Consider the following 113975-nt stretch of genomic DNA (forward strand, 5'->3'; position numbering starts at 1 on the left):
TTCAAGTTCAATTTTTTATACAGGTTTGAAGAACATGACCCTCCAAAGGTATTTCATATTGAAAGAAAAAGGAAATTGCGGATATTTAACACTTTTCAGTGTATTTTAGTTTCATTGATGTCTGTAGAAGTCAGCATAATCTATATTTTTACTAGTATGCACGTTAGCTTTCTAATATAAACTTAAAATGTACATGTCGCGGGGCTGATGTTTCCATGGTAACGCATTTTCTCTCATATTTAAACAACTATGTATAAAAATTGGGGTTTTCAACGGCTTCAGTGCCATTCTGTTAATGACCAACATGAAATATTTGGGTAATATTATTAGCAAAATACCAAGCACTATACATGGTACCCTATTTTTCTTAAAGTTTAAAGTAACCATGGCTACAGAGATGTTTAAAATGGCTTATATCTTGCTTTTTGTCGTAAGTTCTTATAAAATAATATTGAATAAGATTATCTTTCTAGCTGATGTAGTTTTAAAACATATTATTTCTAACGTAAGTTATATTTTCGTGTTATCTGCATTTATTCAAACACATTCATTTCTAAGCTTAGAATACTTACAGCAGTACCCCTCGTTTGGCATTTTTCATGGAAAGATCGTTCAGCATGCTACTATTATTCTCATGGATATTGTTGAAATGAAAATAAAAAGCTGAAACTGTGTTTCTTAAATAGACTAGTGTCAACGCTTTTGAATTTTACATTTAGATACATAGGTCACGGGTTTCGTTTCCATGGTAACATCAATTCAATTCAAGAAACCACAATTTTCTGCTGAAATTTGAACAATTTTAGATCTTAGTTTTACTATATAAGTAACAAATTATCAACGGAACCTGTAAAATAGGTATTACAAATCAAACTGCTAGATTTTTTATTTGAAAATGGCCGTAACAAGTAACCTCTCATCCAACTATATTCCAAATAACATTGGTTACCATCATCCATTTTTTACATTCCGCAAAACATTTCAATATAACTACATAAAAGAAGCAAAATATTGATTATTATTCAGAGCAAAAGACTCATAAAAAATACTTCAGCAAATAATGGTTATTTGAAATAGTTTGAATAAAGAAAATGGACAGAATTACGTACTTTCAAGATAAAAGCTATTAATTTTGCGCGGTAAGTGACATGTAACGTGATGACGTCAATGACGTCATTTTAAGGCAAAATTGTTTTGAAGCGTTTCAGCGTCAATTTATTCATTATTTCTGCATTATTAAACCATAAAGCGTCAGATCGAGGACAGGTATATGATTTGTTTTCAAAAGAATGAATATACAAACACATTTAGTTTGTCGTAAACGTCGTCGTAAATCGTCACGTTAGCTTCCGGTTGGACATGCGCACATACAAATATAAAGGTAACCTACCTCCTTAAATTGCATACTCTATTTGTACGACAATATTAACGCCCGTCTTATAGTTTACACATGCAAGATGTGTGTTTGTAGTTTCAATCCACATGCGGTTTCATACATTACTGGGTAATAATTTAAGAACGTAAATAGCCTATTTTTTCAGATTAATTCACTAAAATGTTATGAAAGTCTTTGACGTCGTGCCTTTTACATGCCATTTGAATCTTTGTTCTTTTAATGATATAGCAAAAAGATTGTGCCCCGGGTGAGGATCGAACTCACGACCTTCAGATCGCTCGTTTGGTACGTGATTATGAGACTGACGCGCTACCTACTGCGCTACCGAGGCACTTAGTAATGTAGTCCGGCTACCAACTAGATAATCTTTTTTTTTTTAATAATTTCTCTTATATATTCTGACCAATCTTTCTTGGCTCTGATTATTTACTAGTGTTTTGAGAAGAAAAGAGACATAATTATACAAAATGTTAATAGCTTCAGGAGTTATCCCATGTGAACTAAACACATGGTTTGAACACAGACTATTAGTACTGTTAAATTGCAAACTCTATTTGTACGACAATATTAACGCCCGTCTTAAATTAATCTTTGACGAATATAAAAAGTATGTCGAAATAGATGTTTTTACAGAGAGCTATTTCCTCAGCAACGGGAGAACATTTTCGCGCATGCGCACTCTACGTAGGGCAAAAAGACATGACCGCACACTATAAATTACGTTAGAATTATATTGCATTTCAATCGATTCGATCAATAATGAGTCTGTTTTATAGGAAATATCCGCCGCAGGACAAAACAAGATCTTTGCAAACCCACAGCTGAGATACTTTAACTAATGCGCATTATCATTGATGATTTTGGATTCATAATGAGCAGGCAATAAACTACTTTTTAGCATTATTTAGGTTAAGAAAAAAATGAAAAAAAAATGATATTTTCCGTGAATTAAAAAAGTTTTTGTTTGATTTTCTAACATCATCTCAAAGAACTTACCACCTACCGCAATTAGCTTACATGATACTAGTAATATAATTAAAAGTCGAAATTGAAGATAAAGTGTTCAATTAACTGTTAACTCTTAAATCTAAAAATCTTGAAAATGTTATGAAAATTACGATTTGCCCATAGACTCTTATTATGACTTGCGGTAGGTCCAAATTTTTCAAATCAGTCTAGCAAAAAATCAAGCACATGATCCTATCTTCTTTATTTGCTGAATTTTCTAAGTATATTCTGAAGTGTTGAAAAATCAGAGTATTTTATCCAAACGTGCAGAAGTACCTTAAGGACTAGGGTGCAGTCTGAAATGTTGAAAAGTTACCCAATACTATACCTACTGGCCCATAACTACTGATCTTGATTATAATGACATGGTACAGTTAAACTTTGTACTTTGGAAATTTCAGATTACATTGGCGGAAAGCTGAAGCAGATTGAGTGCATCAGGGATGAACGTATTACTACAATCAGGTCTATATCTAAGCTTTCACAAATGGGCCAGAAAAAACATAGATAACGTTTCTTGTAAAATAGCGCCACCAGCGTATGTGGCTAGCCAAATTCACAACTATCTTTAATTTAGCTTGCTGGACGACACTGTGTAATAAAATCACTTACTCTTTGCTTTTCTCGTTGGTTTTCATGTCTTTTTTCTGTTTCATGAAATTATGATATATTGATCAGTTGACCTAAATGAGATCTGTGTTCGCACTGTGAAGAACCGATAGTTTAGACTTTCTTAGAGCAGATCTATGCACTATATTATCTTAATGATCTATATAAGATACATGCCATTATGACTGGATGCTTAGAACAGTTTGACCCCAAATCATATGTGTAAGTGCGTTTAATCCTACCCGTTGTAATACAAATTGGAGTTCTGTGCTCCGATCTTTTAAATACAAACTTATTGGAAACTAATGAATAATGCATAATAGCTTAGTGAACTTCATGGATATTGAATCATTTTGAATTATTAGGCAAAGTAATGAAGAAAAGTTGAAGTGAACGAAATCATCCGATTCTTCAAACAAAAAGCTGAAATTAATGATGATTGATTCAACGGATACTTCCGTAGAGGCAGACGAATACTTCATGTGTTCCCTATGCAACTTTCATAACCTCAGATCCCCTTCCTAAATTCCAGTTTGTTTAGTTCTGCCCATTCTTTTCTCGTTTGGTGTAAACCCTTTACTTTATCTGGGGACCAAACGCCGCTCTTCATGGAATTACACGCCTCAACACGTGTATCATTGAAGGTTCCATGTTCATCGCCGTTTGAATACATCTGCGGATGACTCTAAATTGCTTTTTGTACTTTTAGCATGTGTAAATGTTGAGTTCTGCTCAACCCGGGGCTAGAAGGCGTGGACGGTAGTATGCATTTCCACTACCGTCCATGAACAGGCTCAATCAAACCGAGCCTGCAACATTTTCGTTTTTGTCGTGTTGAGCGACCTGTGCAGTTTCCACTTTTCTCTATTTTATACTTGGAAGTAACTTTATATAGACATAGTTATCATTCAGCTTATAATATGCCAACAATTTGTTAATTACTAATTTTCATAACGTACATTATTGTGGTTCCAACATTAGCAGCTTCGTCTATCCATTTAGAACCATTACTTCAGTCCGAGTCCATCTTGTTTAGTTTATTAGTTTATTCATGTTTTAACTAATTATGTTTAATTCAACAGTGCAACAACTTCAAATACACAATAAACTTAAATCCAAATCCCAACTAAACTAAACATGGCCTAACGCTTAGCCTTACGTTTTGAGGGAATATAATTAAACAACACCAAACCATAGAAAAAAAGAATTGTTTCACTTGAAAATTGAACAGCATGTAAAACATGTATATTACTCTAAGAAACAAGTGTCAGTATATTGATATAAACATTGAATTCCGGAGAAGGACTGCATATACGGGCCACACTTCTGGGCAGTTAAACGCCTTTAACAAAGAACTGTTACATATGTTCGTTTTGATGCATTTGCAATAATGCACAAGTGTTAAAATTTCACATAACTAGGTGGAACGCAGTTTTCAGCAATTGTTTATTTTTATTTCTTTACAAATGACATTCATTTTCAAAGGGGGATATGTTTAGTATCTGTCGTACGGGACAGTACGGCAGAACAATTAATGGTCAGGTAAAATATTGATAAAGATGTTGTTCGTTTATCAAATATTACAGTACTCCTAAACCTTAAACTCTTCTCGAATTTTGGTCATATGCATGATGACACTGATGTCTGTTTACTGCCAATTTGTTTTATAAAATGATAACAAATATCAAGAAGTTGTCTACTTAGAGTGTTTACAGTGAATTTGAAAATGGTAATTTATTCATTATCAGGTTTGCCTCTGAAAACAGGGAAAACTTGGATGAAAATCGCAGTATGTCATTCGTAAAAAAAAAACTACTTGTCAGTTATAAATCAATTAGTCATTTTGAATAGTGAATAGAGATAAGTACGAGTAGATCATAATGGCCGTTTTTTAAGTTGGCTTGTTTTCTTTTTCAAAAGTGATTAATACGCTGTATAGTAATAACCACACCAATGAATCCGTGGTACATGTATAGCAAAATACATGTAATACAAATAGTACTAAAATATTACTGCTTGGTGAACATCCCTCTTCCCTAAATATGTTGATACATGTACCAGAAATTATAAAAGGAATTATTGTAATAATGAACTTCTGATTTCTCGGACTCAATATCAAATACGTATGGAATAATGAATGGAATGGAAGTGCTGGGATAGGACAAGACGTTTTGAAATGCCACCAAAGTGTAATCTGAAATTTTATTACCAAAATGCTAAGAAAAATGTTGGCACTGCTAACAGTAATAATCATTGGATATAATTTTTACGTTTCACATGTAACCCGCCAATTATTTATGTGCTTGTAATCAAGATAACGCCTGTTCCAATTTTCATCAAGGATATTCAAAGTAACTTGGTGCGAATTAGCAATGAATAAATGTCTTGCTTCCAGAGCAACAAAACATTTTGGATAACAAGTTTTGTAACGTACTTGTATTTTGTTTTGTTTGATCAATATTCGTTGTGCTTAATTGACTGGTTGTTATTTCTTTCGTCTATAAACTGTAGCTGCTTTGTAAACCGAAGAATTGATAAAATATTTATACCATTTGTATTAAAACATTTTCATCCAGCATATGTAACATTCATTTTGATAACATTTGATATCACATAATGCAGTCAAGCGCAATATAGCAGAAGACTCGTTCTTATTAAGGCTATTCACAAAAGGTAAAATGTTGCACACCCCTCTCACTTTTATATTATAAGAGAAATTATTACATGAATATAAATATGGAGTAAGTATATAAATATAGAGTAAGTATATAAATCGTCGTTCCTTAGTTTGTGCTATATGACTATGTTTATATTCAACACATGTTAAAGATAGAATATGAAAATAAAGTTAAAGACACCTGAAGTGATCCAAGCAATGTCTTAAAATCATCTTGAAATTCATCTTCTTAACCGTAGACAAATATCATATAAGCACACAGAGTCTAAAAATAGAATATACAACGGATTTGTATACAAACACGATCTCTCCTATACATTTAATTTGATTAGATAATTGATTAGATAAATATGTTTATTTATGACTGTAAAAAGTTAACACAAAGTCTACATTCAATTTGTAGAAAATTTTCTATTTGTATAGATGTAAAAAATGTGGTTTTTCCCAAAGACTTCAAGTATAAAGTATTATTTGAAGTGCAAAGGTTTTCAATCTGTCTAGCATCTAATAAAACACAATTCTGTACCTCTCATATTTGTCAACTGTTTTAGTCAAATACAGTGTAGTCTTTTAACAAAACATGCAGGATCATCTTTAGCAGAAAATTGAATTTGCTTGTTTATTTTTTATTGGTTATCTGTGACTGAAGTTTAACAGGACAAATGCAAATGGGCTTTAATATTCTAAGATACTGTATAGACAGAAAACACAAGAGGACATATCTCTCACTAACCCAACTAAAGTAAACATCATTTTCACGGAAACTATTTTCTTATGCAAATAATCAAGTAAATGGAATAATGTGTTTTTATGTGATCAAAGAGAATATTTATAGGTTGATAGCTTTGTATCGATAAATATGCCTGAGCTCTTCAAAGTAAATAATCCGCGAAAGAACCAGTGCATATTTCTCGATGCAAAGTTAATATTCTTTTTATTACTTACGTATCTACACATTTAAGTATTATATATAATATTTTGAATTTGTTTAATAGCTTGAATTAAACTGACAATGCTTACATAAATAAAACAAAATGCATTGACATTAAAGTGACGCCATGCGCCCGATATGAAATCAGAGGTCGAATATGGAAAGTGTTGACGTTTTTTGGTTCCAATGTAATTTAACGGAAAAAGGATACACAGCGAAGGGATATGCCAACAGTCAAGAGTGCCGAAGGAAATATTCCTTCCCGAAGGATTTTTTTAAATATTGAATAGAGCCACACAGATATTTTCTTGTTATGAATATGTCAAACCATCTGTAAAACGAATTGAATGAGACACTTCGAATAACTGAACTGAGTATATTAAGTTTTGATATAATACGCGAGAAATCGCACTTTTCATTTTCACCCTAGTGCATTCTCATTTTACCCTAGGCTGATATTTCTGCATATCTAATTTTGACTTTGTGCGTATGAAATGCCAACACGTCTTTCATTGCTAATCTCAAGAGCGTTTATTTCGATTTCGGTGTATTCGGTAGCAGCATATTATAATCTTCCTATCAATCATATGAATATCTGCTGATTTGTATTTTTTGTGGGGGCTGGGGGGCGTGGTGGGGGCAAAGGTTATAGTTTCCACAACAACTACTTATTATGCCAAAATGTTTGCAGTCTTATGTCATGAAATATTTTGTCGAAACAATTGAAATGTTTTAAGTCTATCCACTAACACATGCTATTAACTGACTTGTAAGGATTGTTGTGTTACAGACCATTGCAGTCCAAAAGTTTAGTAAACCAAGTTGTGTATGCATACGTTAAAAAGAACATTAATCAATGGTTAATTTGTCTTATAATAGTTTCAAAGGAAAATTTTCAATTAGAGCTAGCTATATCTGTTTATGAAACAATTAAAAGGTACATTTCGTTAATAAATGTTTTCATATCATTAATTATTTCCCGCGTGTTTGACGACATTTGACGTTGTTTGTAAATGTTGTTGGTGTCCCTATTAAGTAAGATTTGAACGGAGAAGTGACATGATCTATGACATTGTTAATTACTGAGGTAGCACCACTGGCACCAGATCAGAAAGAAAATGCCTCCGTACATGTTATACCCTACCCCTAGGTATTCTATAAGAACCATGGTCATGAACGGGAAAATATACTAACCCGTTTCAATCGCGTATTTCATACCTAAAACACGCAGTTCAGTAAATGTGTACTATTGATATTAAACAAGCGATAATTTATCTTCCATCGTGCACCAGTCACATTGTCTCAATATTCCATATTGCAGAGATGCTCCATATATTTTATTCTTTAGTCAACGTTACAGAAAAAACTTGCGTGAACTCCCCTAATGAACATCCGGTCTAGAGGTCACGGCAGTGTGCACATGTTAAACGAAATGTAAACAAACTAAAACAGAATGCAATATTTTCACAGTTTTACGATAAGACTCGAAATGATGAATGGAATTCATCTTGTATATGATTTTGAACTTGAAATCATACATTGGTATACATCTATTCTGTTTATTTAATTCATTTTGCACATTTATGCTGCGTATAAACATTTTAGCCTACACGTGTAGTAAAATGACGACTGACATACATCTTCACATCAGCCAATCAGAGTGTGTCTGTAATCTAGAACGGAACTTCACCAGGGAAGTTCAAGCAAGTTTTTTGTGTACTTTGAAAAAACTGTAAACTACACGTTGTTTTTCTAAGATAAGAAGTATTGAAGAAATGTGACCGGTACAAAACGGAAGATAAATTACCGCTTGTTTAATATCAATAGTACACATTTACTGAACTGCGTGTTTTAGGTATGAAATACGCGATTGAAATGGGTTAGTATATTTTCCCGTTCACGACCATGGTTCTTATAGAATACCTAGGGGTAGGGTATAACACGTACGGAGGCATTTTCTTTCTGATCTGGTGCCAGTGGGTAGCACAGTTTACAGCGCGCCTGTTCCATTATCATTAAAGTTCGATACAAACCCGGGGCACAAATGTTTCCCTAATGCCTCTAAATCTCTTTACAAAACTTTCCATGTATACCCACATATTAGAAATTTTCAGAACAACGATCTAGTACGCTCATGGAAAAAAGCTGTATGATCAATCTGTACGTATATAACAAATATAGGTTTTAAAGGAGCGTTAGGAATAATTACTTATGTCAACCATTTCATTTAAGATATCCTAAGCATAACATTTGCCATTCTATTCATTGTGTTGTCTGAGACAAACATTTAGCTTTACTATACTAGTAAATATTCCATGAAGTTAAGGTACATTTTACATTTGTTTCTTGTTGTTTTATTTCGATATATAAAAATGAAGATATTACTTTTTACCACTTTCTTTCAGTTCCGCAAAAGAAGCCAAATTTGCACTTTTCTATGTTGAAATATTACTTGTATCCCAAGTCTTGCATCGTTTTAATACTATATCATATAAGACGTTCGTTAAATGGAATAATACAATACAATCAATTCTAATATATTTGTCTCTGTTAAAAAACTCTTACGATAGAATAACGTCACGTTAACGTGTGGTGACGTCAAAGCTGCGACCAAGAAAGAGCGCTTCTATATTTTATCTACTGTTTTAGATTAAGGGCATATTAGAATCGAAACAATTTATAGCAAAACCGTGTTTTAACACTATTTATGCACTCAGGCGGTAATACGTCGCAAAATAACTTGAATTATTACGCCCGACGGATAACCGCCAATCGTGCATAAATAGTGTTAAAGTAAACTTTTGCTATAAATTATTTCTTAAGTAAATTCATAGCATACTCTGTTTTATTGAGTCGGCCCATTCGAAATAATGTCTCGCGCAACATTCATCCTACTCCCTAGCATTGTTTATACATAAACAGAGATTGCACTCTACGATAAAAAAAGACAAAACATATATCAAGACTTAATTCTAATCTGCTGTCTAGTTCTTAAAACGATTTTTTCTCCGGCATAAAACACTGTTTAATATAAGCGCTACGATAACGTTAATTCCTCTGTAAATTCATTCAAATTAACTAAAATGCCCAATAGTTAATGATATTTATCTCTTTTTAGCTCACCTGTCACAAAGTGACAAGGTGAGCTATTGTGACCGCTTGATGTCCGTCGTCCGTCGTGCGTAGTCCGTCGTCAGTCGTCCGTCAACAATTTCTAAAAAAATCTTCTTCTTGAAAACCACTGGGCAGAATTACACCAAACTTCACAGGAATGATCCTTGGGTGGCCCCCTTTCAAAATTGTTCAAAGAATTGAATTCCATGCAAAACTCTGGTTGCCATGGCAACCGAAAGAAAAAACTTTAAAATCTTCTTGTCCAAAACCACAGGGCCTAGGGCTTTGATATCTGGTGTGTAGCATCATCTAGTGGTCCTCTACCAAAATTATTCAAATTATCTCCCTAGGGTCAAATATGGCCTCGCCCCGGGGGTCAAATGGTTTATATAGACTTATATAGGGAAAACTTTGAAAATCTTCTTGTACAAAACCACATGTTCTAGGGCTTTGATTGTTGTCCAACCAATATAAGAAGGAAATTACATGCGTTTCTATAATATATCACCATGAACAATGTATCATGCATCACTTTGAATATCATTTCCACCCGAACAGAACACTTCGAAAAGTAAACCATCAAAGTGAAAATATTCAAGTGGACAATCCATGTTATTATTAATAAGTTAAATTTAACTACGCTCTTACCTTATGCAATTAGTGTTGATATATCCGTTATGTACAGTCGTATAATTATATTGTCTGCTGCTGCAGAATAAAATGAAAATAAATACGCATTTAACAGAATTGTCTGAAGGGAGACATGCATTATGAAGTGTCTCATAGTAACGCTATGTGAAAGAAACAATTAGTAAATGGATTCCGGTTCCTTAAACACACCCTGGTACCGGCGCTCCCAAGTACAGGTGGCACTCACACATACAGCGCTCGATAAGCAATTTTGGAGGAGCGGTGGTGTAAGTATTTCTTATTGTATCTCCGGTAATTCAAAACTTTTTGTAAAATGAAAGATATCTGAGCCCTGGTGAATAATTGATGACTATGTTCTGTGAGTGTCACCACATTTCATCTTGAAATAAACAAAATACGGCGAGTTAAACGTGAACATTTGACTCAAAAATGTCAAATGTAAAAAAACCGCGTAAAATACTCAGTAAATACTCCAGATGTATTCATTTTTGATACAGCTTCGTATAGTCATATCTTCATACAATAACCAGTTCAAATTCCAAGACTTAATTTGTTATATTTAAAAAATGACTCGTGTTTAAAGAAGGTAAGTGGTTTCAAAACGGCACTCACATCGCACAGGTGTGTATTTTTTTGACGCTCACCAAGTACAGCTAGATAAAGGTCTTCAGAAATGTGGAGAAATCGTCAGCTCTAAGGCAACTACAACGGAAAAGAGATGAATTGGACTGGTTAGTTATGTGTGGTAGAGATTACACCAAGAACAGTTTGATGTTGGATTAAACAGTAGTTAATGGAACTAGTCATTACGTCTCATGTCTGCTATTAAATCGGAATGACTCCCATCGATTCCTGAGAGAGCCAAACAAGAACTCATTAATTGATAAATTCCTTGAATTAATAAGATATTAAAATATGAGCGTCTTTTGTACCGAACAGACATTTTAACAAAATTCTTTGGTGGCTGATATATGCCATTCCGTCTTTCCGCTAATTTTAGGCGCCGATTTATAACGTAAATATCGACTTTTCGCTCAGCGCCCCCCACTAATTATCATGTTTTCAATCCACGCTCCCGCCCTTTCTTATTATTCCTAGACAAAAAGTTTAGATTTAATATGTAAATCGTCGTGGGGGGGGGGTGGGGGAGTCGAGCGAAAACTGGCTGATAAGTGGGCTCCGAGCAAGAAGTTGAGGTTTGAAAGGAATAACATTGGTGGGCACCCGGGCACCCAGCCGCTTTACATCTTGAATCTCACTCAACGCCAGCATTCCCCCTCACCCCCTCACCCATCCCCATAATCGTGTTTTCGCTCCGCGTCGGCACATGTTATCGAATTTTTGCTCGCTAACCACTCCGCGTTTAATTTTTTTTAATTCTCGTGTTTTCGCTCAACGGGGTCGCGTGGCGAATTGATGAAATGGTAGGTATAAATCATCCACCGTAAAAACCTTCTATTTTTCTGTTATGAGTGTTTACTGAATCTTAAATCTAATGAAACAAGTAAAATATTTTTCGTAAGAAGTTCAACATTTATTATACATTCAATGTAGGCGTATGGTAAGTTGTTAAAATTAAAGAAAAGAATAGAAAACTTGTCAGTCCGTTATAAATGAGTTTTACTAACTCTATAATTAAACATTTATTCCACACCCCAACAAAAAAGTATCGACCTGGCTCTAAATATATCATACGGATGCTCATAGCATTATACTGGTACGCAGAAACGTTGAGATTGACCTGAAATATTGTTTAGTAACGGCGTTTAACCAAACGTATACGCACGCACAAACGCACGCAAGCACACACATATCTTCTTGCAAACCTTAACGTCCACTGATCCCACTGAGTCATATGAATGTTTTGAAGTCGTTTTTCATTTTTCAACGAAATCCTAGGGCATATCAAATTTTAGCATTAATCAGTTTTCAAGAAGCTTTTTAATAAAAAATAATGTTAAAATATTGTCGCCGTAAGTTTTAACATAGAAAGGTCGACTTCTACAGTCAGTTCTTTAACGGTATAAAGATTTATGATCATACAGGCACCACACTGAGAGCAAACAACAACAAGGTCTACGTTTCTGAAGACCTTTCTCTAGCTGTACTTGTTGAGCGCCAAAAAAATTAACACCTGTGCCATGTGAGTGCCGTTTTGAAACCCCACACCATCTTTAAACACGAGTCATTCTTTAAATATAACAAATTAAGTCTTGGAATTTGAACAGTTTATTGTAGGAAGACATGGCTATACGATACTGTATCAAAAATGAATACATTTGGAGTATTTACTGAGTATTTTACGTGTTGTTTTGACATTTGACATTTTTGAGTCAAACGTTCACGTTTAACTCGCCGTATTTTGTTTATTTCAAGATGAAATGTTGTGACACTCACAGAACATAGTCACCAATTATTCATCAGGGCGCAGATATCTTTCATTTTAAGAAAAGTTTTGAATTACCGGAGATACAATCAGAAATACTTACACCACCGCTCCTCTAAAATCGCTTATCGAGCGCTGTATGTGTGAGTGCCACCTGTACTTGGGAGCGCCGGTACCAGGGTGTGTTAAATAAACAAAGCGAGACACGTGTGGAATGAATCAAAATGTAGAAAAAGGTGACAATATGTTTCGCTACATCACAAAACGAATTCTCTCAATATCCTCGCAATTTTCATATTTTTGCAGTATCTTGACTTCTTTCTAATTAGCATTGACGTATTGCATTTCAAATGCCTCTTCTTTGATATGACCTGTTTCGAAAACGTCAATTTAAGTGTTCATTTTGTTTACAAAAATTCTAATTAATATCATATCTATATCAAGCACTTCATTCTGTGCGAAAACAGTGCCCTCTTGGTTCAGGCTTATACCCTTCATTAGGTTACGACTTTTGTTTTACGTAATGTTCCTATTGTTACAACGACGAGTAGTAGATGTTTTCCTGCTAAACTTTCATTCACACAGCCTGTTAACTTTGAAATATGGTTGTCATTCTTTAAAGATAAATTTTGTGAATAAATAACTCCTTAGAGGTGTTTTTCCATCGACAGTTACAGTGTTACTATAGTCATTGTCTTCTTGTCTAAATGTTGTACTTTAAAATAGTTTTTGTACTTGCCACCGTTGGATTTCCAGCCTACAGGACTGCATTCTTAGAATCTGGTTATTCTTTCATACTTTCCCCCCTTTTAATAGGATTACAGAAACGTCAGATAACATGTGTTGCTTGTGTTATATGTCATAGATCTTATGCTGATTAAGAATGGATAAGATGTTAGATAACGGTACGTTTTAGCTTAAAAGTAGCACAGACGAAATGTCTTATAATTTCTCCTTCATTATATTGTTAGAACAGGTGATGTTTTTTTTATCAACAGCCTCTTTCGATTATTTCTCTTACGTAGAAGGCTAGATGTGGTTTTATCTCGTTGACCATCTAACCATGATTTCGTTAGATCAAACAGTATCAAAATTAATTTCTACATAACATAAACGACGTGTCACAAGTATTACAACATCCATACATAGAAATTAGCTAAGCCTCCGATAACAAATTTACAATTTCAGTACAAAGTCGGAAAATGAACATGAGTGATTACAAAGAAGGTGGCGTTCAAACATGTTTCTATATTTTCCGCTAGTTTGCAATGTTTGCAATTGTTGACACATACGAATAATCTGTACACTATTGGTAGATACTAGTTCAACTATATCGATGAGGTAGAGACAAGCAGCGCCTCGGTAGCTTAGTGGTAGAGCGTCCGCTTCGAGTGCGGGAGGTCGTGGATTCGATCCCCGGCCGCGTCATACCAAAGACGTAAAAATAGTACTAGTAGCTTCCTCGCTTGGCGCTCAGCATTAAAAGGATAGTGCTAGGACTGGTCAGCCCGGTGTCAGTATAATGTGACTGGGTGGCGTATCATACCACGTGTATACGGCGTGATATTCCAGTGAAGCAGCACTATAACGTTGGACATTGTGCTCACTGCTACAAGTAGACACCGTCGTTTATATGACTGAAAAAATTGTTGAAAAAGACGTTAAACCCGAACACAACACAAAAAGGGCGCTTCATAACTGTAGTGATAATATAATTAACGTATGCAAGCTGAAAGAAACAGTTGTTATTATTAAACATTAGAAATATCTACACGAACATTTTAAAGTAATAAAGTGGTTTTATTTTCTTTGGTATTTAAACACGTTTTTGTAATGTGTCTAAAATGTTAACAGAGGAAACTAAAGCTATTACTTTCTTATATAACGATCTTTCAAAAACATTCTTCTTTGCCAATAGATTTGAAAGTAGCTGTAAATATTACTTGATGCAAAAGAGTAAGACCCTTTAGTATGCAAAAGTGGATACGTGTTCCTTCTAGCTACCTTAAACTCTCATTACTGGAACAACAGTATTCAATGAAAATCTAGAAATAACATTCCATGTAATTCATTTACTTTGCTTAGTTCACCAAAAAATGATAAAATTTTAAAGATAAACTGCAGTCAACTTATGTACATAAAATGAAATTGCTTAACTGTAAGATGTATTAAATTCAACATTTGTTAAAATTGTCATTAGAAAAATCAGAGACTTTAATGTAGTTATGCAAAAATCATTCTGCTTTGGTTGAATAATTCAATTCAAACGCAGTTTTCTGGGTAAGTATTTTCCATGATAATGGCGTTATATGTTGCGTTTGAACATGTAGCCATTATGGGAAATACGTTGCTACTAAATGAACTATCCTAAGAAAATGTTCTGATATGGTTTTTGGATTCAAATATTTCATAGTCCTTAAAGGGACGTGATATGATTTGCTAATGACCTGCGTTTCTTATCATCATATTGCAGTGATACTACGTGAGAATCCCTTTTCTGAAACATAAAGCGCGGACAAGTTATCAAAAAAAATGTGCTTTTATTATTAGTAATCAAGAATAAAAGTGAAATTCTTCATTGGGCTATAAATCAATCAGATGAATAATTTCGTTTCCAGTGACGATAACTCCTTATTTAATCAGACACGTGTATGCGTGTTTTGTGTTATTGGTTAAAATATTCAAGTGAAGATAGAAGTTTGCTTTCTTTTAAATTTTCGTTAATACTGGCAGTTATATTGAAGTTGAACACAGCTTACATACAGCCGGCTTCTAATCATAAATGGCTATTCTAACTTAAAAACTTGAGACCTTTTGATGCAGACAGAATGATTTTATGATTTCCGAAATACCTCTGATTAACAAGAAAATAACAAGTAATGTATTTAATCTGACATAAGTATCATTTTGATTGATTTGCATGATTGTTTTTCTTTTTGGTTGAATACATAAGTATAAGAATGAAGTATCTGAACTTAGACATGCTGTATATCTGAAATATTGAAATTAGATCTCCCAAGTGTTTGGTCACATGCAGTGCAATCTGGGTAGCTGAATAAGTTTACGTCAGTGAATGAAAAATCAAGAACCAATGTAATTTTACGCATTTTGCTCACCAAACATTATTCGTCATAATAATAATAAGTAAAAATAAGTGTTACCTGTCAATCTGGAACATTAATCTGTCGGGGGAAAGCAATATAAAATAGCCTTCATTTATTGCCAATTTGTCTTATACAGAACATTGTATTTTACATGGTAATAGCATTATATTTTTCTATGTCTTTGATTTTAATATGTTTTTCTAATTACGGCTCCCCTGCCATGAAGAAGCAAATAAAACATATCCATCGTTTTATGATTCCACTGATTAATTTCGTGCAATTTGTTTTGTTAAGTTATCTGTAATCTTTATGAGAATTTGTGTAGTATTGTTTATTTTGATGCTTGCTGCATGTATGATATGTGATACTGTCTATCCTCACAATCTCAATAAGAATAATAAACAGAATTGTAAGTCGACAAGCATTGGATTTATGTGATGTAGGTAAGCTGAATTGTAAGATATTTCTACAATTTTATGGGTATACATTTAATTTTAAGATTTCTCTTGCACGTGAAGAGGGCATCTCTGTAGAATCACCTATTCCCATCCCACACTTTTTAAGAATTTAAGGACACCTTTCTGAAATTTAACTGGTTCACTCAAGGTATTTTTGTCCAGCCTTGTTGTTCAGTGATCTTAATCTGTCAGCTGTATACCTTGTAGTATGGAGTTCTCAGTGAGTTATAGTTTTGTAGTATCGCTTAAAAAGTCGTTGTCTGAAATTGTAAAGATGATTATACATAATGATAGCGGTAGATTGATTGGCAATTTAAATGTTGTGATGTCATAAACCATTGCTAGACCTGTCGATCGTATATGAAACGTTTAAACACAAAAGTTTAGTTCATATAATTACAGTCACTCTAGATGTTTATTCAGCAATATGAAAGACGATATTCATATTCTGTCACAAACTGACATACGGGCCTCAATGTATCTGTAGTTTAAACGTAGAAGGTATTGCATCATCTTTTTGTAAAGTTTTGAGTTATTGAGGTAAATGTCAGATCTTACGCATAAAATACCTCTCATGTTTTCTGTATTTCATAACTTAAATTTTCATGTAATTATTATCAAATTCGGTTCGGTAATATAAAAGTTGATATTTTTCAAACTTCAGTGATTTATGTTTTATAACGGGCCTTAAATTGTCCAATTCAAATCGGCGTCAAAAAGTAGTCGGATTTCCCGGCTATATCGTGATTACCGTTGAAATCGAAATAGTCAAATTTCACGGCTATGTTGTGAGTCCCGTGAAATCCAATATTTGGCGGGACATAACCCTACAAATAGACTGGACTAGATATCTTTAGTGCACACCATTTTCGACTGTTAGACGAAATTATGTCACTTTGATTTTCGTGGTAGAAATTTTGCTCGATCGAGGTAAGAAATTTATTTGTTAGATTTTTGTTTTATTTTTTAATATTGCTTTTTCATTTAGTAGGGTAAAATGGCAGAGGGTGGAGGTAAACTTTAGTAAATAGCAAAGATATTGTCCAATTTGAAATAAAAACTGAAAGCTAACATAGGATAGAGTGAGTGAGTTGGGTTTTACGGCGAATCGACACAAAATGATCATATATCGCCGAGAAGAACTGATATTGCAACGCCAACCTTAAAGCATAAACATTGATGTAAAAATGTAAAGCATACCTAAAAACATCCATGTAAAAATGTAAAGAACACTATGAATAATGGAAAATATATCTAATAACATCCATGTAAAAATGTAAAGCATATCTAAAATCAGTTATGTAAAAATGTATAACGTATGTGTTAAAATATCAGCTGTAAACATAATAATATTGCAAGATGTAAATAAAAATATGAAATGTTAGATTTTCTGATATATTCCTATCTGCTTTAAAAACGATAAGATATTTCCGACTGAAACGTTTTCAAATAACTCTTTCAAAGATTGAACGTCATAATATGTACTGCGTTGTGTAGCAAAGTCCACACAGTCGATTAAAATATGTTTAATAGTTAGCGGTGTTTGACATGGTACACATTCGGGTTGATCTTCTTTATTCAAAAGATAAGAATGAGTCAAACGGGTATGACCTATTCGACGGCGAGAAAGAACAACTTCCTCCCTGCGAACAGATCTGTTCCCTTGGTGCTATTCCCCTAGAGTAGGTTTGATATCATGAAGTTTATTGAATGAAGCATTGTTCCATGAGACTTACCCTAAGCCCTCTTTATACAAGTGAATCAATCTGTTTATAGAGTAAACTTGTTGAGTGGCAACCGTTTGTCAATCCATAACCTGTCTATGAGAGATCAATGCAAAAGAAAATAAACTAGCTATGTTAAATGCTACGCAAAATAGCACAATCGTGCATCTTACAGTCATGAAATTATTTTTTTTTTTTTTTTTTTTTTTGATTTTCTCATATTTCTAGATATTTTCATATATTTTGACGCATACATATGGGTAGCAAAAATTGTTCTCTTTTCAGCAGTAGCGTTTTCAAAATATTTTACCTTGTGCAATTCTGTGTGTTTTGACTTCTTCAAACAAATCGTCTATTTGTTGACAAATGTCACCACCAAAAAAAAAATGTCACAATTTCCTCAGGGTAGTAATTGACTTGATCTTCAGATATTTTTCTATTCAGACTGTAGTAATTATGCATGTTTTTTTTTCATGCCTAAAGGTAAAGTGTTTTGGTAGCAGATGCCAGTTTTTGGGACGTTTCGCAAGCCGGCCGGAGACCGTCTTCCTTCGATTCAGCAGAAATCAACTAAACAATGTGATTTGAAAGAAATAAAGCATATAGTTATCATGTATTTGTATGCTTTCTTAAAATCCAATAGAACTATTTGCCATTTATAAGGCTCTGTAGTCCATAGGTAGCTAAGAGTGAAACATAGGTTCGCGAAAATATGGACAAATTTTCCAAAATATTGCCATATTTGGCCTTGTGGTAAAAAGTTAGGGGAAAAGCAGGAGTCCAACAATGCACAGTGCCTTGAACACAAGCCTCTCCTGTACCTATTATGCGTAACAAAAATATCTGTCTGTTTTTTCAGTACTCCTTCTTGAATTAGGCCTCTGTTGTTTTGACATTTGCAAATAGAGCCAGCAATCAACATTCGCAGTTTCGGATATGACCAACTTCAGGACACTAGTTCCGTTCAGGTCGGCTGAATACTTGTCAGAAGTTTTTATTTAATGTCCATTACACAGCACCAAAGCACAAAATCCGCATTGAATACTATTTTGAATGAAAACAGGGTTTTGAGTTTTGACACTTACCTTTATTTGAAGATTTTGATCCTGGCCAATTCGCATCTAAGGCTGGAAACTACCAACTGCTACCTTTGTTTGTTTTGGGTTTAACGCCGTTTTTCAACAGTATTTCAGTCATGTAACGGCGGGCAGCTAACCTAACCAGTGTTTCTGGATTCTGTACCAGTACACACCTGTTCACCGCAAGTAACTGCCAACTTCCCCACATGAATCAGAGGTGGAGGACTAATGATTTCAGACACAATGTCGTCTATAAAATAGTCACGGAGAACATACGCCCGGCCCGATGATCGAACTCACGACCCCGCGATCCGTAGACCAACGCTCTACCTACTGAGCTAAGCGGGTGGGCAAAAGTAAAGTGCATGATTTGCATGAGGTACAAGGTCAGTAGTCACATAAGCTTACAATAAAGTCTAAGCGGAGTTATCACCAGTTTTTCTAAATATTTACTCAGGATCTTTTTTTTCAGGTCAAATTACTTTTTTTCAGAAAATGATCTTTGGATTACTTTTTCAGATTTTGTACTTTGACGCAGTCAGCTACATATATATCTTAAATAGATAGTGCATGCTTGAAGTTTGTATTTTTAGTTTCACTGCCTACATAGGAATAGAAAAAAAGATCATTCGACCACATTGCCAGAACGGAATTTCTATTCTTTTTCAATTAGGAAAACTTTAAACAGATGATGCAAGGAAAAAACATATTGTAAACACCATGATCTTCTGTTATTTCATTTGTAAAACAGATATTTTAATTAACGAAACGGGCTCATTATTTTAGGCTTTCGCAACCTCACATTTAGTCGTATTGAAACTGCCACTGCAAGATTTAAAACAGCAAAACAGCCTTACTTTGTTTTCTATAAATAATCTAATAGAATCATACCTTTTGTTTAAAACCTCTAAGTATCCCTTTAAATCCGGACATCAATTAATATTTCATTATACGAGTGAAAATGAAAATGAACACATTGAGGCCCCGCCTGGGAACTGACAGTGTCACGTATATTACCGGAGAGTTAAAACTGATTAACTGCTCGTAAAACTTAACTCACGTTACACATCTTTCCCAAAATTGGTAAATACATGTAGTCAAAAACGTAAAAAAATAAAAAAAAAAACATAAAAATGTTCACTTTTAAAGGGACTCAGTCCCAGTAGATTTTTAGAAGCTTCTATCGGAAGCCGGAAGTCAGAAAGTTATAAGTCAGAAGTGCAGAAGTTTAAAGTAGAAGTTTTAGAAGTCAGAAATAAGAAAAAGTCAGAAGTCAGAAAATCAGGAAAATTTGAAGTTGGAAGTTAAAAGACTAGAAATTGGACGTCAGAGGTCAGGAAGTTAGAGATCAGAAGTGGGGAAGCTGGAAATCAGAAGTCAGAAGTTAGAAGTGTGGAAACTGTAAGTAAGAAATGCGAAGTGTTCAAGTTATAAGTAAGAGGTGAAGAAATTCGAAGACATTAGTCGGGAGCGAGGTAGTTATAATTTAGAAGTGATGAGCAAGTTGGAAGTAAGAAGTTGGAATGGTTGAAGTCGGACGTCAGGAAATTAGAAGTCAGATGTGCGAAAGTAAGAGGTTGGAAGTAAGAGGTCGAGAACATGCAAGTGAGAAGTGCAGAATTCAGAAGTAAAAAGTGCGGGAGTGAAATGTCCCTCCAAGGCTTCCATATGTAGTGGAAACTTTTTTTGATCATTTTAACTCTTCCACGAACATGAATCTTATACAGTGGGTAAAAAACAATCCCTATTAAAAATCTATGCATACCATGACGTAAACAAATATATAGATGATAAGTATTCAAAATAATTGCCCGCTATCTGGTTATGGTAATACTATTTTCATATAAATCATCTGCATATCTATGATAATAATTAAATTTAAAAACGCACTGTACTTATTATATCTCTTTATTCTCAAGAAACACTAAGTCACTTACAGCCATTGTGTCAAAAATTTTATTGTAGCTGCACTTACGTATTGAAATACTCCCCCACCCCTCCCCCAATTTCGGAGAAAGCTGCACACCAAGATCATTTTCTAAAAGCGATAACATCACAATCAGCATAAGAAAATGTTTTCAATGAATTATTTCATCAAATGTCTGAAATTACGGAACGTAGACTTCTTTGCGATGTGTCCAATGGACTAACAAACATGTATGGAATTGCGTCAGTTTATATATTTAGATATCTGACTCACAGAACATAATGATAATAATAAAATAATAATAATAATTACATAATCTGAATGAAAGATATGAGAGGTTCAGATTGATAAATTGAAATGTATTACGCAGTTAGCTGATACCTCCGTCATGGGAAGAGGATACAGCGTCTTTGTAGATGTGGTTATTTTTTACCGATTTTATGAACTATCAAAACAGCAGTCTTGAGGTGCCGAATGTTTCCCCGTACTTAAACTCAGTGTTGTTATATTTTCTGGTCATTTGGGATCCTATTCGAAATTTTTTCTACAATGTAGAATTTGATTAAACTTTGATTTTTCAAAACTTCAGAATATACCTAGAAAATTCAGCAAATAAAACGGATAGGGTCGTATGCTTGATTTTTTGCTAGACTGATTTGAAAATTTTGGACCTCACGCAATTAAAAATTTTTCCACAAATTAATGTAGATTTTAATGAAACTTCTCACAGTCGTAAATAAACATATGGTCTATAATATAATGAAATAAAATATATAGGTCCGTGTGCTTATTTCTGAGATATTTGGCCATAATTAAAGTGAACCGCCTATTTGAAGCTAATTTTAAGACATTATTTTGAATTATTTAACTTGTCAGATGTTTTAATATCATATTTTAACTTTAGAAAGATAGAGACTGTTACAATTAATACATTTATTCACAGGTTGCCTTTAATTCATAAACTGGTTTTCATTTCCGTACTCGGATCCAGGCTTTATTTTACGATTTCCGGATAAATGACGTTACGCCATCACTTCCGGTTTATCAAACGTGCAGAACTACCTTAAGCCGGGGCTAGAGTTCGTGAGGGGTATTGCACATTTCATTACCTCTAATGAACAAACGCAATCAAACCGAGTCGCTGTTATTTTGATTGACTGCGTTCTATGCTTACAAAGGATTTTTCACATGTTTTATGCTACAGTTGTTTCAACTAAAGCTAGCTATATATTAAACAATATATATTGCGACGTCTTCATGGAAGATTCCGCATAATATTTTACCCTATGTCTGCTTTTTAAATTGGTTGGTATCAATTGAATTGCTTTATCACAAGGGCTTAGTAGAACAATGCAGTGGTAAAATAATAGTTTTACAATGCTGACGTATCATTTTCCTTACCTATATCATTATCATGTGCTTTTTATGCCTAAAAGAGATATAGAAAGCACTTAACCATGTTACGGCGAGTGAGTGAGTTGGGTTTTACGGCGAATCGACACAAAATGGTCATAATATCGCCGATTATTACAGCGAACATGGAATATGGAAATAAGCTGGCGAACATTAAAAACAGGCAGTTTCTGTTTTCCGATAAACTTAAACAACGTTTCAGCGTTCTATGTTTAGGAGATCCACTGCGCTATTTTTAGATCTTATATTTCACAGGAAAATCCAAATATAATGCCACCCTCTATTGGACTGCAAACTTTGAGGTACCGTTGACCAACCTATGGAGTTTTAATATTTTTCTCCATGATATAATCTTGTTTTACGGCTTCTTTTTTTACACTAAACTACATGCAAAATAACCGATGAACAACACGTGGCTAGAAGCCGTGGATCCAAGACAAATATGGAGTGTGTGTTTAAACGTTAAAATTATGACATCTTTTTAGAATTATTAGTACTTTCCTACAGACGAAATGTGTTTAATCAGTTCAAACAAAGGAGACATCTTAAGAGTAAACTAATTTGTTAGTCCCCTGGGTTGTATAGTAAGGACACTGATGCTTTTAAATACAGACATACATATGTTTTAATTGAAAGAATAACAAAAATGCAACGTTAATACAAGTAAACATACATATTTCCACAAATAAATAAACCAAAACGTAATGCCCCGGGTGAGGATAGAACTGACGACCTTCAGATTGCTCCTGCGTTTGTGATTATGAGACTGACGCGCTGCCTACTACTTCTTTTATTTCTTTGATAATGATATATAAGAATCGTAAAGAAGTTAATGATGACTTATTGCCTTCAACAGCATCTGGTCAAAAGCACATAAATAGTACTCTGCAATGCATCATTCAGAATAGTCAAACTGTTCATCGTAAGTATGTAGCAGTTTGTATACTGAAAATCGTTTCAAATGGTCTACGATACTCTTACACAAAGCGTATTGTAAACAGTGATTTCTGCAAAAAGCTGTTTATCACATAACAGACAGATAAATTGTTTAAAGAAGCTGTACACATGCCACTGCATCAGACAAAATAGCTCAACAATAATTATGTATAAGAGAAATGCCACCGTCTGTTTCAGTCTTATCTTTTCGAAAATGTTTTCTTGTTCTGGTAAAAATGTTAAAGACTGTAATGTATAAATTATGTTTAGTTTAATCATATTTTATTGTATATATATATATATATATATTCACACATGTTTACATCACATTTAATACAAGCATTAAATTAAATACATACAAATGGGTTGGGCCAAAAGTTATTCCAACATTATCTAGGGACCTCCCCAGAACAGTCAGTTTATAAGTAGCTGAAAAGTAATGTCTTAAGGGTGTGTGATAGGTTGTACAATTTCAAGATTTAAATAAAGAATTTTGGAAAATATGCATCGAAAAAAAAAGTATTGAAAAGGAGTTTAATAAATATTTTGCTAGATATCAAACAAAATGTTAAAAAGTGTATAAATGATAAAGAATTAAACAAACAGGAAGATATACCATTGTTAAGTTGCCGCTAGTACTGACACCACCGCCCCCAGTTTTCGCTAAATAAGTTTGCAGCAGTTACATGTTTTGGTGAACTCGAGTTAGCGTTTTTAGTATTTGAATCTTTTGCTCTCCTTAATATAAGTTTGTACTTCTTTGAACAGTATTTCATTCTGGGATTCTGTTAAAGTGTCAATGCCAAATAGAAGTTTCTTTGCGCTAAGAGGATGAAAGGCTCTAGTATTAATGAATAATGTTCGCCTCTGAAGTGTATAGCGTTTGCAAGTAAAAAAATAATGCTCAGCATTTTCATTCTCAGCACCACATTCACAGGACGGGCTCGGAAGGAGATGATTTTTATACAAATCAGAATTTAGATTACTGCAGTTATTTCTTATACGGGCATGATGAACGGTTGAAAATCTTTCGCCTTTAGTGAAAAAAGATGGAACTACTGGCGGTTGATATAGTTCTTTCAGTTTACTTTTAAAAGAAGATAGTGATTCTGATTCTCGAATATTTAACGGAAGATCATTCCAAAGTTTTAATGCTGATGGTAAGACAGACTTAGAATAAATTTCAGTTCTTCTTGTTACTGAAGCGTAGTCGGCATTATTTCTTAACCAGTAGTGATTGTCATAAGCTAAGTCAACTGTTGGGGGGAATAACTGTGTCAAGTACTGTGGTAATAATTGGTTTTTGGCTTTGTACATTAAAAGTAATTTTTGAATTTTTCTTCTGTCGGAGAGTGTTACCCAACCTATCTCATATAGTAATTTTTGTAGTGAAACAGATCTTGTTAGGCCAGTAACTACCCGAGCTGCCTCATATTGTAATTTTACTAAGGTATCTTTTTCATATTGTGTACAATTATCCCAAACTAAAGAAGCATATTCTAGCTGAGGTCGTAGATAAGAGATATATATGTGATTCAGTGTTTTTCTTTGGACTTTAAATTTTAGCATTTTCATAGAACCAAGGATTTTTGATGCTTTAGATACAATATTTGAGATATGTTGGTGCCATGACCCGTCCTGACTGAATGTGACACCTAGATGCTTATGATGTTCGGCAAAGTTAAGTTGAACATTGTCAAAAAGTAATGATGGTCGATTTCTATTACAGAACGAGAAAAACATAACTTCCGTTTTAGAAGGATTGAAGTTTACTAACCACTGTTTAGACCATGATGTAATTAACAACAGATCATTATTTAGCGTTTCTTCCATTAAAGCGATGTCACTTGTTAATACGGATAAAGAACTATCATCTGCGAAAAGTCTAGTAATACTTGTAAGTGACTCTGCTATATCATTGACGTAAATGAGGAATAATAAAGGACCTAACACTGAGCCTTGAGGAACACCCCCATCTAGATAACTTGAATTTGAAAAGGTTGAAGCCACAAAAACTTTTTGAGATCTGTCTTTTAAATAATTACTTAACCATTTGATCAAATTTCCAAGAATTCCATACTGTTGAAGTTTGAAAACAAGGCCTTTATGCCAAACCCTATCAAATGCTTTGGATATATCACAGAAAATGATGCAAGTAGAATCTCTGTTGTCTAAAGCTTTACAGATTTGATTATATATGTCAATAAGTTGATATACCGTGGAATGACCTGGTAAAAATCCAGACTGATTTTGAAATATTAAAGAATTGTCATGTAAGTGGTTATATATATGTTTAAATATAATACGTTCCATTACTTTGCCAACGCAGCTAATGAGAGAGATTGGTCTATAGTTTGATGGTTCGTGTTTATTTCCCTTCTTGAACAGGGGCATAACATGTGCTAGTTTCCAATTATTAGGATAAATACCCTCAGACAAGGAGCGATTAAAAAGTAAACAGAGTGGAACATAAAGTGTTGTTGATGTTTCTTTTAACATTTTATGGCTTATTTCATCTGGTCCAGATGCTTTGTTTGTAACTAAGTTTGCTAAGATATCTGTAACTTCCCGTTCTTGTATAATAAAGTCAAAGAGTCTCGCATTTGTTTTAAAAGTAAAATTTGGAAGATTCGTATTAGTGTCATCTACCTGAGATATTGATACAAAGAAATTATTCAGAGTGTTCGCTTTCTCTACATCAGACAGTGAGTAAGTATCGTTGTTGTTTTTTAATGGCGGTATACTTTCATTTTGACAAGAGTTCTCCTTTACTAACATTCTAACAATTTTCCAGTATTGACGCGGATTTGAAATATTCATATCATATAAAGAGAATTCTAAGTTGTTATAAAAAGTTTCTTTAGCATTTTTCATCATATTATTTACTCGATTTCTAAGTTTTTTGTATATAACCCAATCTGTTGTTTTACCACTGTTCAGAGCTTTGTGAAATTGCCTATCTCTCTGTCGTGTACTCCTTCGGATATTACTGTTGTACCAAGGTTTATCTTTTGGCCTTACTAAAGCATAATGTGTTGGAATACACTGTTTTGCAAGATCCATAAATTTATTTGTAAAGTTAGAACAAGAATCGTCTACACTATTATCATTTATAAATGTCCAATCTGTATTTCTAATTAAAGTATTAAGTTTAACAAAGTCAGCCTTTTTATAATTCCAGACTCTCCTTTTAAAAGGTTTGTTAGAATCAAAATCAACTTTGAGGTAAACGTAGGTTCCGAAATGGTCACTAACTTCACTTTTTGTTTCAAAAGTACCCGAGTCAAAAACATGTATATTGTTAGTTACTGCTATTGGATCTAGTAATGTTTGCGTATTTTGCGTAATTCTTGTCGGTGTACTAATAATATTAGTCATGTTATTTACTAAAAGTACATCTTTAAATTTATGATTATTTATATTTAATTGATCTTCATTTATATCTCCAACAATTATTACCTGATGCCTTAACTCTAACGCCATTTCAAGACAACTGTTCTGTTTATCCCAAAAATCGACCTTATAATGGGGTGGTCTATATACTGAACATAATAAATATGATTGCTTTTTATCTCTAATTTCCACCCAAATTGATTCTGGAAGTATACTTTCTAAGTTACATAATCTTTTCGGCCTTGAAAATGCGGATATATAAACTAGAAAGCCCCATGAATGACAAGAATTATCCTTTCTGAACATATATTCAAAGCCCGATAACTGCAGATCTATATCTTGTATATTTGAATCTAGTTTAGTTTCAGTGAAACATAATACATCCATTTCTAATAGGTTTTCTGTGCTAAAGTCAAATTTATTCCGTATACTCCGAATATTTTGATGGAATATTGAAAGGCAGTGTTCTTTACTAATAATGGGACCCGGATTACTTTCAACATCACCAGACATAATTATCAAGTAAATAATATATAACATATAGTTCATATTCAAGAGATCATTTAACATTAAAGACTGATTATTCATGTAACTAACATAAGTGATTCTGTTTGATGAATTTTGTACGTGGCCTATAAGTAATATTATACTTGTTACGAAATTGAAATTCATATTTGCTCGACACAGATAATTCATTCCGAAAAGAGATAGGCGGCATAAAGAAAAAAGAAGAACAAACTTTTCTAAAATAAATCTAACAGGGTTCACAGTATATATAAAGTTTGCATTGGTCAACTGCTGACGGTTATCAAATGACCCCACCATAAATTATGTCTATCAAATATTACAAAGTGGTAGTGTTTTATTGTATTAACTTCTCCATGCAGTGCTTAAAGTAGGTACATGTATACATTCTTAATGTAAGGCCTTCATGTGTAATTATTCAACGGATCCCAGGTGTTTCTTTTTCAAGTTCCCATTTTGCAACAAGAACATTCAACTTGCGTCTCTCTCTCTCTCTCCCTCGCTCTCTCTAAAACAGACACCGATATACCAGCATTTTGTTATAAATTGTTTAACTATTTGTGTATAGTGCATTAGCAACTTAATATTGGAATTATTGCAAATTGGTGATTAGTCTAGTTCGATTTAGCAGATATATGCTTATTTAAGAGAGAAACTCAGTGAGAATGTATCAAAAGTTCAGCTACTTGATACAATAAAGAACAATCCGTCTACATCTGCTTCGTTGTACATCACTGATACTGCATCAAACTCAACGGTTGAAAGACGGCAAAATATTTAAAGCAGATTGAAATACCCTGCATCGTTTAGTGACTGCAAGGATGTTAATATGGAGAAAATACTAACAGATAAATTGTTGCCAGTTTAGGTTTCCATTTCAAGAAATCTATATTGTTCATGGACATTGAGAAGAATGATCAAATAAACATATAAGAAAAGACTGCATATATTGTGGATAGCCAATCACTAATACAAAGTCTGAAAATAGAAGGAGAAAGAGCATCTGGTCAGTATGCTGATTTATAATTATGTTGATGCAGTTCATGCACTCACTGGCTGTGACACAATGTCATATTTCTGTGGAATCTCCATAAAATCTGTATTTATAGATGTGAAGGCCAATGCAAAACTGATATATGGTCTTAGATACGGACAGCTGTCTTAGAACGTATTGAAAAAATTGTAATGTTTTATTTGCAAATGTATGGTCAAGATTCAGTAAGCTCTGGCATGGAATCAGGAAACTGTCCCCACCTCAGAGAGGCCTACACCTCGCAACATGGGATGGAAGGGGGCAGATGACACACAGCCATTTCTAATTACCCGTGATTCCATTCCTCCAGATTTTATGAATTTATAGCTTGCAAGTCTGTATCTGGATGTAGAATCATTCGATGTAAGACTGGACTCTTGTTCCAAGATATATTCCAATGCGATAAAAGCATTACCAGCTGTATGAAATGAAGGCAGTAGATTAACAGATGAAACGGGACTGTAAAAGCATACCTTACGGTTCAAATATTTCAATCTTTATTATTTTGAAATGATTATATGATAAAGAGATTGATTAAATGCCTAATTTTACACATAGTATATTCACTGGCGATGTACATTAAATTAATTTTTTTATGATAAAATATATATATACACGACATATTTGACAAAATTATTAAGCAGTGCAAATTACAACATTGCGTAATAAACATACATCGATCACACTACATAGTAGAGTATACTCAGCGTTTCTACCATATTCAGTCAACCAACAAAAAAATAATCAAAACCATGATTCAAAGCTTCTAAAAAGCAGTGTTTTGAGTTTTTTATTAAAAGTGTCTACAGAATGAGAGTTTCACACTTCTACTGGTAGTTTGTTCCGTAGTTTTGGCCCTACAGTTTGAAAACTTCGATCACCAAATGTTTTACGTTTGTTAAATTGTACCTTGTAACAACCTGTAACAGAGTCTGAAGACCTTAAACTACGTCTTGGTACTTGTTTCGATAATAATTCAGTCGAGGAAGATGGAGCTTGGCCGGATGAACAATTAAAAATGACAGTTAAAATCTTAAATTCAATTCTAGCTTTGATAGGAAGCCAGTGTAGTCGGAACAAAGCTTGTTTTGAACTGTCGTACTTGCTGAGTCTTAAAACGAGTCTGACATACATGTTTTGTATCATTTGAATATTCTGAATTTCACGTTGAAGATTACCATACAATATTGCATTGCAATAATCTATATGTGAAATGACTAGTGAATATACAATAATTTCAGTAGCCTCTTAGTAAGGAAATTTCTAATATTTTGATTCTAAGATAATTAACCATTATGGTCTGACATTTTCTGTTGACATGTTCCTTAGAACTAAGATTTTCATCTAATAATGTCTCTACGTACCTTATACAATGTACTGGTTATACCGCCACAAAACATGTTGGGGGTGGGGGGTCTATATAGGAGTCAGTTTTGTCTGTTTCGTCGCGAAATCTATATGCCTTGAAGGATTTTAATTTAACTTCCCATTATTATTCCTCAACACCAGATGACATGTTGAACACATCACCTATCCCTGATAGTCAAAGGTCAAGGTCACAATTCAATGTCAAATGTTAGATATTTGGTTTTTGCTTCATAACTTCTATGTGCCTGGAAAGGTTTTATTACTAAATGGATTTGATTCAAACTGAACACACTTAATCAACAACATCACCCATATCATATGACACAAGGGTCATTACTCTTGCACCAATACTTCATAAATTATGCCACCCTTTTTACTTAGAATTTCAGGTTAAAGTTTTGATACACTCTCACTCTTACTTAAAACAGATGTTCCACCTTATCACCCACATCATATGACACAAGGTGCATAACTCTGACACCAATTTTTCATGAATTATGCCCCCTTTTACTTAGAATTAAAGGTAAAATTTGATGCATTTTCACTATATCTCAGTTATTACGAAATGCATTTGTTTCAAACTTAAAGTAGTTGTTTAACATCGCCACCCACATCATATGGCACACGGTGCATAACTCTTGCACCAATATTTCCTGAATTATGCCCCTTTTTGCTTTGAATTTTACTTATATAGTGTTTTGATATACTTTATGTGTACCCCTCCTATTATTTGATACTTTTAACACAGACTCAAGCTATTGTGCAAAATTCATCCACCATTGGAGTCATTGAACACTCCAGTGACAGTTCTTGACAGATTTAAATGTTTTTGGTACACAGGTGTAACATCATAAAATACAGGTAAAGTTCGACTTTGGCTACAAACCACCAATTTTATATGTAGTTATGGCCCCTTTCCAACTTTAAATTTATCAAACTCATGGTTGTCGATCAATAACTCACCAAAGGCTTGACAGATTATGATAAATTTTAGTACATAGGTGTAACATCATAAAATACAGGTCAAGTTCGATTTACATTGCACCTTCTTGCGGCCATGTCTTTCTTATGGTTGCCATTCTTCTGTGACAAGACCGTACTGTGGGGATATTCGTCACTCCTGTGACAGTTCTAGTTTGATTTTGTCACCAGCAATGTCAATTTCTGTTATTGAATATTTGTCAAGTTGCTGTCACCCGATTTAGTAAGATGTACAACAAAGTTGTGTGATTATAACTAACGTGAATGATTTCTGTGCAGTCATAAGCAACGTGAATAATTTCTGTGCAATTATAACTAACGTGAATATTTCGTATATGTATTAAAATATCTTAATTTTTTGCAGACATTTTGTTTTCTGCCATTTTGACCTTTAAAAAAATAGTTGTCAACTGGCCAACATACCTGTTTGAACTCGGCATACCCCAATTATACTAAAAATGTATATGGGACTAAATACTTACAAAATGCCTGCACCTCTCTTATTTATTGAAATCTGGACTACTGGCTATACTGGCGTTGAAATAATTGACATCTTCCTGACTAGTTTTTCCTGTCATAATGTGTTTGAATGTATTGATTTACTAGTACGCTAGAGTTGTACGCCAAAATAACTTCAGTTTTTTTACATTATTTTACTTGTCAATGTTTATATCTTTCTTATGAAATATTCCGGTTATGACACAATAGAACGTCATTGTTCTTTTAAAACTTATTATCAATATTTAATGTTTGTAATTGGGGACACAGAACTTTATTCAAAAGTTATCTCTTAATATATGATACTTTTTGCAGATAAGTCTTTCCACCGACCCTCAGATTACATGTAATACAGCGTGAAATTGCAATACTAACTTCATGTTATAAGCCTAATTACTTTTTGTTTATAAAACAGGCACATTTCAGTGAGCAGTCTGCAATAATTTTGTATGTAAATAACTTTGTTTAACATATGCTAAAACAGATGTGCCCTGTTGCTAAGACACGTTTGCGAATACGTGTGTTTGCTGTTTACAAAGAATGTAGATCTAAAACTCTTATTTCTGCTTCTTTTGTACAGTGTTAGATTTTTAAATAACCGCAATTGATATCTTTGTGATAGTGATAGTTCTTTTGCTTTAAAATCATTTTGTTTTTAGAAAGGAACATGTCATTTCAAATTGAAATACATTTTACAGGAATCCTCTTATACTTTCTTTCTGCTAAATTACAGATTTTAGAACAAACAAGATCATTATTTAGTTACCGTTTCTAAGGCATGATCAGAACTACAAAGGAGGTCCAACGTCATTATGACGTTTTTATATATTGCTAGTGGTTGAGTGTTTCTCATCATTGAAAGCGTTTCTTACATCTTCCTACGAAATGTTAAAACTTTCATCTAATACACTTATGGTATTAGTTTAATCGACATTGAAGTGTGATGCACTGACTCATACCAAGGAGCTTTTTGATTAAACATTATTTTCTTCTGTCATCTTTACCGCGAATCGTCGGTGATACCCCCTTTGCTACTCTTATATCTACATACCATTGTTAAAATGTAGTTTTCTTCAAGGTACTGTCACTTAAACCTTTTGCAGCATTAAAATTGCCTCTTTCCTTGATTATTTTACATGTGTAAAAACAAATTGTTATAATTTATCCCTGATCAATGCTGGTTTTCAGGCGATGACTAACAAAATATTCCTGATTTACATTTTAATAATGTCACATTTATATTTGACGTTACTGGCGAAACACTCATACTTCATGCAAACATTAAAGCAATCTAAGTAAACATAGCTTGAAAAGTATGTACAATGTAAGTGACAAGTAACATTTTAACGAATGCAAAATTGAAAACGAATTACCCTTGGGCCGGATCCTGCCACATGACATTGCCTTTGGACTAGCATTTACATATTATTGTACAAAGTAAATATATTAAGAAGAAATGAGAGCAAATTCTAGCAAATTGAACAATCATCGTGTCATGTGTGCTAGTCTTAAGAGTTTCATTTGAAATCAATAAAATCCGATAAGATAAGTTTTACTGATTATGTTTCACTTTTTCACTTTCAAAGCTATTTTTATTTTTGGGAATTTAGCCGATCTTACTCTATTTCTCACAATTTTGAAGACATATATCATCTTGAATCTCATGAGTGTTCATTTATTAATAGTCATATTATACCAGCCATATACAGTGGGATACGTTTACGTGAACATAATTATTATGTCCGACAAACACAGTTAGAAGTGATCATAATCCATTTGGGATGAGGTCACTGTAATAAATAACTAGTGCTGCATCTAGATTTATATATCATAGGCTGAGACTAGGACTGTCGCTCGACCCTGTTTTTGTAGCATTTCCTATAACTCTGTGTCAAAATTAACACGTTAGGTTAAGATTAGGCTTTATTGAATATCTGCTATTATCGCCTATGTAAACACAACAATGTATAACGTCTTTCTTTTCAGAAATTCTAGTATTTCACCTCTCGCTACACCGCCCTTAAAGGTCTGCATATTGACAATCATAGATAAGGAAACATTTATGGGGTTGATCATAATGCAGTTAAACAATGTTCACGTAACTGAGACAAGTGAGAAAAACGCTACTACTTCGTAGGTATGCATCAGGGAATATCTTGTTTTGACTTTCATTTTAGTTAGCACCTTCAACCTAAACGTAGATATAGCATCAAATCATCCACTGCAATGAGGGTATTTTTTACATAAAAAGAAATCGGCTGATTCAGTAAAGATAAATATCAGATGGCATAAATAAGGATTCATTTAGACTTTCAAATACAATTGATTTCATCAATGTTTATAGAAATGTTGATACCACATTCTATTGAAAACTATAATTACAGCAATGTTACTTTACTCAATGATGTAAGTGTGTAAGTGTGTGTCAGGGTCACGTATGGGAAAAAAATCGTGGAAAGAACGTAAAATGCCGGCTGCCTTTATGGAACAAGAACCTTAGGACCAAAATGTCAAGTATAAATAAGAAGCTGAAGTAATTAAGAAGGCTGATGTAACTGAGATTATTTATTCATTTGCATCTTGCCTTTCTCTTGATTTGAAGTTATAGCGCGTATTGCAGTGAAGGCAGGCGGTAAACGTGTGATAAATTGGTCTCAGAGGAAGTTAATTCATTTTGAAGAGTAATTAATTAATGAGGAAAGACAAGTAATTTACCCTCTACAGAATAACAAAATTAGCAACGAGTTGTGTTCTGAATGTAGTAGAGAAGTCTTAGATTTCACCATTTGAGACTTTTGGTTGTCAATAATTTTTAAATTTTGTAGTTTTCTTGGTTTACACAGCTCAGTCATCGCATTTAAACGGTATGTAAGATGTACAAACATATTGTGTACAGATGTAAATTTGTAATTGTACATACATATTCACTATTGCATATTACATACTAAGTACATGTTTGCAAATATTCATTATATCAATACAATTTTTATATTAAATATATTATTTTGCAAATCTCTTTCCTCAGTATATAGTTATGAAAATCATCTGGCTGTTTTTTAAAACTTACAGACCAATACCCTTGTAAAAATCGATAAGAAAACCGAGAAGAAATGTAAGAGACGATGTTTGATGCAACAACGAACAGTACGTATCCTTGCAAAGGAAGCTGAGACACATTTGCTGTAGTAGTGTATGATTCCATCTTTATTGGTACTGCTAAAGGATACAAATGCGACCAAAATACCAAGCAGTGACCTGTCATGGGATTGCAGCAAACAAATGACATTGATTTAAGAGAAAGTGCTAAAAAGAGCAAAATAACTGAGATCTTCTTGAATTTGAATCTTAAAGAAATTCAATGCCTTTCGTAACTTAAGTTTTAATAAGCTTTTCCACTTATTTCTTCTGTTATAATTATTAGGCAAATTGTAAATTCAAATTTATGACACTCTAATTGCTATGAAAGGGTTATATAGAAGCAGTAAACACTATGCAAGGCACTGAAAAATGTGGCATTCTTGCGTTTTGTCATTTTTCTTTCTGTAAAAGTGTGATTATTTAATTATTTGTCATTTTCTGTCGCCATTAAATCAAATACCTAGCTTCAATCCTCTTTTGGCCAGTTGTCTATTCTTGTGAGCATGAAAATACTAAATAGTTTTTATTCTGTATTATTCCATATTAAATTGACATACTTTAAATATCTGCAACATACACCTCTATATTTTCATATGTCTATTATTAACTTTTTCTTGCGCGAAAAAAAAAATCAAAAAGAAAATAGGGTATTAGTTTTCAGTGAAACAAATACACTGTAACATTTGTCAAAATTGATATACTTAATTATAGCTATGGTGCTTGACCTAAAAGTCCATATTCTATTAATAGCAATTGATTCATAAGGAAGTCATCTCTACACAGTCCGCTATTATGCCATTTTCATTTTGTAGCACCATTTCTCCAGGGTCTGCCAATTTCTCCTTGATATATGACAAGATTCCATTGTGTTTAACTGTAACTTAAGACTATCTACGCACACTTTTATTCCCTTTTCAGTGTATAAATCTAGAATGACTGATATCTCATTTGTTTCGGGATGATTGAAATCATTATCAGTTCCGAAGGTAGATCGTCTGGAGGCACAGAACGCAACGAAGCAACAGATTGTAGAGTTGGTAAAATTCAGTTTGCTAATAAGAGATAATGAAACGTGCAAATCTCCTAATGCCCCATACCGTCGACTTAATTAAGGTAAGAGTAAATGGACATTTAGGCCACGTTGAACTTGAAATTGCTGCTGTGAAGTTAATTAAATGTGTAAGAATTATTTGAAAACACAGAATTCCACCAGGAATAAAAAAAAAACTGACAACTCAATTTGGTTAACAATGACAAATAATTGAACTAGATACGTCTGTCTTACGGTGTTTTAGTCAAATCTACTCTTAGATTTTGTCGTTTAACGTCAACAGTTGAGTAAAGTAATAAATTATATACATGAGTTATATTATATCACATGGCGGAATTCCACATAATAGTATGATTGTATTGTCAATCTTTTTGCACTTAAGTCTTTTAAAAAGACAATAAATTAAAAACTGACATGAATTACAGTTTTGGAGTTGAATTCAAACAATTTCCGTATGAAACTTCTATAAATGAATTAAATCATTTGAACATACGACTTTTAACAGCATGTTAGTACAGAGTTACTGCGAAATAGTAACTAGTAACACAGCGACATTCTGGTAAGGCGATGAAGTTAATAATGAAATAGTAAAATAAAAATCGGTCAACAAAAACGCGTAACCAAGAGTATATCCGTATTGTAATTCTAGCAAAATAAAAATCGCAAAATTCAAAGTAAATGCTTTCGCTTTTGATACTGTATCATTTAATTTAAAAACGTCTATTCGTTTTTCATTTTCATTATTTCATGTCGATGCCCTAAATCAGTAAACCATATTTCAAGGTTACATTTTCGCATTCTATCAACATTCGATAGCATCGACAATATCATCCATAAATATCTGAAATATATAAACACTCAGAAGAATCCAACCACAAAATCTGAATGTAATACAAGTATATACAGCAATGAAGTGCATTTTGCCAACAGTTACCTAACTTCTTTAGACTGAGCAATTTTATCAAATACTTTTTTCAATGTTAAATCTGCGATGAATTAAGTTTTTAGCCAATAAAGCTTCATGTCAAGAAAACGTAGTATTTTCAGGTTTCCATATTGCATAAGTACACCAATAGATTACATTAAACACAAAGAAAACACTAGGAAAAGCAATTCTTGATATGCGATCACATGTCCTGGCTTTTTCTCTGCTTGGCATAAACATTCGGAACCTTGATTGGCGTCTCTTTTCGTAATCAACCTAAAATAAAAACGGAACAAAAGTGGTACTGCCTTGGTCTAGTTTGCACATCGACTTATCAGCCTATACAAATTTTAATCAAGTATAATGAGTGTACTAATGGAGTTTCGAGCGAATTGAATTGAATTTAAAGCTTTGCAATGGAAGGCTATGAAAATGTATGAATATTTTATCACGCAAATTAGATATTTAATACTGCATTTTTATACATGATAATCAGGATGCAGTAAAACAGCAATATATCTATCCATTTAACTGAACTATTGAATTGTTGTGAGGATGTTGTCCCTAGTTTTAGAAAGCGTGTGTTTAGTCAGCGTTCATACAAATATACTAGAAATATAACATAGGTATAACATAAACCTCTGTGTCCGGATCATTTCCATTAATAATTTTATGAGTCCCCACGCAGCTCTGGCGACGGCGCTTTTCTACACGTGAATGCACATTAACATATGCAAATTCTATCAGTGCGGCGAATACAAACAGCAAACATGTTGCCATCCAGACGTCGATTCCTGAATATTCATTAATATGAAAATATTTTTATGTGTTAGCATGTTACGACATTGTAGCTTGTCTTGTCAGTAGATGTTTTTATCTTATTACGCTTCGGATAAAAAATTATAAAGGTATTTAATATGTACTCGTAAAATTGAAATACTGTTAATATTTTGCTTCAAACATGCATTTAACCAGTAAAGTATTAATATATCCAAATGTCAATCATTCAGCGAATATTTTATCTTTAGACGTTTACTTCAATTATAAAAAATCCGCATCAAACTTTATTTATGAGTGTAAGTCTATCTTCATAATAAAATGCCATACGTAAAAGTCGTTGGTTAAAAATCTTTCGGTTTTTATAGTGGTACAGTAGTACAAATTTTTACTGTGTTTTGCTAAAAATATAGTAAACGTGTACTAGTTTAAACCTAAAGCATGTGCGGAAAAAACTTTGAATAGTACTGCGTCAAAATGATATATGAAACATGTTAATACAGGCCAACGTTTGAAGTGAAATACGTGTTGTTTAACAACTATGCAAAACTTTATTAGCCACCCGTGTAATATTGGGAACAATATTACATAAATTATGCATATCATATGAAAAGGACTAAGGCAATACCTCACTTAATTGGAACAATATTAGAAAATCAGTGTAGCTATAGAAAATAGGCAATACGAGTAAATAGGACCAATAAAGGATTGAGGAAGTTTGATTGGAATACTGAACTAGAATCAATATCATAAATCAAGTGATTACATATTGGCCTTAGTATTTGTCCTCTGTTGGTCGACAAATAAGCTTGCCCTCAGACATATAACAAAGCATATACGAACCATTTGACTTATAATGTATTATTTCGATTTTTTATTAGGAAAGTTTCTAAGAGCTTTTCCTTACATCAAAACACGTTGATATGAACGTTATAATCAATAAGTATAACAAATCTGAACTAAAAGATATTAGATTCTAAATGGTCACTAACCTTTAACATATGAAACTTTCGGAAGGGACGAGCGTGCTCCTGCACTTTGTGTGGTCATTGTAAGTACTGTTAATAATCCCAGAGATATTCTGGCCGGTACAGCGTCCATGTCTAACCAGAACGAAACCCATGAAAGGCAAACAATCAGTATGCTTGGTATGTATATCTGTGTTATATAGTAACCAAAACTTCTCCTCAGCTCAAAGTCCAAGGTGATGCAGGTGTAATTTACTGAAACGGGGAAACAAATACCTTGACAGGAAATCACACTTACGGCAAAATTTACTTTTTTTCCTTCTAATGCTTATACATGTAAGTATATATTTTGAATCGAAAACTAAATAAACTAAGTACAGTGTAATGCATGTATTTTAAGGAAAAAACAGGCGATTTAAAAGCATATTTCTTTGTACGTGACTTTTCCTTTAGGAAATGTATCTTTGTTGTTTTTTTTAAAGAAATTTTACTGTTATTGAACATTAAATGTAAAAGAGATGCAAAATATATTACAGATTGACACATGCATACTTATTAAAGGTTGATAGATATTATATTGTAACTATATTAAAAGTACAAAAACAATCCAATCAAATTCATTGAAAACTGAGAAAGAGCAACACATATGCTTGTTTGTTTTACACAGATGTAAACATATTTTTATAAAGACGTAAAACTAACGAATGTTAGGGATTTTTTCTATCTCTGCACAGGCCTTTGGAACATTAACTTATTAACCTAAAATATCTTACATGCTACGTATTGTTTATCACACTGATAAGTTCGCATGTCTCCGAAATCAAACTGGGCTAACTGCAGCCTAGAATCTCTAGACACAGGTTGTGGATTCCAGCGAAATTCAAGAACCTCAGTACTGTAACCGTCTGGAAAAAAATACATTCAAAACTGATATATTTGATATTATAATGTCTAGCTTGTAAAATCTACTATACGAATTCGAAAATCATGCTATTTGTTACAATCATGCCATTTGTTAACACAAATTCAAAACAATTCAACTTACAGCTTTCCATCATTACATAACATATCTGTGAGTCCAGCGGATATTTTCTCAGATCCATACTGCACTGTAATGTCGCAGATATTCTATAAAATTAATGTGAAAATGATATAAAAATGCCAGAAATCTTGATGAAAATAATGTAAATCTTCATCATATGTATTCTTCATAATCTGTATTGTTCACTGCAATAGACCATATTTTCTATATTTTCGCTGGTTATCACTGTTTTTGGATCCCTATTGCAAAAAGACATGGCGGTAAAGCAGTATGACATTTAAAACAATGCCTATTCAAGGAGAATTATAATGTAGGGATTACACATGCTTTTTCATCATATAACATCTGCAAACTCCCGATGGATTAGCTGTTGCCTCAGCCCAGTAGAACGAGGGTACTAACGTATCCCCAGGAATTCAGTAGATATCAACATGCGCTAAAGCTATTCTGACATATATTGTATTAAAAGCTCAAAATTGGATATATTTTCTATCAAGATGAAAGTCATTAAATGATCATAAAATGCGCTGTAATGTAAGCCTTGTTCTATGACGTTGACGTCATTTCCATTTGAATTATCAGTTATCAGGCCGTAATACTTTTTACGTTGTGCCAAGGAATGCGCATTTGTAAAAAAGTACGTTAACAGTGCATGTACGCGAGATTCTCTCTGTTAACAAAAGTTTATTCTCCTGTTGAAACACTCCCTGAAAACGACTTTAACAGATTTTTTAGGCTAGAATATAAGTCCTAAAGTTTCGTAAGCTTTAGATGTAAAACGTAAATTTTTAAAGTGTATCCTTTCTAGTTTGAAAAAGTACAAATATCGTTTTGCGAAATGAACGAAAGTTTAGAAAATTAATCCACTAATTTGTTTTATATTGCTATGGAAATAACGTGGCTGCCATTTTACTAAGATGTAAAAATGTATATATTATCCTTATATTTATAGAAATGTTAAATTTGTATTTCCTGTAGTAATAAAACTTATATATTAAAACGACCATATTCATATACATACCTTAAACTGTATTGTACCCGTCCTTCTGGATAAATATGCATAAGTTTATTTGGCACTGTAACTAAATGAAACCGGGCATCTTTTTCATTGGCAATGAATAAGTCAGGAACCCAGATGTTGTCCATTAGACGTGAATCAAGTTCCAAGGACCTCAGTTTAGGGATTTTCTTATAGGCGAGTCTGCTGTCGTTCCACGTTTGTCGCAGAAACATCCCAATGGTATAGTCCTGTAAACATCATTTCTGTTGTTAGTACGCATATAGTGCACACTAAAACGTCAGTCGCTTGCAGAAATTGAACATTATGGAAGCCATGAATCTAACGCTATCATTCATTGTCATGTTTCAAATTTAGATTATCAAATGGCAATACGTTCAAGACTAAGATAAGAACAAATCGTAACAGATATCGTAAATTGTTTACGCAAGTTATCCTGTTAATTAGTAACAGCAGCCAAAATAAGCAAAAATTACATCTAACAAATATATGCATTATTTTATAAACGGTAATTTACATTCGGTAAACACCTGTATTTTTCGCGATTTACTTAATGTGTCTCGGAATTACTGCAAACGTATAGAATTTCTGTTAATATGCTGATAATGACTGAGAAAAATCAGCTTCTTTCAAATACCCAAGAGCTTATATTTCCTTTGGTATTCAACCATATGTTTTTGTAATTTCTTTGAAATTGTTTATAGAAAAAAAGATTGAAGTTATTACTTTTGAGAGCTGTTCCACTTATACATAATGCAGGAATAATCTTTTTCTGAAATACCTAATTGCCAGTAGGTATGGAAGCAATTGTAAATATTGATAATGTCATGTATTATGTGATTATGTATGTGAATCATTCCTATACCCTTATATTTGTTGGTATCAATAAAACACGATTTATTATTAACAATTAAACGATATAAATATGCGTCTATTTTAGTTTCAAATATTAAGCAATTAAATGTTTAACTACCGCTAATGATCTGTTTACAGCACATTAATCTATATTTTGTAGGAAAGAAACATAATTATAATGTTTCTGTTTTAAACTGCAATTATGCAACATCTTCTAAAAGCTAAAACAGTACTACTAACAAACTAATGAACTATTCTGCCAACTCACAAATATTTGAATTTTGCCAAGAAGCTCTGAGACAGATTTTAGCTTCTAAAGCTGGTACATTTGACGAGATATAGCATCTTTTAAATAATCTACGTATACGTAGTAAAATAATACGTTTAAATGTCAAACCTACAAGCGATTAATTTATAGTATATGGTGTTTATTTCTTACCATATTAGATTCGCTGATACTGTCTATATTTGTTATATGGAGCTGTACAAGAACTGTAACGGGAAAATCTGAAATTTAACTAGGGTAGTTTAGAATAATTCTTCTGGATATGAAACAGTTACTTGGAGTTAGCTTTAACACATTTTACACTTGTCTACATAAAATGTAACAAACATGATATTTTGTATTGTATAATGTAATCGACTGCAGAATTACATTAGGCTCATTCATTTCAAAATACACTTTCTCGTGCGTACAAGCAGCACGCATATTGCAATTATAATTAGATAGATCTCAGTTTATTTTTCCAAATTTCAAAAAAGTACATTTTTGTACTTTATTCAGTTAAACGTAAAACGAAGCTACCGATTGAAATTCAAGACATTGTAAAATATTACTCGTGTTATTTATGAAACAAAAACTGTTACCTAGTCACGCAATAGCCAGTTGATGTGAAAAAGAGGACATTTAACTGTCTTTTACGTCAAACTGGTAATAACTGACTCATTACACAATGTGACATTATAGCACGATTACTTATAATTAATTCGTATGATAAATCAACAATTAATTTCATCTAATTATCTAATTATTATAAGAAATATTTGTGATAGCTTAGGACATTCAAGTTAGTACAAAAGTGAGTTTACATTCAAATTACCATGAACCATGACAGTTTGAAATGACCAGTTTGTACATACATTTTGTACACACTAAACAAAGAGTCTTCAAATTCGGGCCATTAATCATTTTAATCTAGAATCTCAGGCCATTTTTGAAATTATTCCATTTTAGGATGTTACTGACATGATTCAGACACTTCAGAAATAATGTACTTGAAAAGAAAACATCAAATAATATACTTAATCTAACATGTTTATCTATAATTACTGAAAACTATCTTTTCTTGTGTGTGTTCTTAAAATTCTGTTTTTATCTGACAAAGGTGAAAATGTAATAATTATTGACTAAACTATAGACGTCTTGATATCACCTTTGTCATTTTACGCATCTATTCTCACCACCAAAGACTAATCTTGTTAACAGAAACCAGCTGACAATCTGGAACATCTATTAGATAACAAAAAAAAAAAGAATGTGCACTTGATGCCAATTTGTCATAGGCAAAGCTGCTCTTTGTCTGATGAAATCATTACATTTTGGTTATTCTATGTTTTGTCAGTGAGGTATCCCCGGACGTAAAGAAAGGAAGAAGAAAAAGAAATTGATAGTCTTTCGGAGATTCAATTTATTGATGTTTATGTTTTTCGTACCATCGTTTATTTTGATGTTTATAGCATACATATTATGTGATATTATGTGAAATTATTTATCACAAAACAATCAAAATGAATAATAAACACCTTGCATATGGATTTTACATGTTTTACTTATTTTGCAATAAAACGAACAATAGTGAGTAGTTCGGTATCCTATCATCACTGCCGACAGTTGGCCATGGGACAATGTCAATATTTGATTTCAGAACTGTTTCGTCCGCTTTCAAAAGCAATTTGATGTTGTTGTTTATCTTATTTAGACGTCATTGGTTGCCCTCAGAAAATGTAATTAATATTTCTCATTCAATTTATATTTTCGACAAATTGATCAAAAGCAATATGGTTAAACGTCAACTTTGGACCTACCCCAATTTCAATCAAGGCGAACTTCCAATGAATTTTCATATACATTGATGAATTAATCTCTTTTTGACCCTACTACATTGCTTCCTCAGAGTACAGATTTAAGTGCGAACAAAGAAAGCATCTCGGAGATTTGAATGATCCACTCTTTATTTGTCGAACAGTCGCATTTTTGAAATGATGTTGATGCTATTGAGTAATTTACCTATAACTGATTGATTAACATTTTACGCCATCTTAACTGTACCATTTTAATTGATATTACCTTCTTCGTAGTTTGGAGGTATCCTTGGGTCGTAGTTTGCAAGTAAATCATCGAGAGTTCGTTGTCTGAAATTGCAAAAGTGCGTTGTATTGGAAAAATGAAACACCAACATGTGAATGAAGAAGAATCAACAAAACATTGCAAGACGTTCACCATATGTTAAAAAGAACAGGAATATAAGTTTATATAATAATATAACCTGTCGGTACTGAACATCATCGTTTCGCGATTTTACAACAGCTTAGTTCACATTGTTAAGAATTTGTTTTTTTTATTCAGCGGCTTGTTTGTCAAGAAAGAGATGTGCATTGTTAAATATTCGTGATTTTTATGCTGCAAAAGAAATAACGTGTTAACGATGCCATATATGTTTGTTGGTTCAATCAGTTAGCCGCAATGTAAATTATAGCGACACTGTTCATCCCTATATTACTGATCAAGTACATGGCTTGATTTAATATCACATTATATAGGTATTACGCATAGTAATATAACATGTTGTGCCAATACTGATAGTCATTTAGTTTTTAACTTCTTATGCTGGATTAAATAAAATAATTTGATGAAAATATTCAACATATCTTTATCCCTTTTTTTTCTTTCAGCAAATATGTTTTCCGCGCTGTATATATATGTGCTTGTTTTGTGTGTTTGTCTCCTGCAAATATATTGCGTACATGTGTAGATGGTTCTGTAGATTTACTCTATGCAATTTTTACTAACGTTTTCAGTGTTTCACGTATCGGTCATAACTTTATTTCAAATGGAATACGTCGGAAATTAAGAGTGAAGTCTGGTAATAACGAAAACCCGTTTAGATTCCCCAAGGTGACGCCCTACATTGTTCCTTTGTTTGTTTTGTTCTTGTTGTCGAACTGCTTACTTTTTCTATTTATTGCATTTGTATACAAGATAGATAACATTCAGCAAACAAAGGTGAACATAATTTTGTGTGTATAAGCAGTGACAAAATTATTGCAGCATAGACGTTTTAACGTATGTTAGGGTTTCACCTGGCGGGGATTACTTTTATTTACACTGTCCTGTGACTTTGGAACATGGTGAGGGGGTGGTAGGGGGATGGGGGGTAAGAGTGAGGTTATGTGCGCCATAAACCGGTTAAAGAACGCTAGTCCGTTCCAAGGCGGTGCCCAACTGCGTTCCTTTATTTGTTCGTTTTGGCCTTGTGTGTTTCCTTTGTGTGTGTGTGTGTGTGTGTGCGTGCGTGCGTGTGGCCGGGCGGGCGGCCGGGCGTGCGTGTGTTAGTCGTGTGCGCGTCCGCGGGTTTACGTTTGGGGGGCTGCGTTTTTTGGAACGTTGCTTCCCTATTGGATATTCATTCTTGTTTTTGAGCCGGCTAAAGGCTGAAAGCCTTTTGACGAGTCCTTGCTGTTCAGCGATTCTCTAAATGGACCGAATAACACGTGAAGGGATGTAGTTCCATTAGATTTCTCAAACTTCAAACAGTTCACTGCATGAATGAAGTTAAGTTGTGTCAATTCCCTTTGCTATGACCAATATACGATGTATTCTGTCATATTTATGACTTGTAATTGTGCAATACTTGAATGTAACTCATTAAGCATAAATGTGCATTTTAAGAATTGCGCAGGCTTACAAAGCTTGGGTAACATCCAGCGAAAGACAAAAAGTAGTTCCACAGGGCTCCAGATAAGATGCGTATTAGCGTAAATTACGTATAGAAATAATGCAAATACGCATGTCTCATAATTTCTAAGCGTATAAAAACGTATATAGAATTACAGAAACGCACACAATGCGTTTTTAAAAACAAAATCTGAATCGTTTGGATGCGTTCGGTAACATAGCCGATCAGCCTTAATTCTCCCACATTGAACGTAAACACGCATCGTATGATTTCTATAAACTTTGCGTGGGTTGAATTTTGCAGTCAGTAAACGAATAAATTATCGGAAGAAGAAGCTTTTACTGGTTTGTTTAGTTACTACTGATATTAAAAATGATTTTAATTCTTATTTTTCGAGAAATAAACAAAACGGCGAAACATTAAATTATATTTTCTTGTAGTTTTTGAAATCGAAAGTAGATCGTCTATGTTTGGCTGCTTTCACGAAAGGAAACAACCTTTTATGAAAAGATTTAAATAAGAGTTAATTTAACCGTAAATTTCAATGTCAGATACTGCCAACTGCTGCTAAATGTCTTCGTATCGTCACAATTTGTAAAATATATTGTTGAAACTGGAGAAAAGTGTAATCGTATCCGGATATAATATTTTGAGTAAATATCGAGCTGTGTTATGAAATTTTAAGAAAAAAACTAAAAACAAACTGAAACTGGTAGACTATACTGTCAGTACATCAATCATTAGCCGACTCAGGCCCTTCAGGCCTTTGTTTAGTACTTGGATGCAGTTTTGGTACATTTTCTGGTCCTTTGCGATTATGGAATTACCAGAAACGAATTATAATTTAAAAGCCGGTTTACGGGAGCGTAAAGGGTTTTGCACGTTTCATGAGCAGACTCCACCTAATCGAGCCTTTTATCATTTTCTTGATGCTTTCTGTGCTCCCAAATGATCGTTTTACAGATTTTTATAATGGTAAAGTAGATCAGTTCGACTGTTTTGTCATCTTCGCCCCATATTTTCATTTGCCAGTGATTTGAACAATGAAGCAACAATGTGTTAGTAAAGACAAGTTTAATATAAAGGCAAAGCAAAGTTTTTAAAAGCGACTTGCTTACGATTATGTCATTTGATAGAAGATTTATTGTTGTTTCTTTTTTTCAAATTTGTAAACAATGTTGTTTGAGACAATCATTATGTAAACAGAGAACTACTTTGTTTTCTCACTTAAACTGTAAAATTGTTACTTCCCGACAGCATCAAACAGTTTTAGATCAAATATATATATATATATATTAGACTGAATAACAAGCAAGCATAACAGCAAAAACATCAAAGTACTGCATAAGCAAATGATGCGAAATAAAACCTGTATGACACAAACATGTAACCTGTCAGATTTAGAAATAGTGTGGTACTGAGACCTGGCACCGCCTGCAACAGGTAATGTTGTTTTCGTAGGACTTTGAGCGCATATCCATCCATACTGTCCGAGGAATAAAACAGTGTGAATAAGTAATGACCTCTTCATGATGAAGTTAAATAACGGCCTTCAGTCTGAAAGTAGAAATCAAAACGAAAACTTATTCACGCTAAACAGTTGAATGAAGTTCAGTTTAGATACAGTTCGTTAAACAAAAGAAACTGAAACATTTAGGACACAACAGTGACGCTAACAGATGATATTTGAAAACTGTCTTATAGTTTTAGTTAAAAACAAATGATACACAAATTGAAGTATGATTAAATTTTATTTTTCAAATAAAATCCTGATTTTTACTTCAATATTTGATTTGTCTTTCTGTACATACTATTATTATTCAACTTTACAATATTGCACACTGTATTAGACCAATTGCGAACATCATATGAAACAGATAGAGCTAATACAAAACATAACTGAGTAAATATGAGAAAAGCAGGTCCAATACGAGAAAACAGGGCCAATGCGGAATTCAAGCATTTTGATTGGTTCAAAAGAGAAGGCCAATACGGAAAAGTCATTTCCGTTATATTTTTCAATGACGCCATTTTGTTTTACATCAGAGTTATACATTACAACTATTTTCAAATTTCTGAAACAAAAATTATCTAACATGTTCATGTGGATGACTGAGCGGACGTACAATGTCGATATACGTCTTTATAGATTACAACGATACTTCCGCTTATTCGGTATTGTGTTCAAACAAGTGTTTCATGTCAAAACATGACAATTTTCGAAGAAAATAGTGAGAAAATATGCGAAACTCAGATTAATTAAAAGGACGAGACTTAACTTTAACAGACATTTTGATAGTGTGGACTATTTGTGCAATGATAACTAGCGATTCACATGCTGGAAAGTGGATGAATAAATTGACGAACACGAGTGTCAGTTGGAAACTGCAAACAATTTCGAATAAGAATTAAACGAGGCATGGGGGTGTATAATATGTGCTTGGTTGGTTGTATTATCTTGATCAACACATATTTGTACAATTTTGTGTCTCGTTGCATGCAGCCTAAAAGGAAATGACTTTTAAAGTAGTTTTCATTACAGCTCAAATGATAAGATACTCACTATAAAAGAAAATAAATAGGAATTCCAAAAAATAAGGTAAGTTCTAGTTACTCTTGATTATTTTGCATCAAACATATCTCTCAAAATACTCTCAAGTACCTACATACAACCCATTCTGTTTTACTGGCTAAAATGATTATGATATCTAAAATACGTCTAAACAACTTGTCAATATTTTTCACCTGAACGTGCATAGCTGCCATAAGGTAACTCACAGAGTTCTTATGGTGTTACCGCCAACAGCCGAGAGTTGAATAATAATAATTATTTTCATTAATCAAGCAATTTCATATTGGCCTAGTTATTAGTCCTCGGGCAGTCGTATTGGCAGCCCTTGGACAAATAACAAGGCCAATATGAAATTGCTTGATTAATAACATTATATTACAGCATCAAAATCTAGCAATTATGACACATTAAGCATTACTTTCCATATTCGTAACTAATTCATAGGTTATATGGCAGAATATCTTGATAAGTTTGTGATTAACATCAATCGAGGTTGGACAATTCAACAAACATGTCAAATCAAACAGTTTTAAAAATGCAGGTATATCTATATTAGAATGAAAAACTGCAGTTGTATCCTTTTAACAAATAACAATTGAACGTCTTGCATATGGCACTGTACAATGCAAATCTATTCCTTCAGCTTTGATTAAAACAGAATAATATATTCTATAATTTATTAAATTAGAAATGCATTTACTTCAAAATCTGCTTTTTCAAACTGAGTTTGCACTTCCCGTTCGCTGTTAATATCACGTCTGCAAAAGATGGAGTGCTGAATAAAACATTTTGAAAACTTAAAAAATAAATTTGATAAATTATGCTTTAATATATTCTGTTTAATTAGATAACAATCTTAAGAGAATAGCAATATTAACTTTACATTCCTATAGATTGTTGACAATCTAATATGAATGTCCTTGTGGGAGATATAAAAGAAATCGATGAGTTTAAATATTATAGGATGTGAAGATGAATTTCTTCATATAATTAGATTTTCTTTTTATATTATCATAAACAAACAAAAAGGACAAGGTTCACGTAAGCCTTATATGTTGTACACAATTTGGAAATTTTTCAAATAAAAACATACATTGTTTGCTACCAGAATATTTGATATTTTACAGAATCTATGGTCTCTTTGTGGTCGACACATGTGCTCACATTTCAGATTTGTTTTAAATTTCCGTTGAAAGTTGAAGCTTACCCATACCCATAATGCTAAAACTACTTTCATTTACGTCAGAAATTTTCTTTGAAAATTAATAATTTGCAAAATATTGCGTGCTTTTATTTGAAAATGAATAATTTGCAAAAATATTGTGAGCGTTTGAGAAAATAATACTTCTTGATGAAAGAAAACCTGAAATTAACTCCATTTAGATACTTTCAGGTTTAAGGCAATCTTAGGGCAAAAGTGAAGTTACCTTCTCCTACAAATCGTATGTATCTATTTTTTCGTAAATCAATTATTTTATATGTGACGCTTTTAAACAGTGTTGCGCTATAAAGTTACTGCAGATATTCTATTTCATGTAAACGTACCTATATTAATCTCTCACTGCTTTGTCAAGCTAGAATTCAGAACATTTGCTAAATTTCTTTTCTTAATGACCGCTATATGTAGACAAATACAAAATGACTGTCAGAGAATAATTCCTCTTCAAGACAAAGTGTAAAAAAATACAATCAAAACATATTACAATGCATAGAATTAGTCATGCATATACTTTAAAAGACAAGATTCTGATTACATGACTTTCTCAGGAGTAGTACTTTTATGTTTTACATTAGCACTTGTCTAATTTTGGGACTCAATGAAATGGGTGAAACATTTACTAATAGACTGACTTCTTACAATGAATTTAAATGGTCACTGTAATAAAAAAATATATAAACTAAATGAAAACCCAGTTATTTTAATAGATTGAATTAATTTTATATTTCGATATCTTCAGAAGTAACAGATGCCATCTGTGTCTATGAAGTACTTCTACATAAATGACGCTAAATTTAGAAGGACGCAAGGAAGTTTCTATTTACCGTTTAAATGAAGATTATGTACATCTAAACGCAGGAATAATAAAACAAATTTGCTATGCATTATTTCGTCAAGACGATTGACATATGTTTTTGACAAAAGACTCGACAAATAAATACAAAAATACGTTACTTTGTAATAATGTTGTGAAACAAAATTAAAAAAAAAATGTATTGTTTACTGTATAATGTGCTTCTTGTATTCAATATTTCGTTTATTTTCAAGTTAACAATTTAGATAGTTCATATATTTTTCATAGCAATTTACTACAATGGGATTATGAAACAAATTTAAAGATAAAAAGCTACCTACAGTCATTTTAACATATCAAGAACAATAATAAAATTTCATACAAATTAAATGTTTTAACGTTAAATATATTACCTGACAGTTAGTAATCCAATGCACAGAGAAACAGACTGAAGATTCACATTAGCCACATACAATTATATCTGATTGTCTATTGCATTCTTTTAGCAGGTTATATTGGATTTGACTATACCGCTTCTACTTCATTGAATCATAGCATTGCGATACTCATGTTATTGGACTTTTATTACGGAGTACGAAGTAGCACAGTCGTTTGTTTTATACTACGGTGTGATATTTCCTTATTTAAATATACACTATCCTGTATATCCTTTCTCGTTAAGGGCGGAAGAAGGGCAAGTTTTCATTTAAGGTATTAGGCCCCTAATAGTAATGTTTAAGAAATGGCATTTGCTTGATATATTCTTATAGTTGACCGTGCTTCGCACTTAATTGCAATTTTTTAAAAACTTTTACCGTGCCGTTATTTATAAATTTTAAGTAATTTATGGTATTTCCTCAAGCTTAAGTAGAGACAAATTTCACAGTGGTGGCCTTCATCCAAAACGTTTGCAGAGAATTCATTATACCATTATGTTTTATGAAAGAAACATCAAACTATTGGTAAACAATTATAAAACTTAAAATAAAAACTGTCAATATCATTTTTTTCTAGGGTGCCTCGAGTAAACGGATTTAATGAGACCGAATTCTAACTCCAACATTGAAAAATTAAGGTCGAATCCTGCGGGTCTGTTTTGAACTTTGCTCAAAATAACCCTGGGGCAGAAGTTAAACCTACCTACATTTCTTCCACAATATGTAATCTAAAGAATGAAGGCAAAACAGAGAACTTTTACCGCATGTAACTCAGTATTTTTAAAGATGTCTAATTCTACCCCTTCTGTTTCAGAGGTAAATTCACTTTGAACAGCAAGAAATCGTTTATTAAATGATTTTTTTCCACTTTTGTACAATAAATCAATAACAAGTCTTGAAAGAAGTAAAAACTTACTAGAAAAAAGGAAATAAGGAAAAAATTTTGGTCCCAGTGGGGCTTACTACTCTATTATGGGCCTAATACCTTAAAGCCCTAGTGCTGTAGATTCGCTCTTAACCATAATACACGTTTGGTAAATTGGGAAAAAGTATATGCTAAATAAGTTAACTCTAGACAACAAAGATTAAAGAAAATGTATATGTTCCTGATTCTATCTTCGTTTATAGAAGGACTTGTTTCAAACAATGTAAATTTTAATGTAACGAGGTCTGTAAATTAAAACTGCAACCCAAATCTGAATCAAATACATATAAATACAGTATAGGGCTATTTTATAGGCAATTAATGTATGACTTGTTTGAAATTAAGATAATATTCATGTAAATTACAATTCTATTCACGATTATTTTAAAAATGTAATAACCTGGAAATCGCTCTTTTAGTAGGTACGCAATTATCTAACTCGTGCGGTATCTTTTTTTCAACTGTGACATATTATAATAATATTTCCTAAAGAATGATACTTCCTAAAGTTGAAATGTCTGCTTAATTTAATCTATTTTAACGAGTACAAATCAAAGCTAAAGCTTTATTTATTTCTTTTTTTATTTCATTACCCTATTCCTTTTTTTTAAATTATTTCAAGCAGATTTGAAATGACAAGATGAATCGGTATTTTGCACATAAATGTAGAGTTATCTGAGTGAACGTAGAATACTGTCTGGCAGTTAGTATAATTTTTATGCCAAGTATACTTATATGACAGCACATCTTACTTATCAGGCAGGTAGAGTTTTAAAGTATATTATTGTCGATCACGCGTTTCAGTAGTTTTGTTTACTATTGAAAATCTTCAATTCTGGCGTTGTGAAACTTACATTATGCAAGAAATGCAACTGGGAAGGAAATATTTCCTATCGAACTAAACGAAATTACGGATAATGTCTAACAAAGTAACGAAGCGTTTTTGACGTGCACTGAATGTAAATGCATGTCAAATATAACTACCAAAGGGTGAGGAAGGTCGGACACTTTTCGTTGTATTATTTTGTTTCACTCTGAACCATAACTGCTCAAAGAAATATCCATATTTTAGCACTGACTCGTGTACAAGCCAATAAAGTCAATTAGACGAGACAGTCTAGTCTTAGTCAGTGTATTACAATGCTGATCTTTAACAGTCATTATGACTAAACTGCACGTATCTTGAGGCATGCTTTTGAACATCCAAGTCTTACCCAGTAACAGAAAACAAAGCACATGTAAGTAGAATAACAGGTTAAATTCATAATTATACCAATATCCCTGTCAAAGAATTGAAGCGGCATGCTTCAAGATCGTTCGACAACAAAAAATATTGTTTTTAGATATCTTGAAATAAATGCTATTTTTTTATAAGAAGGCTTTAAAACTTAATTACTGACAAACTTTATACATGTATTACGGAAACGCACGAGAATTTGCTGTTTTTACTACTTTTTACGATAAAAATCAAAAAGCGTTTGTAACGCTTTTACTCTAGGTAAACTGTCTCGATTATAAATATCTATATTTTGTAGTCATTATTCACTACTTCAGTTATAACGCTGTTGGTAACGACGACGGGAAAATGTCTTTATTGCCGCGGCGGTCTGGGGTTCGATTCCCGACGCGGTCATCTTTTTTTTCTTGATTTGGAATTTTAAAAATATTTTAGAAACGAAAATTCATATTCTAATGTTCATATTAGGACCAAACTTCAATTACATTGTACCATGGTATTTGAATGTATGACTTGCTTCACAGAAATTATTTTTGAGTGTTACAATGTTTGACATCTGTTCAAAGAGTATTCTTGCCTACCTATCGGGGAAAGTATACATTTATCCAAGCACGCGCAGGGGATAGATATTCCTGTCTTTCCCTAGGGAAATACCTTGTCTAAAATAGCGTGCACTAAGGTGACGTCACATAGTACTGGTACCATTGTGACGTCATAAACTTTAAAAATAATGTCAGGAAATACCAAAAACCTATTTGTCTCAACGATCTATTTTGAACATGATAGGCAAGAAAAATGATCTAACATGTCTGCCTGTGTAAGACAGCTGTTTTCCCTACCCTCGGGACAGCATGGATAAAAAACCTCGCTAACGCTCGGTTTTCCATTCCACACTGTCCCTCGGGTAGGGAAAACCCCGTCTTACACAGACAGGCATGTAAGATCCTTATATTCTACCATGAGTAAAATTCTAGAACCAGTCGCCAGCTAATGAATTACTGACTATTATTATAGTAAAAATTGTTGGTTTTTGCAGGGTTATTTTAGGTACTGATTTCTCATGTGTAACACATAGCTCTAATGACCAGTTATCAAGCAAACATGCAGTAAATCATAAATTGACAATGTTTTTTTTTTATTTCGCAACAGGAACTGTTCTAGAAATGATAAGTAAATGCTTTATAATATATACATAAATCTGTTATAGGAACCAGCTATTCCACTTACAATCTGTCGAATCGGATACAGTTTGCAATAGTTGAATTATTTTCACATATGACCAGTCGGAAATTAAAGCTTATCTAACAACCAATTTCCGTTGTTTATACATGTATTAAGATATTATTAGTATTTGATTACAGAATCCTAGTTTGTCAACTTTCTCCGAGATTGATAGTATGGAATCTTGCCCTTCCTTCTATCCGTTTTACTTTGCTATCCTATCAACCTACTAACCTGTTATCTCTAAGTCGCAATGTCCAATGTTATCTAACATGTTTTCAACAGATCATTGTAATTTGACACATTTAAAAGTAAATGAAAGACCTTAAAGCTACTCGTCCAAAGTTTGGGTGAATTTTTTCAACATATTCCTTTCCACCAAATTTGGCAAAAAATGTATATATGACGCTGAAAAATGACAAAGTGGATGAAAATAAGTTTGATATTTGTAAAAATGCGGAGACAATGTAAATTTTCTGCATTATTTCAAAACCGTTGCAATCGTTTACTACCTTCTGCACAATATTTTTGTTATTTATAAGATTTTTTTTGCAAAATTCTTATGTCAGTAACTTTGTACCACAGTATTCACTTTTTATGGATTTTTGAGAAAATTAATTTCGCCTAAAATGTGTGGGTTAGTCTCTTTAACAAGATCCGTGTATTAGAAAGTAGCATAATATTGGTCTGCGTGATAAAACATAACTTTGCAATAGCCATTTATAACCTGTAATATTTCAGTCTCATGAGCATTATTTAATTCGCAGTAAATGTAAATTGTTGAAAAAGACGTTTAACCTGAACACACACTCACACACACAATAAATGTGTAGTTAAGTTTGTCCGTACTAAGTATTGAAGCAAATTCTCACAGTACTATTTGCTTAATTTACTGAAAGTTGTGTATACCTTGGGTTTTTGACCTCCTCGGTCGATGATATATTTTTCTAGCGCAAACCACATCATTTTTCATAGGTGGAAACTCTTGAACTACATAGCACTTGATATTAAGTATCCCTGCAGTACTATTTTATATCAAATTTCAATAGCGTATCAAATGTTTTTGAAGTATTTTGTGCAAGACTGAAAATGTGTCATTTATAAATAATTCAATCTGACTAAAGTACATCTCCTATTACGCTACGCATAGGATCTGAAAACGACCTATTCATTGCCTCGTTCTGACGGCCCTTTCACTAGCCAATCAGAGCCTAGCTTACAACATCTTGCAAATCTACCTGTAGCATTGACTTTTGATATTTACAATTCTTATGTCGTAATGTATCAAATAGCCGGTTAGCTCAGTCGGTAGGCCACTTGCTTTGTAAGTGAGGGGTCCCGGGTTCGAGTCCTGGAATAACTGCATATTTTTCTTACTCTTTGACAATCGAACAAGTCGTCTGATTGGGTAACATAAAAATAGCAATAATGGAAATCCAAAATATACAGAAGACGAACGTGAATGGGTCGTTCTCAGATCTTCGTTTAGAAGATCAAGCACTTTAGTCAGATTGTAAATAATTGGTCTTCCTACAGCATATGAAATCACATTTATTTTTTATTGTAATAGCTAATTAATGACGAAATACCTTACTACGTATAACCAGTTTAAATGTCGAAGACGTTTATGTAAATATCGAGACGTGTGACCTTAAAGTTTATGTTTAAATACTCCTTGATACATTTACTACTCCCGCGTATTAATTTAAACGACAGCATATGCATGTTTATACTATCGTTTGATTGTTATGGTTCTCATGCATCTTTGAACTCAAAAGGGTTGTCATACTGTAATTTTATCTGTATTGAAACTTTTTAATAAAGAAAAATCATAATTACCAAACATATTATCATTTAAGTTATCGTGTGGAATTTATAAATACTAAATTTGAAGACAAGCGATTTATAAATATAATCATCAATTTTACAACAACAAATCCTCGGTTTACCACATCGCTTGTGAGGCATTCTATTTCGCTTGAAATCATCAAGCAAAGGCAAGAAACATCTCCTAATTTCACTAATATTGGTTTCATCATTAGAAAAACAGAAACGCAAACAAGGCAGGTTCATTTTTGCATTGAGTAAAATATCGTACTGAACACAACGTAATGAACCTGGCTGAACATTTTCCTGCACAAAAATATAATGAAGATACCGATTATTTATCCGGCCGTTACGCTAATTAAACGTTCGCCTTGACTTATGATGTACCAGAACTCTAATATGTGATACCATATATTCAAAAAGTAGCGTACGTTTATGCAGTAGTTTCTTACATTTAGTACAGTTACACCAAAGCTTTTAATGCATTCATCATAGCATCGAAAACAGGAAGTACAAGATTTTTTTATTCACAACGACTGCGTTCGAAAAACTTACTGTAATGCTAAACATATACATGAAAATTGTTATCTAGCACATTTACAATTCAAAATAGGTAAGTTTGTAATTTTGAAATAGTCACAATTACATAGAATTAACGTTTATTTACAACCAATTTATTGTTTTTTAATTATAAACTATTATTAGTATATTACAGAATCTATTTGCACTGTCTACGAATTATTATAGGAATCTTGCCTCTCCTAATCCTTTTACTTTGGTATACTATCAACAGTACTAATGTTATCGTCTTCGCACTGCAATTTATTAATTCTGTTCAACAGACATGTAAGTTTGACCTTTCAAGTAATGAAGACTTAAGTATCCAAATGTGGTGTATATTTGTGTCAACAGGTCTGCTTTGAGTGCGCGAATATTTCAAAAAATGTATTTTTATACGTGAAAAAAAAAGTGGATGAAATAAGTTGAATTTGATAAAAATGGAAATTTAAATTTTTGCATTATTTAAAGAAGTGAATGTTATACATTCTGCACAATATTTGTTATTTTAAGTTTTTTGCAATTCTTTGTCAAGTATTTACACAGTTTCACAGATTTGAGAAAATTATTTCGCCTAAAATGTGGTTATCTCTTTAAAACTATTAAAAACAGAATATTGATCTGCTGATAAAACATTAACTTACAATAGCATTTATTGTAATTCATCTCATGCATTTTAATTACGCAATAAATGTATACAATTTGAAAAAGACGTAGAAACACATTCACCCAATAAAGAAGTTAGTTGCGTAAATTGAAGAATTCACATACTATTTGCTAATTTACTGAAAGGTAAAATGTTTTATTTATATATTTTCTAGCGCAACCATCATTTTCGGGGATTGATTAGCATTTGATACGTCTGTTCGTACTTGTGTATATTTATACGTGCACATATAATAATAGATTTACATATATAAACGCGCACATCCATATATGGACGTGTACGCGTTAATTTGTACATGCGCGCATATTTTCAAGTCCAGGTTATATACACGCTCACGTCTGCATAAACATTTATCTACATATTTACACGTGCACGTATAAAAATTCACAAGGACGTATATATTTACGCAAAACACATTTTGGACCCTAATGGTACACCATAACCAACTGCCATAAAACCCAGAACTCCAGAATACTGGGAACTCATAAATTAGCAAAAAGTGTTCCATTTGTTCATCATCATATATTATTTAAAAGAACTGTCCCGATATACTTAAACTCACAGAAGACAAACAATGAGAGACAAGACACAATTTGAAACATATCTCTATAATCTAATTAAGGAAGATGTAGTTTGGATACTGTTCCCCTGTACAAATAATCATGACATGTATGTTATTAATCAGAGGATTGTGGTAAAATAAACCAAACTCGGAAATAATAACTGTATATATATATGAAACTGATAAGTCCGTTGAGAGAAAGGAATAATATTAATAACATTCTTCAGTCTATCCACATACATTCGCATAAGAAATTGTACTTATATTGCTGAAAACAAAAAACTGACTATAACCGATAGCCAAGACAATTTGTAAGGTAAGATAAAGGACAATAAAATAAGATAAGATAATCCTTTACAACATACGTTGCGCTTTTTCTTGAGTACTTATTTATTAAATACAAGACCAGAAAGAAAATGTCATTCTAGTCCATTTCAATCTAAAACGCACAGTTCAGTATATGGGTATTATGCACATTGAACAATTAGTGACTTATTTTCCATCGTACACCAGTAACGTGTATTAAATATTTCCTATCGCATGCAGATACATTCCGGACATTTTATGTTTTGGTTTTCTATAGAGTGTAGTATTTACACAATTAAGTCTAACTAATAATCGCATATTATGTTTTACGGTGTCTAAGAAAGTTAATCATTTTCTAAAGATTTAGAAATTGCTGCAACTGATGTCACCTTCAAAGAGTACATCAATTTATTGCCTTGCCTTAAAGCCACGTTTCAATAAATGACGAATTCCTATTGATTCTCAACCTAAAAATATTTAATTTTAAGATTCTTTTGTAGGGATAATACACGCTTTTTTGTGTGTATTAACATCAGCAGAAGCCCGCGGGATTGTTATCATATCCCAAGTGGTTCTGCAGACGTTAATACACAGAACAAACGTATATTGTCGCTATTCTTGCGTTGTGTATTGTCGCTATTCTTGCATAAAAAAAAACATTACACGACGACTAAATGCATTGTTCTCGTATGTGATGACTTTACGATTCCGGTACATTTTTTAATTACCATTCTGTTGTTCTTGGAAACGGTAAACATGTTTTAAATATCCATAACCAGGGCCCAGAAATCAACAACACTTCCAAATGCATGAAGGTTTTTAACCATTTTTTAATCTGTCATTATTACAAACATTAAATTACCCATATTTTATCACTTAAACATTTGGTAAACAGTAACACAATTTCAAAAGTAATAACTTTACATTCGAATTATTTTGAGTACGAACACATTTGGAGTACGGAGGAGTACGAACGTAGTGACAAGCTTTCAAATCTTTTATCCGAATTCTTCGCGAAATTAGATAAAAACAATCCGAATGATACTTACAAAAATCATTAAAATGATTCCTAAAAACAAACAATTTCGCAAGTTACACGCAGTTCATATACATTCACGGTTATAACAAAAAAAAATGAATCGACTCCGACTTCTAAAAGGGGGTGTAAACAAGGGTGGAGCGAGTGCGTACATTTTTGGGGGTAGTGCGTTTGGTTTTGGTAACTGATACAGCAAAACATACTAAGGATTAGATATCATCTTTTATGCTACAAGAAGAGAAATATTATGGAAGAATCAAGACGCAGATACCAGATGTCAATCTGCACAGAAATACATATACATCCCTGGCAAAGATGAGAGTACTATCATACAAATAGAGAAGTTATGACTGTACGACTGTATCATTGCTCCGCACAATTTCACTAAAGAACAGTACAGAATACCTGTTGTTGGAGTAGAATTTTTTCTATTAATTTTCTCTTACATTTGTCTTACTTGTCACGTGTATCTACAAGTAATAAGAAACAACACCTTATAATCAATGCCATCAACATTACTTTTACTGAAACAAAAATTTAAAGAGATTGCAAGTACAGAAATATTCTGATTAAAAGTGTGTTACAATGATTATATGAAACAAGTAAGAAAATGTTTGCCCCGGGTGAGGATCGAACTCACGACCTTCAGATTGCTCTTTTGTTTAGGATTATGAGACTGACGCGCTGCCTACTGCGCTACCAAGGCACTTCATCAGTACACTCTACGTAAAAAAACGTGAAGCAAAATTCGCTTTGAATAGTCTTCATTAAACACCATTTATTTATTTTGTTGGGTTTAACGTCGCACCGACACAACCATAGACCATATGGCACCGTTCCAGCTTTGATGGTGGAGGAAGATCACAGGTGCCCCTCCGTGCATTATTTCATCACAAGCAGGCACCTAGGTAGAACCACCGACCTTCCGTAAGCCAGCTGGGTGGCTTCCTAGTATGAAGAAGTCAACACACCCGAGTGAGGCTCTAACCCACACATGGATCAGGGGCAAGTGATTTGAAGCCAGCGACCTTTACCACTCGATCACCCTACAATATATAAGCTAACAAGCAATTTATATCAATATTTTGTAATTTTTAATTATTTATTGAATGTTCAAGTTGTATTATATCGACATGTTAATGTTATAATTGACTGATTATCGGAAGAGCTGATCATTATATTGTTATAATAACTTAAACACAATCCACTTGTTGTTTTAATACATTTGTATTATATATCACTGTATATTATCTATAATAATGAAGAAATGCAATAAAATATGATTTTCTTTAACTTCAATAAAGCAAGGACATAAAGTTGACAAAATAAATATTATAAAAAATGCGCTCAATTTATTATCATCGTAAAAAAGTTCAAGTGATAACTATCAGCTTACTATTATAATTTTGAACAGTTATTAAGATAATGTAAGATCATGCAAATACATGAAAGGTCCATTTATACAATCATGGAAATATTGTCGAGATAAGAGATTATTATGCATACAATATATTTTTATGTCTTTGACACACGTGTGTAAAGCGTCGCGTAAGTAGATTAAAAGTACGAAATATTTGCAAAACCTTTGTTCCGCACGAACGGTAGAAACAAGCTACACATATATATCAGTTCATCACATAGATAAGTTGAAAAAAGGAAGTATATCTTAATACATGTAAAACGACGTCCCAAAAGCGCAGCGTGCCCAATGCACAAAGCCTAGTCTAGTTCGGCAACTATTCTATGGATGCCAGGTAATATTTTTCAAGTTACCTGTATACTGTTTTATATTAGACAGTATACATCTTGTTACTTAACATGTCTGTCACCATACCTTATTTTTTTGTTTTGAAACGAGACTCAAAAAAAAACCTAACTTTCTGCAATGTATTTCATACATTGTTAAAAGGAATGTCAAATACTTGCATGTTTTGTTTATGTATATTGGCATGCAACCTTTGCATAATGTTTCAAAGCCTAATGAATCTTGAAAACATGCCAAAAACATATTACAATACAGACAGATAGGAAAAAACTAGTCATCATCAAATAAATATTGAATACAATATTTATATATATTGTTCTGATACATTGTAGGAACTGGATACCGTTTTGAATATTGAAGCTTTCAAAGATAATACCTTTGTCAGCATTTTTTTAAACTTAAAATACAAAAAATGTAACATAATGTCTGTATAAGAAAAGGTTTTATAGCTATTTCTCATAAAAGAGTGACGTTTTCCAGGAGCGAGCTGATACTGCACAACCTTTAAATTTCAAATGTCGTGGACAATACTAGTTAATTGAATGAGAATATTTCAGTAGGTAACATTTTTTAAAAGCCTGTTTATAATTATGTTAATGAAAAGGCCAATGCAGTGAAAAGGCGAAAAAGTAATAGAAATGCAGTTAACTGTATGTGTCTGTTTCTGTTAACTTTTTGTAAGATAAAAGCATGTAATAATGACAGTTTATATCTGTATTGTTAATAGATGTATAGGAAATGGAAATCATTTATACAATCGTATTGAAATTAATACATTGTTTTAAAAGGCTCATTTGTTATTCGTTATTCTACGTTCTCTTTTGTTCGTAGACTAGTGATATTTCAAGCCAATAGGATAACTTATTCAAATCCGTAAATTACATTTTCCTACTGTTTAGCTATATGTCAGACGATATTCTTTGTTTCATTGCACATCGGTATGGTCGATTTATAATAACAATTCTTTAGTATTGCATTGGCAAGTTTAGCTTTATCAGGAACAAATGTTGTTTCAGGTAGTAGTTACAATTAAGTTGAGTACTGACACGTATTAGCTAATGCACTATGGCTGAATTCAAACTTTCCAACGGTCCACGATATACAGCTGCAAATGTTTCGCGTTTTTCTGATCGTGAGAATGTTATAATTTTGTTTGTTTTGAATACATGCATTTGTCTGTCAGCGGTTGTAAATTAGAGATTCCTCTGGAGTTTGCGAAGCATATGCCAAAAAGATTTTAACTAGTAGCAGTAATTTGTTAAGACACATTAGCAAAATAACCTTCAAACATAGTTTTGAGAAATACTGCATAAAACTCAAAATGGAATATCTCGGAATTTATACGAACCAAATACAGACCAATTACAGCGAATCACTTGGCAGTACAAACGAGCGTGCACATGCCACAACAAGATAAGTTTTGATGCTGCTTTATACAGTCCAAACAGTCACCCGCATTGTACTACACATTCCTACTCGTTCGACATTTGCATATAAATTCAAAAGTCTGTTACCATGTCTCACAAATCAACAGTGCTATTTTAGCCTGTTCAACTGGTTAGGACCAGAGAAGCTATATATTTTTTCGCAGATACAATGAATTTATGGAGATAGTGTACAGAAAAGGATATAACTAAATTTTTAAAAAGCTAGAAATGTGTCCATGGGACACATATGCCCCCACTACATGACAAAGGACACAATTTTTTTCTTAGGTCAGGGAACATAACTCCTACAATACTGAATGAATCCGGACGCGAAACCCCATGTGCACAACTGCACATGCTGACCAACATTCCTTTAAACTTTGGTGACTCTAGGACAAATACTTTTGGAGCTACGCCCGACACAACATTCAAATGACCAATTTTTAACTAAGTCTGGGGCCATAACTCCTACACTACTGAATGAATCTGGTCATGAAACCCCAGGTGCACAACTGCACATGCTGACCAACATTCCTGTAAACTTTGGTGACTCTACGTCAAATACTTTTGGAGCTAGGCGCGACACAACATTAAAATGACCAATTTTTTATTAAATCAGGGGCCATAACTCCTACATGACTTAATGAATCCGGACGCGAAACCCCAGGTGCACAACTACACATGCTGATCCATTCCTGTAAAGTTTTGTGACTCTCTATCAAATGCTTTTGGAGCTACGTGCGACGCAACATTAAAATGATCAATTTTTACAATGTCAGGGGCTATAACTCTTACACGACTGAATGAATCCGGACGCGAAACCCCAGGTGCACAACTACACATGCTGACCAACATTTCTGTAAAGTTTTGTAACTTTACGTCAAATACGTTTGGAACTAGGCGCGACACAACATTCTCGGAAGGACGGACGGACGGACGGACAAGAGGAAATCTATATGCCCCCACCCCCAAAAGTGGGGGCATAAAAATACGTTTCCATAAGTAAGATCCGTGAGGACATATGGTCGCATTATTATTCAATTTATTGCATGAGGTAATTTATACGAACCAGTTAATAACATTATAGTTCAAACATTTTTTTATCCAATGACAGGCGAAGCATTTTAAAAAAAAAGTAATCAACTTGTTTTCATATTAGTTCATAACTGAAAAAAAATAGTCCACTTAATCATGAAGTGGTACAAGATTAATGAGTATTCATAGTTCAGCGTACTATGGATCTCCTACATTCAGGGAGGCGGAACACCTGCCAAAATACAGGAATGCACACAACAAATGATGTGCCTATGTAATAAACGGGCCAAGTGTAGCAAAGAAATATGTAAATAGCATTTTATTATCTCCTTTTTAATGCAAGTTGTACTTTCATAGTAAAAGTTTCACCTTGGTTTATTTTTGCTATTTATATCGAAAGTTTCCTATTTCCATCACTTCCATGTTCATCAAATTTAATAGTTGCGACAAAATGAACCAAAATACAGACGAAGGGCATCGATCGAATTTTCGCCCTGTAATAACCTTGTAGCACCGACGATACATGTACACACGCAGAACATGAGTGCACATCACATAATACTAGCCAAAGAAACGATAAACACTATCCAAGAAATGAAAGAAGGTGTAGCTTAGTTTGCTTGAGACGGAGATGTTGCTGATTGAACCTGTCAGTGTTATGAAACGGGGCATTTTAACTATAAGTCGGTTAAAGATCACTTATTGATAATGCTAATGAATTAAGTTTTGCCTTCACTATGCTGCGCTCCATTTCGGCAAACTTAATTTCGTTAGAATGTCAATAAATGATCTATAACCTATACAAATATATCAAACAAACTATGGCAAAACGCCTAGCAGTAAAATGAGCGTGCATATGTCCAAACAAGTCCACTAACCCAAAAAGACTAGTATCGACGCTGCTTTATATACATACTGCTATATACACACACCCGAATTGATGTACACATCCGTTGGTATATATACAGAAGCTACAAATGTATATTTTTTCATAATCATCTAGAAAACTGTGTACACTATTGCATTGTTATTTCATTAGTTGCATGTAAAGATTGCTTTTGCTCGGATATTCCTTTTTATCTTCTTTAAACCTTAAATTTCCGTATATCGATACTGAATAAATTTTAATTAATCAACACGAATGAGATCTCATATTACCCTGTAAACACGTTCCTGATATCAGGCGATTTAATGTCGTTTTTGTCATACATTTTTTCCAAAGCATATAATTACAGTCCAGTCATTTATTCCTGCTCGTTACTGAGTTAAAATTGAATCAATCAGTCATGTAATTTTTAAGTGTTCAGTAGTTTTACATCTTTTTCGAAGAGTTGTATTCGAGAAAAATTAATATGATGCTTAAATGAAGATATTATGTTATAACACAAGTCCGTCAAGAATAACCAAGTGCTCTAAAGTGACCACTACAACCTGTCTTTTCTTGCTTCTTGCTTTTCTGTCCTTTTTTCCTGTACGATCTAAAAAGATATTTTTTGTCTTTGATTTTGCTTTAAATACAAAAATGAATGCATGTATATTTGTTTTTCTACATTGTATGTCTAACCTGTAAACATACGATACTGTTTATTGTGAAGTTAACATGTTACCGAAACAAAATACGCAAGAAGAGAGTTTCAAATAAGCTTAGCTTTCTACTCAATCCTTCATGCCTTAATTATGTAGCGTTTTATGTTGTAAATGTATAATAATGAATAAAATATTGTTTAAACCAAATGAAAATATTCGTGTGTATACCAATAACATTAATGATAAAGTACTTTATTAGTACATTTTATTTTATCTAGTGAAACATGTTCCGTTTAAATACGAATCATAATCAATGAAGTGAAATATGTATTTTTTACTATGAGTATAACATTCATAACATTTCAAGTAAGTTTGTTTTAAACTTGACGAGTAAACTTTAAGATCATCTAGACAAAACATGTTATTTCAGGTACTACTAACATGGGTAAAAGAAACAAAAGATTTATCTGGTTAATACTGCAGTTTTGTGTTGCAATTTAGCATTTATTCTGTGCAAAATCAATACTCGTATTACCTCTGTTCCTGTAAAAAACCTATAGGCCTTGAATAATAATTATAATGAATATATTTTACATTAGATTTGCTACTATAAGTGAAAAAGCATGTCAGCTCGTTCGGTTAATTTCAAATTTTGACCAAGTTTAAAATCAAAGATTACTTCTCCTGCAATTTTAAAGTAATATGTGTAGTACGACTAGTACTTATTGATAGTAAACATTATTATTCAACTTTACAACATTACACATTGCGCACATCATATGAAACAGTTAGAGCTAATTCGGAGCTTAACTGAGCCAATATGAGAAAAAAAGTCCAATACGAGAAAACAGGACCAATATGGATTTCAAGCATTTTTATTGGTTCAAAAGAAAGGGCCAGTATGGTGTATTCACTTCCGTCAGATTATTAATGACGCCATTTTGTTTTGCTTAAAAATTATACATTACAATATTTTCTAATTTTGACAAAAATATTATCTAATAATTATGTTGATTTCTTTCATACCAGACCGGGATTTCCTGTATTTTCACCGGTGGAGAAAACTCCATCTGACACCCCGGGGTGTAAGATGACTGTCGTGCTGTAAATGACGTATTACGAACTACATATATGTAAAAGATTTATGTAGTAATTCAAAGCTTATTTCCTAAAACGGAATACAAATAGAATACCTTGATAGGTCCTCTTTATTCCTTATAGTATATTTCTCGATTCAAAAAACGTAAGTTTATTTAAAATGCATAACGTTACGTTGCAAGTGATAAAACAAAACCGGAACTTAACATTGTTATTTGTCTTTTTTGTCATGAAGTCTTTCCTGTTTACATACGTTGATTTCACGAGCTTTGTTAAAACGCTGCTGTAAGTAAATGGTCCAAAAAGAAAGTCATACGTTTGATTTTATTTTTAATATTATTTCTTTAATATGGTATCCAAGAAAAAGATCTTATCACAGGTTGTAAGTACAGATGGGAATTTCCGGCCTCGAGGAGAGCTGTTTAAGGTGGTAACTAGGCTGCTACAACCAGTAGTTAAAGGCGTACGCTAGAATTCCCTGTATATGAGATGGGCGAAAATTTTCCCAATAACAGAATTTCTGTAAACTTTGGATATGGAAGGACAATCATCTAAGAAACCAAAAATGCAATAAAAATCATAGGTCACCGGATTTGAAAAAGAGTTATCTGCCCTTGAAAACGTCATTTTGGGGGAAATGCCGTTTTCAAGGGCAGATAACTCTTTTTCGAATCCGGTGACCTATGATTTTTATTGCATATTTTGGTTTCTTAGATGATTGTCCTTCAATATCCAAAGTTTAAAGAAATTCTGTTATTGGGAAAATTTTCGCACCAAATTCTAGCATACGTCCTTAAAGAATCTTTTAGTACTAACCAAGTAAGACTGGTCGATGTACGTCTTTGTAGATTATACCGATACTTTCGGTTCATTCGTTACTGTATAAAAGCAAGTTCCTGTAACACGTTCTAATTTTCAAGGAAAATATAGAAAAAATATGAGAAACTAAGATTAATTAAAAGGATGAGATTTAACTCAAACAAACATGTAGATAGTGTGGAATTTGAACAATAATAGTAATAGCGATTCACATGCTGGGAAGTGTATGAGCTTTGGTTGCGAACACGAACGTCAATCGTAAACTGCAAACATTTGCGGGTTAGAATAGAACGAAGCATAGGGGTTGGTTGTAGTATCATCTTGATCAATAGGTATGTGTACAATTTTGTGCCTCGTTGCCTGCAGCCTTAAAAACAAAAGACTTTAAAGCAGTTTCTACCACAACTCAAATTTTATAAGATACTCACTAGTGCGAGTAATACGGTATGTTCCAGCTATTGCTGATTATATTGAGGCAGCACAATATCTCTCAAAATTATTCACACACACCCACATACAACCAATTCTCCTTTACTCGCTAAAATGATAATGCTTAAACATTTTTTCTTTAATGTGTTTAATTGCTGTAAGATAACTGAAAGAATTCTTATAGTGTTACCGTCAATATTGGAAAGTTGAATTATAAACTCGTATCAAGCGTAGTTATTTGACCTCGGACAGTCGTATATACGACAGCCCTTGGGCAAATAAAAAGACCAATATTAAATCGCTTGATTAAGGTTTCGATGGAGGCCTTGAGAAACAAAAATCAAACAACACCAAATCATAGAAAGAAAGAGTTGTTTGACATGAAAATTGAACAGCATGTAAAACATGTATATTACTTTACGAAACAAGTGTCAGTATACTGATATAAACATTGAATTCCGGAAAAGGGCTGCCTAAAGGGGCTCCACTTTCGGACAGTTAAACGCCTTTAAAAACTCACCATTTTCAAAGAACAGTTACACATGTTTGTTTTGATGCATTTACAATAACGTGCGAGTGGTGAAATTTCACGTAACAAGGTGGAACATAGTTTTCAGCAATTGTTTATCTTTTTTTCTTTACAAATGGCATTCATTTTCAAAGGGAGACAACTTTTTCTCAAAGATTACCTAAAATAATCGGAAAAAGTTGTTTCCCTTTGAAAATGAATGCCATTTGTACTTAAAATAATCGGGAACAGTTGTCTCCCTTTGAAAATGAATGCCATTTGCAAAGAAAAAAAGATAAACAATTGCTGAAAACTATGTTCCACCTTGTTATGCGAAATTTCACCACTCGCACGCTATTGCAAATGCATCAAAACGAACATGTGTAACTGTTCTTTGAAAATGGTGAGTTTTTAAAGGCGTTTAACTGTCCGGAAGTGGAGCCCCTTTAGGCAGCCCTTTTCCGGAATTCAATGTTTATATCAGTATACTGACACTTGTTTCGTAAAGTAATATACATGTTTTACATGCTGTTCAATTTTCATGTCAAACAACTCTTTCTTTCTATGATTTGGTGCTGTTTGATTTTTGTTTCTCAAGGCCTCCATCGAAACCTTAAAAACATTATAATATAAGTTGATTAGCCGTTTGCAAGTTAAACGGTTGTCAGTATGATAAAAAGTCAATAAAATCCAAACTCGGAAGGAAATTTTTACAGTGTGTTGTACATTTGTATAAACACCTTTGTAAGGCATCCCTTTTACCAAATTATTCTGTGTAGCTATATGTGGAACACGCGCGCATGCAACATTTTGCTTAGTTATAAAAGACATAACAGCTTTCTGTATGTATATAAGCAAAAATGTTCCTACGGACAAAATTTCTTTAAACTTTGTGTATTGACTGAGAATCAAGTTTAAAACGGAAATATGTATTACAAATTATAGGTACCCAGGCTTGATCTTGAATTATCTGCTCTTGAAAATAAATTTTTCTTTCAGTACTTTCCGACTTTCAAGGGCAGATAATTCATGACAAAGGCTGGGTACCTAAAACTTGTTTTATTTTATATTTCTGTTTTTGATTTGACTCTGTCAGTGAACACAGCTTAAAGAAGAAATTCTGTCCGTAAGAAAATTTTGCCCCATGTCAATGTCATTTGCCCCACTGTTGCAAATGTTCTTAACTATGAACATATCAAAATGATACAGTCCCATGGACCAAATTTCTTTAAACTTTGTATACTGACTATAAATGAAGTCTGAAACAGAAATTTAAATTAAAATGCACACTTTCCTTGCCTTGATATTGAATTATCTGCCCTTAAAATTAGATTGTTTTAGTATTTTCTGATTTTCAACGGAAGATAATTTAACATCAAGCCCGGGTACCTATTATCTTTAATACATATTTCCGTTTTAAACTTGACGCTTAGTCAGTATACAAAGTTTTTAAAAAATCTGTCCGTGGAAGACTTTTGCTTATATACATATAAAAAAACTGTCCAATATGTCTTTAAATAAGGTGTCCACCAAATTATTATGATCGTTAATGCATTACAATCTTATTTTTTGTGGACACATGTTTAACATTACATATTTATGCATTTTTAAATTAAACTTATACTTTTTTTTAACTTTTTAATCATAATTATACATTATTTATACTAATATCAACAACTTTTATTGCAATATTCAGTACTTACACAAATACAATTATTTTAACATTACCTTGAAGTCTATATCTTACATAAAAACCAATACATCGAACCATAAACTAAAACACTTTTACCGTTGACCGTAACTACTTTAATAGGTCATATAATTGAAACTAAGATTAAAGTAAAGTTGCAGTTTTATTACATTCAATTAGACGCAGAGCTTGCTCCATAACTATATTAAACGATCACGTTATGGTTTGTATCTTACAACAAAATATATTGAAAATGGTAATGTATGTCAGATGTACAATTGACTTAAACATACACAAATAATTCTTGCAGCTTTGATCACATGAGCCGCTCAACTGACACTGATCACAGAGGTTATAACTATATGTAATAGATCTGAGGGATATTTACCTATACTATATAATTACCTTAACGATGTTTCTCATTACAGACCTGGTGCAGCCGTTCTGCGCATGCATGCATGCTCGGAAGTGATTATCAATTGAAACGCACGGCAAAAATACCGCATATTTTTGCTTTTTGCTTGTCCGAACGCATTTAATGTATACTATGTAAAATACACTGACTAAAGGTTAGGGTTATTAATTATCTCCATGGTTACAAAATATATACATTTAAGATACTTTCGTTCAAATTGCTTGAATCCGGTATATACCGGAGTCTGTAATATATCACAGGCGCACCGGATCTGTTGTTAGTCACAGCCATACCCTAAACAAGGTCTTTTAAGACTACTCGTTTCTTCGAGTAATTCGTTCTTTATACAAAAGTTAGATAAACATACCACTCAAGTATCCTTACTTGTAACGTTTAGTCAAATCTGAAACAGGTGGCTTTATGCAAATACTATACAGTTCAGTCCTTTATCATGCAATATCAGCGTTATGTTTTAAACTACATGCATGTTTAACATCTCCTATCCAAGTACAGTATTGATCTTCCAGCTTGATTTATTCCAGACTGTTACGTTATGATAGGTTTTTCTTCAGGTATTACGTAAATAGTAATATTGTGTAAGTAGGCTCGTGACTGAAAACATTAGAAGATTTACTTTAGCTATTTACCCTTTGATTACATTCCCGCTTAACGAAATATAGCCAGCTCATGAAATTCTTATGATAATGTTATGTTACAAACTTTATTTTAGATAGGAGGTAAGCAATAAGGGTAATCAATATAATATTTGTATCACGCATGTTTCTAACGTGCGTTCCTTTTATCGTCTGATCAAACATGTTCTCTCGAATAAATGATAAGAACTGTTGAAAGAGACGATGGTATTTTACAGCAAAAAGTTATAAGAAAACGTTAGTGCATGAAAATTGAAAATATCTTTTGACAAGGAGACTGGTAAACAAGAAAAAACTAAACTGATGAAACGTGCTATCTGAAGAGCGTTCTCTAATTCAAATGTTGTTGTTTATTCCTATTCTTCAAAGTACATTTACCAATTTCATAGCAGTTGGAAATGTCATAGACTGACAAACAGATATTTAGGAATTGTTCAATGTTAAATGCTGAAAACAGACATTCCAAGGCAGTGCCCCGTTTCTAAATGTGCTTCTTGTCCGCACAGTTTTATATGTAATTTATGTTATCTTGAATTTGCTTGTATGTATGTAGGCGATGTAACTTTACCTGACACTTTTACTCGCCAATTCCTTTCTTCTATACAGCGACTTGTTACTCCTCTGCTTCATCCGTTTCGTTTTTATAACAGAATCATTGTATCTAATTACTTCGCGTGGTCAATATAATTTTTTGTTCTTTTATTCCTTTCATCTTTTTAATTCCCTTTGATTCCATATTTTGACATCAATATTTTGAGTGATTAACACGAAAATGCTTTCAAAGTAATCTGTAATCACGTGTTAATTTTACTTCATTGCATAGATAAATCTGGTTGTATAATTCGACCAAAAGCAATCTCCGTCATTACTAGGTTCATATTAATTTTCTTTTACTTTTTTTCAAAAAGCCTATTATTACCATAATGACATAATGTTACCAAGTCAGAATTCAACCAAGCATTCAAAGAAATATTCAGTTGCTTGACATTAATGTAGAAATGTTGTATTTAATAAAACATATTATCATGTCAACATCTATATAAATATAATAATATTTTAGTATGCGTCATAAGAAACACGTCTTAATTCCAAATATTTAATTTAGAGTTTTAGGCAAGCTACATTACATTTGCTCTATGACTCTAGAATTCATAACATTTGAAGAACGTAATTGAGGTTAATGTTAATATATCAGAAAGTATGTATACTCCGTTCGCATAAAGCTTCAATTTTGTTAATATGGAAAAAATAGAGCTGTAATAATAAAGACGAGTGACAAAATTGATCAAAACAATGGTACTGAAAACAGTCTATGGAACAAATTAAGGACCACGGCTACAAAGTAACGTAGGCGAGATTGAAATGGGTTAGTACATTTTCCCGTTTATGATCATGGTTCTAACATATAGAATATAACATATATATCAATCAGCATGTTTTCCTAGTCTAGTGCCAGTGTTCCGAATATGGCTCAGTGCGTTGTAACATAGCTATAATGAGATATTTGGTGGAATGCATCTCTAGGTATTATCGGTTAATGGTCAATATCACACTGTAAGATGTAAGGTCACATGGAAATTATTTCCTTCCACTCTGTATCTTTTTAAGTATCCGATACTTAGGTAGTAGAAGGATTATTCATGTGGTATAAAAAATAGTATGATATTTAAACTGAAGGTCAAACACACACTAAGAACAATGTTAAATATACCTTTTACTTCACACAGTTAATGTAGTCCAAGGATGCCTCTGGGTCGGTTTTAACAATTACATTTATACCTTCAGGAAGAATCACATCTTGTGTTCAGTGTAAAACATGTAGATACACAGATAGAATAAGTCAGAAATAAGATCAGAAATAAGATCATAAATACAATATATTGAAATACATGTATCACGTTTAGTTATACACGCAAAAAATACAGTTTGTGTTCGTGTTTGATGTCAAATTGCCAGTTATTTAAACGGCGGTGCCTCCTTGTAGCAGTGAGCACAATGCCCAGCTTTATAGTTCTACCTCATAGTCATATCACGTTCTAGACACGTGACATGATATCCCACCCAGTCACATTATACTGATACCGAGCTGCCCAGTCCTTCGCCAAGCGAGGAAACTACTAGTAGTACAATTTAGGCTACTGAGGCGGTAAAAATAAAATACAAAGAAGTTTTTAAACATATAAATGGTCCAGAACTATACATTTAATATACATTTACTCGAATGGAATACACTCCAATATACAAGATTACACAATTCATTAGTAATGTTTTATAAAATAAGGACCCAGACAGTTGCAGTCGACCAATCTCATCCTATACCAACTAGAAACCTAAATTACTTAATCCCCATGTCTCATACTCAGTACTTCTCTAACTCCTACTTCCCAAGGACCATCCGATTCTGGAACTCCCTGCCAACTTATGTCAAATCTAGCCCCAGTCTCAGTATCTTTAGAGAGAGGCTGGTGGTGGTCGGTATGTAATTCTTTTGCGTCTGTCCTATTTTAACTGTAGCATACTGTCTTTTTTTAGCTTTTATTCTTTTAACATTGTAACATATCAGTTCTTTAACAATTGTTTCTCTGACAGAGCCGCCCGGTGATAGTCGGCAATCGACGGTTTGATGAAAGATGAAGATGTAAATGTAATATTAAATGTTTAACTCGGATAACAGACCTAGAATACTTAGTTCTAATAAAGCTCCGTAGTACTCAGTTCTATTTCTGTGTAGTCAGTAATTTCCACATATCTTGTAGGATCTAAACTACTTCCCTACTTATGGTATAATCTTCCCTGGATATTGGAATATAGCTTTAATTGCATTATTATTTTGATCGTACGCAGTATGTTTTGCCTCCGTTTTGAAGAATGGAAATGAAATGAACCTGAAGAGGAAATACCTCCAAAAAGATGCGGAACGCCCGAATAGGCTTTAAACTCACATAAGCGTCAAATAACAATAATTTGTGCAAGTTCATAATCGATGTCGGCGACTTTGGCTCAATAAATGATCGACAATCGGTTGTCGGCGACAATCAGAACATCACTAGTCAGTACTTTATTCATAGTGCTTTATTTATGGTTTTATTTATGTTGTCGCGAGCATTTGTATTAAAGCTACTCACCCATAGTTTGGATGAAACATTTTTACCAAGTCTGGTACAGAAGGTATATATGGCACTAAGAAATGGTAAAGTAGGTGAAAATAAAAGTTAGATATTGGTAAAGCAAGAATAATGTTTCTCTGCATTATTTCAAATGTGTTGCAATGGTTTACTACCTACTGAACAATATTTGGTTATTTATAAGAATATCTTTCAGAAGTCTTGTCAAAAGTTTTTACCACTAGCCACTTTCAAAGTACTTAGTCACATTTTTATGGATTTTAAAGAAATTATGTATCTCTTACAGATGAATATAAAACTAGAGTTTATTTATGATAAAACAATATGTGTAATTAAAGTTCAAGGTAGAACTGATACGTACTAATTTGCTGTAACACTATAAAGTAATGAAAACAGACAATTGAAAATTCTTAATAGAAATATTTTGCAGTGTACATAAAAGAGTGAACATAAAATAATCACTGTCTGAATTTCGATCTCAATACATTATTTTAACGTTGAACCGAAGACCGAAGAGTTTCCTTTTTATTATTAACAGTTCCTCTCAGAGAGCTAGGGCAAACACAGATTTATCCTTATTTGACTTCTGATCTCACCATTCGGCCTAGTTATTGACCTTGAATAAAAATAACCTAAAGTAACATTTTGTACATTGTCTTATTATTAATTACGTTTGTCGGAAATTCCCCCCCATAGAGCACAAATGAAACAGAATGGAGACAAAATAGAACTGCTTGATCTTGCGATCTTGACCTTTAACAATTATGAAACAAACGTTGCATTCTGCTTGTTTATTGTTCTTTCTTGTGTAAAAATCTTTATTTGGATCCCGTTGTACCATCTGACTTACTGTCTTAACTAATTATGCACATTTTGCTTCCTTTTACATTGTCATCTGATTTTCCTTAAACATATGATTACCTTTATTACGAGCAGTTTTTGTGTAAGCGTTAAAATTCAAATGTTATTAAATATATGGTCATTATGAAAAGAAATAATAACGAATGAGTTGTAAAGGATAGTAAATACCTAACTGTGTACTAAAATCTGTTGAGGCTAACATTACACTGCCAGAATAATTTGTATATCCGATATATTGATAACGTAACAAATAAGCACAGATAGTGCTTCACTCCCTTACCATGCTATCATTTCTATAATTATTGTTGAATTGCTGTTTATAACAGACTTTGTGTCATTTCTGGCTAATTTGGGTTCATTATGTTGATAGCTGGATCCCAGCATCACACACTATGTCATATACAACAGTTAAATGGAACCAGATATTTGTTAGAGCAAGTACTCGTTGTAAAATACTATATATAAATTAGGACCAATCAGAAACAAGTTCTATAAATAGCACGTCTGCTGAGGTATAAATAGGTAGATGGATGGCAGAGAGTTCATTCGGTATCCAGCGACAGAAGAAGACACATCGAGGATTCCACTAATAATTTATCCCAGTACCTTGATAAGGAGGTTATTGCAACTACCCTGTCAGGGCAGATAAATTATTAAAAAGAAGACGTTTGAAGTTCATAGACTAAAGAAGATTTGCAGAATTTCAACAAGGTTTCGAGCTATAGGGCAAGCGCACAGCTGTTTTACCTTTATTGTAATTGAATGTATTAGACTATAGCAAGTATAGGCTGAGAATCGGAAAGCTGAGACAGAAACCCAGAGTTTGGTAATCTACTGAGAGTAGGAGAGTTCCGGCTTATGGACGGTTCAGCATTATTGGCGAAGTACAGCCAAGGCATCGGGGATATACCTATATGGTACTTGAATGCTACATGTGATAGCATACAGGCTCTGAGCATTCCAGGGGTTGGGGCATTCATATAGAGTTGTAACATCAATTAAGAGGGCAGAGGCCGAGCATCTATGCGATAGGACTCGTATGTTGTTGATTCAAAGACATTGTCTGACGGGAACTTCAACAAAAAGACATTCAAGTATAGAGTCTCCAGCCTATAGGAGTTTGAGCTAATTATTATTAATTGAAGATTGTTAGTTTGAAACATTTAGTGATTTGCCTGATCCCTGAAATTGTCTAGCTCACAATTTAAATCATTTACGAATCATTGGTACACGAATCATTTAGGCAAGGTAGCCAGAGGAAAATTCTATATATGAGATATATGGTCTCACCAGCTTAACGTTTTAACAAAGGACATTCTATTTCGTTTGTCAGCTAGTCTAAGACATAGTCACCTTAGCGATAGGACCCATTTCATTGTTCAAGATACTAAAGGCGTAGGCACTTCCCTGGGTATATATATATAACCAGTATCTTGACATACACATACAAAAATACCCGCCCATAGACTTCTGATATAAATGCAATTCCTGTTTTTTGCTTATTACAATAGTAATATATCCTAAATTTCAGAACAAAAAACATGGTAAGATATGATTTTATGTTCTTTTTGAAATGTTGATGGTATCCAATTTTGAAAGATTTCTTCAGACGGCTCCATTTTGTTCATATTGCGGAAAGAGCCGCCACCGTTGATATAACTGCACAAATGACGGTTATACGAACATATTTTTCTTTCCATGCAAAACTGACCTCGAATGTAAAATTGTTTACTTAGTAAATGTAATTGTTGCACGTTCTGTTTGCAGCACTAAATATCAAGACGAATTGTCTTGTATTTTCTTGATTTATTGGATGGGCACTTGTTACCAAAATAATGTTGCTTGAAAAGGCGTGTTTAACTTATTGAATTGAAATAAAATTTGTTTTAATATCTTTATTACTGTCTAAGATAAAGTCATCATGTACGGTTTGTATTTGGAACAATAATAAATATTCAAAAGAAAAGCCACGTTCAAAAAACGCAGCCTCCCCAAATGCGGACGCGCACAAGACCAACACACACAAACTCACGCGAAGCACACTAGGACAAAACGAACAAATAAAGAAACACAGTGGGGCACCGCCTTTGAACACTTGCCATATATGTATTCAAACTTTCTTCTTTATAAAATCATCTAAAAATTGCGAATTTCAAACATATTTCTTAACAACGATGTTCCGTTATGCTTTGCTGTGTAATATTTGTATTAATCAGACTTAGTAATAGACGCAAAGACTTGTTTGACTATACATATTATTCTGCTTGTTCACATGGAATTATGAACCCCACTAGAAATCTATATTCTGCAAAAGTAACATGTAACATGTTATGAAAAGACGTGTAAACATTCTGATTATATCATTATACATGCAACAAAATAAGAACGATACACGAAAATTAATGCCATACCAAAAATATCAAAACGAACAAATTACCAGCACTGTTTTGTATTAGAAAAACATCAAAATAACAGCCGTTCGGTTTTTAAACTTTCCTCCTAGCAAATATACCCAGTAAATAACAACTATTCGCTTGATGTACATATAGTACACGCTAGTGTTACCTGTATCATTGTTAGCTGTAATTATAGTTGTTGCAGTCAGATCCTGTCGAACACATTCAAATGTTTCCCAAATATATGATTTTATTTACCTGCAGCAGTTCTGTTAATAATGGTTGGACAAAATTAGGAAATATTATATACAAATTGTTAAAGTGCTATGCATATTTTCGACTACACACCGAGGTCTTCGTACTTTACCCCTAACTGCAAACTTATGCTAAAACCATTGGTAATGTTAACGCCCATTAGCTGAAAGGACCTTAAAATTTATATAGTAAGTTAAGTAAGGCTTTAGAGAAAATTATATGAAACTTGATTCTGTATTTTTATATCCCGAGCCAATCTGACAACTGATTAAGGTTTCTAAAATGTTTTATGATGTACACTTCGGCTTACAACTGTATATAAATTTATTTCTTACTTGTTTTTCTACAATAATTGCTTTCTAAGAGATGGCAACACAAGTATATCTCCTTTAAACTGAAGCGTTTCACATAACAGAAAGTTCTGTGCTCTATCCTGTATGTGATATTGCGTGCTTGTAAACATGAGAGCATGCATTTAAGTATTATCACTACGTGGAACTATTTTCTACTTGATTTAATATGTAATTAAACTAGGTGTCAATCTAGTTATTCCACTTACTTTGTAATAGATTGTAATTTTTTTTAAAACACTCCAAAAACGATAAATTGGTTTTTACGAGGGGTTTAAATTTTTCTTGTCTACTTTTCATCGAACATTTGTGGCTAATGACTTCTAGATAATGACTTTTCCTTTAGTTGTAGGACAGAATATTGATAGTCAATTCGAAGTAAGTTAGCAAGACTGAAATGGAAACCAGTTTACTTAGGTTTTTACAACTTAGTCCATTCATAGGACATTTCTTAGGTGGTATGTTAAGGACATGCAATTTTTTAATTTTTAAATCATGTTGTGTGCGGACGAGATATGATGTCGTGCGCTCGAGATAGGATGTCGTGCGCACGAGATATGATGTCGTGCGGTCGAGATAAGATGTCATGCGCACGAGATAAGTTGCCGTGCGCTCGAGATAAGATATCGTGCGAACGAGGTAAGATGTCGTGCCCACGAGATAAGATGTCGCGCGCATGAATTGATATAATCTTAAAAATAAATGCATATCATAAACATACCACCGTACATTTCATCTTGATATGGTTATTTTTTGGCCCAAAAGAAAGCTCACAACAGTCGGCAGGCTGCACTGATAAAGGATTTGTTCATGTAATGAAATTTAAGCAAACACAATAAATAATAGCAGCATATAAGCTCACAGTTATACATAGCTGTTTAAATTATTACAATATTTATGAAAAAAGATCTGTATTCAATTTAAACATAATATATATTCTATTTTTCATAACGTATTTACTATATTTATTAGAAAAAATGTAAAAAAAACATACTTAGCTATTCAGGTCAAATGTCAACGACTGAATGTTTACACATAACTATAAGTGCAATTCCATTACAACATTGATACTTATTTTTGCATAATGCTTTAAATTTTCACAACGAATATTATATATCAAATCCAAAGAGTGTTAAATCCGTTACCATTGACACTTGGTTTATTATGTCAAACTGTCATAAAAGAATATCTTTAAAAACTTTGTTTGCAAATAATTGCTTCAAGAATTAATATTAGTCACGGCTTTCACTTCATTAAACATATTGGTAAAAGCCTCGTACCTTCATATTTACAGCTGTCACCATATAGCTTTATTTTGCGTACGCAGCTGGTATAAAATGTTATATATTCATTATATCTAATTATATTGATCCAACACGCTTTCAATGAGAATTTATTTAGAAATAGATAAATGGAAATATTCTTTCTGAAGGAACATGTACTTCCTTATAATTTTTGTATGCATTCCAATGAAAAGTTTTGATATAATATGCAGATATTTTGTTTAGAATTATTACCCGAATATATAATTATTTAATATTCCTCATCATGACCACAATTCAGTGTAATACTTTTAGTACCTAAATTAGTTGATAATTAGAAATAAATAAATCGGACAAATAAAATAATATTTCTTTTCTTCTATCTTCTACGTAGTGATCTCCCTTGCCTATAGGTAGATATTTCTGAAGTTGCAGGGAAGCAACTCCTGCATGCAATTTGACTCTTTTTAAAAAGACTGCCCCAGTCAAAATAAGGAAAGTCATATTTGGAAAGTTATTATTTTGTACTGGTTACAGGAACAGTTTGGTATATTGGGTTAAAAGCTATCATTTCCTCCACCCTTTTTATACACACATCTATTTCAGCTGGATCTTTACTTGAAAAATGCGCATAATTCCACTCTAATATCATTCTACATATTGTTTGTTTTCCCAGAAATGTTTGAAATGAAGACTGATAAATCAGTGTAGTTATCACAAATAATCTATGTAGTTTGTAATTGTCTCAGCGGATTTTTAGTTCTATGGATGATTTGTGTCTGAAATGTTTGCATGTTATTTCTCAGTATCTAGGGAAAATATCATTCCCAGTATAGTCAGGACGAAATGTGTTTATCGCTTTATTCTACCAGCATGAAACATTGATTTCAGAAATACATATCTGTCGTAAAGATAAGATCTTTTTAGATTGATATTTTGTTGCCAGTGAGACTCAAGACGGATACATGTCGTATGTAGCATTAGTAGTGGATTCAGTTGAGAGTAGTGTCAGCTGACTTTGGGGTAGTTCTGCATGTTTACACCAAAATATGTTTTACAAATTAGAATTTGAATAAATCCTGTTTTTTTAAGTTTCGGACTATAAAGCAAATTCTAAATCAACATTGAATGAGCACTTAGACAGTACGGGATGATCTTTTACTGCAGGTATAACATATACAGTTGTTAAAGTCATTCAAATGTGTCAGCTCGTTTCTCATTACTGACACAGGCAGTTGTAGAATAGTATAACGTATATTCGTGGAGCTGACGTGATTTCCTATTTCAAAATATTAATATAATTTTATTCGTAGTTGGTGGTTTTACATATAAGACATCAGATAACTTCTAATCATATCTTTGACAAACAAAATTTATAAACAAACAAGAGTGTCATGATGACCTTGAGTCGCTCACCTGAGTAATATAAGCCACATGTTTAAAATGGCACACTGATTCTAAAATATTAGAAAGGAGGTCACATTCATTGTCACTGAAAGTCAGTTTAAAGATTGGTGTGCAAAACTGTACATGTTCTCCAAATTTCAAGGCTGTAACTTAAAAAAACAAGCAACTTTAAGTGAGTCAGTAGGTCAAGGTCACAGTCAAGTGACCCCTAATCGCTTGTGGTCATCAGGTAATTATAATTAAACAGTCTATGAAATATGATCTGGTAATTTTTTAAGTATTTATTCCTATATAATTCATATAAAAAGTGCCCCCCAGGGCGGGGCCTCTTTTCATCCCAGGGGCATAATTTGAATAATCTTGTTAGAAATCCAATAGGCAATGCTACATATCAAAGGCCTAGGCCTTGAACGTTCAGACAAGAAGATTTTTTTTCTCCCTATATGTCTATGTTAAATTTGGGACCCCCAGGGCAGGGCCTCTTTATATCCCAGGGGCATAATTTGACAATTTTGGCAGAGAACCACAAGGCAATGCAACATACCAAATATCAAAAGCCTAGGCCTTGCATTTTAAGGCAGGAATATTTTTAAAGTTTTTTCCTAATATAGTATATAAGTCTATGTAAAACTTGAGACCACCCGGGGCGGGGCCTCTTTTCATCCCAGGGTTATGATTTGAACAATTTTGGTAGAGGAACACTAGCAAGGCAACATACCAAATATCAAAAGCCTATGTCTTGTGGTTTTAGACAAGAAGATTTTTAAAGTCTTTTTCCTATATAAGTCTATGTAAAACTTGTGACCCCCGTGGAGGGGCCTCTTTTCATCCCAGGGGCACAGTTTGAACAACATTCATAGAGAACCATAATATGATGTCACATGCCAAATATCAAGGCTCAACGCCTTGCTGTTTTGGACAAGAAGATTTTTAATGTTTTTCCTATATAAGGCTAAGTGAAACTTGAGACTTCCAAGGGCTGGGCCACTTTTCACTCCAGGGTTATAATTTGAATAGTTTTGGTAGAGGACCAGAAGGCAATGCTACATACCAAATATCAAGGTCTTGTGGTTTTAGACAAGAAGATATTTAAAGTTTTTTTCCTATATAAGTCTATGTTAAACTTGTGCCCCCACCCCTCTTTTCACCCAAGGGGCACAATTTGAACAACCTTCATAGAGGACCATAAGATGATGTCACATGCCAAATATAAAGACTCTACGCATAGCGGTTTTGAACAAGAAGATTTTTAAAGTTTTTCCTCTCAGTTGCCATGGCAACCAGAGTTCTGCATGGAATTCAATTCTTTGAACAATTTTGAAATGGGGCCACCCAAGAATCATTCCTGTGAAGTTTGGTGTAATTCTGCTCAGTGGTTTTCAAAAAGAAGATTTTTTTAGGAATTGTTGACGGACGCACGCCGCACGACGGACTACGGAAGACGGACATTGAACGGTCACAAAAGCTCACCATGAGCCTTTTGCTCAGGTGAGCTAAAAAGACAAAAAGCATTGTACAAGACATGTTATACATGTACATTTTGTTTTAAATCATTTAACATTAACCTTTATGTTATTGTTTTTTCAATACATGTTTTATACCTTTTATTCTTTCAGTTTAATAAAGCAAAATGTACAACCCTGGGATGATTAGTATTTTGATGATTCAGACACAACTAATTTTTTGTTGCTAGCACATTCAGTTTAAAATACTGTTTTATGCAGAATATTTACCATTCTTGTTCTGATAATTCAGCGTGTTACGTTTGACATCTTTTTTTAAGCTATTAGGAAACGGAAAGAATGCCAAAAGTATACATTCAGATTTCGATTGTAATTTTAAATTATTAAAGTTAATGAAGAAAAATTTCCATAATGATTTTAATAAGACACTAAGTCAAACATTTGTGTTTCTAAAATACAGCCACAAAGTTGACCTATTTGTAAGGTATTGTTTAAAGTTTATAAAAAATACTAACTTGGCTCACTTGTGTTTGCAAAGAACACTGAACAAGTATCTTCAGAATGAAATTAAAAGTACTTTTATTCTTCTCTGCCAAGTGCAACGGGAACAAATTGCAAGGGGAAATAAAGTGTTAATCAACTAACAATATGTTTCAGTATTACTATTCCTTCAAGAATATTATTGAATACAATCATCTTTCAATGCCTCTACGCGATTAGCGACCATATGTCTTACACATTAGGCTACCCCTTTATGATTTAATTACTCGTTATATAAGTGTTTAACGAAGTTTCAATTCATCTAAATTATAAAGTGTTTAATGTTGAAAAACAACAAACAACAAATCACTATTTCACAATTATGACACCTTCACGAAATAATTCTCACATAACTGGGTAAGCATGATAGAGAAAAAGGGCGTGTAAGTAAATGGTTTTACTATTAAACATTCCAGCTGTGATTTGTAATACAGTAACTGCAAAACAATTCGAACTTTTTGCATAACGTTTAGACAAAGGCTGTTTATCAGTTAGATAATGTATCTTTTTGTAAATACATGTTATCAGATAAAAGCGTTCACTTCTGAAGTTTGATTGAGATGTGACTGTTGTTACATATTCAGATGATGAAAACATCAGAATAAGATATACGACGCCATTAAATCATTCATTTATTTGAAAACTTAAGGTACTGCAGCAATTTCATTTTTCTGCTTGGATTGTTGTGTTTTTTAAAAGACGGCGATTACATATAAATGTTGCACATGTAATTCAGAAACATATTTGAATGTTAAAAAAGGCGCTGGAAATTAGTTAATATTTCATGTACACAGTTCGACGTATTCCGTAAAGCATTATAATATTTTAAATCGGTTTGTTTTGTTTTCATTTTGTTATATCTTTTAAAAAAATGTTCACGATTTCTAATTGGTCAACATGGAAATAATCAAATTACAGACTTTTGAAGTGAGCCATCCCAATGCAATATACTTTTATTTTGCAAATTTGAGAAATCATTTCTTGCTTTTGTATAGAACATAAAAATGTAAGATAAGATAAGATAATTGTTTATTATTCTATATCTATTTTATCTATCCAATCGTGAACGTTCATTTGCAACACGTGACCGTACAATATATTACCTTATTAGACGCACGTGCGTACAAAAAAAAACTGTATTTTTTCCGTATTTGGACGGTTCAAAAAGTCCCATGTTAAACATACGATAAAGACCGAAACGCGTGAAAAAGTTCCGAATGTAAGTCGGCTGAAGTAAGCGCTCTAAGTACAGAGTTAGATCTGAAATGAGGAAGGCAGAAATACAATATTCAGTGAATCATTTTAATTGAAACTAAAATAAAATAGATATAGAATAAAACGGTTATGTGTATATGTGTAATATTATAAAAAGTTGATGTGTATAGCGGCTCGTCCAATATGGTTTTCTCAACTGGGTACTCGTCCAAATATATCTCCGTATTGTACAGAACAATGTTAAATAACCTAATATTATAGTCTCACTCTGTATGAATACAAATATAATACAGTTACATTTACATATAAAATAAAATATTCATGCAAACCTTTTTTTTTTGGATTTAACGTCACACCGACGCATGATAGGTCATATGGCGACTTTCCAGCTTAAACCTTTCTTAAAAGAAATATGAGAGGCTAGGAGAACAAACATTTATTATAGAATTAAACTTTAAAATAGTTTCATATTAATATTCTATCACTAAAACTTTTAAAAGGATTTTATACAATTCACAGTAAAATCTCCATCTACTAAAAAGAACAATATGTAGATATTACACATTATATACACATGTATGCAGCAAAGTGAACGAAAGTAAATACGATTGTATTCTTTACTCAGGTTAGTGTGCCGAATGGGCAGAGGCTTAAAGTGCCTTTTTAATCGGTCTTAAAACATCATATTCTATTAACACATTTAGAATGGCTGCAGCTGTAATGATTAAAATCAAAGTTAAACCACCATTCAAAAACTAATTAGTAATTTCAGTGATAGAACAAATAGAACAAAACTCATAAAAAGCAGATGCTGCTGTACATAAGGCAAAGTAATTTCATATTATATAATATATCGAAAATAATTAGCATTGACAATTCTCAAAATAAAGTGTCCTGGTGATGACAAAATGGAACGGTAAGTTTTTCTTACCTTATTCTATCTAACCTTCTATTGATCTCAGCAGAAACTGTCGATGCATAAAACAGGCTTGCGACATAAAGGAATGTTTGACAGTTTTCAAATTAGTACAACTCTATCAGACTATATGTTTTCAGCTTCTTATCATTTTTCAGTTTCTATCGAAAACCACAACGCTAATGATAAATATGAAGAATGTAATTCCCTACCCTTTAAAATAAATATCCACGAAATGATCTTCTCGGCGTGTTTTAAATGGGACAAAGGAAAATGTAAGTGAATCATGCTCTCCATATATGTTTGAGAGTTTCAAAAAGTGTTTTCGGCATAGTATGTCTGATGTGATAATAATGTTTTCCATGAGCATGGGTTTCTAGATATAAAAGAATGAATATTACACAATCAATGTATAAGAAATCTTCATGGAAATATATTCTCATTTCTGACTTCAATTGCAATATATTATGTTCATGTATACGGCATATCGTTTAGAAAAGGAACTGCCGATGCTTAATATGTTTCTTTTACTAATATCTCTTTCTATACTTAATACAAAATGTGAGGCTTTAAGAAGGGCTCTTAGACTTTCTTCTTGTAGGAAATGTATATGATATATATAAGGTAACATCTATTTTAATATCGATCAATGTTTCATCGGTGCAAATGTAATATTGAATAATGATATTTTCATTATGAAAATACGGCAGAATGTAAATTCAATGAGTATTGAAATGCACATATTTTTATGAGTATACAGAGAATAATATCACATTCAATCACAAATACTCTTAGTTGAATGTTTGCGTATTGCAATCACAAAACGGTAGCTTTCATGTGACCTGTATTTATGACATTTTCCTATCATCAGAAGAAAAGCTCACATTAAGACTGGCACAGAACTCAAGTGGTGACTTTTTATGACAGCCACACTTCACTCAATCTGCTGTTTTGAAGGGAAGTTTAGACCGTACATTTTGTAACTATGCACAAAAATATCCGTCTTAGTTTGCTCACTAGGTAATATAATTATAGCACAACAGTACAAATGTAGTAGTGAGTGCAATGTTTTTGCCATATTTTCATATACGGTATCTAAATCTTTTCATCTTCATCTTTTCATTTGACTTAAACAATATTAATTTCCAACAACACATTCAATTTAATGCACGCACGCACGCACGCACACTCACACGCACACGCACACGCACCCCCACACATACTCATATTGCCTACCATGTGGACACTGCAGTTTTAACCTTTACTGTGGACACTTTACTTTCTAATGGTATTATTCAAACAGAATTGATAATTTTCTTACTCTATCTTATTACTGAGGCTACTCATTCGATGATTTACTGAAAATAGCCAGTAGAAATGAAGAAGGGGTAACCCACAATATGGACACCAATTAGTTGTTGTGGACACCAGCCTTATATGGTAGGTGTCCACATGGTCACATGTGCGAGTGTGCATACTTTTTGATACAGGTAAAGGATAAGGACTAAGGGATCATTCAACACAATAGTATTTAAAGGCCTAGATCCACTACTATATAAGTGTCCCCCACAATCCAATGAACAACTCCCATCTTATTTGCTGCTTGTCAGCGATTATGTAACAGTAGCTGATTAAAGGACAATTAGCTCAGCAGGGTCCCAACTAGACCATGAAGATGTTGCAGTGGAGTTGAAAGAAATTAATTTTCCTTCAATATGGAATACCGGTAATAATAATAATTACTATTATTTTGATATTATATAGATAACAATAATAATATAACATTATAAATAAAATAATAAAAGATATAGTAATATTATTACAAATAATAATGATAATAAAACACAGTTATAGTGAAAACTCAATGATTTCTTTGTGTTGACAAACAATATTTTCCAATATCATAATTATTATGAAATTCATATTGATGAAGGTGATCCTTATATTTATTTAGAATATTTACAAAAAGAATTGGAAAATGGTTTCCTCGTATTTATGAAGTCACCATTATTTGAATATAATATACTGGATAAAGTCAAATTGTTGTGTTCCATCTATACTGAACTTTCAACTTCAGTAAATTGCCAAAAGTGTACTTTTATCATGCTTTATTTTGTAACACTGAAATGCACATTCGGTTTCAATCTTAGACAAATGTTGCATACAGTATTCTGCAAGCATTAAACAAAACTTTTAGATGAGTGAAAGTCACATTTTTCTGCAAGATCACACGTCTCCAGACAGAATTTGAAAAAATAAAAACCTGCTTTTTTCCTAAAATAAAGTTTCTTATCATTTAATTAATGTGTTTGACCAACAGATATTTTTCTTTACACAAAAAATGCCAACAAATAGGTATAACTTTAAAAGTTATCAATATTTATGTTTTCCCTTCTCACTAATTGATACATTTGTAAGGTAGACTGACCTCCAATAAACAATGATCCTTGTTTATTGGAACCATACTGTGATAGTCATTAGCCCCAAACTGTGCTGGTGAAGATAGAAATCCCTTGGCCCACTGCCAAGATCTAGGCCTTTAATTTAAAATTTCTATCACAATTTCTGAAAACAAACACAGTGCAATGGATGAATAGATGTATTCGGACCGCGAACACGTATTTATCGTAAATAAATGTAAATGAATGATAATGGACTAATACTTAAACAAAAGTTCTGTACAAATTCTGCAAGAATGAATTGTTTGGGAGGTACAACCTCAGTAGAAGAACTACAATACTTTATTTTAGTCAATTTATTATTTTTTTCATGAACGAACCCGTGGTAGTAATTTGTCGATATTTCATGACCTCTTAACATGGACATCCAGCAAAAACAATACTTTACATCAACGAGTGTCTGGGACTTTATGTAAAAGAAAACACACATAAACATTTTTACATTTTGAAAATGTATGTCTGTAAGATTTCATTGCAAGTTTAACGTATGTTTCTTTTTCTGTTAATTTTTTTTTCAGACTGACTTCATTTTTTTCTTTAATCTGTATTTCATGATGGACACGGAATTTGATGATCTTCCAGTCACGAGAAAGCAACAGGCTCTCATTTTTCCTTGCTTGTTCGCATTCCTCCTTGTTAGGAACTCTTAAGCAGCGGAGAATTTTGGCGAATGACCTTTGCATGACCTCTAACTGCTCCTCTGTCCAAGAAACGACCTTGATCTTTTTGCCTGTTTGTACTGGAAATTCTAATATATACAAGAAAATTGTTTCAGTTACTTTGTAAAAAACACATAAAATCATAGTACAAAGAATCATGAAGGATAAAAAGAAAGAAAAAAGAATAAAGAAACAATAAATAAACAAAGCTTTGAAATTAAAATGAATTAAATTTATCATATTCAACAAAGGGTTCTAATTACATTTAAGGTTTAGAAAGTACAAGTGGTAAAGAAGAAATATAAAATTGTTAAGCCTTTACATTAATGTCTAATTTATTTGAATGACAACTATTATTGACTGCAAAAAAATCATGCAGTGATTGTGTTAACACAATACCTGCTTTGCGTTTGGAAGCCGATGTTACACCACTGTTGTTGTTCTCATGACCAATCGAACTACAGACCTTCCTTTGGTATTCACACGTTCTGCGTTCTACAGGAGACTGAACTGACCCATCGTCGCAGTTTTCATTACAAGTCAAATCTGAATGTAGACCAAAACAAAGTGAATTACCCGGTAATGATTGAAAAAAGAAACATGTTTTTTTGTGTTTTTTTTAATTGTCCTACAAATGTTATTTAAAAGAAATTGCTTCTGGAACAGTGAAGATTGAAATGGAAGTTCTTTTAGATAGAGTTGAACGCTCACTGACTTGGTGTCCACAGTGCGACTTAATGAAAGCAGTGAGAGGAATTGTTCACATTTTTTATCATGTTATTTATGATATTTTATTGTTCGATATTGTTCAAATTATGTTTATTTTACATATCTGTTGAAATTTATGTTTGTTTTCTCTTTCTGCAATGACTGTTGGTCATTCGTTTAAACAGTCTCTAAACATTACATTGATGCGCTATTTGACAGTAACTATACTTTTAATGGAAATTACAATTATACATTTACTTATAATTGTAACTGTCGTATCTGTAAATATGGTAGGTCGTACTTATGTAATATCAAGAATCTGAATAAACATGTTAATGTTTTATTAACCCCCCGACTGTATTTAGTGTGGAGAATCTTAATTACATAATGACTACAAGATCAACTGCTTAGATTATTCCTGTTTTCATAATCAAAACAAGTTAGAAATAACATGTGTAACCAGTTACACATCAGTTAGATTCCGATTGTTAAAAAAATCGATATTAACATTATATAATCTACAATTACATTTTAAATTTGGTGTCCACAAGGCTGATAGAATGATTAAATGAGCTGTAACTTGGTGTCCACAGTGCAGATTGATAATAGTTGAACGCTCACTGACTTGGTGTCCACAGTGCGACTTAATGAAAACAGTGAGGAGTAAATGTTCTCTATTTTTATCATGTGTTTTATCAAATATGATGTTTTATTGTTTTATATTGTTCAAATTACAACTTTACAGTTCTGTTGACATTTATGTTTGAATCCTCTTTCTGCAATGTATGTTAGTCATTCGTTTAAACTGTCTCTAAACAGTTCATTGATACGATGTCTGGCAATAACTATACTTTTAATGGGAATTACACAATGCATTTACTAAAAATTGTAACAGTCGCAGTTTGTGCATACGTCAGGCTGTACTTACGTAATATGAAGAATCTGAATAAACATGTAAATGTTTAATTTAAACCCCCGACTGCATTAAGTGTGGAGAGTCTTAATTACACAATGACTAAAGATCAACTGCTTAGATTATTAATGTTTTCATATTCAAAACATGTCCGAAGTAACACGCGTAATAAATCACACGTCATTTAAATTCCATTTGGTAAAAAATAATCGATATTAACATTAAATTATCTACAATCACATATGTAATTTGGTGTCCACAAGGCAGATAGAATGATTTTGTGAGTTGTAACTTGGTGTCCACAATGCAGATTGATTGACTTGAACGCTCACTGACTTGGTGTCCACAGTGTGACAAGAAAACACTGATGAGTAATGTTCAATTTTTTTATCATAAATTTTATTTATGATATGTAATTGCTTGATATTGTTCAGATTAGAATTTAACATATCTGTTGAAATTTATGTTGTTTGTTTTTTTCGCTTCTGGCATTTACTGTTAGTAACTCGGTTAAACAGTCTCCTAACTATATTTAATAATTGCTTTACATTGACTATACTTTTGATTGGAATTACACAAATGCATTTACTGACAATTTGTAACTGTTGTATTTGTAAATATGGCATGTTGCATTTACGTAATAATTATTAATTACGAAGAATCTGAATAAACATGTTAATGTTTAATTTAAATCCCCTACTGTATTTCAAAACATGTCAGAAGTAACACGCGTAATAAATAACACATCATTCAAATTTCATTTGTTAAAAACTAATATTTATCAACATTAAATCATCTATAATTACATATATGTTATTTGGTGTCCACAAGGCAGATATAATGATTTAGTGAGCAGTATCTTGGTGTCCACAATGCAGACTGATAGATTTGAACGCTCACTGACTTGGTGTCCACAGTGCGACAATAAAAACAGTGAGGAGTATATGTCCACAATTTTTATCATGTATGTTATTTATGATGTTTTATTGTTAAATATTATTCAAATTAGATATATTTTACATATCTATTGATATGAATGTTTTTTCTCTTTCTGAAATAACCGTTAGTTATTCGTTTAAACTGTCTCTTAGCCAGATATTGAATCGCTGCTTGACAGTAACTATACATTTGATGGAGAATCTTGATTATATAAAGAACGCAAAATCAACTGATTAGGTCATTCCTGTTTTCATATTCATAACATGTGTAATAAATTACAGCAACAACTAACCTAGTCGCAAACAGTACAAGATGAGGAACCCCATTCGCACCAATGACTGTTATTCTTGAATTTCTCTGTTGTTTTTTTGTCTGCATGATTTATTAGCCGTCCTAACGATGGTTGATACAGTTTTGGTTCCTCTGAGGCATCAAAGCTACCAAAAATATGATAATAGCAAAAATTAAAACGCACTGAACAGACAAATGTGTCAAACTAGTGCGATAAAGTCTTAAAGTTAATTTATTTATCTTAGATATACATTTATGAGACCAAATATAAACATGCAGATTTCAAATGGATGTTTTTAATTTTGAAAATGCATTTTTATTCACACGAGTATTTTCATGGATTAAATGTTGCATTATACAAATAAAAGAAAGCATAAACATTAGTTTTCTTGAAGGAATCCGATTCACATTTATGTAAATGTTACACAGTACTGCCTTGCCTTTGATTACCTTATTCTAAAACAGACACAGAACCGCCTTTGCGTTTGATATCCAATTTTGAAGCTTGAATTTAAAGGCTTGTATCATTTAAAGGTTGAAATATTTTACATACCAGTACTTGACACCATTAAAGTCAAAGAAATATGTGTAGTTTGTATCTTTGTCCTTCACGTCGTCAGCTTTGGATAAAACGCCATGGTATTCCGCAAGGAATTTTCCATTTCTGATAATTTTTTTCGCAAAAACACCTCGACCTGAGACATAAAAAGTGAACATAGTGTATTTCATATACGTTAAAAATAAATTGTTTTACTTAGGCAGCTAGTGAAGAAATACTCATATTCCTGTTTTATTTACTGCAATTTATAGCAGCTGAAAGATGTAATCAATGATTCTTATATTATTTAAAACTATAAAATGTTTTCAGTGTAGATTTTTTTGTTTTTTTAATTAGTAGTTTTGATAAGCTGGATATTGTTATACATAATGATGCATTTGATTTACTGGCCAGAGACCGATAAAATGGTCATTAAGCACAGCAGCTATCTAATTATCTCTGACAGATGCTTGCTGCCGTCTAGTTCATCTGTAGCAGTAGAATGGTTACTGCTATACAGTAGTATCACCTTTCAAAAAAACAAAAATGTAGATTTGCACTGCATTCATTATCAAATAAATGTCATATTAAAAGACATCTTAAAGACCATTGTCCTTGTAAATTATAAGGGATGTTCAGAAAGAAAAATAGAATACACTAAAATGTGTTTTTAGATTAAATCCTACATTAATGAAATTTTAGCCTTAGCATATCAGCAGTTACATGTGATTTATTGTTTTTTATTGATTACATGCTGATAAACTGGCTATCACCTCGAAGGCTGCGAGTAGTATCTGCTTTCTGGGTCTGAGACAATCGAAATAAGGCATACTTAATCTTCGATCTAGCTCGTGCAGCATGAAAGAAAATGATGCTACAGAAAAAAAGGTGTTTTCGAAGCTATCAATGTTTTACTATTTACTACTGTATCGTTATCAAGTAAACTACTATAGAATGAAAGAGCTCTTTATAAAGGTTTTCATTAACAAGTTTACCTATAAAGTCGTTGATATATTTTTCGCATATATCTTCAGGATCATGTTGTCCTAAAACGAACCTCAGAGCTTCCTCGACCGGTTTTATTCTTTTCTCTGTTCGCAGAACCTTTGACATCAACAAATAACTCGTAATACATCTTAAGACATTCGTCTTGCGTTTAATAATAAAGAATTAATAATTTGTAACTGAATGCACGATTTATCTATTTATCCTTATTCAAAACATATTTCTTATAAAATAATGAACTCATTTACTACCACTGTCTGGAGTTGGCAGTCTCATGATTTATGTCATACAAGCAATGTACAAAACAAGATCTGAATGCGTGTAAGGTGTACATAATTTCTGTAGAATCGAATGGTTAAAGCCCAGTTCCGTTCCTTGACACTGCGACATACCTTCACTCCCATAAATATGATTGTTCAAATATTTATATTACTTTCAACTGTGTATACTCTTAGTATTTTCTTCAATCTTGAATGCAAAATTAGAAATTCATTTTACATTTGCTAGCTAAAGATGCATCATATTTATTGTCAAAATACCTGTTTTAGAAATTGGAACTCTTTTCCATTTATTAATATGACCGCAACATCGGGAAGAAGGGCCACACCGCTGACGACTTGTCCATCGAGAGTAACTGGTTTGAAACATCTGAGGAATGCCTGAAAATTATATTGCATGAACAAGATAAGGAACACATTCCTCATGCATTTTTTGTCATTCTTTTTTTTTTCTCTTCTTTAATTTACTAGTTTTTACTCTCCTCGTATTTTTACCATATTTTCCAATAATACTTACATTTATAATAAAAAAAAAGAATACTGCAGATTAATTAAGAATGTACTTCCTTTTCAATATTAGAAAGAAATAACCTGTTACTGATGTATTTGTTGTAGATGTACTGTATTTATTGAAAAATAAAAATATCTTACAAAAAAAGAGAAAAATATCTAAATTGATGTTACATTAAAATACAACAACCACTGTTCTGCATTCGACAAATTGATGATTTATTTTCACCAAGATACCCTTACAGGTAAAATCTTACCTCTAAGCTGTGACCTTATAGAAAAATGTGTATTTCTGCATGAAATGTATTTTATTGAAAAATGTTAGATCAAATATTATAAGGAGAAAACTGCAATGTTAAATCTGGGGAATGATCATGTGTTATAAGTAAAGAATATAGGATCTTTCGATTCTTTTCTTCAGGGGTTGTAGCTCATGGGTCAAATTCTCACTATATGTGAAATATGAACTTTTTTGAAATAAAATCATATCAGCAGAATGTAAATACATCAATAAAAGAGGAATGTGTTTTTTCCCCGATCAGGGTAATTTCATCTAGTGCCTCTAACTTTGAAATGTTTATTATCATGATTGAAACAAAGTACCACTTTCTATTAATTCATAATCAATTACAAAAATAAAAAAGTATCAAAAAATGGGAAAAATGTTCCCAGTGGGGATTCTAACCTATGACCCTTTCGAATATTGCTTCACTACCTCCGTCAAGCTAGCTTACGTAAGCTTAAGAGAATAAAGATGAAAACAAAATCGTGTGATAAATAAATTTAAAAAAAAAGATCCTTTATCATGAAATTACTTACTCACGAATAATACCAACAGTCATTACAAACAATTAATTTGATAAGCAATTTTTTCTTTTAAGGTATTATACACCTAATAGTTTTGTTGAAAATAGTATACTAGTATTCTTAAAGTTAACCTTATTTCGCACTGTTTCATTAATTTAGGCAATTTTCATCGTGGCTATTTTCATAAATTTTGTGTATAAATATTACTTCCTCAAACTTTTATAGACACATTTTCAAGCGACGGTATAAGGGACCGTCTTATCAATATCGTAACTTTACGAGAAAATTGCGAAGTCTATTTCTCGTAAGTATGTTGTTGAGACGGGTCCAATGTACATAATGTATTCAGAAAATTCATTACTTCAATGTAATGGTAAATAATTGCAAAACACATTACAAAACTTAATATAACTTTTTTTCTAGCGCGTCTACAGTAATAAGGATCTAATCAGACAGAAATCTGATTCCGGCGTTAAAAAATTAAGGACCAGTCTTTTGAGACTGTTAAAAATGTTGCTTTCTACATTAGAAAAATAACCATGGGACTGCGCAATTTCTAATTTCTATTCCTGAAAATTGTTATTTTTTCCAGCTAAATATTGCAAAGATTGCAATGCTCGATCTGGCATTTTATGTAAGCTAATATTTATGACAATACGATTTTGCACCTATTTTGTTTTTAAAAAGTAAGATAAAATAGGCCTTCAATAGTCAGTTTTGCTTAACGCAGGTAATGTGGAATGCCGCAATGATAACTTTATAAAAATATCAATCATCTGTTAATAGCAGGCAGTGTGTCATCAAGAAAATGGTAATTAAAGCGCGCGCCTGTTATAGTCACAACTTGGTACTAGTATAGTAAAACAAAATTAACACTAGATCTGTATATTGTTGAAAGCTGAGCAAATATATACCTGCTTCTCAGAATTAAACTCTATTTGAAAATGCGTCGGAATCGTGTCTTTAACTATTACATCACAGCCGTCAGCACTAAAGAATAAATCATAACATATTGATTCATTGACCGGTAAAGAAAAAGTGCACATCAAATAACATCAAAACTTGATGACATTGTTTTGCCATATAACTATTTGCCATGCTTTAATTAATGATACTTAACTCGATTATATGGATAGAAATAATAATGTTCAACTACACGTGTAAAATAAATGATCTTCATTCGATATGTAAAATTCTAATATTATTAATATGAATAGAAATAATAATGTTCAAATTCACATGTATAATACATTTTATTGATTGAATTATCTACTACCTTCCAAGCAGACAGTATGGATTCATTATTGGATACACATGTCCTTTAACAACCACTATTCCAAGTGAAGCCTAGAAGTGAGTTTAAAACTATTTGACATCATTTTTCCTTATCGCGTAAGACCGCAATATTAAAAATCTAACGATCAATAACATATAAATCTTTCTCCATGATGATCAGTTATGTTATTAAAACACTTTGAAGTCAGAGATTGGTAGCATTGCATTGTTTAACAAAGTTCTTTAAACACATATCAAATACATATTTCTCAAATTAATTAAAGTAAGAAAAACTAAAAAACTATAAGTAACAAGCTATGAAGTAATAAAAAAAAATACCTTTGCCATTGTTGAAATATTCCGCATTGAATTAACTTTCTCTGTTGACATAAATCAGGGACAGATGGGGTTCATAAAACATATTATCGCCTGTTTTATCAGAAATTACTGCAAATTGCCCTTCAGACTGCCTCGGTAGATATAATTGCTACACTGCGGTGTCAGGTTACCGCACTGATCTCTGTGTGAGCGAAACATAAAATCTACAAGTTTAATGCACCAGTCAATGTGTGCGTTTCACTGGTCCATAACGTTGGTTGACAGTTCCTGATTTAAAGGGAAGATAACCCCTCTCTGACTTGTCTGGAGGTGTGATCTTTGTGGACACCATGTTCCGGTGTCCACAACGAAAAATGTGTCCACAACGAAGGTCAAAATCATACAAATGTGTCCACAACGGTAGGAATATGAGGGCCCCCCCCCCCCACACACACACACATATATATCTCCTGATGAAAGAGCTAGACAGAGCCACATCTCTTTCTTGAATCGCTTGCACATAAGCTGTAAAGTGCTATTCATTATACACACAATGCTAGCGTATAAGTCAGAAATCCATAAAATATAACATGATTGTATGTTTATACTGGAACAACCTTTCGCCCTTTAACACAAGCTTATGAAACGATTGATGTTAGTTATATATGTTAAATCTTTAGAATATTTTCAGTTGTAACTTTATGATTGGAATTTATTCACACATTTGAAGATTTAAACAGTATTTGAGTACCTAAATGAAAGGAAATATACTGAAAGGAAAATGAAACGCGTAACTAAATTCATGTAAGTATATTTCATGAAGAATAGTGTTTTAATAAAAACTGTTGATTTCATTTTATTCCAAATTCATTTTTAAAAAAATTCTCAAAATTTCAATATCACATAATGCAAAACCAATGTACAATGTTTGTTTAATTGTTCCAGGGTATGATATGTCGAAATCAAAATTATATTTCAAATTCAGTATCGCGTATGCCCGCCGTTTGCGCGCGTTGCTGTACGTATTCTGTTAGCCATGGAGTTGACGAGGAGGGTGTTGATCTTTCTCAGTGGCATGTGGTTCCACTCCTGTTGTAAAGCAGCTGTCAGTTCCTGGCCCCGCTTTCACTAACGTTCTCAAAGTGAGAAAATTCTCAGCTCAAGATTTTCTCAGAACTGTCTGAGAATTGTCTCAGCTGAGAAATTTCTCAAGTTGGCTTTCACTAAACTTTTTCTCAAGTCTTGAGATTTTTCTCAGCTGAGCCGTAATTTTTCAATACATAAGCGGCCAAACATCCAAGGAGCCGCGTGAACTTTCCCACGAACACGAGTGCATAGTTGGGGGCAGTGGAATTATTCATTTATTGAGACGAAATGAAGCGTTGAGAAATGTTCATAAACAACATGTACAGTTTCGGGATATATCCAAATTGTATGTTTGTACAAAGGTATGGCAGTGTATTTTCAATATTATAATTAATCATCTTCAAACCTGTCACTTTTGAACCAATCAAACACACAGTCGAGGGTACTACGTCATATTGCATGTGTTTTCTTTACCAAATATGGGATTAGGTAAACACAGCCATATGTTGTTACACTACGTGTGACAATTTTATGTTATCTGGCATATATGTTTATGGGAATCAGATATGCAGCCGTAAGTATACATTGTTTTGTGATTCACATATTAATTACTGCAATTAGTGTATTCATAACAATGACTGCATGGACATAAACAGTTGCATTCTCTACTGTAGGCATTTCTTGAACTTTGAACAACACAATTTGTTCACAATACTCCCATTCTATTTTGTAGAAGATATCAAGCTTCTTTTTCAAAAGCATTTTGTCATTTCTGCCATGATTATAAATTAATTCTGTGTCTAACGTATTTCGCCAGGTACTCTGTTAGCTGAAAGTGCTGCAAACCATGTACATTTATTTGAAAATGCAAAATGAAAGTGAAAGTAGGTAGAGCTGTCAAAATGAAAAAAAATGCAATATTTCAAAAAATATAAAAGTTAATTTGATTTCATTAACCAGAGTACCTAGATAAGTATGTTAGACACACAACAAAAACAAATTTAGAGAAAAAAATGTGTTTAAAAAAAAAATTGACATTTCTACAAGGGAAAGAATGTGGACAGTTAGAGGTACATCATGTGTTTAAGACAAAATACAAAGTATAACCAAACAAGGTGACCTTTATAGAAAGTATCTGTTACTTGTGTATATGTGCTATGAATAATATTGGTCTGTCAGGTATAATTTCCCTTTATGAAAATTTACATGAGGGGGTCTCAAATGCTTTACATGTTTCCTAGCTCTACTTTCATTTCTACTTTCACTTTCAGTTTGAAATGTGTTTCATTTTTTTAATTATATTTTTGCAGCACTTTCACCCCCAGACTTCCTGAATAACCAATATGTTATGTTAGACAATAGTATAAACATTAGTCTCACTTGAGATGCAAACTACAGGTGTCATATATAGGCCTAGCTTTTTCCTGTTATTAAATGTTGCAGGTTTGTAATATATCATAACTTGAGACAGGACTATATAAAAACTTTTTTTGACATAAGCATGGTAACAAAACATATTTTTGAAACAGAAGTTTGAAAATCTGTATGACAGTATAATAGCATTTTATGATGGGAATTTCCAATCAGTTATAATATATATATATTAAAGCTTTTCCTTCTTTTTCTGAACACTTCTTTATATTGTAGATCTAAACAGAGACAGAATATAAAATTCCTCAATAAAATGCTAATATATGTTGTTGTTTTTTTGAAAGTCATTATGAAAAAAAAAGCTGTTTCAATTGTAAGGCATCCCTGAAATGTCACAGATTTTGATAATGGTTTTAAATGTTTATTGTCAATGCATATGTTTCAAAGTATGCTATTTAGTTTTATATGTTTATATATTGTATATGTGGTTTATATAATACACACCAACACACAATTTTATTAAGATTCTTGTATACCTAAGGCTCAAACTTATTGTTTAAGATTTTCTATATTATCAAACTCTTTGTGTAATTTAAAGATTGATATTCCTTCTTATAATGGAATAAACTATATATTTAAACCTGGTTACAGAGCAATTTTTAGACAAACATTTTTATATAATTTATATCAGGTCACAGCCTGCTGATGAAGATCCTCAGCTTATTATACAGAGGTCAGGGTTGAGCTGTGTGCTGATTCAAAAGATGCTAATGACAGTGGATAATCCATTCTGAGTTGTTCTAGGACCATTCACCAATGTTTCAAAACACTGATGGAACTGAAGGCAGTACATGTACTGGTGTCTGGCCTGTTGATTTCAAGTATAACTATAGTATGTATTGACTAAGTTAGTCAATGTTTCCTAAATTTGCAAACTTTATTATAATTCAGATCATGCTAGATTTTAATTTTACTCAAAAGGAAATAAAGGAGAACAATAAATAAAATCATGCTTGCAAAATATACAGAAATCAAATTGATACCCTGAATGGAGGCACTTCATTTACAAACATTTGAAATGGATCAGTCTGATTTTGACCAAGTATTGGTTTTTGTTTGAAACTTTCACCTATGATATTTTGCATGCCTAGCTCAGAATATAAAGCACTAGACTATAAATCAAGAAAAGTTGTAAGTTTGATCCTTTGGCTATGCATGCAATATCTTTAACAGTTTGACAGAAGAACATGTCTAAGTCATTTGTCCACCATTTCTTACTCATTTACAATGGAAGTTGTCTGTGAGCACAAGTGATTTCTAGTAAAGAATGCAGGTACACTTAACAAGGTTAACTGAACACCATTACATGACTGAAATACTATGGCAAATTGAATCATATTGAAACAAAAAACAAAAAAATGAAATTTTGCTCCATAATGCATATTAACAAAAATCAAAATTTGTGATAGTGTACTGTATATAACATAAAAAAAACAATTCCTTTTCAGATTGATGTACCTCCTCCTGATGTATCTCCTTGAATACAATATATCTGCCATGTGAAAGGAACAAGCTGCAAGATATACTGTGGAAGTGGGGGCCGATGTGAAAACAAACATTTTATTTAAAGAATATAAGAAATCTGACACTAAACTACTGAAAAGGTGCACAGGGGACATTTTTGTGTGTATAGACTTTCATCAAGATTCTGAGAAAGTTGATTTATTAAACAAAAATAGTCATATTGTGTCTTCAAAGCTGAAAAGATTAAGATCTTAGGAAAACTTAGGACTCAAGAAAAGTAATGGGGTTATGAAACTGTAGTGTTCAACATTTAAATTGATTTTTTTTTTTCACTACATTTTGTGAAGAGGGTTCCATCACAAGATGTTACATATTGGTAAGAATGTGATGTTATTTATGAAAAAAAGTATTTTGCTTTGAATGTGCAGACTTTAAGTTACATAAAAAATAAAAGCTGTAACAATAAAGCTTGATTAAAAAAAACACTGTTGAAAACTAGCCAACATGTAATTGTCACACTTTTTTGGATGCACAGGGACACAATAGCTATATAATTTAATATACTTTAACCCTTAGGCCTTGCTAAATTTCTATAATGAACTTGTCCGTTTTACAATTTGGACAGTATTATTAAGTGTTAAAAGGGGTGCTAACCAAAAGATACTGACTGAATGGCGAACAGTGCAGATCAAGATCAGACTGCACTGATGTGCAGTCTGATCATGATCTACACTTGTCGCAAAGGTAGGACCAACCATGTACAGCATAATAAGGGTTAAAACTGCTTGAGCCATTCAGCTGAAATTGTAAACATTTGTTGACTACATTGATTGGATATAATTATGTAATTTGCCCAGAACACTATAAAACTGAACTGAATTAAAATAAGGTGAGAGAGAAGAAAAAGCTTAATTATTAAAAAAAAAACCAATATAGCCGATAGATATACATTGTTGAAGGCATTATCTTTGTTTACATTAAATTTAAATGTGGCTGCCACCTTGTTTGTTAGAAACATAAAGACACATTAATTTCTTGTTTTCGAATTTTATTAACGGATTTATGTGTCAAAGACTGACATATGGGTGAAAATGTTACTGAAAATATTAAATCAGTTTTTATTGATTAACTCCCTTTTTGGCTTGTGCAGTATAAAGTCATGTGCATCATTGAAAGTATATGTAGTACTTTTCTAACCAACTGATAACATTCTATTTTTGGAAAGTTTGTTGCATAAGTTAAAGGAGGTTTTTCTTGTATGAAATTTACATGGTGTAGGCATTTAAGCTGTTTACTTTAAAAACCACCTTGTATTTTTGATAATTTCTTATGTAATTAAGTCATTTCAAATGTTTTCTCTTTTAAGTGACCCTGAGTGGCAGTTCTTGTTAACTACAAACCATCTACTATATTGGTTAACTAATTATTGGAATAGTGAGCATTTTAGCATTGTTTCATCACAATGCACTCCTTTATGGGAATAGGGAGGCAATAGCACATTTAACTATTAAACTAATTATTAAAACTATGTCATTTGAATGAAAACAGCCTTAGACACACATGAAAATCAGATAAATTTAAAAATACATGCAAAGTTTTAAAAATGTTTTTGGATTTAAGTTATAACATTTTCTTATTTTTATCTTCAGTTGGTTATAAATGCAACTGATTGTCAGGTGTGTTTCGTCCCAATTTAATTTTGTGACCCTACAGTGTTTCCAGGACTCATCAGTAAGAGAAACACCATCAACTTGAGTCAACAACATAACTTTTAACATGTGAACAGAAGTTAATTATAAACATTTTCAAAGGAACATAGTGAACTGGAACAGTAAATAAAATTATAAAAGAAATGAAAACCTGTACACTTTGGCATTTCATAGTTTTTTTTAAAAACAATCAAATTTTTCTGAGAAGACAATGACAGTGAAATATAAATTTTACTTAAAATTATGTTGTAAATCATACTGAAATCTAACAACTTACTGGTAATATAAATTTTATCAACAGCATAGAGTTAAGATTTTCTGATATTTTGGAAAGATTTGAAAAACATTGTACTTTAAATGTTTCAACCAATATTTTAGATCAAATTATGAAATGCCATATTTATTTATAAATGAATAAACTGTTGTCAACTTATAAAAATTTCTGTTAACTTTAATAAATTATTAGAACTTAAATATTTTCATTGTCTTTGTGTCCATCAGTTTTTCTGCTTATTCAATTACATCATGCTATTGCCACTTGCTAAATGTGAAATATCTAAAGTATAGATGTTAATAGTTAACAGCACTGCAAAATGCAGAACAAAATATTTCCAAATACTTATTAATGAGTGATTACTTATAAACAAGCTGGTGTATAGAGCCCTATGTAACATCATGCCATTATGTAATAACTTTTATCACTTGACATGGCTAGAGACTGAACCTACAATATCCCACAGAAGTGGTGGGCCATCTACCACTTAGCTACTGAGGCCTATGAGGCAACAGGACTTGATTACTACAAAGTGGAGATTTTGTTTAAGCAGTAGGCTAGCTTAGTTGGTAGAGTACTAGTCCTGTATGAGAGGGTCCCCAAGATTAAGCCCTACATCAGACTGACTGCACATTTTACTCTATCAGTTCAATTAACTAGGTGCACAACATTGGACTGCGACTGTTTTATAAACTAGAGGACGACTTTTATATAGCAGGGGAGTTTATTATGGTATAGGACTTGATTACCACAAAGGGGAAAATGTTTCAGCAGCTGGTTAGTTCAGTTGATAGTGCGCACACCCTGTAAACAAGGGGTCCCGGCTTTGAGCCAATCACTAACTGCTCATTTTTATCACCCCTTGATAATAACCCCCAAGCTGTGAAACGAAATTTCACAATTTTGTTGTGCGCTAAGAATAAGGACTTCTAGGGACGTTATAGTCCGGCTTCCAAAATTCTAAATGCCGCTTTTATATATATTTTTTTTTTCATAGTTGCGGGCTTTAAAATCCAGTATATAACCGAGAGCGCTAAAGATCTTAGCTAGGGACGTTACTGCACATGTCAATATATCTCGGTACGAGCGTTTTTGGTACGAAACATAGGCACAGTAAAACGTCTACCGTACTTAATAAATTTTGTCTTCAAAGTTGTGTAGCATTCAAGACGAGAAAGAAACAATTTAGAAACAGTAAAAAGGTTTGAAAATGTTGTTCTTGTGGTATATTAATTGCTGCATGTGTTTTAAAAGCGTAAACAGTGTCCCTAGCAACAATCGGCCATTTTAGTTTTACTTGTGGATTACTTCCCTTGAAATTAAGAAATTACCGTCTCTGACGAAGTTTGTTGTCATTCATGTCATGCTGGTGAACTCAACGTGAAACTGGCACCGACTACGGCGGCGGCGTATATTGTATTGTCGAAAAGTCGCCATTTTGTTTCTTTGAGACAAGCTCTGAGACAGCCCAACCCTTGACTCAAGAAATCTGAGAAAAATCTCAGCGCGGAAGTTGAGATTTTACTGAGAGATTTTTAGTGCAAGCCAATCTGAGAAAAATCTCAAGCTGAGAATCAAAGTTGAGATTTTTCTCAGACTTGAGCTGAGATTTTGACTTGAGAACGTTAGTGAAAGCGGGGCCTGGACGTTATTGGGAACGCGACGTCGTGACCGAACCCGTATGTCAAGTTCGTCCCATAGGTGCTCTATGAGGGAAAGGTCAGGGCTGTAAGGTGGCAAATCAAGCGGAATTACGTTGTTCTGGGCTAAGAAGTCGCGGCAAACTCGAGCGACATGCGGCCTGGCATTATTTTGTTGAAATGTTTGATTGTGCTGCAACACAAACGGAACCACGCCATGATGGAGAATTCCGTCTCTGTACTGAATGGCGTTTAAGTTTCCGTTGACCACAATTAGCGGCGTTTTGAGTCCATGGGCAATGCCGCTCCACACCATTACCAAGCTACCACCAAATCTGCCATTTTCCATGACGCAAGCGTCCGTGAATCGTTCGTTCCGAAGTCGATAAACGCTTTACGTCCGTCAGCACGGTAAAGGGTGAACCGCGACTCGTCACTAAACAGGACTTGTCTCCATCGGCGCATAGGAAACTGACGAAGGCTGTGTTGTCGCAACCAGTTTATCCTGTTCTGATGTCTTCTCTGCGTTAGCTATTTTCCAACGTAAGGTCGTCTGGCGCACAAGCCTACTTCCTTCAAACGATTTCGCAGTTTTGGGATGAATCCTGTTGTTGTGACGTCCTGGTTTGTTTGCTGTTGTTTCCACCGCCGTCCTGAACCGGTCACGCAGATGTGCCAAACGTATCGCACGATCTTGACGTCTAGTTGTCTCACGGGGACGTCCACTAACCGCCCCGTCGCACGTAAACGTTGCCGACGTCAGTTGACGGTTGACTGGGCAACACCAAGCTGCCTAGTGACTGTGAGAAACCTTGCATTAACAAGTCAGCTGCACGTCCTCTGTCTCTTTCGGGTAGCCGTGGCATTTCACGACGTTACGTATCCCAACAAATGTTTATGGAATTGAACCAAACGACGTAAAGTTTCTGTCCAATATGATTTTTCACTGTGTAAAGTCCGCGGCTCACGAATTGCACGTGCAGAGGGTGAAAAGTGCTTATCAGTGAATCAGGTGCGAAATTGTGACGGTTCAGTGAGTTCGACATATTGTTACAATTTGTGTACACGATATTAGACCATGTGCAAATTTTAATTTGTTTGTCATTGGTACTAAGTTTACAAAATGCAGATAAACTGAGAAATTAACGGAAAGATTTAGGTACCAAATAATTAAATACTAAGTTATTTAAGATGTGGATGATTTGATGTATATTTTGCATATAAGTACTTGTTACTTCATTAAGTCTATTTTCCATGATTGCATCTTGTTCTCTTATGAGAAGCCCATACCAAACAACCGGAAATAATATTTATCCTATATAGTATGACATCTATGGAAGCCAAGCTTAGAGTGGGTACTGTCATTATTATTCATGAAGCGGAGTAGCCCTTTGCCAGCAAATAGAGACATTCCCAGTTTTCAGTTTTTTTCTGAAACAATTATTTTTCGCTAACATTTAAACATGTGATTTTCAAATTCGGGGAAATATACTCTTTGAAATGAAATTCAATGAAGCTAATTTGTGAACCATGTACTTGAATATTTTATGATGTATCAGAAATGATATTGAGCAATTAACACAAACCCATACAAGATTTCTGTATTATGTATCACATCGTATATGGGTGATTAATGTGTCTAATGAAAGTCTACGGTTGAAAAAAAAGACTCTATATAATGACTGAAGTAGTCCGATTAGGCTGAAGAAGTACATGTAAAATACAAATATATGTTAATAAAACGTATTAGTATTATCTTACAAAACAGATAACATATGGAAATATGTGATAAGTACTCCGATAAAGAAACAGAAATGCCACATACTGTCTGGTGATATTTTTTGCAAACTTAGTAAACGCAGCTATGCAGTTTTGCGCCATCAGCCAAATAAAGAGCAGTTTATATCAAAAGTCAATTGTGAGTAGTGTTCGGCTTACCAAGGAAGAAAATCTATCAGCCTTGACAACAAAATAGAAAGTGGAAACACCACAGGTCGCTCGACACAACAAAAACGAAAATGTTGCAGGCTCGGTTTGATTGAGCCTGTTCATGGACGAAAGTGGAAACTCATGCTACCGTCCACACCCTCTAGCCCCGGGTTGAGCAGAACACAACATTTACACATGCTAAAAGTACAAAAAACAGTTTAGATACACCAACAGATGTGTTCATACGACGGTGCACATGGAACCTTCACTCCTACACTAGTGTGTAATTCCATGAAAAGCGGCGTATGGTCCCCAGTTAAAATAATGGGTTTGCCTTAAACGAGAAAACAATGGGCAGAACTAAACAAACTGGAATTTAGAAAGGGGATCTGAGGTTATAGAGCCTGCATATCACAGGAACTGCCAAAAGACAAAAATAAAAAGCAGGCACCATATCCAAGGAGTGATTATACAATACCCAAAGCTATGAAAGCGGGAGTATTGGGATCACCCAGGCCGAAATGTTCATGCTGAGGAACTAAACAGTACCAGTAACACGACATAAAAGTCGTGCTGAACGATCTGAGAAGATTGAAATATAACAGCCCTGATCGAATGTACGAGGAGACTTTTTACGGCCGCCACGCGGCACAAACAACGCTGCTGTGATAATAAAATAGAAAGTGGAAACTCCACAGGTCGCTCAACAAAAACTAAAATGTTGCAGGCTCGGTTTGATTGAGCCTGTTCATGGACGGTAGTGGAAATGCATGCTACCGTCCACGCCCTCTAGCCCCGGGTTTACAAACTTCGTAAGATCTTGGGTCATGGTAATTTTCCAAATGTATTTGGAAAGATTATCAAACGTTTTATTAAAAGAGGTTATGACCCAACTGTTTTGAGACATACCGCATGTTTAGTGTTCAGCCCGTTTACAGTTGGACACTACGCTTCCCTTTTTGTTTGCGTCTGACGGAAGAGGGGGAGGACTCTATGATGAGCAGTTTTTAAATCCTACCAGGACTGAACTGTTTTGATATTTGTCTTCTGACCTGTTTCGTCGGGCCCTTAAGGGTGTTTCTCTTGTTGCTCTGTCTTCTGAAAAGGCATTGAGTACATACGTTTTTGGTTCTTAAGGTTTACCTCGATATTCAAGGGACAGTAAAAATTGCATCGACGTATCCGAAGTTCGACGTAACGATATCAACTATCCTGGACTACTTTGTACTTGTGTCGGACGTCTATATTGTCATTATATCCAAAGCATTTTCAAAGGGTTTGAAAGGGGAAAGAAATAATATAAAACGAAAATACGATTTTGATTTTATTGACAAATAAAACATCTTAATTAAATAGTACAAATTTACATACATACAACTTTTTAATTTTTCAAAATATACGAATAAACATAAGCATTTTTATTCCTTTACTAAACAAGTCTGAATGCAGCGGTAATGTTCCTAGATGAGTAGTCATTTTGACTGTTCTTCGATAACGAAAATTTGCCAGTTAGATACGCATATTTTTACTCAATCCTAAATGGCAGATTTTTACTCCGTCAAACAGAAAAATATTTCATCCAAATTAGTTGTTATATTGGAAAACAGTTTGCACGCTGTTTCATAAGAGTAATTATTGGGAATTTAAGACATTTAAATTGGTTTAAAGATTAAATAACAAACGCACAAACTAACTTGATTATGATTAATACATCGCCGGACAACAATAGGTTGATTTTTACACCTTACACATAACATGGATATTTTTGACAAGCGGTGATATCGATAAAACCAGGTGTAAAAACAGTACAAGTAAGTTGACGGGACTGAAAAATCTCATCGAGCTAAACAAAATATCGAGCTAATCATATCGAGGTTATGATAAATAATTACATTAAAATATATAGGGAAAAATCGGGACCGACTAAAACACATCGTGCTAACCGGAGTATCGAGCTAACCGATATCGAGGTAACGATATTCAACTGTATTTATACACGAGCATTTTTGTGCTTTACATGCCATGCCTTTTTGTTTCCATTACGTGTGTTAGAGATTCACCTGGAGGGGATTACTTTTATTTACACTGTCCCATGTCTTTGGAACATGGTGGGGGTGCGCACCATAAACAGGTTTAAGCTCCCCGGTGGTGTTCTTGCCACTGACCGTTCCAAGGCGGTGCCCCACTGTGTTCCTTTGTTTGTTCGTTTTGTCCTTGTGTGTTGACTTTGTGTGCGCGCGTGTGTGTATGCTTATTGTTCATCTTGTCCTTATGTGTTGGCTTTGAGTGTGTGTGTGTGTGTTGTTCGTTTTGTCCTGATGTGTAAGCTTTGAGTGTGTGTGTGTGTGTGTGTGTGTGTGGTGCACGCGTTTGCGTGCTGGGGGTTCGTTTTGAGGAAGCTGCGCTTTTGGTGCGTGGCATTCCCTGTTTGATATTTCTCTTTGTTTTTTTGAGCAGAACTCAACATTTACACATGCTAAAAGTACAAAAAACAATTTAGATACACCCACAGATGTGTTCATACGACGGTGCACATGGAACCTTCAATGCTACACTAGTGTGTAATTCCATGAAAAGCGGCGTATGGTCCCCAGTTAAAATAATGGGTTTGCCCTAAACGAGAAAACAATGGGCAGAACTAAACAAACTGGAATTTAGAAGTTGCTCTTAACACAATGTAATAAAGCGCCAAATACCAAAGGAATACATATTATATATCAAAGTCAGAACTAGTTTATTTATATGTAATAAAAACCATTGTAAAGCCTAATAAATGATGAGAAAATGCAAAAACATTTTTGAAAAAAAGTATAATTTAAAGACACTTAGACTAAAAAGATAAGTAAAAAGAGAGTGTTTGTTTTAACCCCTGTAGGGACATTTAAGTCTAGAAAGTGCTTTATATAAACTTTTAAGATAAACAGTTATAATATATAATTGGATACAAGGTACGGGCTGTTCACTTTATATTAAGGAGACGTAATTTTAAGAGATTAAAATTTTGACAATATTACCTTAGGGTATTTAGTGTATGCATCCGTCAAATATTCCTCTAAACCAATTTTATTTTTGAGATGTTAAATGTCCAATTTTAATTGAACTGCTGCTTTCTTACGTTAGAACACGTATTTGTTATTGCCAATAATAAAACTTGTTTTTGTATGGTGTTTAAACAATATGTGATTAAGAATCGCATTGGCGTCTGTTTTAAATTCTATTCCATATCAGTAAATTCAACATGCCACAATTATACATGCCAATAAATGTGTTATACATTTGTACCACACCAGATGCAATAAGGACATTCAAATGAGCATTTATTGTTTAAAATATTTTATGAAAATTACTAGACAGACCTTGCATAACAATATTATAAAAATATAATGGTGTGATATGTATATTCAACAATCCAGGAAACATGTTTGATTTGAAGAAGAATAGTTAATTCAATAGTACCTCGTGACCTGAATATTACACAGATTAACGTTTATAGAATGAACTTTATACAATACATTATAGCACCATTAGAAATGAAAAATGTTATGGATGACCTGTTATTGGCAAAATGTGAATCTTCTGTTATTATTGATATAATAGATAAACATTTACAGTTTCCTCAGATATCTTAGAATAATATAAATTATGTTAGATAGTTTGCTTTTGCCATGATCTAACATCGGGTATGCAGTTGAAAGATGACTAAACTATTAAATAAAACTGACTTACAAGCCCTTATGATATTTGAATCAACATATTAGAAAGCAGAACCATACTCAACATATCTCAACAAAACGAATCGATTATACCCCGCGTGTATAATTCCCTCGTGCTTGTTTTTCTTGTGTGTATGGCCTCTTCGAATTGACTCGATATATTAAAACATGGTTCTCCTATATATTATTTCTTAATTCATGACATTTTAACCTTTGACCAGCGTAATTTGGAACCGTTCGGTACGCGAAGAAACTAACACAATAAGTGTGGACGAAGCTCGTGAAGTCAGCGGCAAAGACATAGTCCTTAGAAACAGCAAGACCAAAAATACTTCTCAAGGGTATGCAGTACTTGAATATAGTAAGTATGTTTCAAATCCATTTGCATATAGTACAAAATAAGAGACGTGAAAACCTACCCATTATGTAGATTGTTTTAAAAATACAATTTAACTTACATCAAGGCGAAAAACTCTCATTACAGCACTTTCTAGACCATACCTGACAGCATCACAGCTGTAACATATTCATTAAATTAAAAGCAAAAAAAATAGATATGTCAGTTTATAACTAATTGAAACGCTTTATTATACGCCCGTCTCTGAAAGAGCGGGGCGTATTATGTGAACACCCGTGGCGGGCAGGCGGCGGGCGGGCGGCGTCCAAAAGCATGTCCGCTCTCTAAGTCAAACAGTTTTCATCCGATCTTCCCCAAACTTGGTGACCAAGTTCGATAACCAGCAAAATCGCTCCAGGCACTCTTAGATAATGGCCCTTGAATTACTCGGAAAACTTAGCCTTGTCTGCTTTCTAGGTCGAACATCTGATCGTCCGTCCACAAACTTGCAGATAATGTTTGTTGGCATAATGTCTCAGCCAAGGTCGATAACCAGCCATATCGCATCAGGCACTCATAGATTATGGCCCTTGAATTACTCGAAATCTGCAAGTTTAGCCTTGTCCGCTCTCTAAGTCGAACAGTTTTCATCCGATCTTCATCAAACTTGCTAACAATGTTTGTGGGCATAATATCTCGCCAAGTCCGATAAACAGCCAAATCGCCCAAGGCACTCTTGGATTATGGCCCTTGAATTAGGCCAAATTCGATGACGGGCGTATTTTGTGACAGTCTGGCACTCTTGTTAATATATAGTCTAATATTCTGAGTCAGAATGTTTGAATAAAAGACTTTAAGAGACTATTTCCTTCTCATTTGTATTAATATAACAAACCAGTGAAGAGTATTTTGTTGAACATTTTCAGAAATAACGAAATGCTGTGAGTCAATTCCAAACATTTTCAAAAATAAGTAAGCATTGGATACCAAAGTTTTCTTATGAATGTAAATGTTTTTCTGTTATGTTTTAGATTTACAAAATAATGTGCCCCGGGTGAGGATCGAACTCTCGACCTTCAGATGGCTCGTGTTTTGTGATTATGAGACTGACGCGCTACCTACTGCGCTAAGGCCATCACTCATGAGTCTCCAGCGCCCAACCAGAAATTGAAAAGAAGAAAGAAGAGAAAAAAAGAGAAAGTGACAAGGGAAAGAGAAAAAGAGGAAAAAAGTAGAGTAACTAATTTAAAGAAATGCCAGAAAAGACAAAATGAGCAAAAATGAAAGAAATAAATGGTGTGTGTTTGAAAAAAAAAATCAAATAATATATGAAAAAGAAAGAAGAGAAAAAGAACAAGTGGCAGGAAAGAGAAAAAAATAATAAAAAATTAAAAACAATTAAAAAGTGTGAGAAAATACAAGATTTGGTGATCTCCCATACAAAGTATTGGACCATCCCCTGAACCTTGAATGTAAACCTGAAAGTAATGGAAAAATGGAATTAATAGATAAAGAATTTACAAAGACTGTCCTACTCACCAAGAATGGAAAGAAATTAACTATTTTGAGTTTCAAGTCAAAAGCTTTAATAGAAACAGATATTTTACTTTATCAAAAATTTTAACCAAAAATACTAAGTTAAAAAGGGGCATAATTCTGTCAAAATTCAAATCAGAGTTATGGGGATTGTTTCTCCTGGTGTAGATTCTGATAGTTAATAACTATTTTAAGTTTCAAGTCAATAGCTTTGATAGTAACAGAGATATTTGACTTTATCAAAAACTTTAACCAAAAATTCTAAGTTAAAAAGGGGCATAATTCTGTCAAAATTCAAATCAGAGTTATGGGGATTATTTCTCCTGGTGTAGACTTTGATAGTAAATAACTATTTTAAGTTTCAAGTCAATAGCTTGGATAGTAACAGAGATATTTGACTTTATCAAAAACTTTAACCAACGGAGACGCCAATGCTAGGGTGAGTGCAATAGCTCTACATTTTCTTCGGAAAGTCGAGCTAAAAATGAAACTAAACATCATTCAGAAATTTGTCAGCTTTTGTATACATTTGTATTTTTTTCCTGTTGAAGATATTTATTGCAGAACAATATAAACATACTTGCACTACAACAACATCATTCACTTTAGCTGAGATTTGAACTCAGACCTCTTTCCAATGTAGGAAAGTGTTCTCACCGTTAAACTACCAAAGTTTTTTTTTTATTGTTGTAGATATTAAGTATGTTTACTTACTCAAAATTCATTCTTTCGATATACTTTTTTAGTATTCTGAATTTGTCAAAAGCTGAAAAAGTAATGAATCACATAGATGGCCAAAGTGGATTAACTAATCTTTTGATCATAGATGTACAGATGTTGGTTTTGGACACATACTGATAATTTAGCTCAAAGTTTTTCCTCTGCATTTAAAGGGCTTGGAACCTTCAGTCTTCTCAAAACTTATTTTTTCTGTTTTAGAAATGACTGGCTGCATTAAAAATTTTGAGCTTAGCTAGCTTTTCTAAAACATATATCGCTCACCTGTTATCATTGCACTTAAGGACATGAAGGTAGAAAATAATAAACAAGATCAATCAAAAGAATCATGAGAAAATGTAGTTGAAATGTTCTTAAAGGTACAGATATGTCAAAATACACCTAAAAATTGGAAGTATCCATCCATGTTGTACCACAGAGAAGTGGTCTTGGTTTTTCCCTACGGCCAAAAAAAGTTACTAAATAAGCTATTTATAATAACATAAAAGGGAAGTAATTAAAAAAATATTGTATGCGAACAAAAAAAAGATCTGCCAAATAAAAACAAGAGCACTACAATGCAGTGCAATATACACACAACAAAGTCATATGCCTAAGCATGACCTTGACCTTAAAGTGAGCCATCAGAAACATGCTGAACAGCTCTGCACATCATTTCAATGAGGTGAACATTTGTGTCAGGTTTTTTTGAAATCCTTTAAGGGGTTCAAGAGTTACAGAGAGGAAGGGAAATTGCTAACCAACAGACAGACAGACAGATCGACACCCAGGCGATAACATTATACGTCTCTTAGGGCGTATAAAAAGGAAAGACCATTAAAAAGGAATCGATATCTTACAGTGATACAACTTGTGTGCAAGTGTGGTTAAAATCAAATCATAAATGATGCTATTGTGCAGACAAGGTCAAAATAGCTAATTCTGGCCCTTTCAGGGGCCATAACTCTGGGACCTATTATGGGATCTGGCTAGTCTGTTTCACTGATCTGTCTTATCGGATACAGAGTCAGTAACAAACCGATTAAAAACGTACAGATTTCTGTACGAATACCATAATCCACCGCGCGAATGCTAATCTAAAAATAGCCAGGCTTTCCCAAAGAGAACTGTGTAGCTCAGGTTAAACCTTGATATTGAATGCATATATAGTACATGTACATTGTCTTATTAATCCTGAAAGGATTGTTCAGTCACCTAACTTAACAAGTTAAACCTAAAACTATGAAGGTTTAAACAATACACACCAGCTATATTGTCCATGTTGTAGAATAGGTACGTATAGAATAGATCTACTGGTAACTTACTATAAATTATTCTCTTTCTACGCAGGTATCTAATATTGATAATAGAATTGTAATTAGGTATAACTAATTGAAATCTTCTGCAAAACTTCATAAATTAATGACTTTCCATATCCAGTGGGTTAAATTACTAATGTATCTCCATCATTTATTTTTTCTAACACATTCAATTTTTTGGGTTTAAGGATACTGAATGGTGTGTTGCTTTCTTTATTTTTATTTTTATTTATTTATTTTTTTACAGAAATATCTAATGTTTTTTTGTAAATTCCATCTAGCAGCCGACAAAAAAGAAAGATCTAAAATAAAAGGGAGCTCTGCATGACGTTTACATCGATATATACACTCAGCCAATCAGCGATTGCTATCTTTCACTACTTTTATACCTGGCGCGTCATAGTTCTTGGGTTGTAACAGTCGTTAATATGTAGTATCTAACGCGTGGAAGAGTCTAGGGATCTGGCCTGTTCAAGAAAGCAACCAAGATCTTATGGTGACACAAGTTTTGTGCAAGTTTGCTTAAATTCAAATCATAAATGAAGCTGCTATTGTGCAGACAAGGTCAAAACAGCTAATTCTGGCCCTTTTCAGGGGCCATACCTCTAGAACCCATAATGGGATCTGGCCAGTTCAAGAAAGGAACCAAGATCTTATGGTGATACAAGTTTTGTGCAAGTTTGGTAAAAATCAAATCAAAAATAAATTTGGCACTGTGCAGACAAGGTCAAAACAGCTAATTTTGGCCCTTTTCAGGGGCCATAACTCTGAAACCCATAATGGGATCTGGCCAGTTCAAGAAAGGAACCGAGATCTTATAGTAATACAAGTTGTGTGCAAGTTTGGTCAAAATAAAATCATAAATGAAACCACTATCGTGCAGGCACGAAAATGTGGACAGACGACGGGCGATCACAAAAGCTCATCCTGTCACTATGTGACAGGTGAGCTAAAAATGTAGACATATGTAACCTAAGCCTAGAACAAAATCAAAGTTTTACTTAAATGATGAAACATACAGAAACAAGCTGGTGTTAATTCAAGTACATGTACATTTAGTAGGCAGTATGCAAGGTACAGAAATTAATATAAGTTTATAGATTTCTGTTAATCTGTCACAGGTGAAAACAGTTTCAAAAGTACAAGAACTTGTATTAAGTAAGTAATGTTACCAAAATTTGAAGCTGTTATTTTTTCAATAAACACTTCATGGAAAATTAGCAAACTTGCATCAAATAAGATATTGACCTATATGTATAAAATGTTGTAATACACCCAAAATTTGTTAGATTTTGGTAGAGAGAAATACTCCCTTCAGATCTATATCCCAGAAACTGAAATTAGCAGATTCTAACAATAAAGAATCACAACTGCCTGAAAATTCCGTGGACTGCCAAAAATTAGAAGTTTGACCTATATTTTCTACTTTTGAAGAATCCCACCAAATTTGGTTGAAATGTTCAGATTAACACTGACTGTAATTTGCAATGATTCTAGTACAAAAGGGGGCTTATATATGAAAAATCAGCATACTGGACCCATTATTTAATACATGAAAACCTAACAAATCCGTTCTTGATAAACACAAGGTTTAAGGTCTGTAAAACTATAATATGCACCTACATGGCTAAAAATTTTAAAAATGCCAGATGAAAGACTTGTGAAAAAATGTTATAACATGATGTTAAATGATGACAGATATGGGTGTGTAAATTTGGCTACTTCTGTTAAAACATGTTTGCAGACCTTCGGGTTTGGTTATGTATGGAGGTATGATCAAAATGTACAACACGAAAACTCTTTTTTGAATATTTTCAAAAACAGGCTTAGAGATGTCAGTACACATGAGTGGCGTGAAACTGTTAGTATTAACCCGAAACTTAGAAGTTATAAATTGTACAAAAGTGATTTTGTTTTCGAACCTTATCTAGATGTCTTAGATATTAGAAAGTTAAGATATATTTATATCAATTTTAGAATAGGTAGTCATGATCTTGAAACTGAAAAAGGAAGGTATGCAAATATTTCAAGACAAAATAGACTATGTAAACTAAATGATACTAATTGAATTGAAGACGAATACCACTTTTTGTTGAAATGTACATGTTACTCAGATCTATGTGTTTCATGTTTACCACAAAAGTATTATCTCCAACCAAATGTTAACAAATTCAATATGCTTATGTCATCTAAAAATGTAGAATTGATCAAGTCAGTTGTATTCTTATACCATGCCTTTCAAAAAAGAAAACTTTGTATGCAGGAGTTATAACCACATAATTATTGTTAACCAGTACTTGGAGTAGGTGGAAAAATTTGAACAAAAAATTGTTGTAGTAGAAATTTACCAATACCTCTGACATGAGAAAATATGCCCAAGTTAACAAAAATATTTTAAAAATCAACTGATTTGGCTCTGTAAAATATAAATTTGTTTTAAAGCAAGAATTTGACACATTTACAGATGCATTAAGTCTCTGTTGACTTTCCTTCACATGATGCATCTACAAATGTTTAATAAAAATCCTAAAGTGATGAACTGAATGTGCCAAAATTCCAAATTTAAAATGCCACAATCAGAAAATACAGACAGACTGAAACATCAGCAAATTGACAGCTTTGCGATAAGACAACCCAATACCCAGGCAAATCGCTTTCAA

At 33.1% G+C, this 113975-nt stretch overlaps 2 protein-coding genes and 2 non-coding genes across 11 annotated transcripts; all 4 read right to left on the reverse strand.

Moving 5' to 3' along the window:
- Positions 1–1635: 1635 nt before the first annotated feature.
- On the reverse strand, positions 1636–1727 carry Trnam-cau (transfer RNA methionine (anticodon CAU)). The gene is given in 2 exon segments: positions 1636–1671; positions 1691–1727. It is a non-coding gene; the product is annotated as a tRNA-Met (tRNA).
- A 34540-nt stretch (positions 1728–36267) lies between these two features.
- Positions 36268–77805, reverse strand: LOC123556549 (glycine receptor subunit alpha-2-like). 8 transcript variants are annotated; one of them, XM_045347332.2, is made up of 10 exons: positions 77652–77798; positions 46333–46498; positions 43333–43397; positions 41425–41492; positions 40134–40360; positions 39116–39198; positions 38844–38975; positions 38095–38325; positions 36965–37119; positions 36268–36601 (listed from the first exon to the last, which is right to left on the reverse strand). In XM_045347332.2, exons 2-10 carry the CDS (start codon positions 46470–46472, stop codon positions 36425–36427), a joined length of 1278 nt encoding a protein of 425 aa, XP_045203267.2. In that variant the 5' UTR covers positions 46473–46498; positions 77652–77798; the 3' UTR covers positions 36268–36424. The 8 variants fall into 8 exon arrangements, with proteins under 8 accessions (XP_045203267.2, XP_045203268.2, XP_045203265.2 ...); XM_045347333.2 differs by lacking the exon at positions 77652–77798 and adding an exon at positions 49939–50093 and having other exon boundaries at positions 46366–46498; XM_045347330.2 differs by lacking the exon at positions 77652–77798 and adding an exon at positions 49939–50093.
- Positions 58920–59010, reverse strand: Trnam-cau (transfer RNA methionine (anticodon CAU)). Its single transcript is given in 2 exon segments — positions 58920–58955; positions 58974–59010. It is a non-coding gene; the product is annotated as a tRNA-Met (tRNA).
- Positions 77806–86386: 8581 nt separating the features above from the next.
- Positions 86387–93978, reverse strand: LOC123559238 (histone-lysine N-methyltransferase set-1-like). The gene is made up of 8 exons (XM_053544825.1): positions 93844–93978; positions 93482–93557; positions 91512–91631; positions 90963–91071; positions 89983–90124; positions 89431–89575; positions 86978–87124; positions 86387–86667 (listed from the first exon to the last, which is right to left on the reverse strand). The coding sequence occupies exons 1-6, from the start codon at positions 93867–93869 to the stop codon at positions 89431–89433; spliced, it is 618 nt and encodes a 205-aa protein (XP_053400800.1). The 5' UTR covers positions 93870–93978; the 3' UTR covers positions 86387–86667; positions 86978–87124.
- Positions 93979–113975: the final 19997 nt, after the last annotated feature.

Source organism: Mercenaria mercenaria, chromosome 5 (genome assembly GCF_021730395.1).
Source record: "Mercenaria mercenaria strain notata chromosome 5, MADL_Memer_1, whole genome shotgun sequence".
Classification (NCBI taxonomy): domain Eukaryota; kingdom Metazoa; phylum Mollusca; class Bivalvia; order Venerida; family Veneridae; genus Mercenaria; species Mercenaria mercenaria.

Bases quoted from the DNA above. Each gene is read 5' to 3' on its own strand.
- LOC123556549 (XM_045347332.2), bottom strand. From the start codon at position 46,472: ATGAAGAGGTCATTACTTATTCACACTGTTTTATTCCTCGGACAGTAT. The intron at 39,199-40,133 runs GTATGTATATGA...TTAATTTTATAG, and splicing joins CGGGTACAATACAGTTTAAG to AATATCTGCGACATTACAGT. The intron at 38,976-39,115 runs GTAAGTTGAATT...ATTTTTTTCCAG, and splicing joins TTATGTAATGATGGAAAGCT to ACGGTTACAGTACTGAGGTT.
- LOC123559238 (XM_053544825.1), bottom strand. From the start codon at position 93,869: ATGAATCCATACTGTCTGCTTGGAAG. The intron at 91,072-91,511 runs GTATTTTGACAA...TTGATGTCAAAG, and splicing joins AGTTCCAATTTCTAAAACAG to GTTCTGCGAACAGAGAAAAG. The intron at 90,125-90,962 runs GTAAACTTGTTA...TTTATGTCTCAG, and splicing joins ATATATCAACGACTTTATAG to GTCGAGGTGTTTTTGCGAAA.